At 37.0% G+C, this 144,179-nt stretch overlaps 1 protein-coding gene across 1 annotated transcript; it reads left to right on the plus strand.

Moving 5' to 3' along the window:
* The first annotated feature begins 18,443 nt into the window (after positions 1-18,443).
* On the plus strand, positions 18,444-99,427 carry gabrg1 (gamma-aminobutyric acid type A receptor subunit gamma1). Its single transcript, XM_028803095.2, has 9 exons — positions 18,444-18,475; positions 44,208-44,368; positions 46,018-46,085; positions 81,675-81,895; positions 88,280-88,362; positions 89,237-89,374; positions 96,654-96,806; positions 98,284-98,483; positions 99,112-99,427. The coding sequence occupies exons 1-9, from the start codon at positions 18,444-18,446 to the stop codon at positions 99,385-99,387; spliced, it is 1,332 nt and encodes a 443-aa protein (XP_028658928.2). The 3' UTR covers positions 99,388-99,427.
* Positions 99,428-144,179: the final 44,752 nt, after the last annotated feature.

The raw sequence follows: 144,179 nt of genomic DNA on the forward strand, positions 1-144,179 counted from the left end.
ACTGTCCAATTAATTGTTTCAAAGTAAGAGACACAGAAAATGAGAAACTAAAATGCAATTAAGGAAATTTAAGGACATTTTACAGATTTATTGTAATCACACTAATATGATGTTCTGTTGCTCAGCTTGTTTGTCTTAATGGAGTTTGTAGGAGTAAATCTAATAACCAATAATTTACAGTTACTGTACATTCTGTTTCACTTTTGTTTGTATTTTGGCATTTGAGATATGTGTAAATAATAACAAAATGCTGAACACTGCAATGATCTGGTATATTTAAACATGTGCTTTATTCTGTACAGTTAAAACTGTTTTTTTAATATAAAAATGTACAGTTGCATAAGTATTATTGTTTCCTTTAAATCAAAATTTTTTTTTTTTTTTTTGAGAACTAACCCTGCATTCCACAATTCATCCCTCCATATTCTGAAAAAGCTTTATAAAACATTAGAAAAGGTGTAAGTAAAACTCACTTGTCTGGAAATACTTAAAAGGGGAGAATTATGTAATATCATCTACTGTTAAGTTCTGCTCTGTACTTGTAATATTTCTATTTCACTATTATATTGTATTGAGGATTACTTGTGTTCTCTTCTCTGTATTGTATTGTATTTACTCCTTTTTTTTGACACTCAATGCACGCCCAACCTACCTGGAATGGGGGTCACTTTTTGAACTGCCTTTCCCAAGGTTTCTTCCATTTTTTTACCTACAATGTTTTTTTTGGGAGCATTTCCTAGTTTTCTTAGAGAGTCAAGGCTGGGGGTCTGCCAAAAGGCAGGGCCTGTTAAAGCCCATTATGGTACTCCTTTCGTGATTTTGGACTATACAAAAATAAATTGTATTGTATTGTATTGATTGTGAAAGGAGTGTTTAAACTTTTAGTTTGGCCAAAAACCCTGTGTTTCCTTTGGGAGTTGGACTACTTTACACTGACATGTCCAAGAAAGCAAAGGCAGCAGACAACACAGATAAAATCCTTTTTTTCTTGCCAAAAAAATCTTACTACTTAACCCAATGCACTGTAAAACAGAACTGTCAATCTGCCCATTAGCTCTTTTTTGAAATTTTTATCAGAGTGTCAAGTGTACTCGTGGTTAGTGAAAATCCTGGCTCTTTGAATTTAACTTCTCCTTACATAATTAAAAAAAAATAGAATGCTTTTACACTAAAAATATGCTTTTTTTCTGGATTTGTTCTAAGGATATTTTTGTCTTGTTATTCAGTTTAACTTCATAGTGTAATTTTTTTGTCATGGTACCATTTATTATGCAGTTACAAAGCACTATTCTTTTGCTATCTGCCTAATGTGCTGTGGCAAACAGCCGAATTTTACCCCTAAATTCTCAACTTTTCCATTTTTTTAAGCATTTTTCTTATGGCAAGACAAAATGTTTTTCTTTTGGAAGAGCATATAAATATACACATTTTTATTTAAAAACTAAATTTATTTTTTTATAGTGTAATAACTGAGATTCCATGCTTTTTCATTTCATATTTTGTACTACTGGAAAAAAAAATTGACAGGAACAGACCGTTCAGCATAACATTATTTCTCCAAAATAAGTTATTTCTCTCAAAATACTTAATAACTTATTCCATGTTTCTAAAGTTCTCAATGTGGAAAAAGTGTTTAAAATATACAATTAGCCTGTTTTGATTTGTGGCCCTATGTTCTTACTGAAGAACTTGTTTTAAAATAACAGTTTGGATTTACTGTACTATTTCTTTTCATAATCCTGAGCACTTCTTTTTCCTTATTTTTTAAAACAAAATAAACCCAGTTTCTTCAATCTTTCCTCAAAGCTCATACCTCGAAGTGCTGGAATCTGCCCAGTCACATCACTCTGAATTTTCTGTAGTGCTGCTATGTCTAATTTTATAAGATGGACAACAAGACTGTGCACAATGCTCCAGTTGAGCAGTCATTACTGTGTTATATGGCTTCATTGTAACCGCCATTGACTTGCTCTTTTTTAACATCTTATTAGACTTACTGATCATGTACAGTGTCCAGATGTAAAAACTGAAAGTCCACTACAGCACCTTGCTCCTTCTTATATGCTGTACTCCCAAGTGTAAAACCTTCTGTTTTGTATTCTAACATTCTTACTTCCTCGGTTAATAGTTTATATTCAATTACAGTATATTAAATTACTCCACATTTACTTACTGAATATTAAATTTGGCACAAATTTATCCCATCTGTGAATTATGTTAGGGCTATTTGTAATTATCTGCCTGATTATAGATTATGTACCCTTCCACCTAGTTTGGTATCTTCTGCAAACTTAAAAACAATAGTTTGTTATTTTTATTCTTATGAAACAGCAATGACCCCAGCACCAATTCCTAAGGAACACCATTTTCAACATCACCCAATTCTGAAAAACTTAAGTCCCCCCAAAATCCTTTACTTCCTGTGTTTTTAGACAATTTTGTTTACTCCTTGAACTCCCACTTGTTTTAGTTTGATCACAAGCTTCTTATGTAAGAATTTATCAAACCTGTTCTGAAAAGTAAATTGAATTATATCATATGTACCTGTCTTGACATACGTTATCATTGCATCCTCGTGGAAATCCACCACATTTGTGATATATGAGCTCTCGTCTAAAAAAACCAGGTTAACTGTTCCTTAACACACCTGTTGTTGACATGTGTTGATCAATCTTTTTTTTAATTCCTAAACTACTTTACCCAAGATGTATGTTAAGCTTTCTAGCCTTTAGTTTCTTAGAAGGGCTCATTTACCTTTTTATGTAATGCAATAATATTTGGTAAATTTCAGTTTGTAGAAATATCCTCCATGTGCTATGATTTGTGAAATATACACATTGATGTACTCACTAACCTCTTTAAGCATACTGGATTAAAAGTTATCTGGTGCTGGCAATTTGTTTGATTTTAGCTTTTTTAATCCAAGTGGAACAATTTACAAATTACAGAGAACATTTTTAATAGTCCCTGTAATTGCCAGAGGTTATTAGCTTCCTCACATGTGAGAACTTCAGAAAAATTGTAATAGGTTAGCAGATTGTCTACAGTTTAGATAATTCTGTACATAATAAAGAAGGATACATTATTGAAAGTGGTAAAATAATGTGTAGCTGTTGTAAACAATACTAGAAACCAAGATATAGGGCTGATATAATTATCATAATATTTGATTATTAGTAATCTATGAAAATAACCCCCAGCTACTTTTTTCCTCTTTCCTTTTTCTGAACCAGCATTTCACATTACAGGGTGATGGAGAGTTGAAAGGAATGCTAGGCAATTGCCGGTTACACTCACAATCAAAGCACTGCTGAGTTATGTGCGGCCATTTTAGAGTCACTGATCAACCTAATTTGGGCTTCATTTAGAAAACCTATCTATACATGAGAAGAACACTCATACATTATACTTTCAAGAATATGCAGATTAGGATGATTATTGACTGTGAACTGGCCTGGTTTTAGTCACTGCGGGTGTGTAAGCGAGGTATATTACAACAAAGCACTATTCCATTGAGAGTCTTCCATTGTTAACACCTAATGCTGAAAAGGGAATGCTTGATTGGACTAATGATGCCCCCCTAAAATGTGATTCAAAACCTAAAGAACCAGATGCCATTAACAGAAAAAACATTTGCAGTTTATTACAAGGTGTCTTGAGGTGGAAAAATTAGATCTCTATCCCACTGGGTAGACATAGCAAAAACTAGAGTTGGCATGTGCACTGAGCCTACAGACATTTGTTGCATATTCTGTTGTCTTTTGTCCTTTTGCCCCTCATTTTTTATGTTTTGCATTTTGTAAATAAATTCTGTTTTTTAGTTGTTTTGCTTTCTTATTCCAGGCTAGTGCAACTCTTTGTAGCTGATTCCATGTACAGTATATAATGCTGTTCCCTGTAAAAGTTTTGAAAAACCAGGCAAGTTGTATATTTTTTTATTATTAAAAAAGAATTAGTAAGTAAAACTTTGACAGCAAACAAATTAAATCAATAACATTTTAATGAAAATGTAAATGTACAGTTATGATTTATTTGATGAACTAAAAGAATGTAAAAAAGAGTGAAATGATTAAATGAGGCATTTGCAAAAATTTGGGCACCCTACTAAGTCAGTGCTTAGTAAAACTCTCTTTGCCAAAAATCACAGCTTGAAACATTTTTTAGCCAGCCTTGAGTCTTAAAATTCTTGTTTTGGAAAATATTCTGCTTTATTCCTTGATAATATCACTTCCAGCTATGAGATATTCTTGGGTTGTAGTGCGCACAGAATGTTTGAGATCTAGCTATAGATTTTCAATGATGTTGAATTCTAGGAATTGCAATGTCCATTCCAAAACATTCACCTTGTATTTCTTGAGGTATTTCTGAGTAGATTTCAGCATGTGTTTTGAATCATTGTCTTTTTGTAGAAGCCTTCCTTTTTTCTGCCTCAGTTTTCTGACTGACTGGCCGGCCTTCTCCTCAAGAATTTGTTGATACATAGTGAAATCCATTCTTCCCTATAATTACACAGCGTTTCCTGTGCCAATAGCTGCTATGCAACTTCAAAAGCATACTAGATCCACCCTTGTATTTAACAGTTGACATGCTGCTCTATTCTTCAAATACTGTTTGTTTTTTCTCCAAGCAATCTTTTGTAGGTCTGGCCAAAGAGTTCAGTTTTATCTTCATCTGTCCGCAGCACTTGCAAAGTGCCTCTTTCTCATTCAGATGTTTTTTATGATGAGATTACAGGTAAGGTTTCCTTCTGATTGCTCTTCCATGAAGGACATGTAGGTAATTCTGCACCACCACTCATTTCTCAGCTAAACTTGCCTGTAGGTCCCTTGCACTCATGTAGGGGTTTTGCTTTGCCTCCCTGCGCAGTATACGAATTGTTCTATCTGCCATTTTTCTTGGTCTTTCAAACTGTTGTGTTGACCTCCATGGTTCACCTTAACTGGAAATTCTTAATAGCTTTTCAAACTATAGAAATTACTAGCTGGAAATGGTAGGATATCTTTCTATAGCCTTCCCCTGTTTTGTAGGCAACATTCAATTTAGTTTGTAGATCCTGAGTCAGTTGCTCAGAATAGCCCATGGTTGTTGAGCATTACACAATGTTTGAAGAGTCAAAATATTTACGAGGGACATTCAGAAACTTTCTGCACTTTCGTATTTTCATTGGAAACAGGCAGGAGGAGTAGTAATTGGGCAATAAAAAGTCGGTATGACAAAGTTGGTATGACACTGGGAAAATTGAATTGCAAAGGAAGATGACTATGTAGAAAAGTGATGTAATTTGTTTTTGAAATTCTTAAATAGATTTTTAAAAAAGTGCAGAAACTTTTTGAACATCCCTCGTATTAGGCTCTGGAACTGTCATCCACTGACATTTCCTAATGCCAATTCTTGACCAGACTAATGCCTAACAAACTAAGTAAGACTAGTCAAAAACCTATGAGTTTTTAGAACTTATAACTGAAAAGGTGCCCAAACGTTTAAAATTCCACACTGATTCTTTTATTTTTTTACATTTGTTTCAGTTTTTCAAAAAGGTTGAAACTGTACATGAACATTTTCATAAAAGGACAATATGTTAGTATTTTTGTTGTGAAAGTTTTGTATTAAATATTTTTTTTGTTACCTCAGATGTCAACAAAATGTGAAACTTGGCCAGGATGGTCTAAACTTTTGCGTAGAATTGATGTGTGTCTGTGTGTTGGCTGAACTGATTATAATGAATGATCCACACATGAAACAGATAGTTGCTCCAAACAAAATATTTAATAGGTTTTCAGTTATATAAACACATTGAACTTAAAAATGCTAGGTTCATATTAGATTTTACACATTTCTGTCTTAAAACATATTTCCATTTTTTACAAAAATAACCCATTTTATATCTGTGAGTTAGTCCTGATAAACATTTATGCAAATTACATTAATTTCATCAGAGTGCTATTTCATTCTGGAGTTGGTTGGTTGTAAAGTCTGGGCACATTGTAGCACCTTTAAAATATAGCTCCTATAAACTTGTCAGATACAGAGCAGCTGCCGTACCACACCATAATGCAGTTTGTCAATATGGTCTCTACACTGCAGCAGTAAAAGTTCAACAGAATCTGAGGAGACAGGCAGGTTTTCTTAAACTTCCGCTGAAAGTAAAGACGCTGTTGCACTTTATTAACCAGACTGGAAGTGTTTATTGTCCCAGAAATGTCCTCAGATGTGGATGTCCAGATATTTGAAGCTGAAAACACAATCCACCTCAGCCCTATTTATATGGATGGGAGTGTGTCTGAAGCTTTAGGTTTTCCGGTAATCCACAATGAGCTCCTAGGTCTTCTTGGTGTTGAGGGTAAGGATATTGTCAGCACACCATGTTGCTAGGTGCTGAACCTCATCTGTGTAGGCTAATTCGGCGTTATCACTGATCAGTCCTATTACCAAGGTGTTGTCTGTGAACTTTACGATGGAGTTGGAGCCATATAAAGGGACACAGTCATGGGTTAAGAGGGAGTAGAGGAGTGGGCTGAGTACAAGCCTTATGTGGTTGTTTAACCTGACAGACTGGGTCTGTTGGTTAGAAAGTCCAATGTCCATTTACAAAGAGAAGTGCTATTGCAGAGGTTGCTGAGTTTATTTACCACATTGGTAAATAGAATCAACAAATAACATCCTGACATAGAAGTTGTTTTCCAGGTGTGATAAGGTTAGAGTGAAGAACCAATGATATGGCATCATCCATTGACCTATTGGGACAATAGGCAAACTGGTAGGGATCTAGTGTGGGAGGTAGACTGGAATTGAGATGGGCAGAACCAGTCTCTGAAAGCACTTGGTGATGATGGTGATGAGTGCAACAGGGCAGTAGTCATTCAGATTCTCTGGAGAGGATAGTTTAGGCACCAGTACAAGCGTTGTGGACTTAAGGCATGCAGGGATATTTTTCTGAGGGAGAAGTACTGCTTATATTAAATAGGCAGAAATCAAACAAATTTCCAGTACCAAATGATATTTACCCTTGAGTTCTTAATGAGGTTAGCGAGTAGATTTATAAACCCTTGATGTATATGTTTAGGAAGTCACTGTGCAATGGGGGAAATTCTGAAAGACTGGAAAATGGCAAATATTATCCGGTTATATAAAAAGGGTGATCGGGCAGATCCAAGCAACTATATGCCAATAAGATTAATGTCCATCACAGGAAAATGAATGGAAGGGATTATTAAGGATAAGGTTGAGCAGCACCCGGCAAGTTCAGGAGTTTTACTGAACATTCAGCATGGGTTCAAAAGAGGAAGGTCATGTTTTACTAGCATGTTGGAATTCTACAAGGAAGCAACAAAAGTGTACAATCAAATTTTAGTACATGATATTATTTATCTGGATTTTCAGAAAGCATTTGATAAGGTGCCACATCGTAGCGGTCAGGGGCCGCTAAGATTCACACCGTCAAAGGTGATGGTGATTTATTTATTTTAATAGAGGAGGAAACCAGGAACGTCCCCAGCCTTGGACTGACCCACACACACTCTCTACAGAGACCAATAACGCACACTGGGAGGGGTAAACAATTAAGAATATAATGAAATAAAATTAACTAAATGAAAACAGTAATACCACCCCAACCCCTTTGGCGATATTACATTTAACATATATACACAAACACCACACAGCAAAGTCCATGAAAACCAAACCGGATGAAAAATGGGAGGTGACGAAATTAAGTCCAGCGATCTGTAGGTTGAAAGGGTGAAGGAAAACACAGTTCTACCGGTAGTTGCTGAAAGGATGAAGTCGGATGAATTGTTCAGGAGCGCTCCTTTTCTTCCGGGAAAGCAAATGAAATCCAAACGCAGTACTCGGAACACAGGTAGACAGACGAACCAGACCCCAACAAACGAATACAGTCCAGGACACAACGATTAAATATGGTTCAGTTAAACAGCAGGCAGAACGACAGCGAAATGCAACACACAACGTACAACAACAAGACAACTTTTTTGCAGTTCTTATTTAGTAGCACTGCTTCAATCCCCACCCCCAGGCCGTGGTGTACGGCCGAACCAAGGCTTGAGATTAGAGATGTTAACAGTGTCTATTTTCTTAGTCCCTGGCAACCCTCACTCCACTGCGTAGGTCACTGGTACCTTCTTTTGGACAACCGTAGCCGGGCCGAACCACTTAGGAGCCAGTTTAGCCATGAATTTCTCAGAGGCTTTGGAGAGGGGATGAGTCCTGTTCCAGACTCTCTCCCCAACCGAGAATTGCACAGGCTTATGTCTCCAGTTGTACGATTGAAATTGTCTGGACTGGGACCTCACCATCCTCTCCTTTACCCATTGTGTGATTTGTTGTATATTCTGCAAGTAATTATGTAGTGATGAGTCTGGTTTAGGTGGGTTGCGCTCAATTATCCTTTCTAGTGGACCATTTATCTGTCTGCCTAAAGCTAACAATGCAGGGGTTTCACCTGTAACCTAGTGCACCGCCATGTTCAATGCAAACCGCAGCTCAGGCAGCCACTTTGTCCAATCATGATGGTGGTCTCCGACGAAGGATGTTATCATGGTCTTCAGGGTCCGATTCACCCACTCAGTGCGATTAGATTGGGGATGGTATGCTGTCATTTTCAGGTGAACCACCCCCCATTGTTTCCACAATTCTTCGGCCTCTGAGCCGGTAAACTGCGGGCCCCGATATGTGATGATGTTCTTCGGCACCCCCCATCGGGTAAATATCTCATCCTTCAGGGTGGAACACATCTTCTTGGCGGTGGCATTAGCCAAAGGGAATAGCTCCACCCATCGGGTAAAATAGTCCACAACCACCATCAGGTAGGTCTTCCGGTCCTCAATAGCAGGAAGTGGTCCCATTAGGTCCACGCCTAGGCTTTCCCTCGGGGTAGTGATGGTTACTGGTTGAAGCTGTCCCGAGGGTAGACCAGGTTGGGTTTTGTATTGCTGACAGGTGGTGCAAGTCTGGACATGGGACCAGACATCTTTGCGTATAGTCGACCACCATGCCACCTCCAAGATTTTAAACAGTGTCTTAGTACGTCCACCGATCGGGCTATCATTGTAATACTGTAGGAACTTGGGCACATATGTCTCGGGCACTACCAACTGATAATGGTAACCCCGATCTTTTGTTGGGACCCAGCGATAGAGTGCCCCTTGAAGTTCCCTATAATGTATGCGGTCAGGCCACCCCCTGAGCCCTCTCTCAACCCCTGACATATAGGATTGGCTGCTTGAGATAGAACGATTTCTTGCATGTTCAGGGGGAGATCAGGCCAAGGGTTAGAGACCGATACCGCACATACCACTGGTGCGGGCTCGTGAACCCGTGATAAGGCATCGGGCACAACATTAGCACAACCCTTCCGATAGCACACCTTGAATGTGAACTGTTGGAGGCGCAATACCCACCATGTTAGCCTAGACGTGGTCTTCAGGCAATTGAATGCCCAGGTCAGAGCCCTATGGTCAGTGTAGACTTCAAACGATGTTCCCTCCAGGAAGTGACACCACTTTTCCACGGCCCACACGACAGCGAGGCATTCCTTCTCGGTGGTTGAATAATTATACTCGGCACCCTTTAGTGACCGTGAAGCATAGGCCACCACTCTTTCCTCTCCTTGACTAGTTTGCGAGAGAACGGCGCCGAGCCCGAGGTCACTTGCGTCAGTGTGGACCTGAAAGGTTAATGAAGGATCAGGCTGTGCCAGGACTGGAGGCAATATCAGGGCCTGTTTGAGTCTTTCAAAAGAGTCCTGGCACGTTGGTGACCACTCCCAGGGGGATCCCTTCCTCAGCAACTGGAACAAAGGGGCAGCGATGTCGGCAAATCCATGCACAAATTTGTTGAACCACCCAGCCATTCCCAGGAAGCGCTGGAGACTTTTTACCTCCTGGGGCGCTGGGTAGTCCAAGATGGACTTAATTTTCTTTGGGTCCACCCGGACCCCGTCTGCTGACACCACATGGCCGAGGAAGTTCAGATGGTCTTGCTGAAATCTACACTTCTTGGTGTTGAGGGTCAGATGAGCCTTATGCAGTTGCTGGATGATGTGGTCGAGGTGCTTTAGATGTTGTTGGACAGATGGGAAGAATACAATGATGTCATTGATATAAACAAAACAGGTCTTCCCAATGAGTTCCCGGAGGACCTGCTCCATTAGCCGTTGGAATGATGCCCCAGCATTTTTAAGTCCAAAGGGCATCACCCGAAACTGGAACAACCCCTCTGGGGTGATGACGGCGGTCTTCTCCATGCTACTCTTCCCCATCCTCACCTGCCAATACCCGGACTTCAAATCTAGGGAGCTGAATACTGCTGCCCCATGCAAAGACTCCAAGATGTCATGAATGAGTGGCATGGGGTAAGCATCATCCAAGGTCTTCTTGTTCAGCTCCCGATAGTCCACACAGAATCGGTAGGTCACGTCAGCCTTCTGAACGAGCACCGTAGGGCTAGCCCATGGCGAGGTGGAAGGCTCGATGACCCCCTTCGCCAACATCTGGTCAACCAACTCCTTGATTATTCCTCTTTTCAGAGGCGACACTCTGTAGGCTCGGTGCTGAACTGGGACAGGGTCGACTGTGTGAATGTGATGACACACCACCTCAGTCCGACCCAATTTGTCCGTCCACACAGAGTGCCATCTCCTAAGCAGTGGCTGAATGAGCTCCAGCTGTTCAAGAATAGCCTTCTCTACTGGGCTGGGCTCATCCACCAATTGCGCGAGATAATAACACAAGTTAGGCCAAACCAAATTGCTTTGAGCCTTCGTCCCAAACCGATGGACTTCACCCCCCGGCAACTCATATTCCACTCGCGACAGATGGATAGTAAGACCTACCGACACAAGAGAGTCCATTCACAGTAATAAGGGCATTGACAGGTGGTCATCTTGTAGCGGGGCCACATAGTGTTAAATGTCAGTACTGAGTGCGTCTCGTTTTATTGTCCCGTTTACTGTTTATGTGCATCAGTTAATGCCGTCCCCGAAAAGGGGGACGGATGATGGAAGGAGACCACAGCCGCAAACCTGGAAAACACCTGTTTACAATCAATCAATCCCAGCCGTCACAGGACTATATAAGCCAGCAGGAGGAGAAGGAAGAAGGAGGAGAGAAGGAGATTTTTCATTCACGACCACGAGCCAACTGTACCAGTTATTGTCCACATCGCGCATATCCATCCAGTTTGTTTTTCCATCAGCCGGATTTATTTCAAGGACCTCACCACGAGAGACCCCGGGGTAGGACTTAATCATCCACCACACACACGAGGATTCACGGTGAGGCTGTTCCATTTTTTCCGGGGAGGGAGAATCAAACAACGCAATTTCACTAATTCAGTCATCCGCTTTCAGGACAGTTTCTTTATTACCGGACTCACGTTCGCATTCATTTTCAGTTTATCATTCATTGTTGTTATTCGTGTTGTGTGTTTATTTGTTACAGGGACAAGGGAGGGTTTTTGTTGTGTATATATATATATATATTTGGTGGTGTCTTGTTATTGCTGGGGTGGAGGGATATTTATATTTATATATTTATGTTTCTGTTTTTTGCATGTCTTATTTCACTTAATACATATAACCCGTTTAAATTTTACATCCTGTTTTGTGTACTTATCTTTTCACCGTCGATTGTGGGGGGGGGAAAAGTTTAATTGGTAAGAAGTACGGCTTGATAGTAAGATTATTTCTCAGTCAATTATCCAAGCCACAGGTCTTGGGAGTGTAGCTGCCGGCTGGGTAAAAGGGGTCGGCCATTACATAAAGTGGTGCCCTCTCTGAGGAAATCTTAATAAATATCTATCGCTGTCTGCCTTTAAACATTTCCCCATTTAACATGTCTATAGTGCGTGCCGAGCAGGACGACACCATTGCTTCGCCACGGTGTGATGATGGAGTAGCCGGGGCGCGGCACGTCACGGTCAGAGCGTGTTCAGCGGTGCGGGAGGTGGTGGATTCGTTGCAGTCGCTGTACCTCGAAGATCACCATGGACCTGAGGAGGAATGCCTGGAGGATGTCTCGCCTCCGTGGGAAGATCTGGCGCAACAACTAACCCGGCTGGATGAGAAAGTCCGCGAGGTTGCTGAAAGTGCGCTCGGGCGCGAAGATGCCTTGCAGGCTCACATCAGCAGCTCCCAGGAGGAAATAAAAGAATACCTCAATGAGCAAGTTCAACTCCTGGGGCGGGAAATCGTGTTGTGCCTCCAGAGGCGAGATCAACGCTGGCAAGAAACTCTTCAGGGGGAGGTCCGAAGGAGTCTCCAGAAGTTACGTCAGTCACCCTGTCATTCAACGCCGTACGGGTCTCGTGGGGGGGGTGAATACATCAATCGGCCCCTCTGTTCCTGGGGTGCACCTTTCCTTTCCCAAGTTGGGGGCCCCTTATAACATCGATGATGTCCTCAACTTTGTGGAAGAAGGGGAGGCGTATCTGGCTGTTAACCCTTTAACCCCAGAAGAGCTTATGGGGGTGATAGGGGCATCCCTCTCGGGGCCGGTGCGGAGCTGGTGGCTGACGGCCAAGAAGAACATTAAAGACTGGGGATCCTTTCGTCGATCTTTCCTCGCGGCTTTTCTTCCGGAAGACTATGAATCCGAACTGGAGGACAAGCTGCGATCCATGGTGCAACTGCCTTCGCAATCCATCCGGGACTTCGCCTATGAATATCGGGCTTTGTGTCTGAAGTGGCGGCCGGCTATGTCTGAAGAAGAGGTGGTCCGCCGCATCCTTAATGCCTGTAACCCGCGGTTAGCTGGGGGTCTCAGGGGGGTTGTGGGGTCGGTGGAAGACCTGGTGAAGGTGGGCTCACAAGTGGAACGGGACTGGGGAAACTCAAAAACGTACTGGAACAAGGTACAAGCCAGTACACGAGAAACCCAGCCCCTAAAACCCCAGCGAGCCAAACCTTGCCGGTCGGAAGCCGATCTCGCTATCATGCAAGCGAGTACGTCCCTCCTGATCGTCCCAGTGAAGCTGCGGGGGTGGCAGGTGGATGCGGTGGTGGATACAGGGAGCCATCACACCTTAATCCGCTCAAGCATGTGGAAGAAGATTAGCCGACCGACAGACAACTTAACATCTGCCCCGTCTGTCCGATTTGTATTGGCAGATGGGAGTGAACACAGAGCCCTGGGCAAAGTCCCCTTGAGGTACAGTGTACTCTCCACCACCTGGGAAATGGATACGTATGTCCTGGATGACCGGCACCTGTCCGTCCCGTTACTCCTTGGGCTGGACTCTTTAACCACCATGAGGATGACCATCCATCTCAGTCCCAGGGGGTATATGGTGCCAGGGGAAGGGGTATGCGATTTCATACATAAATCAAAAGAAGATCTGGGCTCCGAATTCATTGGCTTCTACGCGGCAGTGAGGAGTGACGCAAGCACCTCGGCGGCAGCCCCTGTGGAGGAACAGCCCGAAGAGGTAAGGCCGGTGCTGAAGAAGTGGGCCGAGGTGTGGACTGAGAAATTAGGAGTCGCCCGTGGAGTTACCCACGTGATCTACACCTCGGACGAAGTTCCAATAAGGCACCGAGCCTACCGCGTTTCTCCACTAAAGAAGGGCATAATTAAAGAACACCTTGATCGAATGCTCGCCGAGGGAATAATCGAACCATCTTCCTCCTCCTCGGCGTCCCCTGTGGTCCTCGTGAAGAAGACGGATGACACCTATCGTTTCTGCGTGGACTACAGGGGGGTTAACGGGAAGACGAGCCTGGACGCATATCCCATGCCCCTGGTTCATGAGATTCTGGAGTCACTGCATGGAGCTGCAGTTTTCAGCACACTAGACCTCCGCAGTGGCTATTGGCAGGTGCCGATGGACGAGGGGAGTAAGAAGAAGACGGCAGTCATCACCCCTGAAGACTTGTTCCAGTTCAAAGTCATGCCTTTGGGCTTAAAAATGCTGGGGCCACCTTCCAGCGGCTCATGGAGCAAGTCCTGAGGGGGTTGATAGGCAAGATCTGCTTTGTATACATCGACGACGTCATTATTTACTCCCCTTCTATTAAACAACATCTCCAGGACCTCGACACCATCTTCCAACGATTACATCAAGCGCACCTTACGCTGAACACGAAGAAGTGTACCTTCATTCAACCCCACATACGCTTCCTCGGGCACATTCATTCATCTGAGGGGGTCGCTGTAGACCCCGAGAAGACCTTAGCCATCCGAGACTACCCCACGCCCACGGATTTGAAATCTTTGCAACGTTTCCTTGGGTTAGTGGGGTGGTATCACAAGTTCATTCCCCGGATGGCTGATATAGCGGCTCCCTTGAACAACCTAAGAAAAAAAGATGTCCCGTGGGAGTGGACAACAGAGTGCCAGGACGCGGTCGAGCAACTAAAGAGCCACCTTCAAGAGCCGCCCGTTCTGGCCCAGCCAGATCCGCAGCTCACTTTCCAGGTACAAACAGATGCCAGCAACCTGGGGCTTGGCGCCGTGCTCACTCAGAAAATCCACCAGGCTGAACACGTCATCGCTTACGCCTCTCGAGCCTTGCATGGCGCTGAGCTCAATTATTTGACAGCTGAAAAAGAGTGTTTGGCTGTCGTGTGGGCTGTGGAAAAATGGAGACACTATCTGGAGGGGGTTGAATTTGAAGTGTACACCGACCATCACGCTCTGACCTGGGTATTTAATCACCCAAAGACCTCCTCCCGTCTAACCAGGTGGGTGTTACGCCTCCAGAACTTTACTTTCAAGGTGACCTATCGGAAGGGCTGTGGCAATATTGTGCCTGATGCTCTGTCCAGGGTGTCAGAGCCACCGGGGATGGTGTGTTTGGCAGAGGCAAAGAAGATGATCCTCCCTCTGCCAAGAAGCCTGGAAGACCTGGCTCAAGCACAAGCCACCAGTCCATTCTGCCAGAGCATCAGGGAGGGACTGGAACAGCAGCGTACCGACCGGGTACACTTCGTGGACCTCCAAAGGGTTCTGTACAGGACCACTCCATCCTCCCTTGGGGGTCTGCAACACCAACTAGTCGTCCCGGAAGGGCTCATCCCCGACTTTTTAAATTACTATCATGACAGTCCTTTAGGTGGTCACCTTGGAAGGACAAAAACTTTATTAAAGATCCTGGGGGTTGCGTGGTGGCCGTCTGTCCGGAAAGACGTTTGCCACCACGTGAAGAAGTGCATCACCTGCCAGCAGCTCAAAAACCCACCTGGTAAACCGGCAGGATTTCTACAATCGACAATCGCGGATGGACCGGGGGAGACTTTGGGAGTCGACCTGATGGGGCCTTTTCCTGTTACCAGCTCGAGGAAGACCGTCCTGATGGTGGTGATTGATTATTTTTCAAAGTGGGTGGAGCTGTTTGCCTTAACGGATGCCAAAACTAACAAGATCTGCTCCACCCTGAAGAACGAAATCTTCACCCGCTGGGGGGTGCCGAAGAACATCGTCTCAGACCGGGGTCCGCAGTTCACGAGCTCTGTATTAGATGTTACCATCCCCAGGCTAACATGACAGAGCGAGTGAACCGGACCCTGAAGAACATGATCGCCTCCTATGTGGGTGAACGCCATCAGGATTGGGATAAATGGCTCCCCGAGCTCCGGTTTGCCCTGAACACCGCTGTGCATGAAGCCACAGGTGAGACGCCTGCTTTGGTTGCGCTGGGCAGACCGCTAAAGGGCCCGCTTGACCGACTCCTTCCCAGAGCCCCTAGTCCAGAAACCACCAGCTACAATAATTTATTTAAAATGGAGGAATTATGGCGGAGAATCCAACAGAGGTTGGTGAGTTCGACATCCAGACATGCCAAGTTATATAATGCCCGGCGTAAGGAAGTGCACTTTCAGCCGGGTGATTTGGTCTGGATTAGAGCTCACCATCTCTCGGATGCCAGTAAAAGGTTCTCTGCCAAGCTAGCGCCTAAATGGGTAGGTCCGGCCAAAATCATTTCTCAAACAGGTCCCGTTAATTTCCAGTTTCAAAGGGGTATCGGCACTGACTCCAAGCTAGACACAATCCATGTGGCCAATCTCAAGCCGTACTTCGGCCCTCCCTTGTCCAAGGTTGGGGGGGGGGGGAATGTAGCGGGGCCACATAGTTAGTGTTAAATGTCAGTTCTGAGTGCGTCTCGTTTTATTGTCCCGTTTACTGTTTATGTGCATCAGTTAATGCCGTCCCCGAAAAGGGGGACGGATGATGGAAGGAGACCACAGCCGCAAACCTGGAAAACACCTGTTTACAATCAATCAATCACAGCCGTCACAGGATTATTTAAGCCATCAGGAGAAGGAAGGGAGGAGAGAAGGAGATTTTTTTTCACAATCATGACTACACTGTACCTGTTCTTTTCCATATCGCGCTTATCCATCCAGTTTGTTTTTCCATCAGCCGGATTTACTTCAAGGACCTCACCACGAGAGACCCCGGGGTAGGACTTAATCATCCACCACATACACGAGGATTCACGGTGAGGCTGTTCCATTTTTTCCGGGGAGAATCAAACAATGCAATTTCACTAATTCAGTCATCCGCTTTCAGGACAGTTTCTTTATTACCGGACTCACGTTCTCATTCATTTTCAGTTTATCATTCATTGTTGTTATTCGTGTTGTGTGTTTATTTGTTACAGGGACAAGGGAGGGTTTTTGTTGTGTGTATATATATATTTGGTGGTGTCTTGTTATTGCTGGGGTGAAGGGATATTTATATTTATATATGTTTCTATTTTTTGCATGTCTTATTTTACTTAATACATATAACCCGTTTAAATTTTACATCCTGTTTTTGTGTGCTCATATTTTTCACCGTCGATTGTGGGGGAAAAGTTTAATTGGTAAGAAGTACGGCTTGATAGTAAGATTATTTCTCAGTCAATTATCCAAGCCACAGGTCTTGGGAGTGTAGCTGCCGGCTGGGTAAAAGGGGTCGGCCGTTACAATCTTCCAGGATGTAAACCTCTGTCTCCCAGTGTGTCTCATGTAAGCAGAGCCTCACAGGAACCCTGCCCCTGGCCCCATTGCACCCTTCCATCCGCAAGAAACAATTTTACTTTTGCACTTCCCCTTAACTGTTCATGAGGCACTTTAAGCTTTTCCCACAAGCTGTATTTCATAACGGTATAAGTGCTCCCTGTATCTACGACTGCCTCTCCAGTGACACCTCGCACTTGTACGGGCACCACTAAGAGGGGCAAGGTGGCTTGCACCAGGGTGAGATCGGCATGGGGATCCACTGGGGCCTTTCCTCGTGGTTTGGGACAGGGCAGACCCACTAATCCTGATAGCTGCCCAGTCCTTTTCCACTCGGGACCCCACCTTCACCAACTCATCAACTGACTTCACGACCCCCCTCAGAGTAGCTGCCACCCAAGGGTCACATGCATCAAAGACACGTTGCAATATCTCTTCCTCACACGTGTCAGATCGCCACTTCAGGCACAACGCACGGAATTCAAAGACAAAGTCCCTGAGACTCTGCGATGGCTTTTGTACAAAGGTCCAGAGCTTTTCTTCCAACAGAACTTGGTATTCATCTGAGAGGAATGCTTTCAGGAAGGCAGAGCGAAACTCCGCCCAGGTATTACACTCGTGCCGCTCAGCAAACCACCAAGAGCGCGCCGGCCTGCTGAGTGCCGCGTTCAGGAATCCCCGCAGCTCGGCTCCACTCAGAGGATGCAATTCCACGAACAAGTCGACCTCCTCTACAAAGTCGACAATGCCCGTGGGTGCACACTGAGGGGCCAGCCTAGGGAACTCCATCCGCAGCATCGCAACGAACAAGGACGACTGTCCCCAGTTGTTCCCCACTCTCGCTAAAGGAGTCGACTGCCCCAGTGGCTGCGTGACGGCACGCCAGCTTTCCTGCACCTGCCTCCTGATCTCCCCTCTCATATTGGCTTCCAGGCTCTGCACACACTTCGCGAAGGACTGTTCCAGATGCTGCACCCTCACAACTGCCTCACCGGAAACTCGGGCAGCCGTGGCATCGATGAGATCATGGATGGTTTCATCTCGATTGAGAAAACTGCGGGCGATGTCATCCACCCACGTCTCTAGCTGTTCTAGGCGCAGTGTCAGGCCATGCAGAAGCCGTCCCTCGCCGGTCTCAGGCTGCTCCGGACTGGAGACACACAAGGAATCCAGCAGGCTCAACTCCTCCTCGGGAGGGGCTCTGACCGTAACGTGACGTGGCCTAGGCAGCGGACACACATCAACCAGCGGTCCACTCAGTTCAAGCTCCTCGCCCTGCACTGCGCTTACAACAGACATGCTTCTGAAAGGGGTGTATGTAAAGTCAGCTAGAAGGGAAAGTAAATAACCCTAGCTCCTACCCGGCTTGCCAAAATCTGTAGCGGTCAGGGGCTGCTAAGATTCACACCGTCAAAGGTGTAATATTACATTTAACATATATACGCAAACACCACACAGCAAAGTCCATGAAAACCAAACCGGATGAAAAATGGAAGGTGAAAAAATTAAGTCCAGCAATCTGTAGGTTGAAAGGGTGAAGGAAAACACAGTCCTATCGGTAGTTGCTGAAAGGATGAAGTCGGATGAATTGTTCAGGAGTGCTCCTTTTCTTCCGGGAAAGCAAATGAAATCCAAACGCAGTCCTCAGAACACAGGTAGACAGACAAACCAGACCCCAACAAACGAATACAGTCCAGGACACAACGATTAAATATGGTTCAGTTAAACATCAGGCAGAATGACAGAGAAATGCAACACACCACGTACAACAACAAAACATTTTTTTTTTCTTTTGCCATCTGCCCTCCTTTTAACCTCCTTTGACCACCTTTGACCCCAGCAGCCCCAGACAGGACTGCCGGGAGATGCAGTTCTTATTTAGTAGCACTGTTGCAACATGAGAGGTTGGACATCAAACTAAAAAAGTGGGAGTTCAGGGGGATGTTTGTAGATGGGTGCAAAATTGGCTCAGACACAGGAAGCAGAGGGTTAATGGTGCGAAGGGACCTTATCAGAATGGACTGATATTAAGAGTGATGATTGAAGTGTTTAAAATTATGAAGGAAATTAGTACAGTGGATTGAGACTGTTATTTTAAAATGCGTTCAGATGGAAACTTGTTAATGATCCATTTCGCATAAACATTAGGAAGTTTTTCTTTACACAGAGAACTACAGACACTTGGAATAAGCTACCAGGTTGTGGACTGTAGGAATTTAGGGACTTTTAAAACTAGACTTGATGGTTTTTTTTTTTTGGTTTTTTTTTTATATTTTATTAATTTGTATTGTAATCATTCCATACAAACAGATCAATTTATAACCAAACAAATTAAAAACAAATCAAACCCCACCCCTGAGAAGGAGAGCTTAGCTAAAGGAGAATTGCTTAGGGCTTTTTAATAAGACAACATTAAGCAAAGGAAAGGGAGAAATAAATATATATGTAAATAAGAGATAGAGAAGGGAGTTAAATGCGGTAATGGTTATTTCTCTTATTCTAAAATATTATTGATCAGATCCTGCCAGGTTTTGAAAAAATTTTGTACAGATCCTCTAACTGAGAATTTGATTTTTTCCAATTGCAAATAATATAAAACATCGGTTTCCCACTGACTTATCAGAGGAGAGTTAGGATTCTTCCAATTTAACAGAATGAGTCTGCGTGCCAAAAGTGTAGTGAATGCAATCACCGTTTGCTTGTCCTTTTCCACTTCAAGTCCGTCTGGAAGAACACCAAACACAGCTGTTAATGGGTTAGGAGGGATTATGACCCCAAGGCTGTCTGAAAGGCACTTAAAAATTTTTGTCCAAAATGATGTTAATTTGGTGCAGACCCAGAACATGTGACCCAGTGAGGCAGGAGCTTGGTTGCAGCGTTCGCAGGTTGGATCTTGCCCTGGAAACATTTTGGACAGTTTTAAGCGAGAGAGATGAGCTCGATACATAACTTTTAGTTGAATAATTCTGTGCTTTGTGCATATAGAGCTCGAGTGAATTCTCTGCTTTGTTACCTTCCACTCCTTTTCTGATATATTGATTAAGAGATCTTCTTCCCAATGTCCTCTTGGATCTTTGAAAGGTAGGGACTCTAATAGGATTTTATATAATGCGGAAATGGTGTTTAATTCCTCGGCATTGAGCAGTATTTTTTCCAGCACTGTGGAGGGTGCAAGGTGTGGAAAATCGGGCAATTTCTGTTTAACAAAATTTCTAATTTGAAGATAGTGAAAGAAATGTGTAGCTGGGAGGTTGAATTTTGAACGTAATTGTTCATAGGATGCAAAGATGTTGTCTATATAAAGATCTCTAAGTAATTTAATCCCAAATGTTTTCCAGATATTAAAAACTGCATATGTTTCCGAAGGTTGAAAAAGGTGGTTCTCATGCAGAGGTGTCACAGATAAAAGATTCTCCATCTTAAAATGCTTTCTACATTGGTTCCATATTCTGAGTGAGTGAAGCACAATTGGGTTATTAGTATATTGGCGGTAACTTGCATTTATTGGAGAGCAGAGCAGGGAATATAAAGAAGTACTGCAGGATTTTATTTCTATTGCCCACCAAGCCTTTGTATGTTCATTTATTTGTGTCCAGGGTTTTATAGCTTGTATGTTTGCTGCCTAGTAATAAAACTGAAAGTTGGGTAGAGCCATACCACCTTCTGCCTTAGGTCTTTTCAGGGTCGCTCTCTGAATACGTGGGTGTTTTGAGTTCCAAATGAATGAGGTTATTGTTGAATCTAACTGTTTAAAAAATGATTTATTGATATATATTGGAATGTTTTGAAATAAAAAAAGAAGTTTAGGAAGGATATTCATCTTAACAATGTTAATTCTTCCGGCTAGAGTGAGATGAAGGGTTGACCATCTATCCAGGTCTTGCTTAATTTTTTCCATACAGACAGCAAAATTTTATTGATAAAGAGCTTTATGTTTACTTGTGATATTTACCCCTAGGTATTTAAACTGATCTGCAATAATAAAAGGGAAGGTGTCCAATCTAATATTGTATGCTTGTGAACTCACTGGAAAGAGCACACTTTTATTCAAATTAATTCTGAGACCAGAGATCTTTTAAAATTTTGTAAGTGCTGTTAAGACTGCAAGTACAGTATTTTGTGGGTCTGATATATACAGTACCATATCATCTACATATAAAGAAATTTTCTGTTCAAGTCCTTCTCTGATAATCCCCTTTATCTGATAAGCATTTTGACAGTGAACTGCCAGTGGCTCAATGGTGATTGCAAAAAGTAGTGGTGAAAAGGGGCATCCTTGTCTGGTACCACGTTCTAGTTTAAAGTAGTCTGAATTAATGTTATTAATACAAACTGAAGCTTCTGGATTGGTATACAATAGTTTGATCAATGCACAAATGTTCGGGCTAAACCCAAATTTCTCTAATGTAGTGAAAAGGTAGTTCCTTTCAATCATGTCAAATGCTTTTTCTGCATCCAACGATAATAATATCTCTGGGGTGTTTGACTTTGCTGGTATCTTAACATCATTATTCAGAAGTGAAATAATGTCTGTTTGTATGATGCACATTGTAATAAGTCCTTATTTTGTTTAGGAAAGACAGTGATGCTTTAATGCTTGGCAAAAAGTTTGCGGTAGAATTTGATTGTCTCAAGCTTCTGTAAATGTTGCTAATAATAGGAGAGCTAGCTGAGTGGAGAATTTCTTATAAAATTCGACAGGGTAGCCATCAGGGCCTGTTGCTTTCCCACTTTGAAGTGACTTTATAGCATCTAGTAGTTCTGATAGTGCCAAAGGTTTATCCAATTCCTCTGCACTAAGAGTATCTATTTCTGGTATCTGTAATGCATCCAGAAATGCATTAGATTGTGTGTTGTCTTCTTTAAACTCAGTAGAATATAAGGATTTATAGTAGTCTCTAAATGTGTGCATTATATTTTTATGGTCAATGATTTTATATCCATTCGTGTTGGTGATTGCTGGGATTGCATTGCGAACTTCTTGCTTGTGGATTTGTTGAGCTAAGAGCTTATTAGCTTTTTTTCCGTGTTCATAGTAATGATGTCTAGACTTATAAATAAGTTGTTCAGTTTCTTTAGTTGTTAAGATGTTAAGTTCTGTGTGCAGGGCCTGCCTTTTCCTGTGGAGAGCTTCGCTTGGACGCCTGGCTTGTTCTTCATCTATTCTAGTAATTTCGCTTCTTAGCTCTGATATTTTCTTGGTTTCTAATTTATTTCTGTGGGAAACAAATGAAATAATCTGTCCTCTTAAGAAGGCCTTTAGAGTTTCCCAGAGTGTTCCTGCAGAAACCTCTGTGGGCGTGTTTGTCTCTAGGAAGAAGCTGATTTGTTTGGATATAAATTCTGTGCAGTTCTCGTCTGCTAATAAAAGAGGGTTAAGGCGCCATCTGCGAGATGGGTATGTGGGGTATAATGATTTTAGCTCCAAGATCAGAGGGGCATGGTTGGAAATAAAAATAGCGTCATACTTGCAAAATTTAATTGTAGGCAAGAAATTGCTATCTATAAAGAAATAATCAGTTCTTGAGTAGCAATGATGCACTGGTGAGTAGAAGGAATATGTTCTTGAGTTTGGGTTTAGAAACCTCCAGGGGTCTGATAAGTTGTGGTCAGTTAAAAACTGTGTAATTGTCTTTGCAGTGTTAGATGTCATCACACCTGTGACAGGAGACCTATCTAAGAGTGGATTTAAAACACAATTAAAGTTCCCAGCCATTATAATTTTATGAGTGTTCATGTTAGGAATGGATGTAAATACATTTTGCATGAATTCCCTATCATCGACTTTGGGTGCATAAACATTTATCAGAATCACTTTACAGTTAAATAAATTGCCCATGACAATCACATATCTCCCTTCAGGATCAGATACTACATCTGATGCTACAAATGAGACTGTTCTACTGTATGTATGAGAATTCCCACACCTCTAGTTTTCTTTGTAAAGCTGGAATGTAACATCTGTCTTTTTGCAGCCTTAACTGATCCTTGCTTAGTAAGCGGGTCTCCTGCAAAAAAACTATTTTAGCGTTTAGACCTGTTAGGTGAGCGAATACTTTCTTTCTCTTTAATTCGTGAATCAGGCCTTTAACATTCCAGCTCACAAAGTTAACTGCCCCATCATGGAGACATTGATTCTGAATTTTTGATGTCATTTTATAGTCTTAACTGGAAGTGAGACAGCTTTAACTTTAATTTCCAATTTTCCCACGAGTTATTGCTATGCAGCCTATTGTTACATTGGTAATTAAAATTATAAGGATTAAAAGGATAGATTAGATATAGCTTGCTCTCTTTCTCTCTCCCCCCTTTATCACCCCACCCCCCCATTTTGCCTCCCCACATAAGGCTGGACCCCACTTCACAAAGTCCCAGTCCTCTGACATACCTAGAGACAGAGCACGTCCAAAACATATATACTTAATAGTATATCTATCTAAAAATGGATAAAAGGAATGTAAAGGAATGAATAAGGGGATATACAGTACATGTCTAAAAGTCTTACAATATAGTTCACTGTAGTTGACTCTAAATTAACAACAATGCTGAATTTCTAACACAGTATCCAAGTGTATGCAGTCTTACTTTGTCTTTGTTTTTTTTGGTGCACCTTTTTAGGTAGCATGATGCATCTGTTTTAGCCAATAGGGAAATGTTTTTTAACAGACTACTTTTCTTTTGCCAATTTCACTGCAAAGAATCTGCTGCAAAAAAATAAATAAATTGGGGGATTTCTGAAACTGATTTCCCTTGCGTTGAATAAATAAAAAGCAGTTAGTCACAGGGCTGTGCTGAAGCCAACTAATCCAATCCAAATTGATGCGCTAGGTACTTAGCATTTTTCATGATTCTGTTGGTAAACGTAGCTTTAATTTCAAAGAAACAAGTAGTGAGTGAGAGTGGAACAGGTGTGGCAGGGTTCTAATTAGTTACAGTATGCTATAACTGACAGTTTTGATCATTTTGAATAAAAGAATAGGAATAAAACTGACAGGCATTCAGTACTAAAGGAACAACTTCATAATAATAAATTAATGATCTGATCCATTATGTTGCCAGTTTGTGAACACCTTTAATTATTCTTTATACATCCACAGAATATGTCATAACAAAAATTACCACTTAAAATGTCAGTCATGTTGTTAGAGTGTAAATGACCTTTTTTATTAAATTTAATACCTTCAAATAAAATCACACCACCTGTATTTTTCTGTGACACAGGGTACTATTAATCACTGCTCTACACTCTTCACTTGTTTTGCCAGTCAAGTGCCACTACTTGATAGCACTGGTGCATTATTTTTACACATTCTAACACAAATAATATGTTTTTCACACTAAATCAAAAGATAAGCAGTAATAAAAAATTATATATGCATTACATGGAAAATGTTATGCATATGTTGATGATTAATTAAGGCAATGAAAACAGCCATAAGTATGATTAATTCAAAACATAAATCATTTTTTGAACATGCTAGGAAAGCTAAAAACAATTGCAAGCTTAATGACCATATTAACTAAATGGCATTTAGTGTGTGGTATTTGTTTCTGTCATTTTTCTAATGGTATGTTAGTAAGCAGTAAGCTTAATGTAGGTTTGGAAAATGAACACCCCAATTAAGCTTTTAAATCCTATTCATTTTTCTCTTATTCATTTCACCAAAAAAGACGTCTTACATTTATAAACACAATTTAATCTATAGTACACTTCATAGAGAATACTGCCATATGGAAAAGTTTGGGAACCTCTCTCAGCCTTCATAATAATTTACTCTACTCTCAACAAAAAAGATAACAGTGGTATGTCTTTCATTTCCTAGGAACATCTGAGTACTGGGGTGGTGTCCGAACAAAGATTTTTAGTGAAGCAGTATTTAGTTGTATGAAATTAAATCAAATTTGAAAAATTGGCTGTGCAAATATTTGGGTACCCTTGTAATTTTGCTGATTTGAATGCATGTAACTGCTCAATACTGATTACTTGCAACACGATATTGGTTGGATTAGCTCGTTAAGCCTTGAACATGATAGACAGGTGTGTCCAGTCATGAGAAAAGGTATTTAAGGTGGTCAATTGCAAGTTGTGCTTCCCTTTGATTCTTCTCTGAGGAGTGACAACATGGGATCCTCAAAGCAACTCTCAAAAGATCTGAAAACAAAGATTGTTCAGTATCATGGTTTAAGGGAAGGCTACAAAAAGCTGTCTCAGAGGTTTAAATGTCAGTTTCAACTGTAAAGAATGTAATCAGGAAATAAAAGGCCACAGACACAGTTGCTGTTAAACCCAGGTCTGGCAGGCCAAGAAAAATACAGGAGCGGCATATGCGAAGGATTGTGAGAATGGTTACAGACAACCCACAGATCACCTCCAAAGACCTGCAAGAACATCTTTCTGCAGATGGTGTATCTGTACATCATTCTACAATTCACTGCAATTTGCACAAAGAATATCTGTATCACAAGGTGATGAGAAAGAAGCCCTTTCTGCACTCACGCCACAAACAGAGTTGCTTGTTGTATGCAAATGCTCATTTAGACAAGCCAAATTCATTTTGGAACAAAGTGCTTTAGAATGATGAGACAAAAATTGAGTTATTTGGTCATAACAAAAAGAGCTTTGCATGGCAGAAGTTGAACACCGCATTCCACTGCTACCTACTGTCAAATATGGTGGAGGTTGGCTAGTTCAGGGACTGGGGCCCTTGTTAAAGTCGAGGGTCGGATGAATTCAACCCAGTATCAACAAATTCTTCAGGATAATGTTCAAGCATCAGCCACAAAGTTGAACTTACGCAGGGGTTGGATATTCCAACAACACAATGACCCAAAACACACTTTGAAATCTACAAAGGCATTCATGCAGAGGGAGAAGTACAATGTTCTGGAATGGCCATCATAGTCCCCTGACTTAAATATCATCGAAAATCAATGGATTGATTTGAAGCAGGCTGCCTATGCTCGGCAGCCATCAAATTTAACTGAACTGGAGAGATTTTGTATGGAAGAATGGTCAAAAATACCTCCATCGAGAATCCAGACACTCATCAAAGGCTATAGGAGGCATCTAGAGGCTGTTATATTTGCAAAAGGAGGCTCAACTAAGTATTGATGTAATATCTTTGTGGGGGTGCCCAAATTTATGCACCTGTCTAATTTTGTTATGATGCATATTGCATATTTTCTGTTAATCCAATAAACTTAATGTCACTGCTGAAATACTACTGTTTCCATAAGGCATGTCATATATTAAAAGGAAGTTGCTACTTTGAAAGCTCAGCAAATGATAAACAAAAATCCAAAGAATTAAGAGGGGTTCCCAAACTTTTTCATATGACTGTATACTGAAGTATTCCAGAGCCACCCAGCAGTGGTTTCAAGTTTGTCTCCACAGATACTAGACATGTTTTTCAGATCATCCATTTTGCCTTCAATTTACTAGAACTTTAAATCATTAAATAATTTCAACAATTTATATGAAATGTTTTTCAGATTACACTTGCCAAACAATGACCAGTGAAATTCTGCCTGTGTGACATCAATCCTTGTGTTCAAGGATTCATGCAGAAAAAAATCTAAAAAGAATTTGTACAGCATTGCATAAGTTGACTGAGATGAATCTAAGAGATTGGTCAGGAATGCAGTTCATTAAATTAATTACCTGTTGTCGTGTTATTTCCAAATTTCATTAAATTCTTAAGACATATATGCTGTAGGAAAATAATAAGAGACACAAAGGTTTGTTGTCCTTGATGGGAAAGAATCCCATCTGAGTTCTATTAGGCAAACAAATATATGTAAAAAAATTCTCAAGATTTGAGAAAAAACATGCTGTTGATGACACCAATGTGTTGCCCACTGCGCTGGTCTCTTACCTAACCTAAACTTTCTTTTACTGGTCTTACAGTATAGCCTGGTTCAAGGACAGGTGGAGTTGGAGGCAAGGTTTAAGTAACATCATTGGTCCGCATTGGCAACTATCTCCTCTGCTCCAGGGACAAAAGCAGAAAACAGGTCATAAGGTGTTTAACATCCATTCTCTCCATATGTCTTGAATCAGTCCCCACAAAAGACTCAAACGACTCACTTAGCACACGTTTAGCCTAGATAGATAGATAGATACCCTGCATTGTATTTATACTGCATTGATTCCAGAAAGCTAGCCACTTCTTCATAGTGCCTATAAGCACATTTGTGTCATCCTATTTATGCTGGCCTGAGTAAATGTTGTGTTCCTATCTTCAGTTTTTGGCTATTATCATAATCATTAGTGTTTTTAATTAGGTTGTAAAAAGGTCAGTTGCAGAGCAGCCAACTCTTGGGCTGCAAGGACCAGGTTTGAAAACTACTCATTAGTGTAATGAACAGATGTTAACGATATTTCATAAATTACTCTTTGCACTGTTGTTTATCCTGTACCAAAAATCTATACTGAAACCACATTTCTTTCTACTATGGTATTCATTATTCATTCACTGTATTATAATAAATATATCAAATTTAGTTGACATAGCAGTTTCCATCTGAAAGAAGAGGAATAGCCATAGAGTAAGGAAATGATTATTACAGAACTACACATTAGTGTAAAAGAGGAACTCTGTCTCTGTTTGTGAAAGTCATATCACTTGCTATATCCAAAAGGTCTTTTCATATATTAAAAAACATGTAGAACTTTTTTTTAATGATTCGTCCTTTGCTTTGAGAAAGATTTCACCTTGTTTGATGCAGAAATACTCTGCCACACATTCAATACCTCTTTCTTGGATTACATGAGTTCTTTTCTTGATAGTGGTCCTACTCAAAGCTGCTACAATAGTCTGTACTCAGACCAAGCATAATGAATACATCACCTTTCAATTATGATAATTTTCTGTTTTCAGTCCTCTGCTGTTGATCTTATGCATAAATTTATTAATCCCAATCTCTATGACTGACTGTGATTATTGGTGACCTCATATGATCTTTCCATGCTGCTTCCAAAGTACCATTATGCATATTTCAGGGGATGTGCCTTTAACTTCAGTTCATTTAAATTTTAATATCCCAGGTAATTTAAGCTTCACAAGACATCATGGCAAACTCAACAATCCAAAATATTTTCATATATAATACATATACTATATATACTGTCGTAGTGAACATGGATACTTAATCTCCCAATTTTAAACTGCTCTGAGTAACATTAAACTCGATTTTTACTATCATATGTTGGTTTATAATGCTAACATTTCCACACCAGATAAACAGTACATAAATTAAAAATGGTACATTTCAGCTTCTATAGAAAAGGACCAGAAAGGTACAATTAACATTTAATAACAGCAATAAAAAAGAGGCACCGGTGTGTAACAAAAGGTTGCAAGCTTTTGAGTGTATGATTTTCTAAATATTTAAAACATTCAAACAACTCTGTAAACTTTACCATCTGGACTTAAATTATTGTAACTTTTGGTTGAATAGTGTTTCTAGTGTTTCTTCTAAAATGAGCAGTGATTTCTTCAGATTTTGGAATATCACGGTACACAAGAGACTCAATCAACCTGTTAAATACATCAACAACTAAATTATGGCACGTTTCATTCTAAACTGCAAATGTTAAAAAGTGTGTGTTTACACAACAGTTAAGACAACTGTCTCTATGTTGAGTTTATAACAGAGGAGAAAGGTCACACCCTGGTAAAGCTATTAAAATGTCAGAAAGTCTGATGAGAAGTATGCAAATAGTAACTTAGTATGGGTCTTGGTTTATTACTGTTTGTCTGCGGAAATCTCATTCTTTATTTGCTAAAGATTCCAACAGGTACAGCACTTGCACTTTAGATCATTCATAAATGAATTTATTTTATTTATAACTGATATTTCTTCTGAAAGGAAACTTACATTGTCTATCAACGTATTGTTAACCTGTCCTTAAATTCAGATATCTATTTTCTTTAATTAATATCCGTTCATTTGCGGACTCTTTTGTCACATTTTCCCCTATAAAAGAGTGGCTTGATCTCTACAGGTTATAAAGAATATCTGCCTAACTATAAACAGTTTAAAAATTTCTTTTTATAGAAAATGATTGAAAACGATAAGGACGGTGACCACCGCATTGTTACAGAACTGTAGGTTTGTATTGGAAACTATTGGTGAAGCAATTGGTCAGATTTTTGATTTGTCATTTAATCTCTATCCCCATCGCAACCTATGGTGTATAATGTTTGGATGGTGAATGAAAGATTTGAGATTGTAGTTACAAATGGCTGAAATTAGGTTCCTGAATCAGACTGTAGGCTTGCTGTGTGTGTAATGGTGAGGAGTTTTCAAATGCAGGAGGACCTCAGAGGTCAGCCATTAAAGGTACAGGTCAAGAAGAGTTGGTGGGCATTATTTGATCTATGTAGGGAGCCCCCTGAACTCCTCCAATGCAAGATTTGCAAAACTTAGAACATGGAGCGGAGACCCAGCAACAGGCACAAAATTACCTGGGGCCATAACAATACAATACAATACAATACAGTTTATTTTTGTATAGCCCAAAATCACACAGGAAGTGCCGCAATGGGCTTTAACAGGCCCTGCCTCTTGACAGCCCCCCAGCCTTGACTCTCTAAGAAGACAAGGAAAAACTCCCAAAAAAAAACCTAGTAGGGAAAAATGGAAGAAACCTTGGGAAAGGCAGTTCAAAGAGAGACCCCTTTCCAGGTAGATTGGGCGTGCAGTGGGTGTCAAAAGAAGGGGGTCAATACAATACAATACAATACAATACAGTATAGTACACAGAACAATTTCTCAATATAGTAAGAAATAAAAAAAAATATAGAAATTTTAGAAGTACAGAGTAGAATTAAACAGTAAATGATATATCCCATAATAAGATTTGTATTTGTATAGAGTCCTGGAGACCTCATCCTTCAAGCTGCCTCCCCCATTTGGCCATTCCACAGCTGAAACAGTGCTGGGCCAGCCAATCCGATGAAAGGACCCCTCTCTCCCACGATTCCTGCGATCCTCCATCTGGGATGACTTTTCCTTAGGCAGGCAAAACAACTTGGCAGGTGGGCCATGGCACCAAGTGCCACATTTGAGTACCGAGAAGAAAAACAGAATAAGTGAGGGTTAGTATACAATTATAACTGTCATGTTACTTATGTTTAAGTGCTAATGACTAACAACAGAGATGCAGTCTGTACAGTTAATCAGCAGCTCTAGTCAGGATATGCTAAACTGAAGTAGTGAGTCTTCAGCCGGGATTTAAAAGCTGAGACCGAAGGGGCATCTCTTATAGTAGCAGGCAGACCATTCCACAGTTTAGGGGCCCTGTAACTAAAAGCTCGACCCCCCACTGTTATTTTATTAATCCTTGGAATCATAAGCAGACCGGCATCTTGAGATCTTAATGTGCGCTCTGGTTTGTAAGTCATGATAAGTTCAGACAAGTAAGCCGGACCTCGACCATTTAATGATTTATATGTTAAAAGAAGGATTTTGAAATCTGCCCTGAACTTAACCGGGAGCCAGTGTAAGGATTTAAGAACTGGAGTTATGTGTTCGTATTTTCTTGTTCTTGTAATAATTCTCGCAGCCGCATTTTGGATTAACTGGAGGCTGTATAAAGAACAGCGTGCGTAGAATTCACACTAAAACATGGTGTACGGACAAAAGCGGAAATGTGTGTATGCTCAAAAAAATCCAGATGCATAAATCTGTGTGAACGCCAACTTCCACATACTTCCGCTTCATTAATCCTAGTAAGCGTGAAAAGTATTGCACGTGCACTCACCTGCCGCCACTCACAAACTCCTCCCAGAATCATGCTATTTTGAATATGCAAATCAATATAAATATGTGAAAAGGCAATGGCAAAAGCACGAGGGAAAATAGAAGAATTTCAGTGAATACCAAGTGGAGGCAAGGAAAAATGTGCTATTTGTTGGTTTTAACAGTGGTATAAACAACAAAAGGAAGTTGATCAAGTGACACAGTGTCGGAGAAAATCAAAAGCTCATGTTCGCAAAGTTGTACAGTGCCCGAAATAAAAAAAGTTATCAGATATCAAAGTCATCTGAGTGTCATATGAAAGCTTATTAGGGTACAGAGAAAAGAAAACAAAATAGGGACACAGTGGGGAAAAAAGCTCGAAATGTCAACTTTAATCTCAAAATTTCCACTTTAATCACGTAGTTTATTTTGTCATTAAAGTAGAACATCATAAACTTCATCTTTAAATCGTTTAATTTGCTAGTTTCTCAAATACCATCATAACTAAAGTAACACGTTAAATGCTTTGTATTGTATGTGTTCTTCTATGTGTGTGAATCACTATGTGCTTCTTAAACGGGCTTTCTCTTCCTCTGACAGGACACAGAATTTATTACATTCATAATATTACTGCTCTCTGAATAATTAAAATGCTGACATGTATACTTGATATCATTTTCATGATGATAGGAGTTAAAGCGTGTTATTAAACATGGGAACACGGTGGCGCAGTGATAGTGACGAGCTGGCCCCCCGTCCCTGCCTCCCGCAAGATGCTTGCTGTGCCGTGCGTGACCTTTGATGAAATAATTTATTGCAGCAGTACTGTCTCTTTCAAACATACTAACCTCCAATTCCTGTCCTTCCTTTTTTTTCTCGAAGAACCCAATCACCACACAATCAGCTCTGTAATAGACATTAAGCCATTTGTAAGCTTAGAACACCGATTCTTCAAAACTTTTAAGGAACATTGAAATATCTTCGTAGTACATGTTTAATTATTCCATTCATCTATCCATCTAGGGTCATGCCAGTCCCAGCAAAAATACAGCACGAGGCAGGAACAATCCCTGAACAGGTCGCCAACTCCTTGCTAGCGCTGCGACACCGTGTCCTCACATGTTTAATTATTAACAATATAGATTATTTAAATGATGTTAAATTTTATCTGTATAATGTAATAAAAATATTTTGCTGCATTGCATCTTAAAAATGATATCGTCATCATATGTAAATACGCTCTTTATAAAGTGGCTCAGGTTGTGCAATATTATAAGTGTATTGCAAGTTTACAGTGAGGTGATTGTACTAATAAGTACAAACAGTTCTACAAGGAGCACTTGATAGACTGATTGAGTGCATTTATAGTTCTTGGGATGAAACTGTTTCTGAATTGCGATGTCCATACAGGAAAGGCTCTGAAGCGTTTGCCGTTTGAGAGCAGTTCAATAGACACTGCGCATGGCTGAGGCAGTGTGTGCTTGATGCTGTATTCTGATAATTCTCTTTCGATCAGCTGCTGTAGAGCTGTGATTCCACACTCAGATACAGTGGGATAAATACTTGAGAGTAGCAACGCTAAAGCAGCTATGGTATTTGGAATAGTTTGGCCATTCCATGGATCATTATATTGTTATGGATTAATCACAATCAGATGCCATAAACTAATAAACAATATGCGGTTAATTTCAGTGTATTTGATAAAGCCGCATCAGGGATGTGGATCTAAAAAAGAAAGGGAAACCACACTGGCTGCCAGTTTGCAAAACTGAGCGGAGAACTTGCATATGCCAGGGTTTGAGCTAGCATGAAAATATGCGTGGCTTTATGCCAAGTTTAGGTTTTATACATCGCGATGTGAGCGTGGAAACAGGAGTACGCAACATTTTTGTACGTACGCACCGTTTATACATGATGCCCCTGGAGAATTCAATCATCACTTAGTATTATAGATATTTCAAAACTAATTTACCACAAGGAGAATGAAGAATTTGACCAAACTATGAAGTTCAAAATGATGTGAAAACAAGGGCAACAATGGGCAAAGTCAGAGCCAGGAGACCAAAATGAAATCTTTTACCAAAACCAAAAATAAATGTCAAGAAGTCAAAAGAGAGTTTCAAAGCTTGAAAATTCTGCTACCATTTTACACTAGGTTCCTTATCCCTAACTACCGCTATTTAAAGTTGAGGGTTTTTTTAGATATAAAATGAGGATACTGAGATAAGGGCATCATTCAATAAGATTCATGTGGCCACACTAAGTGTCACAACACCAATAATTAAAGTATTGTATGACCGTGTCTGTGTTGGAAAAAGTTAAAATGGCACTGAAAGCAATAACATCACCATCTTAATGCTCAAAATAGTAAGTGATAAGATCAGAATGAAATAGAAGCTTGAATGCAACCACCAAGACCATATCTGTTGGATGGCCTTGGAGAAGCTGAAAACTCTGCAGGTGGAGGTGGAAACTGACACAGACAATCCATTCAGCCTTCCTCAGCCTATTACTTTATGACCCTCATCCAAAACATACAAGAAGATGAATAAATAGGAATTAAACTAATTAATTAGTATTTTTAGACTTAAATTTCTCAGAAAAATTCCTCCTGACTCACTCATTTTAAGGCAGGTATAAACAAGTCAAGTCAAGTCAAGTTGGGGAGCATACACTGGTACAGTGCGTTGCCGCACCCACTACATAACGAAACAACTCGGGATCCTGGTTTGCAACCTCCCAGGCAGACACGCTGTCCAGAAATGACCCTCTATCTGCCACAGCCAGGTGTTATAAAGTATAAACACTTAAATTAAAATGTTATCACCTTTTCATATGAGGGATATTTTGGATCTTTTTCTGAATTGCCCATTTCTTTAGTCTTAATTACAGAACTTGTAAAAGTTTCCCTGTTACAGTTTGTTGAATTAAACTGAATATCTTATGAAGATTGTATGCTGTTTTGATGTTGTGTATTATATAATTAAGAGTATTGAGGCACTTCCTTTTTTGTGTTTTTTATATTTATAAAAGTGAGTAATACTGACCATACACAATGCCACTTACTCTTTCATAGTAACTCTTTTGATGATCCATTTTGTAATCACTTAGAGGATGAATCAGGCATAGTGTTACGATACCTTCATGACTTCATCTGTTAATGTTATTTATAGATCAGTGTCAGTTTGTAGCAGAATACCATGGAACTATGCTCTCAAGGAGACTAACGAAGGCATGAAATTCTGAATGTGCTAAGTGGTACCTCTGGAAATATAAAAGTTTAAAAGAAAAACAATAAAATACATACTCCTGAAAATGCAAATATTTAGAATCAGTATATACATTAGTTTGCATGCTGATACTGCTGTATTGTGTTACTGCTTTTAAGGTGTTATTGTGAGTAGATGGTGCTTTATTTGTCCCCAAGGGAAAATTTAAGACTTTACAGAAGCTCAAGAAAAACAGAACTATTATAATATACAACAACAACACCCCTCCTGAAACACACACAATAACTTCAGGCTTAGTTAAAATAGCAGGCTTGAAGATGGCAGTACAGAACATCAGAGAGAGGTCAGCAACAGATTTACATTTAAAGACATATTTAATATTTAAATAAAGCAGTATAAGCTTGTTATGTCCATGTTTTCAATCATGACGTGATTTTCAAGGCAGAGATCCAGAACCTGGAATTCTGGTTGAAGCATCAGGAAGCAGAGCAGGTGACAGAATATTACCTCTGCAATTCCACCACTGCTTCTTCATAAGCCAACATCCTTTGGCCTGGGTGTGTGACTGCTGGTAGAGCTTCAGAAGGGATTAGCTTGGATCGTCTTAAGGAGCTGTAGAAAGTGTGGCAGATCTTGTTGCCACTGACCTCAGGTGAGCATGGTGAGGTAGAGAAGATGGTGGGGGCAAAGTATGAGACAAATTGTAGTGGGATTTCAGAGCAGTTGAGGAGAGAGCCTTGAGGTTGAGAATGCCAGTGGCAGCGTCAGTAAGAAAGACAGTCAAGAGACCAGTATATCTGTAGCTTCACACAACAAGGTTTAATTGACCACATATAATGGACTGATAAATGCACACAGGTACAGTATTTGCTGCACCATGTGACAGTGTAGGACATGCCTGCTGTACCACCTGACAACACAGCACTGAAGACCCCTTACTGATGGGTTCTTTTTACACTGGCTCTGCGAAGAGAAGGCCATACTGCTGTTTCAAAGAGTTTGTGTGCCTTTGTGAGGAAATAGAAGTGGTCGGTGGGGACAGCAACATCAAAGAAATGGCTACTTAACAGCACTGGCAAGTAGCATCAGCCTCTTTATGAGTCACCAACAATACCAATTCCATCATTCAAATGCCACAATTGTACAAATTTTGAACTTGTCAAAATAATGTGGTAACACTAAGAAGCCGTCCTTCTAAGGACACTGATCTATCTAGAAAGGTAATATTAAAGAATATGAATCCTGCAAAATAAAAGACCAGTAATTCAAACAATGACATACATTAGAAGGAAAATGACTGTGTACTCGTAACATTTGCTGGTAGTTATCATTATTAGGATACAATTAAAGGATACGTTTAAGATAACCACCCATACAATCAGATTGTGATTCAGACTACGAATGCCACGAATGTAATTACCCCAATCTACATGCTGTCAAATAAATGAACCACACACAGTAGCGCAACATAAGAGGCTTCGCCTCTAGCGCTGACGTCCGAGGTTCGATTCCCCGAGAGTGGGGTGCAGTGAGTGTGTATGCCTGATGAGCCCAGAATTAGGGCGAAACACGTGTCGCGTACTCTTTGCATTATTTGACAGTAAACTATTCAACCATTCTATGATCTGCTTCTCCCAACTGAAAGTGGGCACCATGGCGGATGTTTGCCGACTTGCAGACCAACCACAAGCGTTACCTGGTAGGTAACCACCCATACAATCAGATTGTGATTCAGACTACGAATGCCATGAATGTAACTACCCCAATCTACATTCTGTCAAATAAACGAACCACACGCTGACGTCCGAGGTTCGATTCCCCGAGAGGGGAGTGCAGTGAGTGTGTACGCCTGATGAGCCCAGAATTAGGGCGAAACACGTGTCGCGTACTCTTTGCATTATTTGACAGTAAACTATTCAACCACATATATATACAGGTAAAATTCCGTTACAACGAATATCTTTACAACGAAATTTTCATTACAACAAAGTATCTTTATGGTCCCGACAGCTTCCCCATATGACGCGAGTCTATAGAAATTCTCTTTACTACAAAGTACATTCAGCAGATACTGTCATTACAACGAAGTGCCCAAAAGACCTTGAAATGCCTGAATGAATTATCCGCAAAGCAGTTAGTTTTGTGGCCACAGCTCAGTTGTGCACAACAATCCCCCAAACAGAAACATTGTAAATTTTTTTTTTTTTCTGAGTTTTTGTTTTTGGTGGTTTTCAGTGATACTTTTCGCTTATTTCTCATCAACATTTGAAAAACATCCATTGGAATTTAACTCATTGTCACCCTTCTATAGAAACGGCAGACACGAAAAAACGATAACAGTTCATATTAGAAAAAAAAAACTTTACATTTTTGCAGCTCTCGATTGTGGCAAAAAGAAAAAAGATGTTGCCAGTGAATTCAGAATTTCGCTATCGCTATTGACGCTGCCAACTTTCCTGAAAGACCAAGCAAAAAAAAGAAGAAAAATCTCAGGTTGCAAACGTATGTGAACTGCTGCATTTGAAGACGTCAAAAAAGCAGTTTTTATGTGGTTCAATGATGCTCGTTCAAGAAGCATTCCTATTAATGCGGCACTCATTCAAGAAAATGTCAGGTTTGTAAACTCTCTTGGAACCTCCCTCAACTAGACAGCACGCAGACGAGCATCCCGAAGTCCAAACTCCCCGTCTATGGAAGACTGTGTATCTGTTGCTGAGGCAACATCCAGCTCCAAGCTGTGCTGTGCTGCGTCTCTCAGCTATGCTGCATCTCTCCGCCAAAGCAAACAGAAAAGATATCGATGGGCAATATGCAAGGAACATTGTAAATGCAGGGAACAGGATCACTTGATCACTGATCTGCTGTGTCTGTGTATAGCAGAGTGGCAGAACATGCTACAATAAATAAGTGTCGTTCCTGTTTCATGCTGAATAAATCTGGTTTTGCTAAAGTCCTGAGACTCAGCCTCGTGTTTTGGGGTGCAAGACAGAGACTTATAGCACGACCCCAATCTTTTATGATTTGCTTCTGTGTCCCTCCCTGTGAGCCTGTTGTTACCCTGCCATGGCAACGGACAAACAATCTTCCACAGACGCGGCAATTGGGACGCACTTCAGCATGTCATTACCGCTGGGTGAGGAGTGGGGGGGTCTCAAAAGAGTTCAGAAATCTCACAATATGTAGAAGAAAAGGATGATTCGGCTCCCGATTGATAACTTTGCTGCCCACAACATGCTTCCACATTTAGGCAATGTTTGTGTTGAATTCCTCCCACCCAATTGCAGGGCAGTGCTTCAGCCACTGGATTTGGGCATCATTCGCACCCTGAAAGTGCATTATTGCAAGGAAATGCTGAGAAAAATTCTCATCAGCATAACTTGTAGGCAGGAGGAGATTAAAATTAACGCAAAAGAAGCTATTGAAATGATTGCAAACTTTTGGCCGCAAGTTAAAGAAAGCACTGTAGTAACAAAATACAGAATCTCATTACAAAGAAATTTTCGTTACAACGAAATATTTTTTAGGTCCCTGGGAGTTCGTTGTAATGGAATTTTACCTGTATATATATCTATACTAATAAAAGGCAAAGCCCTCACTGACTCACTGACTGACTGACTGACTCACTCATCACTAATTCTCCAACTTCCCGTGTAGGTAGAAGGCTGAAATTTGGCAGGCTCATTCCTTACAGCTTACTTACAAAAGTTAGGCAGGTTTCATTTCGAAATTCTACGCGTAATGGTCATAACTGGAACCTGTTTTTTGTCCATATACTCTAATGAAGGAGGCGGAGTCACGTATCGCGTCATCACGTATTACGCCTCCTACGTAATCACGTGAAGTGAAAACAAGGAAGAGATTTACAGCACGAGTCAAACGCGGGAACGAAGGTAAATGACATTAATTGTTGAGTGTCTTTTAATACTGTGTAAGCATACATATTAACAGATGTGCAATTAAACATTTGCATTTACAGGGTGATTTCTCAGGCTTAAAGCTCGAAGTGATCACTCGAGTGAAGGCAGCTTCACAAAAAAAACAGATCCTTAACAAATTGTTATTGGTATGTTTTCCCTCAATTTTAAAAGGTTTTCTTTTCTTCTTAATAAAAATTTAAAAGCAGAACTTCGCCGGTGCGAACCGCGGGGATTTGAGCGACTGACGCATACAGACATGTTCATGAGTGCAGGTACTTCGGAAAGAAAGCACCGTGTAAACCTAAAGTTTAAATTAAGTTCATAGACCTACAAAAGGTTGCCATTGATTTCAGGCAAGATTGCTTTTCTCCTGTACAACTATACGTTGCATTCTCAAGAGTGTGCTTGCACGGCTTGGTCATATTACAACCGGAGTGCTGAACTGACAACGTGATATACAAACAAAAATCGTAAAAACAGGATTAAATAAAAAGGCTGCTTCCGTTGGCAAAGCAACGAAAAAGGAAGACCTTATATGACGTTCGTTTATAAAACAGCAGAGAGGCTGTGTGAAGTCAGCTTCACAAAAAAACAGATCCTTAACAAATTGTTATTGGTAGATTTTCACTCAATTTAAAAAGGTTTTCTTCTTAATAAAAATTTAAAAGCAGTACTTTGCCGCTGCAAAGCACGGGGATGTATATATATAGATAGATAGATAGATAGAGATATAGATAGATAGATATATATATATATATAGATAGATAGAGATATAGATAGATAGATAGATAGATAGATAGATAGATAGATAGAGATATATATATATATATAGATATATGTGTATGTATGTAGATATGTATATATGTGTATATATATATATGTAGATATGTAAATATGTATACGTATATATATGTGTCTGTATGTGTGTATATATATATATATATATATATATATATATATATATATATATATACAGTAATCCCTCGCTACTTCGCGGTTCACTTTTCGCGGATTCATGACTTCGCGGGTTTTTAAATACAAGTGATTGCCCGCCTATCGCGGAAGTTATGTTCCAGACCCATCAGCAACAGGAGAAAATCCGCGATATAGAAAGACCATATAAATAAACATTTTTATAGTTTAAGCCTTAAAATACCCATCCCACATGCTTTAAACACATGTAAACTTATAAAACACACTTTGTTAACACATATGATATGTGGATGTCGGGCTAAGGATATGAGTAACATCTCACTATTATAAAACATTTTAACTTCACGCAAGACAAGACAGTGAGACAGGAAAATTGGTAATGTACAAGCAGCACAAAGCCAGCACAAAGTCCACTTCTCCTTAGCGTTCATTCAGCTCCCCACCCCCTTGACAATGCGAAGTGGCAGGAGCGTACTGCGCTTCCGGGGAGGGGGGGTTTGAGCGAAGGTGCGTTCAGCTCTCACACACCCACACACACACACACACACGCACACACACACACACACTCCTCCTTCCGAACGCGCAGAGCGACAAGCAGGCATTTTGGCAGAAGCAGCACAAAGTCCATTTCTGCTCAGCGTGAGTTCAGCTGCCCCCCTTCACAAAGCGAGTGCAGACTCATTGACGTCTGATCGCTGTGTGCAGTGTTGGTCTGAGGTGTTTAAGAATGTAGAAACTGTTTAAGAGCATAGGAAGTGTTTATAAGAGTGTGGGAAAGGTTAACAAGAGAGTGAGAAAGGTTTATAAGAGTGTGGGAAGGGTTTATAAAGCCTCAAAATATGTATAAATAATAAAATAAATATAGGTCGCTACTTCGCGGATTTTCACCTATCGCGGGGGGCTCTGGAACGTAACCCCCGCGATAGGTGAGGGATTACTGTATATATATATGTGTGTGTCTATGTATGTATGTGTGTATATGTATGTGTATATATATGTTGATATATGTATGTATATGTGGATGTGTATATGTATATATATATATATGTATATATGTAGGTATGTGTATATGTAGATATGTATATAAAAGTATATATGTTTATGTATATATATGTTTATATAACCTCTTTAACACACTACTTCTCCGCTGCGAAGCGCGGGTATTTTGCTAGTATATATATATATATATATATATATATATATATATATATATATATAGTAAGTGAATGGACACTTGAGGGCGCTGTTGCCCCGTGAAACCCAACAGACAGATGCAGACACAGGTTTAAAAGCACCAAGAAGTATTTTAATTTTCTTCCTAATTAGTGCCTCCAAAACACCACAGCCACAATAAGCACACAATGAATAAACAATTCTCCTGCTCTCCTCCCAGCAGCTCTGTTACACTCCCTCCCAACTCCGGCTGGCTTGCTGGGTCTCCACCAATCCTTTATATAGTCCTTGACCTGGAAGTGCTGACAAGTCACGTGAACAGAAGAGGAGAAGCACATCAGATGGAGAATTACATTTTTCTTTCAGCCCGGAAGTACTTCAGTCCTTCTGTCCCCATGACTTGGGAGTACTTCCAGGCTATATTGGAAACCGAAATCCCCTTATCTCCCTGCAGTGTCCCCTGGTGGGACCCACTGTACCCAGCAGGGCTGTGAAGCCGAACTCCATCTCCCATAATGCCCTGCGGGAATCTGGAGCACCGCTAAGCTACAGAGAAGTTGCCATCTAGCGTCCTGGGGGTTCCGTCTGGTTTGAGCTGCCGGCCGTCCCTCACCATATATATATTCACATCTGTAGACCACCTTTGTGACACTGATGAGGTTCCACCCTTGCAGGACAACTTTAACATTGTCTTCACCTTTCTCATCCACATCCAAGAAAATATGCCCAAGGACAACTGACCCCACCCCACCACCCAGATAAAGTTCTGCCCCTTCCGATCCCAGCCCTATAAAGCCAGCCCGTTCCCAGAAGGTGGCGTTAGATAATAACGGATGCTAGTAAAGCTCATGAATGGCTACTTTAGTGCTAAAATCTTAAAATATTTCTTTTTTGAGCCATTTCTCGCCTTGTCTTTTTTGTTACGATTAAAAGTGGTTACCAGGGTGGTACCCCAACATTTTTTGGCACCTTGAGTTGTCTGCTTACCTGGCTTACCCTTACAATACGTATTTACTTATACATAAGTATGATTGTTGCTTCCTTGTTAACAATAAAATAGGAATGTACTAAAATTATGTCATATTATTAACAAATGTATTTGGACAGCAGTAAAAAAATGTAGTTACTGATGTCTGCCATTCCATAATTGTCAACATTATCTTACAACGCCACGTTTAAATTGCCTACTTTTCCTGGCTAATTTGGTAGGCCCATTCCTCTTACAATCTAGTGTTAAATGGGACATTTTGCTGAGGTGACAGTGAGTCTGACTGAAACTAGTTTGCTGCAGAAGTTTCACTCAGAAAGTCAAACTGTTATATTTGCAGTATTTTGACAGTCTCAATTTCACAAAACAATAAGGTTGATAAATTGCCACTTGGCAACAGTTGGAACAAGTATGCTTTCCATTTAAACTGGTCACAGTATAATTTTAATGGCTAATGTACCACTACCAAACAATATTAGTTTCGCCAATAAAAACATTGTGATCTGAAAAATACATGTTATAATGTCAGAAAAATTTGGAGTGCCGTGAGCTGCCCTATTTAATGTTGTTCCATTAGTGACTTTGCTTTCATATTGAAAATATGATTGTGCAATACTTGTATGTCTTGTTCCTGTGCTTGTCACAACTGATGTTATCAAGCTGGTATTGTGTCTTTAAATGCTGGATGAACTGGAACGGTCAAGAGGAGAGAGAGGGCTTTGGTGACATCTGATTAGTTGATGTTTTCTAGGCTGAAGATGGAAGTGAAGATATGTTAGAATGCTCTATAGCACTCAGTTTCTTCCTGTATATTCCTTAAACATTGGACCCTATGTGCAGACTATGTTTGCACCTGTGACAATGTGTTGGCATTTGGGTTATAACCATTATAGCAAAAATAAAACTAAGATAAAATGGTATAATATAATTAAAACACTAACCAATCTGAAACAGAAAATAACATTGATGACCCCTTGTACCTTGACATTTTCAGAACCCCCAACAGCTGTTTTATGAGCAGCAGAATTTAAGCTAGTCTAAATCTATGTATCCAATGGTGGATGAACTGTGTATTATTGAGAATAAAAATGATAAAGTCTAAATATGGAGGGGGTGCTTAATGTCTAATGTAGAAACATAACAGTAAACTTCATTACTTAACAATAATTGTATCAAAAATACTGTGAGGGAAGACCTAGTCAAGGTTGGGGATAATTTTATGTGGTGCAGAACACGGATATAAAATGCTTCTGTAAAGATTGCACTGGCACTGATTACTTATATGGTCCTCTAGTGTAACTGATACATCATCACACAAGAGCATAATGTAGGGGTGAACAGCATCAGCCTTGGATGGCCACAGTGGCTGAAGGTTTTTGTTTGTATCCAATTCCTTAATTAGACGCCAATCTTTGCCAATTACGGATCTTCTTTAATTTCATGGCTTCATAGTGCTTTCATTCTGCCATGTCGGGTCATTCTTATACCATTTCCTGGGATATCATCCAAATGATTTGAAGCGTAAAACTGATGAGTAATTCTTAATCCTTCACTTGTTTTTCTTCAGTTTCCTTCTAAAATATTTTATTAAACCAGATAGATCACAGTGTATACACACAGGTGGAAACGAGTTACAAGGAAAACTGCTGGTTATTTTGTCGTTTGCATTCTATTGCTAATAAAGAGCCATTTAAAACAGTGTATGCAGGTGGATAACACTGAAATAAGCAATTAAGGCTGTGGGGAATCTTAAATAACTAAAATAAACCATAAACATGTTGCTTGAGCAATAAACATTTCAACAGCAATAACTGAGTTCTAATTAAGGAACTGAGTTGGAACAAAAATCCGCAGCCACCACAGCCCTCCAGAACCAGCATTACTCACCACTGTAATGGAATAGGCATTGGGGAGAATAATTGGTAGCAGAGGAGCCCACTGAGTTATAAATGTCACCCTTCTACTCAGTATAATGGGTGGGTAATTTGCACAGTATTGTATTGTAGAATTGTATTAAAGTGTTATATGAGAAAAGGAGGGTGGAGGAATTATGGATGATTCTTTTATACTTTGGTGGGTAGCACATATAACATTCTGCCAGTTAGACAGTTAGCCCCAGAGAAGAAGCCAGGTTTATATTTTTGTCTGTGTCACAAACTCCGCAAAGAGCCATAGCAAGGTTTGGGGCAGCCACCCATATATTTGGTTTCCTGGCTGCAAATTGAGGATTAGTGCTAGCACTGCTGTGCACAAAACTGAGTCCAAAACAGAACTGAGGGAATAGGGAAAAGGTGGAGGCTTTTAAAGGGGAAGACAGGAAGTGAGGTCAAAGGGGTCGGGTTCATGAGGGTCTTCAACCATAGGCTCGAGCCCAGATGTGACATCACAGGGGCCGGAGGCGGCAAGGTCTTCTTCCATAGGCTCGGACCCGGAAGTGACATCAAGAGGGCCTGGTGGAATCTCCCATGAATGGTCTGCAGGAAAGGGAGAAAAAGAGTCAGTGCACTCTGTCAAATGGGTCTGGTCTGATTCGGAATTGCCCATACTCAAGCCCTTTAGCTGCCTCCCATGCGCACGTGTGTAACACTGTTTATTTGATACTTTGTACTTTAATGTGTTATCCCTGCATTTGAACCTTCTTGACTTTGTTTTTGGTTATCAGTACTGCTCAAAAGTGCCCCCTTTAGGCCACCGTACTTTGCATGTTGATAGAACCTAATTTTAGTGTCATGGCAGGTTTTTTACTAACCTTGGCAGCAATGAGTGCCAGATTGATCATCAGTGAAACACACACAACAATTCATGCATATCAGGACTATTTAGAGTACCCAATTAACCTAAGATGTATGTCTTTGGGATGATGGGGGATGGCGAAGCTGTGGAAATCCTCACACAAATATAGAGAGAAAATGTATAATAATGTGATTTTTCAAGGAAAATAATGAAAATGGATAAATAGAAGTATATTATTTAAAGATCTAATACATTAACATTATGTATCTGTCTCTGGTTAGGGTACATCTTATCTTATTGCATTTGATAATTAACTCTTTGATCTTATCTTAATTAACTATGGCAGCTGAATATTGAAACATCTTATTTTCTTTTACACAAAGAAAAAATCAGACAGACCTTACACCTTTACCTTATAAATGTTTCTATGACAAAATAATGAGAATGTCAGTCTTACATTGTTAAATATGTACTGTAAATGCTGTACTATATTCAATAACTATTTAACGTTTTTTCTCTTATATTACTTCAAGTCTGTCTTTTGGGCCAAGCAAAATAGATGAAGAAGATTATGAAGATGTCCCTATTAATAAAACATGGGTTTTAGCTCCCAAAGTACATGAAAGTGAAGTCACCTTAATTCTGAATAAATTACTTCAAGGATATGACAACAAACTCAGACCAGATATAGGAGGTAAATACTTTGCGTTTTTTTTCATTATGATGTTTGCACATTTAGACATTTTCTGGAACAAAATATATAGTATATTTGATTCTGACCATTTAAAATTAGCATTTTTTATCAGTACATACAACATCCATTTAGCCTTTTATTTCATGCTGAAGTATGAAGATTCATAAAACATGTTACAGATAAATGCTTGCCTTTATATAGTGGTAAGAGCTTTAACAACCAACAGATATAATATTAAGTTCAGGATGTAAGATATGTACAGTATGTTCATCTGAAAAATAATTAAAATGTGACGTATTCGGAAAGGATTCTTCATTGCATTAAACAGTGGTTGGTTGGTTGCAGGTGAAGTTGTATACATGCTGAAAAGATAATCAATATTAGGGAATATAAGCAATCAGTTTGTCATACCCTGCTCGGAAATGCCAAAAAAAGTGTGCCAAGAAAGATCTACATTATTGGTTGAAAAGCTGCAATACTTTAAAATGTTGCTTAGCTCGGACTTCGTATAGTGAATGTGAACTTGACTGGATCTGCATACAAAGATATAATTATTACCATACGTAGTACAATAAACATAATCAGAGATGTGGCAATGCACTTAAAATAAAAACAGAATATTTTAACTGCATTATTGAATAATTTATAATGTTGACATTCTTGAATAAGACTTTTCAATAGTTGCAGGTTACTAAGACACCTAGGGATTAAAAATACGTATGCTAAATCACCACTAAATCATCACCAGATGTATGTTACTTATAAGCTTCATACTGAAGATGTAAATAAAATGAAGCTATTAATTGTAAGTAAATATTAAACATGTAAAATATACTGGTCCTAATTTTATCATTTAGGCTGCAGTTTGACATAAACATTTTAGTTTATCTTTTGAAGATGGTTTCCAGTTACTTTTTAAACCTTGCATCTTGAATATGATATAATATAATATCTACACTCTCTATATAAAATCCTAAGCCTAAAAGTACAATGGATTTATGTGACGTTTTTATGTCACGTTTCTTGTCACGCTTTAAATCGGGCTTATTTTAAAACCTGCATATATATTTTTGGTATCATTCTTTTCAGAATTTATCGAAGTTTAATGGGATGTTGATGTTGTTAGATTTTCAGATTCTTATTCTGTTTTTAAATTCTAAACTAAAAAATATCAAGAACTCGCATCCCGTGAAACTAGGCTTTGTGCCAAGAGATTTAGCCACGCCCAGGGCCGGAAATAAAAGAGAAAGAGTAGGACAGCTGCTGTACAGGCTTTTAAATGTTCGAAGCGCTGCACAAGATGCGGATCAGGCGGCATGGCAGCAGCTGCAAGCCAGCAGCTGATCGAGCAAAGAGGAGGTAAATGTATTTGTTTCCCATTGTATCACCTCTTCACAATGCGAGAGGCAGAGACACAAATTAGCGCAGACCAGGTGTTGATTGGAGGTTGGCAAGCGGAGTGAGCAGGGAGCGAACCCCCTAGTAATATAATATAATATAAGTAAAAAAACCTAACTGAAGGCATTTGTGTCTTGCAAAGCTCTAATCAATTGTATTGTGCCACTCTCTCTGACAGTTTAACAGAAATGTACTTACTTGCTTTAGTTTAGAAAATAATCTTGATAAGTTTGTCATGTTTCTGTTCTCAGTAAGGCCAACAATAATTGAAACTGGAGTTTATGTGAACAGTATTGGACCAGTGGATCCTATTAACATGGTAAGTGAGCTTGACTCTTTTATGCACTTAATAACTGTATGTAAGATTCATTTCTGAAATTAACAAAAAGGATATACAAAACCTAGAATGTCAGCATTTTTTCATTTTCAGTAAATGTTGGTATCTTCAAATAAATAAAAAATAAATTACTTTGAATACAGCTGGAAAACATATCTTCTGTTCCATCTAGTGATGCTCTGTAGGTAAGAGGAATCAAAGAGCAAATGCAGGGCTGATAGTTTGTGTTTAAAGCACTGCAGAGGTGAGGCATGATAAGTAGTGGGAGCTGTCTGTGATAACACTGGAGAAAGTGCATATGGGTGACAGGCAGAGACAGCAGCATTGACAGAAAAGGCAGGACAACAAAATGAAATTAAAAAAGCTCCACAAGCAGACCCTGCATTTATTATTTTGCAGGCAGATATAGAAACAACTGCAGGCAACTCCAACTAGAAAGTAATAAAATAAGGAGGTTCATTCAACTGTTTCAAATTCTGCTGTCAGACCCTTTTAATTCAGCAGTCAAGAATTTAGTTTGTACAGTATAGTACGCTTGGCTTTCACAGACTCTAGGAGCTGGGGACGTTAAAGTGCCTGCTGTCCGCCATAAAATGCAGTCCTCTAGTTCAGCATCTGAGAGATATGTGCATAAGCACTGAAGATGTTCCAATGCAATCCTGTCCAAACAAGAGGCTTTATGCACTGAGAAGCTACTCTAACATATGCAATGATTTTCATTGGACACGTTTTTAATTTTATTTTTCTTCAGAATTATTGACATTGGGAGAGCACAGAGGTGCAGCTGGCTTTTAGGGCTTCAGTCCAATTAGAATGCAAATACATGTTATTAGGTATTTAAGTTAGTAAACAGAATATATGGCCATTTTACTATTTTGCAGCTTCTGATAACCTGCAGGATAAGGTTTGTACTAGAAGTTTGAAAAAAATAAGATGGTTGGAAGAATATTGCCCTTACTGGTATCTCAAATGCATATGGAAATACATCTATGTAAAAATAAACTTCATAGAATATATAGGTGGAAATAATTTTTAATAATACAGGGTGACTAGTTAACTGGCATTTTTAAGAACACCTTCAATACCCCTCTGAGTGAACGGATTTCACCATCTGCTTTAAAAGGACAATAATCATCCCATGCCAAAGGAAACAGAACTGGACTGTATCAATGACTACAGACCAATGGTGCTCCTTTCCACTGTTATGAAATGTTTATAAGGCAGGTGCTAGGACTCTTAAATATAATATTCCAGATAGACTGGACCACCTCCAGTTTATATATCAGCACAGCTGGTTCACAGATAATTTCATATCCCTTGTACTTTATACCATTCTGGCACAAATGGATAAAAAGTGCTACTATGCCGGAATACTCTCAAAAGACTACAGTCCAGCATGTAACAATTGATACTGACCTCAAAGCTCCCAGACATGAGCATTAGTGCCACCATCTGGAAATGGATTTTAGACTTCCTTACTCACAGAATCCTGGCAGCATTACATCCTCCATGCTAATCATTAATACAAGTACCCTCAGGATACCATGGTGAGCACCCAGCTGTACTCCATGTTCTAATGGCTACATAATCAAACACAGCTCCAGCCCCATTGTTAAATTTGTTGATGAAATTATCACCATAGGCCTGATTACTAACAATGATGAAACCTTCATACAGCAGCATCAGGACAATAATCTTTTTCTCTTAACATCATCAAAATGAATCAGGAAATCATAGACTTTAGGATGCAAAAGGCTGGATACACTTCATTCTTCACTCACAGTGGAAACAGTAACTATGATTCACATCATTAAGTGGGAACAACACATCTTGTCTAGACTCAGATGGCTTACCATTGCCTTTACTTCCTTAGACATCTGAGGAAAACCTGGATATCTCCATATATGTTGAAAAACGTCTACAGTTGGACAGTGCCTGAATAACTTTCTGGTATGACATCTGCTCAGCTTAGGACAGCAAAGAGAAATGCAGTGAGGTCAACACAGAATAGTAATGTGACACAGTGCCTTCTGTTGAGGACATATATAAAATATGCTGCCTTAGAAGGACAAACAGTATTACTAAAGATATGAGACTTTCTGAAGTCCATTTTCTCCATCTTCTATGCTGGCCTAGTACTCGCACCACTTGTCATGTTTCAGCCAGGGCTGGGGTTCAAATGAATGTTTGATCTCTCTTTCATTCATTTTTGATTCTTAATACGTTGATTGTGTGCATCTTTATGATTTTTTTTTTTCTATGTATATAAGCTGCCTTTATGTTTTACGTGTTTTTTGATTGGTCTCTCAAGAGGTGGGGCCACCTTCGAAGTTTGATTTGGATGTACAGTATTGCGATTTTGCTTTGTTTGGAATTGCCTTTACAGGCATTGCATACTTTTTCTGCTCATCGAAGCTTTGCAGTATTGTGACAGCATTTTTGTAATTTTTTTTTAAATTTTAGTATGATTTTTCAAGGACATTTTGTGCCTGGCTGGGGTTTGGTGGTATACCCTCCCTCTAGTGGGCATTTTTGGAAGTGCTTTTGGAACATTCTTGAGTGCTTGGGACTCCTAGTACCAGTAGTTGCAGAGACAGTTTTTATCTAAGGTCGCTCAGCACCCACTCATGTGACACATACTTGTTTTAGTGTATGGACAGAAAATTGCATTAAACATATAGTGTTCTATTAATTGTCTTACTGTTGCTAGTCTGAGAGAAATATGCAAGTAAGAATTTTATTGTTCAATATAAGGAGTTTTCAAAGATCAAATTTATACATAATTTCCAGAACAGACTTTTCATATTTTTGGCTATATACCTTCTATTCTTTCAATGAAACAAATAACCTTATGTTCAATGAGGAAGAGTTCACTTTTTCTTTATAAATGTTGGGTGCTTTGCAGATTTTCATTTTAAACTTGTAAACGATGACAAGTGTCTGGTTGCCCAATATCTAAGCTTATCTGATTTATATTTTATAATTTTGGGTTCCCTGTGACAGGAAAAAAAACTCTGAGGCAGAGTTTCAAAGAAAATGCTCTATCTGAAACTTGCAAATAAAATGAAAAAGCTAAAATGGCAGAAAGAACACAGAAATTGGGCAGTGGATGACTAGAAAAGCATATTATCGCCATATCCCATAGTTGTATTTTCATTGTTGTAGATCATACTGGTATTTGGCATGTATTAAAAGAATCAGCCAACTGAGGACCTGTGAGGTGTTTGTTTTTCAAACTGCAGACTCTGATGCACTTATCCTCTTGTGCAGTTGTGCATCAGGTCCTTTCCCTTCCTTTTCTTTCCTGGTTAGAGTCAGTTTGCCTTCTCTCTAGACAGTAATAGACACAGTTGTACGAAATCGTAAGTTTCTTGGCAATCTGTCACATGAAATAACCTTAATTTTGCAAAACAACAAAATAATTGTACTTCCTGAAAAAGATCCTTCATTGTGGTCATTTTGCAACAAAGAACTGAACTTTTGTAATGCCAGTACCTTGCAAACTAATATCATAATCCAGGCTTATCATGTTTGTTTATTTTTTTTTACAATTGTTCTTGCCCTTCAAAATTATTTGCATATAGTTCCATATAGTTTTGAAGGTCAAGCAAGCTATTGGTAAAATGTATATTTGTTTCCCTTGTGTTTATACCAGTGTTAAATATCATTTAAGTTCTCCCATGGCTTAATGTGTTGCACTATTCTAAGATAGCTGCTGTTTGCACCATCATTGCTAGGATTTATTACTCGGAGCTTGCAAAATGTGATGTCATTACCGCAATGCCATAAACTTTAGTGTCTTCCACTTCCTCATCATTCAAGATTAGATTTACAAATGAATAACATTTAGTGTCATTCTTTTTGTTAATCCTTGTCTCTTGAGTTAGTTTGGTATCTGGGAATCAGTCTGTCAATGCACATGTCTTCAACTGCAGCCCAAACCACAATTCACCAGACCCTTATAACTCCTCCTGCAGGTGGTGGGCCCCCTGGAGGATAGACTTCATGGTGCTCATTTGGGTTGTTTCTGTCCAGATCACATGGGAAAGGCCCAACCACCAGGTGCTTGTTGACGAAAAGGGGTCTGGCTCCACACTTCATAATTTTTATGGACAGAGTGGAGTGGAGCGGAGTGGAGAGTGTACCATTCGGTGACCTCAGGATTGCATTTCTTCTTTTTGCTGATGATGTAGTCCAGCTGGCTTCATTGGATTGTGACTTCAGACGCATACTTGGGCAATTTGCATCTTAGTATGAATCCGATAGAAGGAGCATCGGCACCTCCAAGTCTGAGGTCACGATTCTCAGCTGGAAAAAGGTGAAGTGCCCTCTCATGGTTGTGGAGAATGTGCAGGGGTTTAAGTATCTCAGCAACTTATTCATGAGTGAGGAAAGAATAGAATGGGGGACAGATGGGTGGATCAGAGTGGAGTTTGCAGTAATGAAGACATTTGGCTGGTCAGTCTTGGTAAAGAGAGATCTGAGCCAAAAGGCAAAGGTATTGATTTACTGGTCAATTTACGTTCCTGTTCTCACCTTTGGGCAAAATTTTGGGTTATGACCAAAAGAACTAGATCGTGGATACAAGTGGCACAAATGAGCTTCCTTCACAGGGTGCCCAGGCTCTGCCTTAAAGATAGGGTGAGGAGCTCAAAGTAGAGCTCCTGCCACTCTGCATCGAAAGCAGCCGGTTGAAATGGTTTGGGAATCAGATTAGGATTCCTTCTAAAAGCCCCCCAGGGATCTCAGGACTAACCCAGGGAATGCTGGAGAGATTAATCTCCTTAAATCTTAAGGTTTACCAATAGGAGAATGGGGTAATTATTAAAATAGATTTAAAATAGTAATTTTAAAGAACATTTTCATTGTTAGTAAAGTACATTTACTTACCTCAACTTACACTTGTATTTAGGTTGCTGGCTTGATAAATAATTCTTAAAAGAAAAGGTGTAATGAAAAATAACAAAATAGGTAATTTGTATTATGTTTTGATTAATCTGTAAAAGGGGTTAAAGGGATACTATTTAGTTTAATCCTTTATGTTATTCTTTGAATACTGTCTCCCAGTGCCCCATACTACAAAACATCTAAATCAGATCTACAGACTCTATCAACCATCCACCAGCTCCATTTTTTTCTTTACTTTAACTATTGCCACCACTTCCTTTCTGTAAATTATTAAATAAAAAATTATAATGGTGAGGAAACACCTAAAGATCATTACAATATAGCAGTTAATACATTCACTTACTGTACCTTGTTTCTGAGACATGAACAAAATCTCAATGCTTCAAATTATATAAAAGAAAGATGGGCAGCGACTTTATATCTTCTAGACCCAAGGACCAAAAAGCCACTTAGCAGCTTGAGTGTCCTTAACTTATTTAGCTCATCATGAGTGATTTGGTCTGGGTTTCATAAATGTATTACAGGTATGTGAAGTGTCCTGGTGCCAATGTTTTTGTGAATGGCTATATTATATTTCTTTGAAGGCTACGTCAGTACACTTGATGCTTTTTAGATGCACCACAAGCAAAAAAGAAAAAATATTAATAATGAAACATAAACATTTCATCTACTTACAAATGTATTTGAATATTTGTACTCTAATTTATGTATGATTTGGCAGTCCTAGCATCTGCTTAACTTCTTTTCTTCATGTTTTTTATTGACCTATTATAATTTTAACTGTTGCTGGTAGTTGGTACACAGATGTCAAAAGAGTCCTGTTTCAGCATATTTTGTTTTATTAATTAATTTAATAATAATGTAATTCAGATTCTGATACTTTTCTGCATGTTTCAGAGAATAAGGTCTTCAAATAACATTATTGTGAACTCTGAGTGTAAGTAGGCAAACTCAGCATTCAGGTTACACTTCTTAATGGTTTATTATATAGATTAGTCTTCATGTTTCACATATGGAATAACTGAATGAATAATTACATTATAATGATCTCAAAAGGGTCAAAATTATTTAACAGGCACTTTGACCCAAATATACTTATAAACAATATACATAGAATACATTAAACTTAATAGCAAAAAAATTCAAAGTTATTAAATAATGGAGAAAAAAAACCCAAATTACATCAAAGGAAGCTTACTACTACAGTTACTTGGAAAGCTAGATGAAAAATAGAAGGATTGCTGGTCAAAAGAGTCAATACAGCTGTATATTTTCACGAGGGGGCAAAGAAAAGAATTGCTGTTTGTTACATTCAACTGACAGCTGCTGCACTCACACGTGTCTTTCAAGCCAGAGTGCGCAAACTATGAAGCCAGCAATATGTCTGGTCCCACAGGAAGTGTAAAGACAGCCTGGCAGCAGCAAAGCTCTGTATATTATGAAAAGGTTAAAAATAAATAAAAGATTTGTTTTGCTTTGGTGGTTAACTAATATGGAACTTTTATTCTGAAATTTTATTTGGAACCAAAATGTGTTCAGTCTATGTGAAAATGTAAATAAATAAACGTTGGTTACTATAGGCTCCAAGGGTGAGATTTACAGAACTTGCATACACACAAAAAGAAGGACGAAACAAACATCATAAGATTCATAAAAAACTTGACGGGAGAACATGTGGATATGCTAAGTGCACATTGGACCACAGTTCAAACACCTACAATCGATATCACATAACACATTTATTATAAGAATGAACATACAGACATAGTAATGATAATATGAACTTTTGCTTTTTCATTAAATGTTGGTAATTTGTTTAATGCATATAAATCAGGCACTCATTTTACAAAAGTACTTAAACTGATCCTGTTAAAACAGTAATATTTACAAAAAAATAATATTCCCACATTTACATTTTCTGTTATATTCTGCCCTTCTGTTTTATCAAGAAAGATCTTGTCATATTAGCTTTATATTTAATTACGTTTCAAATTTGAACTAAAGTAACGTTGACATTTTTACGCTTACTGTAATCCTATTTTGCTTCCTCAGATGCAAGGCAGGAAAAATCTCTGGACAGGGTAACAGCTCATCACAGAGTGAACACACACACACGCAATCACGCACACACACACACATATCAGAGGCCAATTAAGCTTTGTCAGTCTACTTAACCTGCATGTCTTTGGACTGTGGAAGGAAATAAGAGCATACTACAATTTTAACAATACAAGATTAAGTAATAAACTGACTTTATTACACTAGATGTTGCTATTAATGCAATTACAGTTAAGCCCACTAAAGTTGCAAAATAATTAATATTATTTTTATTTACATTTGTTCAGGCATTTGTTTTTCAGAAAGAAAAACTAGTTTCAGAGAAAATTTTCATCTTCAAAATAGGCATAGCTAACAATGTATTTTGCATAGTGTTAGACTATGTAACATGCCTATTTATGGACATTGGTTATAATGTTCACTGCATTTTACTTAGAAGAAAAAATTCAAGCACAGAACATGTGACAAAAAGCTCTGACAGTTATTTTTTTGTATTTGGTGCACTGTATTAAGGGGAAATTGTCTATTCTCTTGACCTTTTTTTTTGCTTTACACTATTATTCCTCTGCGGTGGGCTGGCGCCCTGCACGGGATTTGTTTCTGCCTTGCACCCTGTGCTGGCTGGGATTGGCTCCAGCAGACCCCATGACCCTGTGTTAGGATATAGCGGGTTGAAAAATGACTGACTGACTGATTATTATGCCACCTCCATTATGCTAACAGTGGGTTTTACATTCATAGATATTCATCTGAAGTAAATGGCAAAATGTTAAACTCAACTAAAAAAATCTTCAGTAAACCCCTGTCTTCATAACCCTGTGCATAGCTGAGCTACCTGGAAAACATCTTGTGCCTTTTATAAAACTCACCTGCAATGTTCCTCATCTGGCATTGGTTGAAGCTACATTGCTGTGTTTCACATTTGCATTTTTTTGATGTTTTCCATGTCTTTCTGCAGGACGTGTGCTTTTTAAATGTTTAAATAGGATGATTGTATTGCCACTGTGATCCTTATTCACACAAACATTGCATCAGGCTCTATTTTTTCCAGTCTGAAGAGTAGCACCTTATATATATTTTCGGTCAGCCATTGTCTTACATAATCTGCATTTGTCTGAGGGGCTTGGGTTTATGGCCATCTTGTGTCACAGTACGTCTGCTCATTTCAGTACATGTGAGTGGAAGGTGTGTTAGTACATTATATGTCTTTGCAAGAAACTTGCTATCCTTTCTTAGAGAAAAAAATAATAATCAGTGTTTTTAATGGTACTGAATACCATAAGAGTACAGCTCAAGCATCAAAGTATCGATTACGGTATTATGGATTAGCCCATCCCTAGTTATAGGAGTTAGGAGTAAATAAGAGTGCTATTGCATCAAACAAGGATTTTTGTTTATCATTGGCTGAGCTTTCAAAGTAGCAACTTCCTTTAATATATGACATGCCTTATGGAAACAGTAGTATTTCAGCAGTGACATTAAGTTTATTGGATTAACAGAAAATATGCAATATGCATCATAACAAAATTAGACAGGTGCATAAATTTGGGCACCCCAACAGAGATATTATATCAATACTTAGTTGAGCTGCCTTTTGCAAATATAACAGCCTCTAGATGCCTCCTATAGTCTTTGAGGAGTGTCTGGATTCTGGATGGAGGTATTTTTGACCATTCTTCCATACAAAATCTCTCCAGTTCAGTTAAATTTGATGGCTGCCGAGCATGGACAGCCTGCTTCAAATCATCCCATAGATTTTTTATAATATTCAAGTCAGGGGACTGTGACGGCCATTCCAGAACATTGTACTTCTCCCTCTGTATGAATGCCTTTGCAGATTTTGAACTGTGTTTTGGGTCATTGTCTTGTTGGAATATCCAACCCCTGCGTAACTCCAACTTTTTGACTGATGCTTGAATATTATCCTGAAGAATTTGTTGATATTGGGTTGAATTCATCCGACCCTTGACTTTAACAAGGGCCCCAGTCCCTGAACTAGCCACACAGCCCCACAGCATGATGGAACCTCCACCCAATGTGACAGTAGGTAGCAGGTGTTTTTCTTGGAATGCGGTGTTCTTCTTCTGCCATGCAAAGCGCTTTTTGTTATGACCAGATAACTCAATTTTTGTCTCATCAGTCCAAAGCACTTTGTTCCAAAATTAATCTGGATTGTCTAAATGAGCATTTGCATACAATAAGCGATGCTGTTTGTGGTGTGCGTGCAGAAAGGGCTTCTTTCTCATCACCCTGCCATACAGATGTTCTTTGTGCAAATTGCACTGAATTGTAGAACGATGTACAGATGTTCTTGCAGGTCTTTGGAAGTGATCTGTGGGTTGTCTGTAACCATTCTCACAATCCTGCGCATATGCTGCTCCTGTATTTTTCTTGGCCTGCCAGACCTGGGTTTAACAGCAACTGTGCCTGTGGCCTTGCATTTCCTGATTACATTCCTTACAGTTGAAACTGACAGTTTAAACCTCTGAGATAGCTTTTTGTAGCCTTCCCCTAAACCATGATACTGAACAATCTTTGTCTTCTGATCTTTTGAGAATTGCTTTGAGGATCCCTTGCTGTCACTCTTCAGAGGAGAGTCAAAGGGAAGCACAACTTGCAATTGACCACCTTAAATACCTTTTCTCATGATTTGACACACCTGTCTATGAAGTTCAAGGCTTAACGAGTTAATCCAACCAATTTGGTGTTGCATTTAATCAGTATTGAGCAGTTAAATGCGTTCAAATCAGCAGAATTACAAGGGTACCCAAATTTTTGCACAGTCAGTTTTTCACATTTGATTTAATTTCATACAACTAAATACTGCTTCACTGAAAATCTTTGTACGGAAAACACCCCAGTACTCCGATGTTCCTAGGAAATGAAAGACATACCACTGTTATCTTTTTTGTTGAAAGTAGAGTAAATTATTATGCAGGCTGAGAGGGGTTCCCAAACTTTTTCATATCAAAGTAAGTTGGCACTTGTGAACTCACCTGAAATAGCAGCTCCTGAGTGGTTTATTTAACACATCGTCACAATAATACCTAATGTTTTTAATGAAGACGTAACTAATAGGAAGCTAAATGTGCGATCAGGAAAGCTGGAATATGTGACTCAAAGTCTATGTTCGCTTTAAAGACCCTTTAAAGAGATAAAGATTCTCTGCAGAAGTGACATACTACACCAAGCTAAAGTTACCTTGACATTTGACATTCTTTTGACATTTGGACTTTGAGGCTTCATTTTTTTTCAGACATAATAAGCCTCAAAGTCCGAATAGCAAATGAATGTCAAGTGTCAAGCTAACTTTACCTTGGTCAGTATCACTTACAAAAAATGTAAGGGCTGTCACAAAATTCACAAGTAGTATTCTATACATGTCAAGCTAACTTTACACTGGTACAGAACCACTTGGTGACATTTGTTTCATTATATTTTGAAAGGTTCCAAAAAACATGTTATTTTTAAAAATAATGAGGACTTCTCCTATATATAATGCATGCAGCGGTCTATATTTCTACTTCAAATATGTTCAGTATGCTAAAAAAATAGTATGTTTGTGTGTTCTTCCTTTTTTATTATGTAAGAGAATTATCAACCCTGTAAGTCCTTGAAAGGTAGTTGAATATAATCTAAGACGTTAAAAATGACTGAATTGTTTGATTAGAACAATTAATAAAGACCCAGTGTATATTAAGGTGCCTGTCATATAGATTATATCTCTGCCACTGGTCCTCTTTTATAAAACAAAATCTTGTCACTCTGATTGATAGATATGCATGTGTGTGGTTAAGACAAGCATTTACTGTAAACATGCGCAACTCATGTACACACCTACAAGACATGAGCTGACTTCAGTGCAGCAAGACATGCTGCTAACCCTAAACACATAAAAGTAAATTGATACAGATAAGAAGTGGGGAAACGGGGAAAAACAACACAGTGCTCCAGTTATCATATCATTCATATGCCGTACAAGCTGCTATGCATATGTACTACACTGTTTGCAATGACTCATTAGGAAACTCAGTTTTTATATTAGTAAAATAACTTCATATATAATTTAATGTCAATGTCAGTTTATTTATGTAGCACTTTTAATGCAACATCATTAGTGCTGTAGCTAAAGTGCTTTCATAGAACATAAAATACATAAAACGTAATACAACCAACAATAAAGTGAAAACTAATGAGAAAGATGATTGGATTACCAGTATCACTGAAGATCACGAAAAGCTAAGTCTAGCGTTAAACAAATCAATTGAAGGTGCATCGTTAATGTAGTAAGGAAAAGAATTCCACAAACATGGTGCAGCAGCTGCAAAACTCCTGTCACCCTTAGTTTTACACTTAGTACAAGAGACCACAAGAGACAGCTGACTGGCAGAACTAAGCTATCGTGATGGGTGATGTAAAACATACAATTCAGATAAACAGGTGGGAGCATTCCCATGTAAAGATTTCAAAACTAGCAGCATAATTTTAAAATCAATTCTAAAACAAACTGGTAATCTGTGTAACAAAGCCGAAATTGGGGATACAGAGACAAACTTTCATGCCCCAACCAAAAAACTAGCAGCAGCATTTTGGACCTACTGCAACCTGTGTATCAGGGATTTGCTTATCTCAGAATACAACTAGTTGCAGTAATCAAGTCAAGAAAAAATAAAAGCATGAGTAACTCTGAAGATGCTTAGGTGATATATAAAGGCTTAACCTTGGCTAAAAGACAAAGCTGGACAAACAACAAAACAGAATTAATCGGATTTATTTATCAAGAATTTTCTCTGAAGTTCATTAATGCCCTGAACTGTCTGCTTTGCACTGCACTTGCTCACTACTATTAAATTTTAGTTCCTACAGAAACAAAATGGGTCCATTTCCACAGGAAATTTCCACACCTTTACCCTAGAGCTGGAGCACCCACAAAATTTAATTCATGTTCTATTGTTACATCACTTTTAAAAATGCTTTGTCGTAGTGAAAAAAGTCTTTCAGTTCAGCAGGAAGGACAAGAGTGGTCTGCTAGTATTATTCATGTTAACCTGTCCGTTTAGTCTTTTGTACAAGGGGATGAGAAAAAACTAATTCTCACATGCACTGTGATATCCTCACTTGAACGATTCTGCATCATTGTTCAGAACTGTATATTGGCTTATGAATAAACTAGGAAAATATGCACATGATGATGATTCAACTTTATTGTCATTGTACAGGTACAACAAAATATATTTATCACATATCCGCTGGGGTCAGAGCACAGGGTCAGCTATTGTACATTACAAAACATTTGAAATTAAAGGAGAGTTACAATTTGACCACAATGATAAACAAATAATAAAGTGCACCTTCAGAGTAATGGACTTCAGGAACAATGGACTCCAATTAAACACATAAAGATTATTTTTTGGAAAAAAATAGTGATAAAAATTTTAATATAACAAAACACACAAAGTAGAAAGTTATATAATAAGTGACTAAAGAAATCCACACATACACACAAATGGAACGTATTTCACCTAACAAAGCTTGTATCATTCCCATCAATCAGATCAGACCAAGTACCTAACTAAAGCTCAGAGCCACTCTTTTTTCTGCCACAGTCTGATAGAAATTGACTGCATTTTTAAAAAAAGGTACATTCACTTGTGATCAGGTCAACCAAATCAAACAGCAAGATGGTGAAAAACAAATAGCAACACGTCATCATACACTGTGCGGGTGGGGCAGTCAGTGAGAGTCCAGTGCAGTCTCTGACTTGTCATTATGTTGACCCTGGAAGTGCATTTGAATGTGCAGAAGTAATTATTCTGACTAAATTATTCCCAGATACAATCTAGATAGAAAATATATGATTGTGATAGGTTTAAAAATGGGGTTGAAGTTTGAAAAACAGGCTCTTACCTGATTCTGTTTTATGGTGCACTTTTGTTATGTTTGTTTTTGTTTTTTTGGATTAACCATGTCTGCCAAAGTGTTCAAAATCCATGAGAACAGTGCAGTAAAATGCACGATTAACTGGGGCAACTTTTTGAAAATCATTATTTTTCTTCTGGACTCTACACAATAATGTAAAATGTGATGACACATGAAGGAATTTACCACTTGGCGCCTCCATTTATTATTGTATTGTAATAATCCACTTTACCCATACCAAATGGCATATAACAGACATATGTACTGCATGGTGGACTGCAAACTTTAACACTGAGGTCCACTTAGATTATTTAGATTGCAGCCTGTCTTAGATGGGTAGCACAGGTAGTGAAAAATAACAAAGTTAAATTCAACATTTTTTTCAAGATGAATTCTAATTTTATATTAATAGCAGCAAGTAGTGACATTTCGGAAAAACTAATTTATGTAAACCAGAAATAGAGATGCATAAAGATGCAACAAGAATTATTTTATAATGCATTGAATCATGCAGTGTCTTGTGATTGCCACACTGCACACTGTGATGCCACTATATTTTGGGATAATTAGGTTGTGACGTTTTGTTAATGAGAACTTATTTAAAAAAATTGACGAACAACACAAGGGAAAAATTAATAAAAATGTTGACAAGTCTGTTGTGAGGCTGTAAGGCACTTTCATCAGTACAACTCAGATACACACCAATAATATTGCAGATTGTACAGATTTAGGCAAAGAGGTAGCCTACCAAAGTTCTTCTTTCTGCAAGGAGGCTTGCAAATCAGAGAGAAAGAATGAGGTAAGCCTGATTGTATGAACATTATGCTTATGTAGCACAACCTCATTAGATATGATAAGCTGGCACCTAGGATGGTTGCAACAATACATTAGTAACTTCATTGCTAGTGGACTGAACCTCATATAATAATTTAGGTTCTAATGTGAAATACTTGCTCAAGTTAATCCCGTACTCCATACCAATACAAAACTTAAATGTTTAAAATACTATAGCTTCCCTCTCACTTCAATCTGTTGAAGAGGGATTAAGTATTCCTAACATGTGAGAAGATGATGAGCACCATTACGGGGTGTACCAGCCCCTCAACCCATCCCCTCTCCCCCAAGACACATCTACCACAGACACAGTGCTTGCTTCAAATCCAGTTCTTTTATTTAACAACTAAAGTGTACCTTGTACAAATTTCTTCCCCATACTGCCATAAAGTGTTCCAACACCAGACAGTATAGTACAACATGGAACTTTCTTCAGCCTTTTGTTCTCTGCAATCTCCTTCACTCCACCCATGTGAGTGTTCTTTGTCTTCTCTCCCAATTCCAATTCCCAAGGCCCAGTGGAGGACTCCGTTGCACAACCTGTTGCCTCCGGGAAGCAGCTCCAGGTCAGGCCAGACCACATAAGTCATAGTGCAGTGACAGAACCCAGGAATTGACTATAACTCCCATGTTTCCCTGTGAGCTTGGCAGACGGGGTGCTGCTGCCTAGTGTAGAGAGGGACACTCTGCCCATGGCAGACAGTCATGCACTGTCTTGTCCTTCCAGCCTCCCAAGCCCAACCACTGTGTTTTCTCATGGCCGCTTAGACTCTATCCCTGGTGAAGTAGATACAGCAGTGTCACTTCGGGTTGATGTCATGGCACAAACTGGGAATATCACAGCTCCATCACTGCTCTTACACTAGGATGGCCTCCTGTCCAGGCAAGGGAGTGGGGTCCATCTTGGCTAGGATGATGGTTTGTCCCTCACAGCTGTGACATAAACAACAAGTATAGAGGCCACAATTGGAAAACCTCTGGTGTTAGAAAGTGTCTATAAAATTGTGCATCTATTATGGACTTTTATCATATTTTATTGTGTAAAAGTGTGAATGAGATTATATCCTACTGATTTGAAGAGAGAGGGATGACAAAAATACTAACTGCTTTAAATGAAATCCATGGAGAATGTAGAGAAAGCATTAGAAATGTTTTTTTTCTTTTTAAAAAGAGAAGAGCATTGATGCAGTACATACAGACACAGGGTAATGGTAGGTGAGTGCGTCAGGCAGAAAAAAAAAGCAGTGAAGCAACAAGAATATCTGAACGGGTTTAATAAAGAAACTATTGATAACAAGGAAGATAGTTTAATCGCTTTGCTTTCATTTTCTCAATCTATTTTTCAAACTAAGAATACATAAAGAAGTACTGCTAACATACTAATTTGAATAGACCAGAGAAAATTTTTGATAGCTGTTGGAAAACAGAATGTTCTAACCTTTGAGTAATTAGTGAAAAATGTAAAAGAGATGCATGATCATATAAAGGAACTCACATGAAACAACTGAATGGATGGTAAAACTGCAAGCCTATTAAAGAGGAAAACTGAGTGTTGCTAAGGAACGTTGAAGAGATTAAAGGGAGGTGGAAGGAATGCATCAAAGGCTTATAGGAATAAGAATTACAAAAGTAGAATACAAGTTAGAATTGGAAAAGATGAAAAAATCTGAATTAATAAGAAAGGAACAAGCATACTAGAAGTTTAGAGCAGAGAAGAATAAAAACACTATAGATAGTGTAGCAGAAGTATTTGGTATTCCAGTATAAAGGACAAAATGTGTTTGGATAGTACAATAGGAAAGTGTAGGTGAGCTGTATGTGCTCAACAAAAATAGTAACCTTAAAAAGACTTTACAAATTCAACAATAGAGAAGCACGAATAAAAAAGCAAAGGTCATTGAATGTTCACATTAAGATCAGTTTCAAATCATCAAAAATACTATTAATCATAGGTTTATAGAGGAAACAAGCCTTTTCATCAGTAAAGCACTATTTAAATAAAAAAAGTTATGAACAAAGAGGAGAATTTCCTGTAATGAGAATTATGAAAGAACAGAGTAGAGATCAGTGAGAAGCTGTTCATACATTTTACAAATAAAATTAATTATTTCAAACAGAAAAAAAGAACATGAAACTAGTATAATCATGACTTTCAGAAAGCATTTCATATGGTGCGACATGAGAAGTTGGGCATCATACTAAAAGAACTGGAAGTTCAGGGTGCTGTTTGTAAATTGGCTCAGACACAGGAAGCAGAGGGAATCTGAAAGAATTGGCTGATATTAAGAGAGGTGTTCCACAATGATCAATGCTAGGGCCACTGCTATTTTTACTATACAGTATATAAATGATTTGGATAGAAATATAAGTAATAAGCTGGTTAAATTTGAAGAGCTCAGTTCCAAAATCAGCTAAGTACAAAAGATAAATTTTGGAGATAAATAGGAAAATCTGGGTCCGTAAGCAGATTTTGAAACTAAATCCCTAAAACTATAGCGCTACACTGTTGCAATTAGCAGGTTTTGAAGCTCAAACATATTTTCGGCGCATGACCAACTGCATGAAAAGTCACAAACACATATTCACTAAATTTTACCAAAAGGTGTAATTAGCAGATTTTGGAACTCACATCTTCATTTGCAGATGATACAAACTAGGTGGATTAGCAGATAATCTAGATTCTGCTGAATCAGCACACAGGCTTGGGCAGATTTGTGGCAGGTGAAATTTAATGTAAATAAATGTATTAAATGTAGGAAATGAAAATGTTAGATTTGAATATACAGTGCGGGGTCTGAAACTTGAAAGTGCACATTATGAGAAGGATATAGCAGTCATAGAGGACTCAACCCAATCAACTGCCAGACAGTGTTCAGAAGCCATTAAGAAGCCTAAAAGAATGTTAAGTTATATAGCACTCTGATGTGTAGAGTACAAGTCCAAGGAGGTTATGCTCAAGATTTATAATGCACTGGTGAGGCCTCATCTGGAGTACTGTGTACAATTTTGGTCTCCAGGCTACAAAATGGACATAGCAGCGCTGGAGAAAGTCCAGAGAAGAGTGGCTAGGCTGATTCCAGGACTACAGAACATGAATTACGTGAAAAGATTAAAAGAGCTGAGCCATTTCAGTTTAAGCAAAACAAGATTAAAAGGTGACATGACTGAAGTGTTAAAAATTATGAAGGGAGTTAGTACAGTAGATTGAGACTATTGCTTTAAAATGAGTTCAACCAGAACATGGGGACACAGTTGGAAACTTGTTAAGGGTAAATTTTGCACAAACATTTGGAAATTTTTCTTTACACAGGGAACCACAGACACATGGAATAAGCTACCAAGTATTGTGGTAGACAGTAGGACTTTAGGGAATTTCAGAACTAGACTTGTGAATAGGACTGGTGAACTTTATTAGGTTGAATGGCTTGTAGATTGTTCTAATATTCTAATGTAATCTGGTGTTTATATTCATCATTGCTGGTCTTCATATACTTGGATATAATGATGAAGAAGATGATGGAGACAATGAAGTGAATCCATTGTACCAGCCATCAGACAAAGAATGTAAGACAAGTAAATCCAATAAATGTGCTGCAAAGAAGAATGGCTTGAAGGTGAAAGCTACTGGAAACTGTAGTAAAATGGAAGCAGGAAATAATGTAACCTTTACAAATGTCAGAATAATTGTCAACAGGGAAAATTTTATTCAATAGCTTCGCTCAAGTCAAACTAAGAGTGGTTGGAAAATCACATTTAGAGAAAAAAATAACAAAGATAAAAAGTTACATTTTATGTGTAAAAAGTGTCTTTAATAAGGCATATAAATTAATAGCTTGAAAAGAAGATCATTAACTCAGAACTTTAGAGTTTGGTACATGCCTTTATAATGTTTGTTACACATAAGCTAATATTCTGGAAGAAAGAAAGGAGCGGATGAGATGGATTTTAAATGTGAATATGGTGGAAGATGGAGTAAAGTCAAGTAATAAGACCTTAAGGGAAACTAAAGAGAGGAAATATAGAAATGTAATTATAAATAACCAGGCCACATTCTGAGACTAGAGTCTGGTTAGTGTATTACATAAACACAGATTAGAAAGCAGCTAGGAACTTGCGTGGTATAAAAGGAAAGAAGAAAAAAGTTTCCATAAACATTATTCGAGAAGCCAAAGAATACTGACAGTCCAAGAAAGTAACTGCTTTATACCCAGCCATGTACAAAACACCCATAATAATAACCAACCACCATATACATATGCCTATCCAACCGATGCAGGATTTCTGAAGAGTCTAGGCATAATATTTGTATTTTCCACTTTAGAATAATCTTTTGTTTCATTATGTTTAATGAAGAATTCACTTGAATCTGTATTTCTCATACCTAGTATTGATTTCTTTTATCTACAAACTAGCAAAATACCCGCGCTTCGCAGCGGAGAAGTAGTGTGTTAAAGAGGTTATGTAAACATATATATACATAAACATATATACATATATATACATATCTACATATACATATATATACATATACACATCCACATATACATATATATATACATATACAAATTTACATATCTACATATATATATATATATATATATATATATACAGTGATCCCTCGCTATATCGCGCTTCGCCTTTCGCGGCTTCACTCCATCGCGGATTTTATATGTAAGCATATTTAAATATATATCGCGGATTTTTCGCTGCTTCGCGGGTTTCTGCGGACAATGGGTCTTTTAATTTCTGGTACATGCTTCCTCAGTTGGTTTGCCCAGTTGATTTCATACAAGGGACGCTATTGGCAGATGGCTGAGAAGCTACCCAGCTTACTTTCTCTCTCTCTCTCTCTTGCGCTGACGTAGGGGGGGTGTGAGCAGGGGGGCTGTTCGCACACCTAGACGATAGGGACGTTGCTACCTTCTGTGTGCAGCTGCTTTCTGAAGGACATGCTGCACGGTGCTTCGCATACTTAAAAGCTCGAAGGGCACGTATTGATTTTTGCTTGAAAAACAAACTCTCTCTTTGTCTGCTCCTGACGGAGGGGGTGTGAGCTGCCGCCTTCAACAGCTTTGTGCTGCGGTGCTTCGCATACTTAAGCCAAACAGCCCTATTGATTTGTTTGCTTTTGTCTCTCTCTATCTCTGTGACATGATCTGCTCCTGACACGCACTCCTTTGAAGAGGAAAATATGTTTGCATTCTTTTAATTGTGAGACGGAACTGTCATCTCTGTCTTGTCATGGAGCACAGTTTAAACTTTTGAAAAAGAGACAAATGTTTGTTTGCAGTGTTTGAATAACGTTCCTGTCTCTCTACAACCTCCTGTGTTTCTGCGCAAATCTGTGACCCAAGCATGACAATATAAAAATAACCATATAAACATATGGTTTCTACTTCGCGGATTTTCTTATTTCGCGGGTGGCTCTGGAACGCAACCCCCGCGATGGAGGAGGGATTACTGTATATATATAGACATACATATATACATACATACATACATTTACATATATATATATATATATATACACTGTATATATACATATCCACTTATTGGCTCCTGTATTTAGGATATAGCGGGTTGGATAATGGATGGATGGACATCTGTATGCATAGCCCTATTTGCCCGTTTTCATTTTTTTTCTTTCTTCAGTAATATTTCAGCAAACCCGGAGCTTGTCAGTTCAAATCCTGGTACTGACACCACTGTGTGACCCTGAGGAAGTCACTTCACCTGCCTGTGCTGCAAAAAACAAAAGTAATGTAACAAATTGTACCTCAGATGTTGCAAGTTGCTGGAATAAAGGCATAAGTCAAATAGATAAATATGTATTATACACATAGGAAGTATTAATTTATTTTCAGTTAAGTCATCTGCAGCAAACCTTTATAAATGAGGGTTTCTCCTTTTTAGCTGTTTCTTCTTCATTGACGTTTTCTCTTGGAGAGCTTTTTTCATTTCATTGAAAATTAAAGCAGCAGCTGCCAAAATATGTAGCTTTCTTATTAATTTTTCAACATTGTGTAAAATAAATTTATAAAGTAAAATAAAAGGTTTAAATACTGGTTATCCTTTTACACTAAAATATTACTAAAGAGATACAAAAAAAGTAAAATGCATATGTTCTTTTTCTTTAAGGAGATTAAATATTACTGAAGAAAGAAAAAAAAAACTAAAACAGCTAAATGGGGCTATGCATACAAACTTAAAAAGTTTAAATAAAACAGAAATATACACTTGTATTTTTACTTCCTTAACTTGTGGAGGGTGTATCCTGTAGCAAAGCCCTAACTTTTTTCGTGAAAGCCTGTTTCAGTCAATAAGTCTTAAAAACAGGTGTAAAGATATTGACAATAAGCTACGCAAACCTACCAAGACATGGAATCGTTTAAATCAAGTATCATTACATCTTCCTTTCTTAAAGAGAAGTAAGGCAGTACTTATAAGTTTACACATATATATATATATATATATATATATAGACATACATACATATATATATATCTATATATATCTATATCTATATATGTATATCTGTATATATCTATATCTCTATATACATCTATATATATATATATATATATATATATATATATATATATATATATATATATCTATACATATTAATAAAAGGCAAAGCCCTCACTGACTCACTGACTGACTGACTGACTGACTCATCACTAATTCTCGAACTTCCCGTGTAGGTGGAAGGCTGAAATTTGGCAGGCTCATTCCTTACAGCTTACTTACAAAAGTTAGGCAGGTTTTCATTTCGAAATTCTACGCGTAATGGTCATAACTGGAACATGTTTTTTGTCCATATACTCTAATGGAGGAGGCGGAGTCACGTATCGCGTCATCACGCCTCCTACGTAATCACGTGAACTAAAAACAAGGAAGAGATTTACAGCACGAGTCAAACGCGGGAACGAAGGTAAATGACGTAAATTTTTGAGTGTCTTTTAATACTGTGTAAGCATACATATTAACACATGTGCAATTAAACGTGTGCATTTACGGGGTGATTTCTCAGGCTTAAAAGCTCGCCTTTTATCAAACGCGGGAACAAAGGTAAATGACGTTGTTCACTGTCTTTTAATACTGTGTAACCATACATATTAACACATGTGCAATTAAACGTGTGCATTTACGGGGTGATTTCTCAGGCTTAAAAGCTCGCCTTTTACTAAAAAGGTAAATGCAAAACTATTTTCAATCATTCTATGATCTGCTTCTCACAACTGAAGGCACCGTGGCTGATGTTACGTCACTTGCTGTCCAACCATAAGCATTACCTGGTAGGTAACCAGCCACTCACTTCACTCCCTTACGGGAATCGAACCTCTGAGGTTTTCTTTTGTTCTTAATTAAAATTTAAAAGCAATACTTCACCGCTGCTAAGCCCCTCTAGCGCTGACGTCCGAGGTTCGATTACCGTAAGCAAGTGCAGTGAGTGTGTAATTACATTCACGGCATTCGTAGTCTGATTCACAATCTGATTGTATGGGTGGTAACCTACCAGGTAACGCTTATAGTTGGCCACCAAGTCAGGTCGAAGTGATCACTCGAGTAAAGGCAGCTTCACAAAAAAACAGATCCTTAACAAACTGTTATTAGTATATTTTCCCTCAATTTAAAAAGGTTTTATTTTCTTCTTAATAAAAATTTAAAAGCGGTACTTCGCCGGTGCGAAGCGCGTGGATTTGACTGACTGACACATACAGACATATTCATGAGTGCAGGTACTTCGGAAAGAAAGCACCGTGTAAACCTAAAGTTTAAATTAAGTTCATAGACCTACAAAAGGTTGCCATTCATTTGAGGCATGATTGCTTTTCTTCTGTACAACTATACGTTGCATTCTCAAGAGTGTGCTTGCACGGCTTCGGATATAGATATATATATATATATGTATGTATGTCTATATATAAATATGTACGCTTATAAGTACTGCCTTACTTCTCTTTAAGAAAGGAAGATGTAATGATACTTGATTTAAACGATTCCATGTCTTCCTGGGTTTGCATAGCTTATTGTCAATATCTTTACACCTGTTTTTAAGACTTATTGACTGAAATGGGCTTTCACGAAAAAAGTTAGGGCTTTGCTACAGGATACACCCTCCACAAGTTAAGCAAGTAAAAATAAAATATATATTTCTGTTTTATTTAAACCTTTTAAGTTCGTATGCATAGCCCCATTTGGCTGTTTAATTTTTTTTTTTCTTCAGTAATATTTAATCTCCTCAAAGAAAAAGAACATATCCATTTTACTTTTTTTGTATCTCTTTAGTAATATTTTAGTGTAAAAGGATAACCAGTATTTAAACCTTTTATGTTACTTTATACATTTATTTTACACAATGTTGAAAAATTAATAAGAAAGCTACATATTTTGGCAGCTGCTGCTTTAATTTTCAATGAAATGAAAAAAGCTCTCCAAGAGAAAACGTCAATGAAGAAGAAACAGCTAAAAAGGAGAAACCCTCATTTATAAATGTTTGCTGCAGATGACTTAACTGAAAATAAATGAACAGTTCCTATGTGTATAATACATATTTATCTATTTTACTTATGCCTTTATTCCAGCAACTTACAACATCGGAGGTACAATTTGTTACATTACTTTTGTTTTTTGCAGCACAGGCAGGTGAAGTGACTTCCTCAGGGTCACACAGTGGTGTCAGTACCAGGATTTGAACTGACAAGCTCCGGGTTTACTGAAATATTACTGAAGAAAGAAAAAAAACGAAAACGGGCAAATAGGGCTATGCATACAGATGTCCATCCATCCATTATCCAACCCGCTATATCCTAAATACAGGAGCCAATAAGTAGATATGTATATATACAGTATATATATATATATATATATATATATATATATATATATATATATATATATATATATATATGTGTGTGAATGTATGTATGTATATATGTATGTCTATATTTATATATATATATATGTAGATATGTAAATTTGTATATGTATATATATATATATGTATATGTGGATGTGTATATGTATATATACGTATGTGTAGATATGTGTATATGTAGATATGTTTATATATGTATATATGTTTATGTATATATATAGTTACATAACCTCTTTAACACACTACTTCTCCGCTGCGAAGCGCGGGTATTTTGCTATATATATATATATATATATATATATATATATACATATATATGACAGCAACACTCATAACAATGACAACACAATTACATATATATATATGTACATATGTATATATATATGTGTCAATCTATCTATGTATGTATGTCTAGATATATATATATATATATATATATATGTACATATGTATATATATGTGTATATATATCTAGATGTGTATATATGTAGATATGTAAATATTTATATATATATATATATATATGTGTCTGTGTGTGTGTATATATATATATATATATATATGTATATATATGTGTGTGTGTGTATGTATATGTGTGTGTTTATGTATGTGTGTATATATATATGTTGATATGTGTACTGTATATATATATATATATATGTATATATATGTGGATGTGTATATGTATATATATATGTAGATATGTGTATATGTAGATATGTATATATATATGTATATGTATATATATGTTTATGTGTGTGTGTGTGTATATTATATATATAAAAGACAGCAACACTCATAACAATGACAACACAATTACATTGAGAATCATGTTACGTTATTTTTAAAATGTGTCCTTTACTTTTTCATAACCTCTTTAACACACTACTTCTCCGCTGCGAAGCGCGGGTATTTTGCTAGTATATATATATAATATATATATATATATATATATATCTATACCTAAATCCCTGCGAAGTACTGCTTTTAAATTTTTATTAAGAAGAAAAGCTTTTTAAATTGAGGGAAAATATCCCAATAACAATTTGTTAACGATCTGTTTTTTTGTGAAGCAGCCTTAACACAGCTTTTCCGCTGTTTTTTAAACGAACGCCATATAAGGTCTTTCTTTTTTCCTTGCTTCGCCAAGGAAGGAGCCTTTTTATTAAATCCAAGGGTTCTTCGCTTTTTTTTTTTGTTTGTTTATTACGATTGTTATAGTTCTGTTTGTATACAACGTTGTCAGTTCAGCACTCCGGTTGTAATATGACCAAGCTGTGCAAGCTTACTGTTAAGAATGCAACGTATAGTTGTACATGAGAAAAGCAATCTTGCCTCAAATCAATGGCAACCTTTTGTAGGTCTATAAACTTAATTTAAAGTTTAGGTTTACACGGTGGTTTCTTTCCGAAGTACCTGCATTCATGAATATGTCTGTATGCGTCAGTCGCTCAAATCCCCGCGCTTCGCACCGGCGAAGTACTGCTTTTAAATTTTTATTAAGAAGAAAAGAAAACCTTTTCAAATTGAGGGAAAATATACCAATAACAGTTTGTTAAGGATCTGTTTTTTTGTGAAGCTGCCTTCACTCGAGTGATCACTTCGAGCTGACTTGCTGGCTAACCATAAGCGTTACCTGGTAGGTAACCACCCATACAATCAGATTGTGAATCAGACTACGAATGCCGTGAATGTAATTACCCCGATCTACATGTTGTCAAATAAACGAACCACACGCCATGGCGCAATTGTAGGGGCTTCGCCTCTAGCGCTGACGTCCAAGGTTCGATTCCCGTAAGGGAGTGAAGTGAGTGGGTGGTTACCTACCAGGTAACACTTATGGTTGGCCAGCAAGTCAGGTAACATCAGCCACGGTGCCTTCAGTTGTGAGAAGCAGATCATAGAATGGATGAAAATAGTTTACTGTCAAATAATGCAAAGAGTACGCGACACGTCTTTCCCCCTTATTCTTGACTCATCAGGCGTACACACTCACTGCACTCGCTTACGGTAATCGAACCTCGGACGTCAGCGCTAGAGGGGCTTCGCAGCGATGAAGTATTGCTTTTAAATTTTAATTAAGAAGAAAAGAAAACCTTTTTAAATTAAGTCTTAAAAAGAGGTGTAAAGATATTGACAATAAGCTACGCAAACCCACCAAGAAATGCAATCGTTTAAATCAAGGCGCGAGTCAAAAAACACCATCCCATGATATTAGTTAACGATTAACACATTTCTATATGTATTGTAAGCATACAATACAACTGATAATATGTTGCGCTTATTTATCTGGTGTACCGACATTTTTGTGCGTTTAACGGCTGAAATCTAACGTGGTTTGTGCCCTTCAGAATGAAAAGAGTTTGCATTTACCTTTTTAATAAAAGGCGAGCTTTTAAGCCTGAGAAATCACCCCGTAAATGCACACGTTTAATTGCACATGTGTTAATATGTATGCTTACACAGTATTAAAAGACACTCAACAATTACACAGTATTAAAAGACAGTCAACAATTAACGTCATTTACCTTTGTTCCCGCGTTTGACTTGTGCTGTAAATCTCTTCCTCGTTTTCAGTTCACGTGATTACGTAGGAGGCGTAATACGTGATGCCGCGATACGTGACTCCGCCTCCTCCATTAGAGTATATGGACAAAAAACAGGTTCCAGTTATGACCATTACGCGTAGAATTTCGAAATGAAACCTGCCTAACTTTTGTAAGTAAGCTGTAAGGAATGAGCCTGCCAAATTTCAGCCTTCTACCTACACGGGAAGTTCGAGAATTAGTGATGAGTGAGTCAGTCAGTCAGTCAGTCAGTCAGTGAGGGCTTTGCCTTTTATTAGTATAGATTTACCTGATTGGATCAAGGCAGATAAAACTGAAAAACTGAAATGTCATGTTTGATTTTGACCTTTTTTGGTTTTGTCTTCTAATCTATACTAATAAAAGGCAAAGCCCTCACTGACTCACTGACTGACTGACTGACTCACTCATCACTAATTCTCCAACTTCCCGTGTAGGTAGAAGGCTGAAATTTGGCAGGCTCATTCCTTACAGCTTACTTACAAAAGTTAGGCAGGTTTCATTTCGAAATTCTACGTGTAATGGTCATAACTGGAACCTGTTTGACTGACTCACTCATCACTAATTCTCCAACTTCCCGTGTAGGTAGAAGGCTGAAATTTGGCAGGCTCATTCCTTACAGCTTACTTACAAAAGTTAGGCAGGTTTCATTTCGAAATTCTATGCGTAATGGTCATAACTGGAACCTGTTTTTTGTCCATATACTCTAATGGAGGAGGCTGAGTCACGTATTGCGTCATCACGTATTACGCCTCCTACGTAATCACGTGAACTGAAAACGGGGAAGAGATTTACAGCACAAGTCAAACGCGGGAACGAAGGTAAATGTCGTTAATTGTTGACTGTCTTTTAATACTGTGTAATTGTTGAGTGTCTTTTAATACTGTGTAAGCATACATATTAACACATGTGCAATTAAACGTGTGCATTTACGGGGTGATTTCTCAGGCTTATTTTATTAAAAAGGTAAATGCAAACTCTTTTCATTCTGAAAGGCACAAACCACGTTAGATTTCAGCCGTTAAACGCGCAAAAATGTCAGTACACCAGATAAATAAGCGCAACATATTATCAGTTGTATTGTATGCTTACAATACATATAAAAATGTGTTAATCGTTAACTAATATTATGGGATGGTGTTTTTCGACTCGCGCCTTGATTTAAACGATTGCATGTCTTGGTGGGTTTGCGTAGCTTATTGTCAATATCTTTACACCTCTTTTTAAGACTTAGTTTAACCCCTTAACCGCCCTCTGCCGGATATATCCGGCACCGTTGTTTTATTGCTAATGCCATACTGCCGGAATTATCCGGCACATTTGCCTGTGGTTATATGATTGCCTGGCAAGTAGTATAACTGACGGTTTGGCGTGGGTATTATTACTACGTTGTATTTCGACAAGTCTGTGGTTGTTTTGGCCGGTCATGTGACGTGATTCGCATGTAACAGCTGTGAAATGGCGAAACGTAAACTGACTTCAAGTGAGGCTTTGCAGGCGATTTTGGACAGTTCTGATCATGATTGTAGCAGTTCTGAAGAAGATTTTAGCGACAGTGATGAGCAGCAACGTGCGCTGCATGATACTGTGAATGAAGACGCATCGGATGACGGCGCTGAGTGGGTGTATCACCAGCATCTCAGCTGGGCTGCTGCCCGTGGTGAACTACCTTTTCTGCATTCATTTGAGGGAACGTGTGGCTTTATTGTTGATGTAAACAATTACACTGCTGAGCAGTTTTATGAGCTGTTTGTGTCACCTGATTTGATCAGACATTTTGTTCATCAGACAAATCTGTATGCAGCACAGTTTATTGAGAAAAATCCCAATTTACCTCCACATTCCCGTGTTCGTGCTTGGTTTGACACTGATGAAAACGAAATGAAAAAATTCATTGGGATTTTGATGTTGATGGGAATAATCAGAAAACCAGATATTGAGATGTACTGGTCTACAGATCCTATGTATGCAACACCTATTTTTGCAGCTGTCATGACACGTAACCGATTCTCTTTGCTGCTGAAATTCTTTCATTTGAATGACAACAGAAACGAGCCAGATAAGAAAGATCCAAACCGCGACCACTTGTTCAAGCTACGTCCTTTGATTGATCATTTATTTGAAGCATTTCAGTTGCCCTACATGCCAGGACCGTCAGTTGCAGTTGATGAAAGTTTATTGTCGTGGAAGGGCCGCTTACAGTTTCGACAGTATCTACCATTGAAAAGGGCACGGTTTGGTATCAAGATGTTTTGCTTAGCTGAGAATTCAGGTTACATTTATAGATTTCGTGTATACACTGGCAAAGAGGATCCTATGAGTAGTATTTCAGCAGTGTTGCCAGATGAATGTAAGGACTTTGGACTTTCAGAAAAACGCTGTCATGTCTGTTCAAAGAAGGGTCAGCGTAGAAACATCAAGACCTTCTGCTCAAAGTGTCCCAGCAATCCAGGACTTTGTGCAGTTCCGTGCTTTGGCCTGTGGCACAGCAAACTCAAATACTGGGAATGAAACTATGATTGACTGAACTACTTTTGACTTTTGAATTACTTTTGACTGTTCCGTTTTTGTAGTTGACAATAAATCCAGAAGCCTGAGAAAAGGTACATTTTGTGTTTTATTATGTGTTTGCCCATTTCTAGAACTTGCACAACATTTAGTGGTCAATACTGCTTGAATAAATGTAAAAAATGTAAAAAAGTAAAAAAACGAAAATTGTTCAGATTTCGCCTGGCGTGGGGAATATTTAGGGAGTTGGCGGTTAAAGGGTTAAAAAGGTTTTCTTTTCTTCTTAATTAAAATTTAAAAGCAATACTTCACCGCTGCAAAGCCCCTCTAGCACTGACGTCCGAGGTTCGATTACCGTAAGCGAGTGCAGTGAGACGTGTCGCGTACTCTTTGCATTATTTGACAGTAAACTATTTTCATCCATTCTATGATCTGCTTCTCACAACTGAAGGCACCGTGGCTGATGTTACCTGACTTGCTGGCCAACCATAAGCGTTACCTGGTAGGTAACCACCCACTCACTTCACTCCCTTATGGGAATCGAACTTCGGACGTCAGCGCTAGAGGCGAAGCCCCTAAAATTGTGCCACGGCGTGTGGTTCGTTTATTTGACAGCATGTAGATCGGGGTAATTACATTCACGTCATTCGTAGTCTGATTCACAATCTGATTGTATGGGTGGTTAACTACCAGGTAACGCTTATGGTTAGCCAGCAAGTCAGTTCGAAGTGATCACTCGAGTGAAGGCAGCTTCACAAAAAAACAGGTCCTTAACAAACTGTTATTGGTATATTTTCCCTCAATTTTAAAAGGTTTTCTTTTCTTCTTAATAAAAATTTAAAAGCAGTACTTCGCTGGTGCGAAGCGCGGGGATTTGAGCGACTGACGCATACAGACCTATTCATGAGTGCAGGTACTTCAGAAAGAAAGCACCGTGTAAACCTAAACTTTAAATTAAGTTCATAGACCTACAAAAGGTTGCCATTGATTTGAGGCAAGATTGCTTTTCTCATGTACAACTATACGTTGCATTCTTAACAGTAAGCTTGCACAGCTTGGTCATATTACAACCTGAGTGCTGAACTGACAACATCGTATACAAACAGAACTATAACAATTGTAATAAACAAACAAAAAAAAAGCGAAGAACCCTTGGATTTAATAAAAAGGCTCCTTCCTTGGCGAAGCAAGGAAAAAGGAAGACCTTATATGGCATTTGTTTATAAAACAGCGGAAAAGCTGTGTTAAGGCTGCTTCACAAAAAAACAGATCCTTAACAAATTGCTATTGGGATATTTTCCCTCAATTTAAAAAGCTTTTCTTCTTAATAAAAATTTAAAAGCAGTATTTCGCGGGGATTTAGATATATATATGGAAGAGAAGGTCTGTGATACGGTTTGCATATTTGCAGCTGGAGATCCACGAAGGGAGAAAAAACGAATCACGTATCATAAAATAGTTTTTTTATTCCTGAGCTTTCAACCCCTATCAGGGGTCTTCATCAGCGTTTTACGTTGTAAAAGTAAAATTTAAGGCCAGTACTAAAAGTGCCAGAGAGTTGGCCGAGTCTTGGCTATTAGATGAAAACGCCATCAACAGACACTTGGACATAAATCCAGCATATGCCAACTTAAGAAGGACATGTACACAATAATTAAACTATACAACCCCCCCCCCCCCCCTTGATCATACTGACTTAGTCACCTCCACCCACCCCCACCCCCCCCCACTGAATGTGTTGCTATATATTGCCTTTGATTCTTGTAAGTCTAAGCATTATCCTCTGATGAAGACCCCTGATAGGGGTTGAAAGCTCAGGAATAAAAAAAAAAAAAAAAAACTATTTTATGATACGTGATTCGTTTTTTCTCCCTTCGTGGATCTCCAGCTGCAAATATATATATATATATATATATATATAGATGTATATAGAGATATAGATATATACAGATATACATATATAGATATAGATATATATAAATATAGATATATATATATATATATATATGTATGTATGTCTATATATATATATATATATATATATATGTAAGCTTATAAGTACTGCCTTACTTCTCTTTAAGAAAGGAAGATGTAATGATACTTGATTTAAACGATTCCATGTCTTGGTGGGTTTGCGTAGCTTATTGTCAATATCTTTACACCTGTTTTTAAGACTTATTGACTGAAACGGGCTTTCACAAAAAAAGTTAGGGCTTTGCTACAGGATACACCCTCCACAAGTTAAGCAAGTAAAAATAAAAGTGTATATTTCTGTTTTATTTAAACCTTTTAAGTTTGTATGCATAGCCCCATTTGGCTGTTTTAGTTTTTTTTTTCTTTCTTCAGTAATATTAAATCTCCTTAAAGAAAAAGAACATATGCATTTTACTTTTTTTGTATCTCTTTAGTAATACTTTAGTGTAAAAGGATAACCAGTATTTAAACCTTTTATGTTACTTTATAAAGTTATTTTACACAATGTTGAAAAATTAATAAGAAAGCTACATATTTTGGCAGCTGCTGCTTTAATTTTCAATGAAATGAAAAAAGCTCTCCAAGAGAAAACCTCAATGAAGAAGAAACAGTTTGCACTATCTAAAAAGGAGAAACCCTCATTTATAAAGGTTTGCTGCAGATGACTTGACTGAAAATAAATTAATACTTCCTATGTGTATAATACATATTTATCTATTTTACTTATGCCTTTATTCCAGCAACTTGCAACATCTGAGGTACAATTTGTTACATTACTTTTGTTTTTTGCAGCACAGGCAGGTCAAGTGACTTCCTCAGGGTCACACAGTGGTGTCAGTACCAAGATTTGAACTGACAAGCTCCGGGTTTGCTGAAATATTACTGAAGAAAGAAAAGAAACGAAAACGGGCAAATAGGGCTATGCATACAAATGTCCATCCATCCATTATCCAACCCGCTATATCCTAAATACAGGAGCCAATAAGTAGATATGTATATATACAGTATATATATATATATATATATATATATATATATATATATATATATATATATATATATATATATGTAAATGTATGTATGTATGTATATATGTATGTATATTTATATGTATATATATATATATATATATATATGTACATATGTAAATTTGTATATGTGTATATATATATATATATATATATATATATATATATATATATATATGTATATGTGGATGTGTATATGTATATACAGTAATCCCTCCTCCATCGCGGGGGTTGCGTTCCAGAGCCACCCGCGAAATAAGAAAATCCACGAAGTAGAAACCATATGTTTATATGGTTATTTTTATATTGTCATGCTTGGGTCACAGATTTGCGCAGAAACACAGGAGGTTGTAGAGAGACAGGAACGTTATTCGAACACTGCAAACAAACATTTGTCTTTTTTTCAAAAGTTTAAACTGTGCTCCATGACAAGACAGAGATGACAGTTCTGTCTCACAATTAAAAGAATGCAAACATATCTTCCTCTTCAAAGGAGTGCGCGTCAGGAGCAAAGCCTGTCAGAAAGAGATAGGAAAACAAACAAATCAATAGGGCTGTTTGGCTTTTAAGTATGTGAAGCACCACGGCACAAAGCTGTTAAAGGCGGCAGCTCACACCCCCTCCGTCAGGAAAAGAGAAAGAGAGAGAGAGAGAGAGACAGAGTTTGTTTTTCAATCAAAAATCAATACGTGCCCTTCGAGCTTTTAAGTATGCGAAGCACCGTGCAGCATGTCGCTTCAGGAAGCAGCTGCACAGAAGGTAGCAACGTGAAGATAATGTTTCAGCATTTTTAGACGAGCGTCTGTATAGTCTAGGTGTGCGAACAGCCCCCCTGCTCAATCCCCCTACGTCAGGATCAGAGAAAGTCAGCGCAAGAGAGAGAGAGAGAAAAGTAAGTTGGGTAGCTTCTCAGCCATCTGCCAATAGCGTCTCTTGTATGAAATCAACTGGGCAAACCAACTGAGGAAGCATGTACTAGAAACTAAAAGACCCATTGTCCGCTGAAATCCACGAACCAGCAAAAAATCCGCGATATATATTTAAATATGCTTACATATAAAATCCGCGATGGAGTGAAGCCGCGAAAGGCGAAGCGCGATATAGCGAGGGATTACTGTATATGTAGATATGTGTATATGTAGATATGTATATATATGTATATATGTTTATGTATATATATATATGTTTACATAACCTCTTTAACACACTACTTCTCCGCTGCGAAGCGCGGGTATTTTGCTAGTTAATTATTATAGTCTAGTGTCTACATACATTATCTGATTTTTATGTCATTTTGGATTTTGGGCTTTTGCCCATTATTGAATTCTGCCTTTAACTTCATGATTCTGTACCTTTACTATTTCTATCTGACTTTCTATTAATCGTGGTCCTGCCTGCTCCTTGTTTGGTTAATGTGGAGGATTGATATGTCTAATAAACATTTCAGCTACACCTTGGCATGCCTATTTTACTGATGTGCAATTTAATTCTGGCACATACAGTAGGCAGGTTACCTCCAGCTTGTTCTTGCCCGCTGACAGCCTGGTGTAGGGGAAGTTACACTGCCTTTGTATGTGCAGTGAGCCATTACGAGCTTAACATAATGTTTGGAAGGTCACCTGGAAGAACAACCCTCGGGGTTACAAAGGGTTCAGGGTTGCAGGAATATTGGGGGCTGAAACGGGGAAAAGTGAATCTTGAGAGTAAGAAACAGACATGAAAGAGAGAGAAAGAAGTTTGGTGCAGTCCTCTGAAAGTGGGACAGTGAGCTCCTCTGATAGACAAAGACAGCCTACAAAAGAAGAAGCAGGATAGCAGGGTTTTAATTCTTTTCCTTTTCACTTAGTGTTTTTTTAGTGTTGCTTCTCTTAATGTGCATTACATTTTCATAATAAACACCAATTTTTGAGAGATTTGACTTGGTTGGTATTATGTTGGATGGAAGAAGTGCCAAGGAGGGTGCACATCTGTTAGAATGCACACCGCATGAAAAACTCAAACAGTAATTTTTTTCACAAGATAATGTTAACTTTCTGTTTTTATTATTATAATCACCCACTTTATCACATTATCAGATCAGCTAACATGAAAAATACCATCTAACCTCAGGTTTCTTTCTTAATAGCAGATAGGAAGAAATGTCAAAACCAGCTATACAACTGTTAGCTCTGACATCTTACCTGTTTTTTATCCATATTATACCAGTGTATTCAACTCTAGAGACCTATAATGGAAGGCTGCTTGCTGACTGGGAGTGTCTTTTATTTCCAAACCTTAATCTAATTTTTCCACCAATAGAGGGCTTCTCAAAGGTGTCCCCTTAAAACCTTAGGGAACCGCAGTTAGACAAGCAATAGAAAGTGTATCCAATGATTATAATAATACAAAGACATGGACTTCTAAGCTTTTACTTGTAAATTATATTTGTTTGCATTAAAACGGATAACAATGTATATAAGGGGATACACAGAATCATACACCCTGGGGGCTTGAAATCTTCATTCAGTTTAAGCAGAATTAGTAAGATGATATTGATCATTCCAATCCTAGGCGTCTTCTTTTCTGGCTGGTTATGTGTTCTCAAGTAAAGCAAGGATATACAGTAGCAAGCAAGTGACAGAGAACTCTTTGAACGTTCATAAAACATCAGCTGAGAATGGGAAGAGGAATGTGGAGTGCTTTCAGTATCAGCTCTGCCCTTTACTCACCTACCCAGGACACCGGTAGCAGTGTGCTGACATTATTTTTTGCAGTTTCTCACAGCACATGAAAATTCTTTTTTCATTGGTACCATCAGAGGGTTCAAGTCCAGTTTTCAGAAATTCCCAACTAAGTAAGCAAAAGCATAAAATAACAATAAAAAGAAAACACTGAAGTCCTACTTAAGCATTCCAGCTTCTCCAGCATGCACTGCCTTTCTGTTCATTGGCAAGACTTCAGACTAAGAAGTCAAAAGGCCTCTTACCTGAACATTTTAAATTATCTCCTGTACACCACCTATTGTACATTTTTGATTTACCTTTTTTGTAAAATCTGTCTTCCCTTTCCAAATGCTACATGATCCTCTTTCAAAACAATTAAAATTACCCTTTCAGAACACAACTTGCATTTAGAAAGCACCTTCTCGGAACAAAGTTCATAAAGCCAGTGTAAATTTTTCTTTTGAGGAAATAATTCCTTCTTCAACAAATAAAATCTTCTCCTCCATCCCATCATTCCTCATATCGACCTAACATTTACCAGAAGTAACACCTTCCAAATTAAGGTAAAAGTGAAAACTAATGCATATTAAACAGACAGAAGCCAGCCTTTGAAATGTACTTAACTAAAGATGGGTCTGCCAAATGGAAAGCAACACAAAGCCTTTAGGGCTAAAATAAATTAATCCCAGTGAAATATTACGTTTTGTTTATTTCCTTAAGTATCTCTCTTAAGTATAAATCATGTTTGTTGTTGTTGTTCCAAGTACACTATAGGAATGACTGTTGCAAATTTCTTCTTTGAGAAAATGTTTTTATACCAATGCATTTTAAATGTTTATAAAAGACAAATTGCATTGTTTTTGAATTTGACTAAACATGAAACATTGTTCAGTTTTACAGTGTTTCAATATTCAGTACAAGGTGTCAAGGTCCAGTTACAAGGAAACTTAAATGAAAACAAATATTTAAAATGCACAGTATAAAGATGATAAACCTTGTTCACTCAAAATTGTGTTGATGTTCAAAATAAACCAATGTAAATGTATAATGTAAAAATGTTTTAATATTTAAACTGTTCTGTTTCTACTTACAAAAATGCATAAGTTGCCCAGCACACTTAGCTGTGTTTGGCCAGGCAGTGTGGCCTACTGTCTAAGAAAACGGACCACAAACCACATGACTTCTGGTATAATTCACAACGAATGGGCATAAGCAGCAAGTATTTAATTTGTAAAAACGATGCTAATTATTTCAGTGTGCTTTGTTTAAATGTGTGAGTAGTAAATATAAAAAATATATTAACAAATGCAAGCAGTAGGCACTGTAGAACAGTGACAAGTGCTGCTGTCTCAGAGCCCCTCAGATCTGACAATTCCCAGACTGATAACTGCTTGTATGGAGATTACATTTTCAGTCCAGATTTGCATGGGTTTCTTAACAAGTCTAAAAGATGAAAATATTATGTCGTTTTGAGAGTAAATTGTCCAGATATGGGGGAGTTTGTGTGTGTGTGTCTGAGCGTGTGCGTAAAAGTGTGGTTTATGACGGACTGTTGTCCCAATTAGAGATGGTCGCTTCCTTGCTTCTGTTGCTGCCAGCATAGTCTTTTCCTCTCTGTGATGCTGCATAGGGGATATCAGGTCAAAAAGCTGACAGGCTATAAAAAGAGTCTACAGTCATTAGGTATGGTGCCTTACAGCTGCAGATATCACAATACAATAACAAGTTTTACATGTTAAGCTTTCTCTGACTCCTGCAGTAGTCTCCTAAATCCCAAAGTCATGCATGACAAGATAATTGGCAACTCTAAATTGCCGCATTATGATTACATACATAAATGTGCTTTATAATACACTAGTGTCTCATCCAGGGTTGATACCTGCTTTGTACCCAGTGCTATCGAGATGTGCTCCAAGATTCTACAGAACTACAATGGAAACTACTGGTTCACAAAATAGATGGATTAATGGAGTATCAAGAATGTCGCTGAAACATATGGAATGCAAAACTGAGCAATTCATCTTTTGCATTTTCACTCATTTGATCGTGCATTTTATACAGAAAAAAAGATTGGGTGAATACATGCATACACTTAGGTGGAAAAAAGATTTATTGTGAAATAATATAGATAAAAAAAATAAACAGGTGCATGTTCAACTTTTTTTTTATTTTAGGAATATACAATCGACATATTCTTTGCCCAGACTTGGTATGATAGCAGATTGAAATTCAACAGTACAATGAAGGTTCTTATGCTAAATAGCAACATGGTTGGAAAGATATGGATTCCAGACACTTTTTTTAGGAATTCAAGAAAGTCAGATGCTCATTGGATCACAACACCTAATCGTCTACTTAGGCTCTGGAATGATGGAAGAGTTCTGTACACATTAAGGTAATTATATTTTTTCTTCTTTGTTTAAATATGCATTACAGTATATGCTGATATTCATTCATTCATTTGGGAAAGAAAATTTAACAGCTTGCAAGCTATTAAGTGTTAAAAGATACAGGCGTCTGTCATAAAACAGGTTGCAGTAAGCTGACATAAGACAACTTCCTTCTTTAGAAACACATCTGTTAGACACAGGAAAGATGACCTTTCCTTCTTTGGGGACCCTCTTGACACGTACACAAGAAATAAACGGTTGGCCAAATTGATGAAATGCTTAGATGCTGTTTCATAAGTAAGGGGGAGGGAGGAAAATGAATATTAAAAGCCAATTGAAACCAGAAAATTTTGCTCTTCTGCTTTGCAAAGTATGAATCCACATGCTCATCTGTGACTGAATAAAGACTGATTGATTGAATTATTCCTGTCTTCCTCGGGGCTTACTTCCACACATTCATTCATTTATTCATTCATTCATTCACTTTCAGAGGCTTCTTATTCCAGTACAGTGTTGCAGTGTTCCAGAGCCTGTTCCAAAAACATTGGGTGCAAGCCAGGAAGCAAATCAGTATAATGGTTGAAAAAGTCAACCATTATACATAAAATTATATATTATGATCATGATTATTTTATTTGTTTTTCATTTTCTGGATGTAAAATTTTAAGATAATTGTTCACATTAAAATTCTTGGCAATTTGTAACCAAGTTTGTCCACATTATATCAGGAGAGTGCTTCGCCATGTGCCTGGTCTGGAAATGACTGAGTAGGGTTATTGCACTTAAAAGTCATTTGTTTTTTCACTCCCTGTTTTCTAATTGGCTACAAATAACAGATGGCAAGTCAGACAGTGCCCCAAACAAATCAGAAGAATATCAGCCTGCTGCGATTATGTAATACCTTTGTTTCTGGCAATGTTTCCCTCGCTCTCTCTCATATCTTTCTCTTTCTCCCTGTTGTTTTGAATGATGTTTTTGACTTAGCTTTTGTTTTTGGTTTTTAAATAAAACACTTTTTATGTTAAACTAATGAATACACTATACATGATCATGTAATCATGTATGTATACAGAGCAATTACAATTACAGACTTGTTTTGGAACATGCTCTCTGTATTTTTGTATTTGTCATTGTTTTTATTGTTATTATTTTTTTTACCATTGCCTTATCAATGTTATTGTGATGCCATTTTGTGATTACCATGGCTATACAGTATCACTGTTAACAAGACTAACTGCTTGTGACGTTGTGTGACGCAGTCCTGATCTTTGATGCCTTTGTACTTCTGCATTATAACATAGGGATGGGCTATTCTCCATGTCCAAGCTTTAGATTTGCTAAACTAAGCCTAGCAAATTTAGGAACTTAGACAGGGAAAAAAATAATGGATAACAGTTGGGCTTTTTTGCTGTTGCACTTTTGATGACTGGTTTTGTCATCCCTATTGTGTTTTTGATGTTTGCTTTTCTTGTGTTTTTTGCTAATCAACTCCATACTGATATCTGACTAGTATTTAGATTTTTTTGTAAGTTGTTCATCTCTTCATTCAACCTTTTTTGATCTACCATTTTTACTATATCTTGGCATGGCTCAAACTATACATTGGTTCTTGATTATTGTAACATCATGATTTGTGATTTCTTTCTGTTGCAGGCAGTCATTTTGGATTATTTTCTAAAGAACACCACCATTTTTTTGTTAACAATAAAGCTTAGTGCTGGTCATGTGGATGTTGTTTTGTGTCATCACATAGGTGTACCTTGTTATTTAATTCTTCAAGCGTTGTTATTAGAACATCAGAACAATCTAGACAAGAACAGGCTACTCAGCCAAACAAAGCTTGCCAGTCCTATCCACTTATTTCTTCCAAAAAAACATCAAGTCGAGTTTTGAAAGTCCCTAAAGTCTTACTGTCTAGCACACTACTTGGTAGCTTATTCCAAGTGTCTTATCATTTTTTGTGTAAAGAAAAACTTCCTAATGTTTGTGCGAAATTTACCCCTAACAAGTTTCAAACTGTGTTCTTGATGAACTCATTTTAAAATAACAGTCTCGATTAACTGGACTAATTTCCTTCATAATTTTAAACACTTTAGTCATGTCACCTCTTAATCTCCTTTTGATTAAACTAAAAAGGCTCAGCTCTTTTAATCTTTCCTCATAATTCAACCCCTGTAGTCCTGGAATCAGGGCCTAGTTGTTCTTCTTGTCATTCTCGTAAACTTGTGACCAGAACTGCACACAATACTCGAGATGTGGTCTTACTAGTGCATTATAAAATCTGAGCATAACGTGCCTTGATTTATATTCAACAGTTCTTACAATATAACCTAACATTTTATTTACCTTTTTAATGGCTGCTATATAACATTTAGATAGTAAAAATGTCATGTGAACATAAACCCATACATCCTTTTCAGAGGCTGCTTCCTATAATATAGTGTCTCCCATCTTGTTTTCACAAGTCTTTCAGGCCCTGACACACAAAACTATTCCCAATACATAGCAGTGTCTAAAAGCATGTTTTATAGAAATTATGTGATTCTCAAAATGATTTAGTGTTATGCCTGCAAAAACAATAGCTAGTGCTGAGGTTACGAAGGGTAATTTTGGTGTCTGTAGGTTCCAAGTAATGCCTTATGACAAACTAATCAGGATGTGGTTGGGATGTTTTGTCAACAAAAGTTTTTGTCCGCCATCTACCCATAAAGCCTTTGTTTTGTATATGTTACAGGTAAAGCCAGAAATTGGATAAATGCTAGGATTATGCAATTTTCAGGCTTTACCAATAACATATATACAGATTATCTCAATTCAAACATGGAAGTGTGTTTAGTGGCCTCTCTGACATCTGCCCTTCAAACCTAAAGTTTATAACTGTGTTATTGTTATCTCCTCTTTTTACAGTTGCTTTTGCTATGCTTCAGAGGATGGTGAGAGTCTTAAAATATTTTCCTAGAGATCATAGTTGTCCTATGTTTGTCTCCTTTTTTCTGTAACATATTTTGCTATGCTTTGGGGGATGGCCAAAGTCTTAGGAAACATTCTTATACCCTTTCCTTGACTGTTTTATTTAAATGACATTTTACCAGAGTTATTTTAAGTGCTCCTTTGGCTTAATAATGTAGTTTTTATTAGGAGTTGTATTAATCAACTTAAGGACTTTGCTAACAAAGATGTATTTAATCAGAACTGATGAAACACTATAATTGCACCCAGATGAACCCTTTAAACTAGTTAATCAGACTTTTGAAAGTCAGTGGAGACTCCAGAGCCTTTTTAGATGTGTCATGGCGAACTACTTAGATAATTAGTTTTGTTCATTTTTTATCATAATTAAGAAGGAGTACAATTTTGCTTTCACTTTGACAATGTGGAGTTTTTTTCACAATCAATGGAAAAGATCTCATTAGAAACACTGTGACTCCATATTGTAATGAAGCAATAGATGAAGTAAGACAAAACAGAAATAAATACAGAAAACTGGGGAAACATTGATTAGCAATATGGGAACTTTGGGACTTCGGTGCAATTCTCCGTTTACTTTCTGGCTGTGTGAATTTTGCAAAGTGTTCCCCTATATGTGTATGCTGTTTTTAGGTATTTTGGTTTCTACCCACATCTCAGAAGTATGTGCTAGTTAGCATGACTGGCAGGAATGAGACTTTATGTGTTTATATGAATGGTTCCTGCCTTCTTTCTGCTCAGTGTTGTCAGGATGTGCTGTAATCTGCTAATGGAAAAGATAGAATCAGGAATAATGATATATTCAGAAAATAATGCTGATCTAATATTTATGGGAAACATAAACAGAAAATGAAAATGGAAAATGTGTATCATTACAAATGTTGATCGGTTTAAACTATTTATGGTTATTTATTTAGTAATATTAAAACCACTAATGAAGATGACTTTATAGTCCAGCAGTAGCAGAATGATATTTAATGGAATAATGTTGACATAATAACATTTCTGCTATTTTATATCATTGCATTGCAGTTGAGGAACAACTACTGTAATGAGCTGAAAGGCTGCCAAAATGTTTTTACAGAAATTAGGATGTTAATGATTGAATAGAGATGCCATGACACAATTTTATTTGAGATTTTAGAGAAAAATGAATGGTTGTGCAGGCCTTTAGAGGCTTAATGAATTTCTCCCACAACTTAAAAATATTAATAATATAGAAGAACTGGGTAAGAGAGCGAAATATTGACTAATTCTTAGTAGGGTTCATATTTCCATTTATGTAGTTTATCATACCTTGCTAATTGCTGATCCTACAGTCTCATAATACATAATTTGTTCTTCAAGTAATCCATAAAGACATTACTATTAATGGCAAGCAATTGTTTCAGTGCTGAAGAAATGCTGAAAACCATTATTCTTTAAGTCTAGACTTCCAGTTTTTTCATTAAATCTCTCTTTCTTTATAGGTAATTAACACAATTGTCTGTTCATTTGGTAGATAATGAATGTCAACTGGTTTGATGTTTTTTTTTTTTTGCAAAGAGGAAACAAATGATTACTAGCATTTGAAAGCAGAAAGAATTTTTAATTCCAAACTCCCATTTTAAAAGAGGCCAAATGGGATGATTACAACTGAAGTAAAGACCATTTTAACCTTCAATCTCCAAGTGGAGTTACACACAGCTAATTCATTTTTCTGTATAACAATTGTACATATATTATTCTGATGGTCTTATTGTATTTAGAAGCTAATAAATAAAAATGTTTATAATGTTTTGAAAACTGCATTAGTAAAATTATTAAGCCTCATTAGCCAGACATTTTTAAAAATATACATTTTAACTCTAATTAATCTGCCTACAAAGTGTTCACTTTAGATTTATTGAAGATGCTTACAAATGAAATTTTATTGTCCCCATTTACATATGTTGATTAATCTAAAATGCTATTAAAATTAATGCAAATACAAATGCAATTAGTACAAACCAGGAACAGCTTCGAATTTTCATGCAAGGTCTTGATACCTACACCTTGATCTGCAGTATGAATTGTAGTCGTACATTGTCAGAAAGAAGTAGACTAGACAAAGGAAAAAAAGACAATATTACAAGGAAAAACAAAACAACAAAGAGAAAAGAAAAAAATCACTAAGGTTGCAATCGAAAATTTTTATATTGGATATAGAATTGTAATCAGATTTTTGAAATGCCACCACATAAAGGATGACCCCACATAAAGGATATGAGTCCATTTTAGGGTACACTGAAAGTGTAGTATTGCTGATGAACCTGAATTTTTGGCTTTATAAGAAAATCTGAGTCTCTGTAGAAAACTGTTGTGAACCAGGTATCATGCCACTCATTCTGTCATGACATTCACGAAAATTATTTACAACCTGATGAAACAAGCAAAATTAGAGGACTCTTTGAAATACATCTGTTTGTCTAGTATTATTACATGTGAATGAGTGTTATTTTCATATTTTTTTCACGTATGCAGTCCATTTGCAAGGGAAGCATTTTCAATGTCAATACGTGAAAATAATCAAACTTGCAGGGGTTATTTTTGTTGATTTTTCTTGGGTAATAGAGGAGAGAATATGTAAACATTTCCAAGTAATGGAAACAAGCCTTTGCTTAAAAAAATTCATACTAATTGAATGATATATATTTTGATAGTTAATTTGGACTTGTCAAATATTCTACTACATTATATGTATCCTGATTTTATAAAGGTACCTTAGGCAACTACTGTATATTAATAACATTTCGATTCCATTATGGCAAGATGCTATGATTTGTGCAAGCAAGCAATTGATTTTGCTGATGAGTAGAGAAGCTGAACAATACAAGAGTAATTTATTTATTAATCATAACTTGTAACAGAAAATTAAAATGTACTTAATGTATTTTTGTAGGTTGCAAAATGCTTTTGTAATTTGTATTTTACCACTAATTATTCTGTAGTAGTAAATTTTGAAATGCAAGTAAAAATAAAGAAAAAAATTTAGCGTTCCCATTTCAGATTATGTGCGGTGAAACAGCAGTCATAAATTCTCATATGAAAAAAAATAATGAATCACATTTTGCTGTGTAAAAAATGATGTCATACACCATTTATGAACAAATTCTTTCTATATGAGATTGATAAATGAGGTCCATTATATCTATTACAATAATGATTTTTTCAACATTGTTCCTTCACTAACTTCTCTTTGCTTCTAAAGAATTTTAACTTTCAAAGGTACAGCCATATATAATGTTTATGCCAAAGTATCTTGCTGTAGTATTCAACATATTTAAGACATTTTAGTATGTAGTATTTTGGAGTTGTAAAACGTGCCTCTTGAATGAATCATAATTGTTTCCTTGCTGTAGCAATTATATTTTATATGCTAATCTTTTATTTTATTTTTTTAGGTTGACAATTAATGCTGAGTGCTACCTTAAGCTACATAACTTTCCAATGGATGTACATTCCTGTCCACTGGAATTTTCAAGCTGTAGGTATTTCTGACAAAGAACGTCTTTTAAATGCTAATTGGTTAAAATGTTAAATCTAATTTAATAGAATGTAAGCCTGCACATTTTTATTAGAAATTAAGAATTATAGAACAAGGGTCATCATGACTTCTAATATGTAGTTTATCAATTTTTTTGTTTTGTTTTTGGAAAATATAATGATTAAAGGTATCCTCTTACAACCTTAATCAGTACAAGCAAATAAATACATCAGAGTGAGAATGACAGGATGAAATTGTGCATTTATGTTTTCATGTACAGGGCTGAAGGGTGGAATTTCTTTCATTTTAGAATTTATGTTATTGTTCCCAAAATGAGTTCACCTCCTGTTGCGCTAAAATACTTTCTTCCACATGATAACTCCAAATGTTTGCTACTTTTTTGTATGTTTTTTGAATGATAGAATTATAGTAAAATAATGATTGGTAGTAAAGAAATGAGTGATACACTAATGAGAGGTAATCTCAAAAGTAGATTGGACCTATTAAGTGTAACATAAATTAAAAAGTTAACTGGATTTTAACTGGAAGTTTTTGATATCACTCACAGCTCTCAAAAGTGACCCTTTCCACATCAAAACATTGTGCAATACAGTAAATCACAAACTTTAGCTTAGTCATTAAATGTACCATTATGTTCTATATGTGTGTGTGGTTTACTCTTATATGTGACCTAAAGGTGAAACTAAGATAGATCTTGCTAATCACTTTGGTGACCTACCTGTTTTTTTGTTTTCTTTTTTTTATTTCAGTTGTACATGTATAGTGCTTCTCATATGAAATACTGATTTGTTGCTGATTTAGATATAATCCATTAGCGAAGATTGATATACTGGGAATATATCTTATGTTTTAGATGGATACCCAAAAAATGAAATAATGTATAGATGGAAAAGAAATTCTGTTGAAGTTGCAGATCAGAGATACTGGAGATTGTACCAATTTGCTTTTGTTGGTTTGAGGAATACTTCAGAAGAAGCGCATACCCAGTCTGGTAAGGCAAACCAACCTTCACCTGAATACTGTATATAAATGATGTTGTCATAGCAGGCTCAGTGATTAATTCCACTAAGTGAAAATATTTAGACTATAACTCAAGGCTAGATTATTTTATTTAATGATTATATACATTACCCCTGTTTTTAAGTGGGTGCCATCCAATTTCCACATACGTTTCAAAGGCATTTCGTAATATTAAGTGTTGGCTCTAATTTACAAATGTGTTTTAGTGTCTACATTTTGTTTCTCAAAGAACAGGGCTTATTGAAAAAATAAGGTTAGTTTTATTAGTTGTTTCATTTGTTTTCAGGTTTTATGATTGTTATGATTTTGGTTGTTAATGCTTTTGTGAACTTAGTATATGCCGAACAAGCCTGTCAGAATATCTTCTTAAATCACCCCTTGAAAGCCTCTCACTACTTTCAAATAACTACTTCTGTACTGAATGTTTTCCTAGCACAACATATAATCACAGCACAGTAGCAGACACCTGTACTTTCTGTAGCGATTTTAGAAAGGCATAATAATCATTTTGTTAATTTCTCTTGTTTACTCACTGTTTGAGACTAAAGCTGTTATTTTCAACTGTGAACTCAAAATCCCGAAATATATTTCATTTGACTCTTTCTCTAAACGCATTTTCATTCTGAGTCACAGTGACACATATGAAAATATGAATACAGGCCTGCTAGTGTTCTAATAATATCATACAATCCAAGGAAGCCATTGCTACAGCTTGCCATAAAGCAACAAATCTGAATTTGTATTCATAAATGTGCAGAGATTTGGGGACAATCAGCAGGCCATTGGGTGTACCATAGGTTGGGGCAAAGTAAATCATAGTAACCTTTTCTCTCTTTCTACTAACAATTTATACAAATCTATTTTGTTTTCAATAATGCGTAACATAATATTAGAATCAATGGGAAAAAGCATAGTATTTAATGTGTAAATATTAAAAAAAACTGAATAATATAAAGTGTCTGGCCAGAATTATTTGCAGGACTGGCCATTTTGTTTTTTTTCATCATTTTAGGGGACCTCTACTGATAATCTAATAAATGCATTTTCTTTAAACAATGTGTGCATTAATAAGAAGTTAAGTAAGTGACAGATAATTTTGAATTTACATGAATTTGGATCATCAGCATTGTTTCACGTCTTTAGGGAGCCACTATGAACAAAAGAAAGTTTTCTATTTAAAATGAATCATGTACATAAGAACAGATTCAGCTGAATGTTGAACATTTTTACTCACCGAAAGTGTACAAAATCTGCTTTATGAAAGCTGTATTTATGGAAAAATATAGGAGAAAGTTGGTGGAGCAGTTACTAGAGACTTAGGTAGAGTAACCTGGCCTATTTACTGCCTTTTTAGAAGTTTTAGTTTTTTAGCTTTGCTGTCTTAATTTTCTCATGGTCCCCCTGTCCAATCTCATGTGACATGTGTTTAAGAGAGAAAAAAGGTAAAATAGTTATATGATAAGAATTGGATATTGGTTAATAACTTGAATGAAGAGATTCACAATGATGGAGGAGGAAAGGATACACCTGAGAGAGAGAGAGTGAAAAAGACATTGATGTAAAAAGATATCTAGATGATGTGGACACTTTTTGTGACTGAAGACAGAGAAGAAAATTAAAATTAGTAAAAACCTTTTATTGATACATACCAGGCAAGGGTAAAATGACAGAGAAATACAGTCCTAGGACACCGCACTTCATCTGCCTCGAGCGCAGATGTCCTTGCTCTTTTATAGCTTTTCTAGTCTCCTGATCGTAGACCACGTAAGCAATAAAAATAGCGTCCTGACTCATTTTGTATTATTCCAGTTGGTAAAGTCTTTACCCTAAAGGTACATTTTCTTGTCATACACATCATTGAAAGAAAACTTACAGAAAGTATATATGCTTTTTGTCACGTATGCAAAACACAAACAAGTTTGATCATTCTGTCCTATTTTCTGTACTTACACACATACATTTTGTTCAATTACATCATTTTATGTTTTTACAATGACATGATAAGACCACAAAAATTAAAAAAAAGGAATCTAGGAGGCAATCTGGAAATCTTGAGTAAATTCTAACAATGGTTATTAAGTGAGTTGATGTTAATATACATAAATAATTAATAGGTTAATATCCAATAATGTCTGGGTATAGGAATGAACTCCTCACTTTCCTGTGTCTAAAAAGTAATTTTTAAGTTAAGAAGTAAATTTAGTATACTTTAGTATCCACCTTGAAATAATGACAAATTCCATTTCATGAAGCCTTTCTGCGGCTCTGTCTCTCAAAAGAAGTCTCTGGAAAAGAGAAAGTTCAGGAAATACCAATATGGACATTAATGAGAGAAAGTTTTAGGAATTTAATTCTTATACAGATTTTAATGGCTGATAATATCATACATTTCAAAATACTTTCTGGATGTTGCATCTTCATTCACATCCTTTCCCACCTCTATATGTTGTTGATGTGCTTGATAAATCTTCTCCAAACAGCTCAGTCCTAAACCTCCTCTCCAGTCAGAATATTTTCCTTCAAATATTATTTTATTTTATCCATCCATCTCCACTTTGCCTTCCCCACTTTCTTTCCCACTGTACTTCCATTCCCATCATTCTTTTTGCTCATGTTGTTTCTCCTCATTGCATGTCCATACCACTTCAGCCTACTTTCCTGCTCTTTCTTAGATATCTCTCCCTCTTTTGTCGTATCCCTGATTGTCTCATTTTGTACTTTAGTTATAACTTCACACATCCACTTCAACATTCTCATTTCTTCTACATGTAACTTCTTCTCCTGCACTCCCTTTATTGCATCTTCATACATCATTGCTGGTCTTACAACCGTCTTAAACAAAAACTTACTTTACCCTTCTTCTTAATTCTTCAATCATGCAATACCCCTGATAAGTTCATCCAATTGTTCCATTTACACTGTACTCTATGGATCATCTCTGCATGTAATTTCCCATCTTGGACTATATCCTCTTTAATAAAACCCCTGTGTGCGTCCATGTGTCCGTGTGTGTGTGTCTTCTGGTGAAGTACGCATGCGCGGGGCACGGTGCGTTGCTTCAAAGCAGATACTTCAAAGGCTGCCTGACGCATCACACAACACAGAGAGGGCGGGGCCTATAAAATCGGATTTTGGTAAATGAGGTAAGACCTAAAACATAACGTAACGAAAAATCCAATCGGGTACTGAGACGCGGAGACCAGCTTCCCCAAAGAGGTGGGATTGGTGTTTGTTGTTGTGCAAGTGTTCACTCTAAGGATGTCAGATTTGCGATTAACAAACTTGGCCCGGTAAAGTATAAAGTGTCAGTCGTTGAAGGGGTTTTCCTAAATATACGAATTTTCATGATATTACAATAGGATGACTTTTAAAAGTAGATTTATTTTCGTGCACATAAAATCCGTTGCTGGGGAGACGCCACACATACAATAATCAGCTGCACGCCAGCACAGATTAAAATACTTGCTGGGGAACTGCACAGTACTTGCTGGAGAGACGTATTACTGCGAGAGAAAATTAAAGGCACACAATACAGTGACGCATATTACAGCCACATACAAGCCAGGATTACTGTAACAGAAAATAGACAGTCCCTTGCCATTTAATATAGACTGTTCCTACTAATGTTTATGCACTACTGTTCTAGCGCCCGTTATTGTAACGGGCTTAATGTCTAGTAGATATATAAATTTATCCACTATTTTCATTAGCTCTCTCTGAGGATAACTGCTGAATCCTGATCATCATTAAATCTCATATATACTGTCTTCTTTCTATTTATCTTCTATTCTCTGTCTTTCAATGGCCTTCTCCATTCTTTCAGCTTCATCTCCACTCAATACATGTTATCAGCAAAAAGCATGCACCAGGGGGATTGGTCTTTCATCCCATGACTCAACACATCCATAACCAGATCAAAGAGGTAAGGATTTAAAGAAGATCCCTGGTGCAGACCTACTCTAACTGGCATTGGGTCTGTTACCCCAACACTGCTTTTAACCCGAGTCCTCACTGCCTCATATATATCGTGGACAATCCTCACATACTTCTCTGGATCTTCTTTCCCCCTCATGCACCTCCAGACCTCTTGATGTAACTCTATATCATAAGTCTTCTCCAAATCAATAAACACAATATGCAAACGTTTTTGTTTTTCTCTACGTTTCTCTATGAGCTGTCTCAATGCAAGGACTGCATCAGTTGTTCCACTCCCTGGTATTAAACCAAACTGCTCCTCCTATATGGTGGTGTCTTCCTTAAACTGCTTCTCTATAACCTTTTTCCAAATTTTTATTGTGTTCACATTATAATTTTAATAGTTAAAGTTTGATATGAGCATTTTTGAAGCAGATGCAATTAGGAGCCACTCATTTTCTTTATTTTTATTAAAGAGTTTAACTTCAGTTACTCAGACTATGATAATACTAAGTCATACATAAAGTGAAAATTTGTACCTTCATGACTGAAACATCCATCCGTGCAGAATAGATGTTATCTTACCTCCTCCATCTCTACCTGATCATAAATGTAACACTGTCATTTTGTCTTTCTACTGTTCTTTCAAACATTCAAATGCATATTTCAAAAAGTAAGCAACCAGAATTTAAACAAATGGGTACAATCTATATATATAAAAGTCAATGTATGTGTGTGTGTGTATGTATGTATGTTCCAGCATCACTTCCAAACGATTTTCATGAAACTTGGTACAGGTTTCTCAATGGTCGACTAAAAATACTTTAGGGTGAAATCAACCCTAACCCACCCCCTTCTGGTTAGGGTGGGGGGGTGATCTTGCTGTCTTGTATGCATGTTATCATCCAGTTGACAATTGGAACGACCACCAGAGGGCGAACTGGAGGTGACTGCCAGCATTCTGTATGTTTGAGCACCACTGGACCCCTGTTGCTTTTGAAATTAAATAGAGATGGCCAGCGTCAACTGGATGATAACATACGTACATACCAGACCGCAAGACAAGCACATTGGTGAGTCTTTATTATTTGTTAATTTATTTTTATTTTTAAACTTGTGTTATTTTTTTAATTATATTTTTCTCAAACAATTAAAAAAAAAAAAAACACTTTATTTTCCTCCCGGGCAACTACATCTACAGTTATAAACATTCGACCAGGAACGTCTCTGATTCAGATGAACAACATTTCACACTTGCAAGAACAAGAACTTTATTTTCCTCCCGAGTATTTCAGCTATGTTAACTAGTATTTGGAAGTAGCCTGTGTTTCTGACTTTTAAATACTGTCAGTTCTCTAGGGTCTTATCAGACAATATTTGATATTTTTGGAAGATTACCACATGATTTAATTCTATTTCTATTTTATTCCAGCTAAACAAATGAGTGAATAATAATATCACACAAAACCAATATTGCTTAGAAACACTAAAGATTGGGCAAAGACAACAACTGAAATGATAAGAAAAACTGACATTTCTCCAGTCTTTTTTAAGCTCATTTCAAAGGGAATAGGGATTAGCACTGGAAGAGTGATCACTGCAGTAACATCATAACAGCATGACATTCTGCCATCAAGAAAAGCTAATAACTGCAAGCAAAATGTGATGGCTTGAAAAATAAAGAAATAATGAAAAAAAGTGTGAAAAGAATGTTTAGTTAACCGTGCATAGTGATTCCCTCTTAATTGACTTTTACACAACCATTCACCTAGTGTGGAGCATATTTTATAAATCAAGATCCAAACTTTCCCACACGCTATTTTTTGTTACACCAATAAAATATATGTTTTGAGGCTGATGTACTATATGAAGTATTCTTAATTAATTCAAGGTTTAAAATAAATTGGACAATGTCTTTAAATTAAAACTGAAATTAACTAATCTTTCTTTCATAGAAGTTACAAAGTTCATATCATATATTTTTTGCTTTCTTCAAGTTTGTGAAAATTGTAAACAAAGTGAACAGAAAAGGATCTTCTAAATTTTAAATTAGTACTTTCCCTTCCCTATAATTTTGAGAGTTAAATCAATATGGTTTTATATTTTAAATTTGTAAGCTTTCCATTCTCTTCATTATACTGTGTCAGTGAGAACAATTAACTGTTGAAATTAGTATGGAGCAGTGGAACACTTACTTTAAAGGACTGCTCCACCGAAACGTTGTAATTTTTAATGTTATTTAAATCACACAGTTTGTAGTGATGGCTGAGAAAAAATGTTATCTCATGTTGTCATGCAGAGCAGAGATAAAAAAAAAAGTTTGTCACCAAACAATAACAAACTGTGCAAAAAAATTCTCAGCCATTACTACAAACTACATTGGGTAAGTAACATTAAAAAATATAATTTTTGGATGGAGTATTCCTTTAAAGTATTGTCATATCATTCAGTTTCATTCACTACTGCCTACTCAACCTTCAGCGTTGAGTTTAGTTGTTAGAACCCCCAAAATCTTTGCATGTAAGTTCATTTTTTTGATGTAAACTGTAGTTGACTCCTAGCAGACTCAACTAAGTGAGAGTTGCTCTGTAACCTCAAGCGAAGCACATGCTAATAAAACCAAAAGTGACTTGATCCATCTTCATGTGCAGGCAGTTGGAGAGCTATAGAGTTTCTTTATCAATGTTAACTGATGGAATATATAGTACTTTACCTACAAAGGTTGCATTCATGATAAGAGATACAGAGTTAGTAAATGCTTTCATATTTATTGGTCCCTATATTGCCACTGACTTACATCACAAGCCATCTCAGTTTGCAGATTTGTGCCGTGGTAACTACCAGTGGGTATCCACAAACTGGCAAAGTATTCTCTCAACAGCCTGAGCTAGTAGGGGACTCACACCTTTGGCTGAGCAGATACTGCTTCTGAAAAACAGCAAGCTAAGCACTTCCTGGCGATGACAGCAGAGTTCTCTCTCTCACTCAGCCCCCACATTACTATACAGCTCCGCCACACCATATCCCTAAATACATTTTCTTTTCTCTACTTCTTCTCATCTCTACCATGCAAGGCTGGTATAAATGAGGTGAGAAATTTAAGCAGTAATAGAAAGTAGAGTTGCAGTTCTTTACTGTTATTGTTATTTTGCTGATTTATATATTATTATGATGGGGAACAGAGTGAGAGCTACAGAGTTATTATTTCTTGTTTCTCTTACTTTGTTTTTCAACTGCTCATTTTCAATCAATAATATACCTCAAAAATTATTACAAATCTCTTACTGTATATGAACAATTTCTTATGTAATCTTTTAAACTCTTCTTCTTTTTAGGGGACTATATAATTATGACTATATTTTTTGATCTGAGCAGAAGGATGGGATATTTTACTATACAGACTTATATTCCATGCATCTTGATAGTTGTGCTTTCATGGGTGTCATTCTGGATTAACAAAGATGCTGTACCAGCCCGAACATCTTTAGGTATAATTTTTGGCTTTAATGATATAAATAGAATTGTATGTAACATGAATCATATGCCAGATATGCATGATTGTATTATTTGCTCAAAATATATTTTCCTTGTGATTATCTTTTTCTTAATTTATTTAACATTATCCTGTCACCCCACATCATCTCTACTGCATCAAAAACGCTGTTAGTACTTTAATACTACAACTTCAAGTGGTGCGGTCAGTGATGAGTCCATCTCTGACCATCAACATGGACTGTCCATAGCTGATGACCAAGTGAGGAGACAACTGGGAAGACTACACACGGGACAAGCTGTGGGACCACTGCTGAGGAAAGCATCCTTTATTGTTCCTGTTCCCAAGAAGGCAGGTTCCTCTTCACCTAATGATTACAGAGATGTGGCTATTAAGTTCCACATTGTGAAGATCTTTAAGGGTTTTTTCTGGGTCTATACTCATCCTCTTCTGATAAGACCCCTTGGATGCACTGCAGTTTGCCTATCAGACAAATTCAACAAAGCAATTATCTTCCTGCTCCACAAAGTTTATTTTCAAACCTGGCAGTTGGAGTCAAGTGGAGAAGTTTGTTTCTTGGTGCAAAGAAGTTTGCAACTCAGTATCCATAAAAACCAATGAACTGGTTATTGACTTTGGCTGCACCAAAGAAGCTCTACGCTTGGTCACTTTTCAGGGACTGGATGTGGAGCTCATTCACTGCTACAAGTACTTGGGGGTTAACATTAGTGACAGGCAGGACTGATTTAACAACACAGAGAAATTATGTAAATTAATTTTTTTCTTTTTTAGGAAATTGTGCTCCTTTAGTGTGGGTATTGATATCCTTTACATTTTCTTTAACTCTGTAACAGCTAGTGAGATTTTCTTTGTTGTATTTTGCTGTGCTGGTAACATCACTTCAAGAGTGATTGACTGAATCAACAAGCTAATTAAGAAGGCAGGCTCAGTTAGGGGACATGCTATGAACCCACTGGAGGTAGTACTGGTGGAAAAAATTAAGGCAAAAAATGATGGCCATTATGAACATCATATCCTTCTATGACATACTATTATCGAGTACTTTCAGCCTACAAACGAAAAAAAAATTATTTTTCAATCTTCTTCATACCTATGGCAATATGCCTTTTTTAATGCCTTACACTGATTGCTCTTTTATAATTCAGTCTGAAGTTTTCTTTTCTTTTATTCATGTATGTATGTATGTATGTATGCATTTATTTATTTATGTAATTTTTGTGTGTGTTTAAGTGGGGTTGTTGTATGTTATCATATTTTTATATTTCTTGAATTTATGTGAAAGTTAAATCCCAAATGAATAAAGTACTATCTATCTATCTATCTATCTATCTATCTATCTATCTATCTATCTATCTATCTATCTATCTATCTATCTATCTAAACAAAGATTTTTAATTAAAGTAATAGTATAAAAATAGTAATACTTTTTTATTCTATTTTTTTCTTTTTAGGCATCACTACTGTACTGACAATGACAACACTGAGTACCATTTCTAGAAAATCTTTACCAAAGGTGTCCTATGTGACAGCGATGGACCTTTTTGTGTCAGTATGCTTTATCTTCACTTTTGCTGCATTAATGGAGTATGGAACTTTGCACTACTTTACCAGCAACAGAAAAGCAAAGAAAGAGAAGGCAAAGAAGGAACCAGTAAGTGAAATCTACAATATTTTTTAACTGGAAAAAGTTATGATAAATTCTGGAGTTTACCTTTACATTGCTGTGATTTTCATTGCCCAAAACAAGCAGGCTTATGCTTTTTATGAGATTAAAGGTTATCTCATGTTATATGCTATGCTGTTGCTGCATTTTATTTACAGGTATTAATTTGTTCATTTTGGTGCTCATTGTGCCCCATGCAAGAGTGTGGAAAAGCCAATACATTTGCTGTCTGCAATGGTTACGAGAATTAAACATACTTTAATGAGTCAACCCATACAAGTACATGTTGTAGTTATGTACATAAACACTGACAGTGAAGAGATTACACACTAGTTACTTGTTAGAGTAAATATATCAATGGTGTGAACTACTGTGTGAGAGGTTTTATTTCACAAAACAGCTGGTAACCTCTAGTTTTCAAAACTTCATTATAATTGTGTCATCAAAACCTAAAGCATAGCAAGCCACAAACTTTAATTAATGAACCATAGCAAAATGTAATGCAAGTACTTAGTCAAGAAGATATAATGACAATTTTATGGCTATTGATGTTATAAAAAATGAATAGAAAGTCCATGAAATGCTGAAATGTTAATAAGTGTGCTTTTCCCCAAAGACATCTACAGTTATAAACATTCGACCAGGAACGTCTCTGATTCAGATGAACAACATTTCACACTTGCAAGAACAAGATGATTATGCATATGAATGTCTAGATGGAAAGGACTGTGCCAGTTTTTTCTGTTGCTTTGAGGACTGCCGAACAGGTGCTTGGAGAGAAGGCAGAATGCATATCCGGGTTTCCAAAATTGATTCATACTCCAGGATCTTCTTTCCCACAGCATTTGGTTTATTTAATCTTGTTTACTGGGTTGGATATTTGTATTTATAAAGCTGTGAGAACTTGAAAAAATATCAAACCAGAAGTTAGAAATATGAGAATAATATGTAAAATCTAAAGTTTACAAAAGTACATCTGTCTCTTTATTCTGTATAAATACGTTGTAGTTTACAGATACAGTATATATGGTATACATGCGAGCTAAGACAGCATTTATTTAGCTAAAGAATACACTTAACTCTAGCATTAATGTATGTTTTTCATCCATTTAGCCTTACTCTTCTTACCATTTAAACAGGAAATAAATCTGTAACTCAGAATGGTATTACATAATAGTATTTCATAATTGAAAAATATATTTTATATTTACTTTACATATTTAAATTGTTTTATAGATATTGATGCCAAAAGTATATGCAAAATAACAGCCATTCCCCTTAAATACTGGTGTATAGTTGAAAACTAAACTAAGTAAAATTGTCAAAGTAAGTGGAATATACTAACCTAATTGCACACCTAGATCAAAAACAAAATTAAATAAAAAGACACTGTTTGCCTTAAAAGACCTTTATTAGCGTTTTAATTAAACTTAGAATATGTATCAAATCAAACCTTTGGCTCAGGGAAAGCCATTTCTAAATATTGTCTTAATCTTATGTTTACAGATTTTGAATTATAGGCACTGTCAAGTTTTCAGAAACACTTGTGCCAAATAATTAATTGCTAAATTCAATGTTTGGCTTGAAAAATTAGAAAAATCAACATAGAAGTCTTGAATTGGTATCTTCTGTATAATAGCGACTAAAATCTGTGTTGTGCCATGATATAGTAATAAGCCATTAATTGTTTTTATAGCAGGTCAGCTGCATTTCTCAGTGATAGGCAACATTGATTTTGCCAACATCCATATCTGATTTCAGGATGGTTTATTACAATTCGGGAATTGTATTGAAATTAAACTTGTGAAGGATTTATTTCAGCTGCTGTCATCTATAATTTTATAATATTTGAAAATTATATACGCTTCTGCATTAATGTATTTTGTGCCAACATTTCTAAGTGTGCCATAGGATCACATTAAGTGACTCTTTAATGAAGTGAGAACCTTCTTATTAGGAGAATGTTCACAACATTTAGCTATAAATAACAGTATAGTTTCAACAGGATTAGGAACACATCTCTCTTCAGTACATTTTTTTCTTTATACTTTGCGCACTAGAGAATACTCACGTGGCTCTTAATACAGTAAAATTATCATTAAGTTGTTTAGTCCTTTATAAGTATAGAGGGACTTTATAACTAAGAACCTAAAATGCAACATCTGGTTCAAACTATAATATTAACCAACTATAGACAGTAATTGTTTTCTAAGTATAAAATAGTGTATATGCAATCTAAATTGGACAGAATTTTTAAATACATTGGTATTGACATTATAAACCAGAATATAGTCAATTAAACATGTGTAAGCTTCATCGAGATGGTCCATCATAGAGGTTTCAGACTCTGTTCCTGGAAGTCTCTGCAAATATTCATACAAGCCAATTTCTTAATTAGTTAAAAATGGCTACAGCTAATGGAATATACTTTTGCATTAATTAAATAGACTAAATTTAAAGATTCAGAACCTTTGTTTCCTTTTTTTCCTAATTAGAAGCCAAATAATAATGAGATACAAAGTAAGCAAACAGACGACCAGTTAATTCAGGCATCTTAAGGTCAGTTTCTGATGGCCATTATTTTATCTCCAATCAAAGTTTTAATTGAAAATTAATTGTTATTGTTAATGAATCTTTAAATTCATTTTACGGCTTGTTAGTGGTCTTATTCTGACATACATTTCCAAAACTGTTCATTTTTATTTTTCTGAGAGCACCATCAAATTGTTTGTAGATCAGAGCAACTCAATATTTTCCAGACCTTCACTTTTCTTTTCAGATACTTTATTGAAACAGAGGTTGCATGATGGATATATATGTGCAAATCATATTAGGTTAGCCACTCTACTTTTGCCTCATGTTGTATCTCATTATTGTTTATCTGCTGGGTAAGGAAAAGAAACAAGTGTTATAAATCATAAACCACAAGTTGGTTCAAAATAAGGCAAAAGAGGTATGTTCATTTAGTAGCAGTAATTTGTGACAAATTAAGAAAATACTTGATATGAAAACCCACAGCCATGGTGAGCCTTCAGGATGTGTGTTTGACACTCTTGTTCAAATAGATAAATTTACCCTTGTATAATGTTTGTGCTTTCTATTCTGCTAGAAAGAGAAGCCTAAAGTCACCATACTTTGGAAAGAATCAACAATTGGCCACCATTTTGTGCCATATTGCCATTAGCACATACTTTGTAATGGAAGCTACATATACTTGCCTTATTACATGTTCATAAAAACAGCTGTACATATAATATTTTTTGTTTTTTAAATGCATATTCCAATTACTGAGCATGTATGTGCTCTTTTCGGCTAATATTTAAACCCATCAAACCACAGATTATAAGTGAATTGTATCACACATTATACATAAGTGCAAAATATTGCACTTTTCTCATTCATGCAAATCAATTAGTTCTTGCCTTTTAAGAACCCCTTCTGTATGACATTATTACCAATGGATCTTACATGATCAAGATGTTTGTGTTGGAGCATACAACAACTGGAAATCATTAATACATTTTCTACCTAATAATGTTTATTTCAGTTGTTATATACAGTACCTGCCTAGTCAATTAGGCTCACTCCTAAACGGAATGTTTCAGAACACAGGTCAATTAACGTTCAGTATATTCTGTTGTCTTTTGAATCCTGCAAAAAAAAATTTCCCCATTAACACAAAATTAATGGTATTTAAACAATAAGGTATTTTTGGTGTGTCATTAATTACTTAAAAATGTTTTTAAACTAAGAGATATCATCATAATTTTCTGTTTTAGAAAAACAGAGTACAGGGACAGTGATTATTATATATTAACATGTAAACATGTACAAGAACAATATAGATCTACAAAGCTTTCCCAGACAACCAATCTCACTCCGGTGCTGTTCAGATTTTCCTTAATAATAATGATTACTTCACTTTGCCAGTTTTGAGTGTTTAACATAATATCTGCTGTTATAGTCCATTTTGCTACGTATCTTAGATATACACTTAACTAAACAAATTTGTAGCTATCATCCATTAGTGGAAATGTGCAAAGAAACAGATAATGTTTTTTGTCTTGTGTTGGGCATATTAGTGATTATTACAAAAATGTCATCGTTATACCAGCTGCTTCATGTTTAATTTTCCAAGATTCTGTTTGAAGTTCCACAATGTTAGAAGGTCAATTTAATCTAACTCTTTGATTTGTCTTATTGTCAAACTTCTTTTTATGTAATATTCATCTCTCAGTAACTTTGAGTATAGTGTTTTCAAGTTTCTATACATTCTACCATGCTGCAAATTGAGTGTAGTCCTAACTCCTGCTGAAAACTACTAATATAATATTTTGTTCCAGCCTCAGGGTAATAGATTAACGATGTAAGGATAAGCAGGTCTTGGCCACTTAATAGTTATGTTTACACTGTGCTGTATCCTGATCAACTGTAATTATATAAATGTATGGAACTGTAAAAGTTATCTAAGCTTTAACCTAATCCATTGTGGCTTCACATGTACACTTTTGCACATTAACTAGTATACTGCTTTTCAGGATAGCTGCCAAAAAGGGCACATATGAATCAGACAGAGTGCATTCATGACATTTACTGAGAAAAAACATTTGTAATATAAATGTGTAAAGTGACTAGATGGGAGACACTTGCTTTTGAAGCTGATCCGCAGTAATACCAGTATATCATGCTCAACAGGTTTTTAAATAGTTGGTGTGCTAACATGCGGCTCTAATGAGGTTTTGAATAAGAACATAAGATATTTAATGAGCGAGAAAAGACCATTCTGACCATCAAAATGGTTCGGTTAACTAATAGCTACAGTAACTTGTCCCAAAATCTCATCTAAATAATTCTGAAAGATTGTCAAGGTTATTGCTTCAGTTACATGACTCTATAGTTTGTTCCAGATCACCACAACTTTGTGCAAAGAAGTGCTTCCTGACTTAAGTATGCTCCCCTTTAGGACAACTACACAAATGTAAACATAGTACATCAATGAACCACATCAACAATGGCGACCTCCCCGAGAAACAGACTTAATGAAACAAAAAGGCTAATTTACATGATGTTAATTACTTAAATTACAATTTAAAATAAATGAATACCCATAACTGCATGTCCTCAGTTATTTATTTTGTACTATAATTGTTCTACTGTACTATCAAAAAACGAAGTATAATGCAAGTATCACCTCCAAATTGTCACATTAGAAAACCATTTCTTATTTAAAGTGCCATTGTTTTAAAAACTGATAACTGTTGAAAGGGCAATCACCTTTTGATAGTGTAATATAAAAATCTGAGATATTGTGCTATGTGCCAACAAACAAAATTCAGTATGAGTTAATGATAATGAGTAGCCATAAATCAACTTCAAATATATATTAAAAAGTCAGCCTCAGGTTTCAGTAATTTCTTTAGAGATGTACTAACATTGTGAAACTATAACCTACTTCCTCTGTTGTCTCTATATTTGACCTATATTTTTATACCATTAATGTGTAGCAAAAATATCTTACAAATCAGAACATGTTTCAGTAGAAGTACAGCATATGTGAGCAGCTTTACAAATTTACATCTGTAAAATGTATAGTTAATTTTTCTATAAAACTGTAATTGCCTATTTAGAAATTTTGATAAAATTAAACCTATAAATTTGATGATATATACTATTACATGGAACAATTGAATTGAGTTGGTATCTACAATGAATATATCATTCAGCATAATTGTAGTACATAAAGAGGTGATCTTTAAACTCAAATCAGCATAATGATGCATTTTGTGTATGAAAGTTTTTTTTTTTTATACAAGATTCCAAAGTAATGTGAAATAACACCTTTCTATGCCTTGAAATGTGAGATATTAAACTAATATTTTACACTGTATGTTACTTAATTTTACAAATTCTAGTTTGTTGTTCCATGTAGCCAATGATAATCTCAAAATATACTGAAACATGTTGTTAATTTTACATCCATCTTTTGTTTAAACATGATGCAAATGTTTACAGAATTGGAGGAACATTTACAATTTAAGCATTTAAGAAGCAAATGTGAAATCTAAATTCATTTTTACTGTCGTATATCGTATTTTTACATTTTACGTTTCATTGTGTGTAACATGTTTTTGTATTCAAAGTTACTTGAAATGTATTTCTTACATCCATAAATAAGTATTTACCACATAACTTCATAGACATTGCTTTATTTTTATTTTGTAACAGAGGTTTAAATTGCGCATATCCAGACTACATAAATTTAAATTTGTTAGTTACAAATAAGTGTAAGAATCACTGTGAAAATGTGATGCACTAATTGTGTTTCTGTGTATAGAATCTGTTAAATTGCCTTGTGCTTGATCTGGTATTAACAGCATCCTTCAAAATGCAGATCAGTCTCATCAGTTTTCAGATGTATTTTGAAATTATTGACTAGATGTTCTGTATAACTAAAAAAATACCAGATACATGACTTCCAGCATGCTGCATGTTTCTTTATGAATTTTCAAATTTGCTTTTTTAATTATCCTTGCGATAAACCATTTCCTTCTTTGATAAGTTTATAATTTTGCATATCCTTTTATCTATATACTGTATTTCTAGTTTTTTACATTTCCCATAAATTTCCTATTCAAAGATGTTTGAAACTTTGAAATCTTGCACCAAAAAGGTATTCTTAATTATACTGTTTACTAAGAAGGAAATGAGATGCTGAATATAATAGAAAGCAAAAATGGTTAAAAAACATTTTATAAGAAGAAATTATTGAATGAAGAGAGAAAATACCACAACAAAAAACTTTAATGAGTACTGTATATGCAATTGTATTATCTACAGTAATGTTTTCTATTATATGTTTTACTTTTTATTACACCAAAGCTGCAATATTTCAGGTTAGGCTCACATGCTCTTGCTCCTTTCATTAAGTTTTACATACTACAGTCTTTAACTGTTCTGTGTAATTGTGTCTGTGTCTGTACACCTAATTAGTGTATTGTACTTGACTCTTTGTTTGTTTGTTTGATTGTAGTTGTATATGTAACTGGTTACACTGTGAAAATAAAATAGTGCCTGATGAAGTATAAAGGAATGCTATGTTGTTTCTTTAATTTATTGTGTAACTTAATATAAGTTCATTTTTCAGTATTGAAACTATAGTGTCATCATATTTTATCAATTCAAATATTCGAATATATCATTCAACTTCAGATACAGTATGTGTAGCCACTTATGCAAGAGGTGCAGCCCTATTTCAAAGTTGTTTGTGTACGTTGCAGTAAACCCAGAAGTCTATCAAAAGCAATAATGTTTTTTTATATATACCCAAGGGTGTCTTCTTTCAAATAAATCATAAGTTTCCACGTTGTCTCTTCTCTTTCATTATTAAAATATGCGATTTGCACATGTATATCCTGAAGGGAGCAGCGCATCACAACTGAGTGAATTTGTTTTTATCGAAGAGTGCACCTATTTCAAGCCACATACAGCAAAAGGCTCATTACCATTGAATGGCTGAGTTTCAGCCAATTTTAATGATATCATAGCAGTGCCTAAAAGACAGGAAATAAATGCCTTCGGTAACAGGTCATTTTTACGCATAATTATGCAAAAATCTTGAGTCAAATATTGATCACAATTTTTACCCTAGTGAGAGTGACGTGTTTGATGAAGGATGCTACACTTGATTTGTAAGTACTGCTTTTAATGTGACTTTGAAGCGTTGCAGCATGCAGTCTTACAGTTCAAGTATCGTGAGTTCAATTACCATACCCAGAGGCTGTCTGCTGCACATTCTCCCTATGACAGTTTACTGAGGAGTCAATCAGTCATTTACTAATCCGCTTGTTTCTGAACAGGGTTGCAGGGAAAACCTGAGCAAAATCCAGGTAGCATAAGGTGCAAGGCAGCAACAAACTCTGGACCGGGTGCCAGTCCAGCACAGGGAGAAGACACACACACCTGAACCACTCACTAGGGTCCAATTTAGAATTGCCAATTCACCTAACCTGAATGTCTTTTGACTGAGGGAGGAAATGAGAGCACCAGGATGAAACCCACGCAGACACGGGGAGAACATGCAAACTCCATGAAAGGAGGACCCAGGATACAAACCCTGGTCTCCTTATTGCAAGGTAGCAGCACTAGCACTGTGCCACCATGTCTCCCTCACTGAGCAGAGATCCTTCTGTTTCTACTCAGAGTACAGGAATTGTTTCCTAGTGTACCTGTGGATACTGTTACTCTTGTTACTTTTGTACTGCTACCCATGTACTTGTGCCTCCCAAAGTTTCATATGAGGACCTCCCCTTTCAATCATATGTCACTGTATCATTTTGCTCACATTGCTGTGTCGTGAGCACAAGAGAGAAAAAAAGGCGCTTCAGCTAGTAGCTTGTTGATTTGCATCCCTTTTAGATCATGCTCACGCCCGATCTTCACCCCTCTGGAAGTCAGAAATGAGTGTGATTACAAAAATGGAAATAAAAGTCAATGTTCAACCTTGAGGGGTGTGGATGTTATGGAGGGATTATAAAGCAAGCACGATTAGAAATTATATAAAAAATCTCATACAACTCTGTTGAACCCTTCGATGTCAGTGGCAGTGGTAGAAGTGTGATGGATTATAAAGTGAACAATTCTCATGTGCTTGCAACCCATTGACTGACACCTGTGACTCAAAAGTGGCTGAAAAACACTGCTTTAGGTGTATGTGTCTATATGAATCGCTCTGAATTCAGGGCTGAAAGTAAAGCCCCACTTCCATAACCCAGCATTGGAAGAAGCTAGTATGAAAATGTACTGTATGTACTTAGTTTACTCCACATGTGAAATGCAAGACAAAAGCAACAACAAGAAGAAAACTAAATAAATAAATAAAAAACACACTGAACTTCTGTGGGGCAACTGCAATAGAAGGCAGGAAAAAATGGATGAATTGCAGGACAAAAACCCAAATCTAATGTACAAAATGTAAGGTCTCTCTCTCTCTTTCTAGTGGAAAATAGAAATTATTTCAAGGACTGGCATGAAAAATAATTTTGAAAGTAAAGGTTTGGATGAGTACATATTATATTATCATATTATATCATAATATAATATGCATATTATACATGCATAGTTACAGTTTGTTTACTTGTTACTTCAGAGTGATATATAGTTTGTGTGTGTGTGTCCATACATTTTTTCTAAAAAAAAAAAAACTACTACCGCAATACTTGTTTCAAGAGGTTCTTTAGGTGCAAGAGACTAAATGTTCCCAAAAAAGAACACAATGTTTCCAAACAGGGGAACACCTTATGCCAAATAGTATAACTGCAATGCTGTGGTATGACATCTAAACTTGGTAGAATGATAGTGGACAGATTGGGGCAGAAAAGAAAATGGATTGCAGGGTTGTGCATCATAAAATGTCTTGGTTAAGTACTGTCAAATCCAGTTATTCATCGAAAAAATTACTTTCTTTTAAAAATTTAATGTGTTGTACTCACTACTCTTCAGCCATTTGCAGCTCCTTTATTACATAAGCAGGGTAATAACCATTTATTTTTGGGGTATGTAATTCATGTACAATAATGGCAAAAACTACTTAGTGCATGAGGAGTTGGGATTAGAGAAATGCTTCAAATGCATGGTGATCATTGGCTGACCTCTTGTGCCCAAATGGGGCAAAAGGGGTGACAAGTAATTGTTAAGACCAGTTTTAGTGCTGGCCATGACTGATGCAAGGATGCTAGTATCTGATCTCAAGTACAGCACAATGTCAAATTTCTGAAAACCAAAGAAAAAAGGTACATGTCAAGTAAGCTTTAAAATGATCTACTGTATCTACACAGAAACCCATTGCTATTTTACAAATGACTTTATTAATAATTTCATTAGATACCACATATTTTTATTCTCTATCAGATGTTTCCATGTCTCTACTTTATTTCCGATGACCTACTATTTGAACAATCCCAATCTTCATTTCCTTCGGTAATCCAGTGCTGTGCTGTACTTATCTATAATAATAAAAGGCAAAGCCCTCACTGACTGACTGACTGACTCACTCACTCACTGACTGACTCATCACTAATTCTCCAACTTCCCGTGTAGGTGGAAGGCTGAAATTTGGCAGGCTCATTCCTTACAGCTTACTTACAAAAGTTAGGCAGGTTTCATTTCAAAATTATACGCGTAATGGTCATAACTGGAACCTCTTTTTTGTCCATATACTGTAATGGAAGGCAGCAAGATGGCCGTAGGAGACTGAGTTGCGTGTCGCGTCATCACGCCTCCCACGTAATCACGTGAACTGACTGTGAACTCAGTACGTAGAAAAGAAGGAGAAGCCCCAAAGAGCGCTGAAGAAAACACTCATTACACAATTGACAAGGCAGTGAAACAATAAGAAGCGAGTGAGTGACGCATACAAGCATCTTCATAAGACACGAGGTATAAAAAAGCACGGTGTAAACCGTAAGTCTAAATTTACTTTATAGAAACGCTCCCGCTGCCGTTTGCAATACCATATTCGCGAGATACAAGTTTAATGAGAAGACACGAGGTATAAAAAAGCACGGTATAAACCTAACCTTAAATTAACTTTATAGAAACGCTCCCGCTGCCGTTTGCAATGCCATATTCGCGAGATACAAGTTTAATGAGAAGACACGAGGTATAAACAACAGTTTGCATCACTTTGTAACAGAGTTAAAATTGCTGTAGCGAGAAACTTTTAACTGCCGGGTCTTAGCTAACATTAAATAAACCCGTGGACATCGCAACATCACACAAGAGAGCGGCTCACGTGAAGTGACTGAACGCAGCAGGAGTGATCACTTCCATGAATCAAACCTGTTCAAAAAACACATTACACAATTGATAAAGTAGGAAAAGAATATGAAACAAAGCACGGTATAAACCGTAACTTCAAATTAAGTTTATAGAAACGCTGCCGTTTGCAATACCATATTCGCCCCTGCGAAGCGCGGTGATTTTGCTATATATATTAAACTATTTCAACCATTGTATGATCTGCTTCTCGCAACTGAAAGAGGGCACCGTGGCAAAAGTTAGCCGACTTGCTCACCAACCACAAGCGTTACCTGGTAGGTAACCACCCATACAATCAGATTGTGAATCAGACTACGAATGCCTGCAATGTAATTACCCCGATCTACATGCTGTCAAATGAACGAACCACACGCCGTGGCACAACGTTAGGGGCTTCGCCTCTACGTCCGAGGATCGATTCCAGTAAGGGAGTGCAGTGACTGTGTACTCCTAATGAGCCCACAATTACGGTGAAACACGTGTCGCATACTATGCATCTTCAAAGCACGGTGTAAACAGTAAGTTTAAATTGAGTTTATAGAAACGCTCCCGCTGCCGTTTGCAATACCATATTAGATGACTTTGTAACAGAGTTAAAATTGCTGGAGCGATAAATTTTTAACTGCCGGGTCATGTCGCGTGTTCTTGGGTAGGTACACCAAAAAATGTATACATTTATGCATGTAATGGGCAAACAAAAAATGTACTATACCCGAAAGCACTACAGTAGTACTCAATGTATCTTTACTTCTTAAATGTTAATGTTTTACTGTTTAATAATTTATACGCTTCTTATATGTTATTCAGATTCTTTTATCAAAATACCAGTAACAGCGCACTGCACGATAACGTGGAGTGAATATACTTGACATGACCATTCATAGTATTTATCCTCTTTCTCTGTACGTTTACCATTCGTTTGCTCAGAGGTTGATGACCTTGCTGCTTAATGAGCAGCTCTTCACCCTAGCGTCCCGCTGCTTCTCTTCTTTCGTCGGCATCTTTTCCCGTTAAAACTGATTTTTTTTTTAAACTTAGTATGTTTTCTTTAATTTTTCAGTTAAGCTGGCACTTAAGTCTTCAATCTGCCTCAAGAATGATTAGCGGAGGTGGTAGACAATGAAAACGTCAGCCGTACGCATCCGCCACGCACGCACTGGTGCGCGCAGCTGTGAGTTGACTCTACAATAAAATAAAATAAAGATAAAAAGAGCAATAACTTGCAGCACCGCTATTCAATTACACTTGCCTAACGCCTCTCCTAAGGGGAAATACTGTGGGATCTGGGCATCCGTCAAAGCAGCAATCACAAGACCGATTAGAAAGCGGGAAGCTGTGATTTGTCCTCTCCCTCCCATGTAACAATCGCAGCCCGTGTTGCAACGCACTATGTATGTATATGTATATATGTGTATGTGTGTGTATATGTATGTGTATATATATATATATATATATATATATATATATTTGTTCATATGTGTGGGAAAGCGAATAGTAGACGTGACGTAGTATATGTGTACCAAATTTCAAGTCAATAGGTGAAACGGTTTGCGAGCTACAGGTGATTTAAAATCCTGGACAGACAAACGAATAGCCACGGTAGCGTATTATAGAAGAACATTTTACTGTTTAATAATTTATATTTATATGCAATGTGCTTCTTATATATTACTTCATATTCTCATATGATAATGATGTTAATGTTGTTTATATTGATTTCTATGTTATTGTAAGTGCCCTTTATTTGTGGAAAAATAAATTTGGCAATCAAACTTATTTTATACATACATTTTATTTTTTTCTCTTGCACTCAGTGAGCGAATCCACTGGGTAATCAGCTATATATATATATATATATATATATATATATATATATATATATATATATATAGATAGATAGATAGATAGATAGATAGATAGATAGATAGATAGATAGATAGATAGATAGATAGATAGATAGATATGTATGTATGTGTATATATATATATATAGATAGATAGATATATGTGTATGTATGTAGATAGATATGTATGTATATGTATATATGTGTATATATATGTAGATATACAAATATGTATATGTATATATGTGTATATATATGTAGATATACAAATAAGTATATGTATATATGTGTATATATATGTAGATATACAAATATGTATATGTATATATGTGTCTGTATGTGTATATATATGTTGATATATGTATATATATATGTGGATGTGTATATGTATATATATATATATGTATATATGTTTATGTATATATATGTTTACATAACCTCTTTAACACACTACTTCTCCGCTGCGAAGCGCGGGTATTTTGCTAGTTTTTAATAAATAACAGTTAATTGATAAGTGAAAAAGTGCTTGTGGAATTGTGGAATTTGGCTTGGATTAAGTAATAAATCTCAAAATATATAAATGAAAAATACATAACAATATAATATATACATAGCTAATTCATTTCCATTAAAAAAACAATGGTTAGACTTCGAATGTGCACCATTCATAGGGAAAAGTAATATGTACAATGTAATAATATAAAGACAAGACCAGATTTAGTTAAGTGTAAGAAACTCAGCTTTGGTAAATTAAGTAATTTCACTTTCTTTTTCTTCTCTTATTTGTTTACAGTTTAAATGTAATGGGTAACCAATTTTGCAACATGAACTGTGAATCCAGGCTCTCTTCTTCCCAGGTCACAAATACAGCTGAATAAAGCAAAAGATTGCATAGTAGTGACTTCCTGCGATCTAAGAAAAAGTTGCACCCACTGACTTCTAATTGTGAGATTCTTTCTCACTTCCCAAATTAGCAATTTGATCACATCCAGGGCAGGACAGGCAAGGAATCATGGTCTGGACAGGAAGCAGGACCTGCATGTTAATGAGTAATAAAAAAAACTCACTTTGGAGCCCTCAAGCATGATATCTGTACCATCCCAAAGCTGGCCCTGCTTAAGAGTGAAAGACCTATTTCATTTATTTTCATATTTATATCAAGTTTAGCTGGTGAAGACTGAGATTTGTTATTTTTCTTAAATACACTGTGTCCATGGGCATATCCATAGTGAGTTTCAATGAACTATATTGCCTATAGAAAAAGTAAGAATGAGATTTAATTAAAAATGAACTGCCTATATTTCTTAGCCACACTGACAGACAGAAAGGTTATCATTAATTTCTTCAGGCATACCTGCCACTAGCCAATCGCCTACCTATCATCCAGATCATTAGAATGTGGGGAGGAAATCAGAGAACACAGATAATGGAGAATCAGCATTTGGGACTGGATTTGAATCCAGTATTCAGAATCTGTGAAGCAGTAGTGCTAACCAATAGAACACCTTGTCTGGTAGTAAACTGTACTTTGTAACTGTATGCCATATATGAAAAAAAAGAACATAAAAAATTTGACAAACGAGAGGAGACTATTCAGTCCATCAGGCTTGTTTGTTTAGCTAATAGTTAAGCCTTCATAATATCTCATCCAGACACTTCTTAAAGGTTTTAAAAGTGTCAGCTACATGGCCCAGTAGTTTGTTCCAGAGTCCCACAACTCATTGCACTTCCGCTTAATGTTCACTGGTGTCTTCAAGTATAGGACTCAGCCTTAAGTTGAAAGAATTCTGCAGGATCTACTTTATCAATGCCTTCAAGAATTTTGAAGACCTGGATTCGGTCCCCCCTCCGCTCAAACCTAAACAGGTTTAATTCTCCAAGTCTGTCAGAGCAGGACATGTCCATAATTCCTGGGATGTGCCATGTTTCTGAGGAAGTGTTTCTACATTAACAATATAAAAGAGTAATTATATGTTTTTTAGGTAACCGAATAGAAAAATATTGAATTTGCTGGACAAGTTTTTCAAAAGATGACTAGTCATCCCCAACAAGACTAAGCTTCAGAGCAGATCACACCTTTTGAAAATAAATGTTTTCTGTTTTTAGTCTTATGCATACTTTCCTTATGTCTGTGCTACCAGGTGCTTGATGGCTTGCTTAACTGTGGGAAATATATTGGTTTATTTTTGCCATCCTGGAATATTTTTCACTAAAAACTGAAAACAGTAGGCTGTCATAACTTGTATGGTATGAAAACGAAAGGAAGATTATTCAATCCACCATACCAAAATGGTATTCCCCATAAGCATAATAAATACTTTAATTTTAATTAAAAATCTTTCAAATAATACGATTTTTAAATTGTTTACATTCAACTAACAAAAGTACTAGAGATTTGGGAAGATAACCAAATGCTGAAGGGAAGAAAGTTATAGCTAGAGATTTGGATCATCATTAAGTGTTCTTGTACTTTATTTTCTGGAATATCACCTACAGAAAACCCAGTTTCACAAATATAGGTTGTCTGAAAAGGTATAAAAACCTTAGCTTCATTTCTGAAACATATCTATGAATAAAATAAAATTTAAAATACTGTCACAAGATGATTTTTCAGCTTCTCTGTGCTAAATGATCTTCGTAATGAGTCAATATTTACAATCATAAAGGGATTTTTAGTTCAAAGAATCTAGATGTTTGCATCCTGGAAGAGACCCATACTGTAGCTACAGTTGTTTTTATATCAGGAAAAGCTAAATGATTTTCTAAACAAGTCATAATGTGAATGGGTGATTGGCGTGGCCCTATTTTTTGTTTATTTAACATATTGTACTTAAAAAACGCTTCTTTTCCATGATGAACAGAACTCGTTTAGTTTAGGTGGCCAAAATATCCTAAAGGTAAGGACAATTTAACTACCCAATCAAAATGGTGAAATGCTTCAGTAGTTCAAAGTATGTCACAATTAAAAAAAAATAATAATTTCACACATAATTCAAAAGAGCTAAGAAATCCAGTATACCTTCTTGTACAAAGGAAACCTTACAAGATAACCTCTCAACCCAAAAGACGTGAGACTGCAGAGATAAGTTATAAACTTGAATACATTAACTGCCTCATCCAAAATATTTTTGAAATCTACAGACATTTCTTTGCTAGCCAATGCTTCTCTATATACAGTATATAACTTCAGGAGATGTATATTACATGAGAGCATAGAACATAATAATTTTGACAAATGAGTTATAATCATTTAGTCCATGAAGCTTGTTTAGCTAGTTAATAAATAAGTTGTCCAAGATCTCATCCAGATACCTTTGGAAACATTTCCACTTTCCCTGTACTCTATAGTTTGTTCCATATTCCCAATGACACTTTATTGAGAATTAGTGCATTCTGGTTTTCATGTTAAATGCATTTTTTAGTTTATGTTGAGCCTATGGGTCCAGGGCCTCTTGACGCAGTAGCAGTAGGACCACCCCAGGGCCAGACCGGTGACATTACTTTTTACATCTATTCTTTGTCTCGTCTTTTTGTATTTCTTTTCAAATATATGATGTCTTTTTGACTATCTGGTTTTTGATTCTTCAGCCTGGTTTCCAACCTGTTTGTTTACTTTTCCTGATCACTGAAGTTTGTGGTTTTGCATTTTTGTTAATAAACTCTTTAATTATAAAGGATTTTTTTTTTGCCATCTATGGCCAGGGGTTCTACAGTTCTTCTCCCTCGCAAGGTCATAACCTGTCTGCCTTCAAGGTCTGTGCAGGCTGAAAGTCTGCTTCTTAAGTTTGGCATAATGCTTATTTTGGGTTTCCAGGCCCTAGTTCTGTTAGTGCACTGAAAGATAAGCTTTGGAGCACATCAGCAAAATGTGCATAAGAAAACAAAACAGAACAAATACAAGGTTCATAACATAATGAAACCAAAGCCCAAAGTGAGTACCAGGAATCAAAGTTAAAAGAGCCAAAAAGGTCAAAACTGGAAGTAATACACAAGATGAGAGTTAGCAAGGTTGATTTCTTTTTTCTTAAAAGGGTTTTGGTATCCGCAGATTGAATAAGGAACTGAACTCAAAGTCATTCTTTTATTCCATCCCATAATCACAGGTCACAATCTCAGAATCCACTCACCTAGAAATGCAGGAAGCCAAAAAAAATCAAACTTGAGGACCAAAAATGGAGTAAAAGATGTTGCAAAATAAAACAAGAACATTGCAAATAAGAAACATTGAGTTAAATCATGACACCAATGGAACCTTGAGGCCTTGGTTTAAGATCTGACTTTAAAATACTTTTATATAATCTCGCTCCATCCTATATTTCGGAATGCCTTTCACCTTACACTCCAAGTCGTAACCTTAGATCTTTAAATGAGTATCTGCTTATAATTCCAAGAACTAAACACTTAAAACAAGTGGTGAGGCAGCCTTCTGCTGTTATGCACCTAAAATCTGGAATAGCTTACCGAAATTTGCCAGGGTAATACGGTGGAGCACTTTAAAAAACTGCTAAAAACTCATTATGTTAACATGGTTTTCTCATAGCTTCATTTTAGTGTAACCCTGATATTCTGTATATGCATTTAATTATCATTATCATTCTAGGTGGCTCCGTACTAACCCCCTACTTTCTCTGCTGTTCTTTTTCCAGTTTTCTGTGGTGGCGATCTGTGCCACCACAACCTGATCAAAGCACCGTGTAGTCCCTACATTGATGGATCAAAAGCTAGAAGTCCACATGACCATCATTGTCTAGTTCTTCTACATCCATCCATCCATTATCCAACCCGCTGAATCCGAACACAGGGTCACGGGGGTCTGCTGGAGCCAATCCCAGCCAACACAGGGCACAAGGCAGGGAACCAATCCTGGGCAGGGTGCCAACCCACCGCAGGACACACACACACACACCCACACACCAAGCACACACTAGGGCCAATTTAGAATCGCCAATCCACCTAACCTGCATGTCTTTGGACTGTGGGAGGAAACCGGAGCGCCCGGAGGAAACCCACGCAGACACGGGGAGAACATGCAAACTCCACGCAGGGAGGACCCGGGAGGCGAACCCAGGTCCCCAGGTCTCCCAACTGCGAGGCAGCAGCGCTACCCACTGCGCCACCGTGCCGCAGTTCTTCTACATGAAGCCTGAAAACAATGAGGACTGATTAAGAACATCTATGTTAGGTAGAATGCCTAGTGGGGGCTGGGCGGTCTTGTGGCCTGGAACCCCTGTAGATTTTGTTTTTTTTTTCTCCAGCTGTCAGTAGTTTTTTTTTTTTTTTTTTTTTTTTTTGTGTCCTCTTTGGCCATAGGACCTTACTTTTTATTCTATGTTGATTAGTACTGCCTAATTTTATTTTTATATTTTTTCTTTTTTTCTCTTTCTTCATCCTGTAAAGCACTTTGAGCTACATCATTTGTATGAAAATGTGCTATATAAATGAATACTGTTGTTGTTGTTGTACTCAGGTATCTACATAACATGTTTAGCTACAAAGCTTTGTTTGATAAAACTATTGGAGAGAAAATGTTTAAAAATAACAGTCTTCTTTTCAGTTTTCACAAACAAAAAACCTTTCACAAAGTTATTCATTGCTGTATTTTTTCCTCTTTGCTCCGTTTTGTCTTCTCATGGATAGATTCTTAAACAGCTATCTCACTTAGATTGATCAGTCTTTTTATCCGTTTTAAAGATCTTCAAGCCAGCCTCTTGTACATAGAGTCATTATTGTTTAGAAGTTAGCCTAATTTTGATTTGAAATTAGATTTTTTTTTTTGACGTTAGATACTATTTATATGTGATTCTTATTTATGTAAGTTGTTTGTTACTGTCAGAATAATTGACCAGTTACATGAAAAGAATATATAAGTTAAATGGTATTTTTGTTTTGGTAAATACAGTATTTTGTATTTGGTAAAAATGATAGTTCTTGTAGTAACTTGGACTGAAAACTACTTACTTACACAGTCATGACCAAAACATTATGATAAAAAACACTGACTGTAACTGAATAAATAAAAATTACTCCTCACATCTTATGATGACTAAGATGTAGTTAACATATTTATACTTTTTGTGTGATAATATAGTTTTCATGGACACTGACAGTTTAGCAGTAAAATTATGTGAATTCTAATATACAGGAACAGGACCACTCCTATAATTTAGAATGGCATTACAAAAGACACTAAGAGAGGAACAAAGCAGGAGGAGTATATTTAGTCTACAAAGATTTGTCAGTGTTGTTAAGGTTAAGACCCACATAACCTATATTAGTTCCAAAAAAACGCATCTGGAAGTTATTTATCTAAAAGAAAATTAGACAGAATGCAAAATGTTTGTCTCACACTAAAACATCCCAAAAATCTAAAATTATTCATAGCTGCAAATTTTACATGTAGATTTATATTTGCGTAGAGAATCTCTGACATTACTTTGTGTTAGTTAAATCTACCCTTTCACAATATCATTGCATTACTGCATTTACTGTATGACTCATAGTTTCTAAATAAAAACGTTGAAGACTATATTTAAAGAGCTTTAATAGTTTGTCCCCTGTGCGTACCACCAGGTTTTACAAAGTCAGTAACAACAGCCTTTGCCTTTTACTAAACTCTGTACATCCAGGCATTGGTTACACTGTTTTCTTCCTAACAATTCAATCTACTATTCTTCCTAACTATTTCAATCTACTAGTGTGTTTCCATATACTGTACTGTGGTTACCCCAGCTGTAGACAGCTGTCCTAAATAATGACTGTGTTTTAAATCGTTAGCATTATTTTCACTATAGCTAACCAGAAAAGTATAAAAGAAAAGTAATTTTAATTTTAATTTCTTTTAACCACTAGATCTTTTATTTCATTTTGTGAAGTGGCTGAGGTGAGACAGCCAGTCTACTAAATTAATTTAGAGTAAATTGGTAAATGAAACTGTTCCCACGAAGCACACTTGAAATTGAGACCTAGCTGAGTAAACCTCGCTTGAATGAGTCTCATTTTCCAGTTGAGGTCCAATTGGTTCCACGAATGCGAAGTGTTTCTCATTACCTCAAGGCTGGTCTGAGCACTTGTGAGATTTAAGCAGCACTAAGAACCGTTGACAACATTTATCATAATTTGGACAGCTTAGAGGGCAATACTACACCTGAAGGTTGTGTACCTACAACTTTAAGTGTGTAACTGACTGATGGGAGGCATGATGTATTTATTATGTGACAGCCAGGAAAAGTTAGAGTTTTGTCATAAAACAGAAGACCATGTTATGGAAACGGGGGTGGTCCTTTCAACAGATGATCAAGAAATAATAGTTGATCTTTAATAATGCTAAAAAGTGTGTCAGCCAAAAAGACAGTGAAAGAGACTACGTAGCAATCCATATCAGACTGATGTCAAAGTATGTTACATTTCTGAATTTCTCCATTGCATAATTAAATATTAATGGCCTTACTCAATTAAAAAAGAAAATTTCCTTTGAATTACCCAGTTTTATTGTAAACATACTGGCTGAACATCATATTTAAAACATTTAAAGCAAGTATTTAATAGCAGTATGAAGTGCATCTGGCAACACTTAAACATTTTATACAGGAACATACCTTCAGAATTACTAGAACAGTACAGTTAAAATATAAAAATGTACAGGTATATTACATATTTTATCCATCCATCCATTTTCTAACCCGCTGAATCCGAACACAGGGTAACGGGGGTCTGCTGGAGCCAATCCCAGCCAACACAGGGTGCAAGGCAGGAACCAATCCCGGGCAGGGGGCCAACCTACTGCAGAACATACACACACACACACACACACACACCCACACACCAAGCACACACTAGGGCCAATTTAGGATAGCTAGTCCACCTAACCTGCATGTCTTTGGACTGTGGGAGGAAACCAGAGCACCTGGAGGAAACCCACACAGACACAGGGAGAACATGCAAACTCCATGCAGGGAGGACCCGGGAAGCGAACCCGGGTCTTTTTACTGCGAGGCAGCAGTGCTACCACTGCGCCACTGTGCCGCCCTATTACATATTTAGCAGCCAAAAAGAATGGTGCAATTTCAGTCACTGGTGCAATGCACCAATGAAGAGGAGTAGTGATAGGACTGGCAAAGCAGGCAATGGGCTGATGCCCCAAACTGGGAGTGGACCCTGATGACATCCGTTTACAAAGATACTCATTGTAACAACAAATCTGCTGGAACTTCTTTAAGTATAGTTTTGACACACTACAACAACTCAATTAGAAACCCCGTAAGGGGAGTCCCAATGTCTGTTGCAAGAATGTCTGGGATGAACTTAACTTTATTAATAACATCAAATATAATCAGCAACATTTTCATAAATCATGAAGAGGATTTATTTGGTTTGTTTAGAAAATCAGGCCATTTCTAATTTGACTTCAGTCAGTCTCTTCAGGACCCACCATAGTCGATGAGAGTCCAAAATCAGCAGCTTCAATTCACAGGGGAATTGGGTAACAGTTAGACAAAGTCTAAGAGGTCAAAAGTTAGTCCCTTTGCAGTGCTGGCTGTTCTTATTACTGCTGCCTCTGGTGAGAAAAGTTTTTCAACTTTAAAGCTGATTAAATCCTACTTGAGATCTATCATGTGCCAGACGAGGCTTTCATCCATGCCTCCACTTTCAATAAAGTGCAATGTTCGAAAGTCTTTGGATCTGGAAGATGTAGTGCTGCATTTGTTCTAGCTAAAATCTGCAAACAGTGATTTTGAAAGTTACAGTAATATCTTTACAAATCTTTTTTTTGTTTGTCACTATTTTTTAATTTCTATTATATGCATTTATTGTTTTAATATTACAATGTGCAGTTTGTATTTTTTTATTACCATGTAGCCTAAAATTTATTTGCATTTTATTTACTTTATAACATTTAAATTTTTAAAGAGTGGCACAGTGGTAGCGCTGCTATCGCACAGTAAACAGTCAGGGATTCACGTGTGTATGGAGTTTTGCTTGTTCTCCCCATATCTTCACGGGTTTCCTCCCACACTCTAAAGACATGTAGGTTAGATGGATTGGCAAAGCTAAATTGGCCCTAGTGAATGTGTGGTGTATGTGTATGAGTGTTCAGCCTGTGATGAACTGGCACCCTGTACAGGAGTTGTTCCTGCCTGGCACCTTAAGCTTGCTGGGATAGGGTCCAACCCCCTGCAAACTTTATTCTTTTGTTATTGTTTGTCTATTATCTATACAAATGTATTTATCGAGATGTTTTATTTACATGTGTTTTTCACAAAATTAAAAAAAGTATTTGTGTTTATTAAATTCTCCCTGTTGAACTTAAATAAATTAAGCTTTGCTCTAATATAATAGTAATACATTCATCCTGTCAGGACTCAGTGGAATGTGAGTTGGAGGCCCCACGTGGAGTTTTTTGCCTAGGGCTCCCAGAATCCCTAGAATCGCCTCTGTTCCAATGTCACTAATGCAGAAGGAGCTCGCCCTTATCAGAATGTCTGATTGCACAATACAACTGGTCAGTGACATTTAAAAGGACTGGCCTGTGCATTGATGCTATGAATGATTTGTGTTTTACACATTCAGCCTCTAATTAGCTTGGTGCTACCATTATTCACACACAGGTTCAGTCTACTCTGCCTTCTTAGAAGCCTAAATAACATTAGGTAGAGTCACTGCTAATGCTGAATTTTCAATATTAAGACACCACTTTTTAAAATAAAAAACATTAAATTAAGGAAGAACAAACAAAAGAGCATAAATAAAGAATATGCAAAACACTGAAGGTCACTTTGAAGTGAAAACATAATATAACTGGCCTTGAATGTTTGAGACTAGAGTTCCAAGTCTAGCACTAATTCATTAGTAAATGAAAAAAAGCTGGCTGACTATATATTATCATCATCAAAATCCAAAACATTAAAATAAAGTAAAGATTAAGATAATTTAAAACAAAAGTATTTTTTAACTCTTGTTTAACAATACTGCGGTGGGCTGGCGCCCTGCCCAGGATTTGTTTCCTGCCTTGCGCCCTGTGTTGGCTGGGATTGGCTCCAGCAGGCCCCCGTGACCCTGTAGTTAGGATATAGCGGGTTGGATAATGGATGGATAGATGGATGTTTAACAATAAATATTCCCACTGTTTTACTTTTTTTTCTATGTATTTAAAGAGCATCTGTAAAAAGCCAAATTTCCACATGGGAACAAATAAAGTTCTATCTATCTATCTATCTATCTATCTATCTATCTATCTATCTATCTATCTATCTATCTATCTATCTATCTATCTATCTATCTATCTATCTATCTATCTCATTAATTTCAATATTACATTCTTACAAAAAATCAGTACTCATGAAATCAACAGATACAGTTAGGTCCATAAATATTTGGACAGAGACAACTTTTTTCTAATTTTGGTTCTGTACCTTACCACAATTAATTTTAAATGAAACAACTCAGATGCAGTTGAAGTGCAGACTTTCAGCGTTAATTCAGTGGGGTGAATTGCATAAAAATGTGAGGCAACTAAAGCATTTTTTTAACACAATCCCTTTTATTCTTGTCCAGTTGGCTGCCACATACTAAACAGCAGCTGTTTGGTTACTGTGCAGTTGAGCCAGCTCATTACTGCTTCACTGAGTGGTGAATTTCCTAGACTCTCTGGGGCCATTCGTGTCTCTGAATATTCGCTGTTCAGTCCTATAAAGTTGGAGGCAGCTTTTTCTGGCAGCTGTTTTGTTTTTATCCAGTCAAAAATTCAACAATGTGGTGATGATCTTGTTTCTGGCTGGTCAGAAACTGAATGATATGCCTTCTCCTGTCTAGTCTGTTTTGTCTGTGCAAGCTACTAGTCCCCAAATTAGGTTGCCTAATTTTGCTATTTTTTCTCTGCAGCAGTCTCATTTCTGTTCTATTGCTCAGTTGGCCAAGACGATGTTTAAAATCTCATATGTGTCACAATTCAGATGAGTCAAGTCAAGTTGGGGAGCATGCACTGGTACAGTGCGTTGCCACACCCACTACACGATGAAACAGCTCGGGATCCCGGTTTGCAACCCTCCAGGGCAGACACACAGGCCAGTCCTACCCTCTGGAAATGACCCTCTATCTGCCGCAGCCAGTTGTTACGTGGGCAACAATGAGGATCTTACGAGCTGGATCACCCTCAGGGAAACGCGCCACATGGCCGTAGTGCCATAACTGACGCTCCCTCACAATGCAGGTAATGTGCCTCATTCGGGACTCCATGAGCAACAGCTCATTCGACACAAAGTGAACCAATGGTACCCAAGGATTTTCCGGAGACACACAGTACCAAAGGAGTCCAGTCTTCGTCTCAGGTCACTGGTTAGCATCCATGTCTTGCAACCATATAGCAAGACAGGAAGCACCAGGACTCTAAAGACTTGGGCCTTCGTCCTTTTGCATAGATATCGGGAGTGCCACACACCCCTTTCCAGTGACCTCATGACCCCCCATGCTCTCCCAATCTGTCTACTGACTTCATAGGAAGAGTCACCAGAAACATGAATGTCACTGCCAAAGTAAGTAAACCTCTCAACAAGGTCAACACTCTCTCCACAGACAGACACACTGCTGATGGCTGTACCCAAGAGGTCATTAAAGGCCTGGATCTTGGTTTTTATTCAGGACACTCGCAAGCCCAGACACTCAGACTCCTTGCTCAGTCTCTCGAGCACCTCAATCAGAGCCTCCATTGACTCTGCAAAGATTACAGCATCGTCAGCAAAGTCAAGATCCGTGAATCTTTCTTCACCCACAGATGCCCCAGAACCGCTGGACACCACGACCTTGCCCAACACCCAGTCCATACAAGCAATGAACAGAGCAGGAGCAAGAACACACGTCTGATGGACCCCAGAATCAACTGGGAAAAACACAGAGGTTCTGCTTCCACTCTGCACAGTACTACAGTACCAGTATATAGGCCGGCCATGATATCTAGCAACCTCGAGGGGATCACGCGAACCTCAACTGAGTCGAACGCTTTATGAAAATCGACAAAGGCTGCAAAGAATCTCTGCCGATATTCGCGTTTGTGCTCCATGAGAACCCTCAGTGCCAGGATGCGGTCGACGGTAGGCTTCTCAGGGCTCATTTATACTTCACGCTCATGGCTGCCACGCTTTCCCATCATTAATTTGACGCGTCCTCTGAGCAGGTCCTCAGAAATTAACATGATGAGTGTTTGAGTTGCAGTACCAGCAAAAAGTCAGGGGGCGCAGTGTGATAAAAGTTGGAATATGACGTCAGAGTCTCTGTTTGCTATCTACATGTGACAGAAAGCCTCAATGCGGATCCTGCGGGATTGATGTGCGCGCTTCGATGTTTGATGAATGGTTCAATGTGGTGAAGCAAAATGCAGACATACAGATGCATTCGTGGTGCTTTTATATTCAAGCATTGCGTATTCCTGATCATAATGACACGATACATTTTAAAAGTCTCACACACCATCTTTTGTGCCGTCTTTTATTTTTGCAACTTCACAACAGCAACATAATGTACTCATGTATTTGAGCCACAGAGAAAAAAAATTAAGGACATGGTGAAAACGTGTATTTTGTGATTAAAGTGGAAATTTCAGCTTTAATCTCGAAATGTCCACTTTAACCTCATCATTTACTTTATCATTAAAGCAGACCGTCGTAAACGTCATCCCAGTTTTTAATCGCTACGAGCTTCTTGGACATGACAGCAGTGGCAAGCAGCAATAGATCACCACACAGAACAAATTAAATGTATGGTATTCCAACTCTCTGCAAATTTAGAATCTTTAGATTTCTATTTGATATCACTTTCATGATGAAATGCATTAAAGTATGTATGTTACATTTTACAGATAAATCGATAATTTCATTTAAATAATGAATACTGTTAATAATTACACACATGGAGGTGACACGGTGTCAGAGCGGTAGCACTGCTGTCTCGCAGGAAGTCACGTCGTTGGTATTCCCTGCTTGGAGTTTACATGTTTTCCTGCTAGGTTGCCACATTGTGTTCTGGTTTCCTTCCAAATATATGCAGATTTAGGGATTTGGTGCCGCTAAAATGACTCCAGTGTATGTATGTGCTTCTATTCACCTTGCGATGAGCTGAGGCCCCGTCCAGGGATTGTTTCTGCCTTGTGCTTAATGCTTGCGGGAATGGACACAGCCCTGGATTGATGGATTTAATCATTAAACATCCTTTTCAGAGATATTGCGGTAAGGTGTCATCGGAATTTAATGGGTGTTCCATGCAATTCACAACACAGTGAAGCCAAACCTGCTCTCACCGTGATAATATCTCGCACTGCCACCAGCTGGATTCCTCCAGATTTACGTAAAGTATGCACGCAGGTATAAACAGTAAAACGCTTGCGTAGCAGGAGCATCCACTGCAGCATGCGTCGTGTTGCGTGAAGTATAAACCCGTCCTTAGGCATAAAACCAGACTGTTCTGGTCGCTGGTAGGTGAGCAAGTGATCACAACCCTAGCAAGGACCTTATCTGGCACCGAGAGCAGTGTTATTCTCCTGTAGTTGCCGCAATCCAGGCGATCACCCTTCCCTTTCCAGATAGGGACGATAAGTCCTCTTTTCCAGTCAGTTGGAATGATGCCTGTCTCCCAAATGGAAGCAAAGATTGCTTGCAATGCCAGGAGGACAGCCTTACCACCAGCCTGGAGAAGTTCACCTCAGATAATACAGATCCCTGCAGCCTTTCCTCTCCTCAGCTGGTTCACCACCTGTGCAATCTCAGTGAGATTGGGTGATTTACAGCTAATTGTAGGATCAGCCTCAAGGACCATGGATGTGGATGTTAGTAATGCTTCGATTCCTCTGTAAGCAGGACGTGGGTCGCTAGACCACAGATGGTGTGTCACTTGCTCACAGATTCCTCTAACAAATGCTTCTTTATCTGCCCTCAGAGCCCTTGCAGCCGTCCTTCTCAGTTCTCAGTACAGACCAGAGTTGCCATTGAGCCATGCGTTGCGACTCCTCTCGATGATATCCAGGGTGCCCTGCAAAATGAAACACCTCCTTCTGGGAACGCTGGTAACACCAACACAACCCTCAGCAACCTTCAGGGTCTTGTCATGGAAGTTTCTCCCACATCACATTAGGATCAGCAGTCGCACCCAAATCTGCAAGTTCCTCACACAAATTGCGTGCAGAATCATTAGAAATGATGATGAGTAATGAGTAATAAAAGTAAAAGTCATTTTAACTATCCATACATATACAGTACCACACAGGTGTATTTATGTGTGTATGGGTATATAAAGTTTTACAGGGAACAATTTACTAGGATGACCATGGTAGGGACTGGAGGTATAGCAAACTACAAACTTCATGAGAAATTGTCAACCTTGGATTTGAAGGGCAGAATATTAGCTAAAAGATCAAGGGCAGGCCCAAATCCAATCACTATGATGGGCAGCCTCGAGTGTATTGATTCCAAACACACACAAGATCATAAAGAAGGTATCTCCAAAAATCATTAAAGGAAATAATGAAATGTTTATATTTGAAGAAAAAAGAACAAAATCTATAGTAAATAGAATAAGACAGTAATGACTACAAAGATGCATGCAAGCTTTTAACACCAATTTCAGAACATATCTCATTGTTAAATCTGAACATAGCTTGAGAATTAGCTTCCAAAAATCCAAGAAATACTGTTAAATAACAGTAAAATAAAATTCAAGTAATACCACCAGTTCCTGAAGGGAAAACATTGCAGTGTACAGTATGATCAGTTCAGAATCAAACAGCAGTCTTCAGAAGTGAGCATCCATGAGTTTCAAGGCTATGTGATGGATTAAGCCTGAAGATTCCACAGGGTTATTTCAGTTAAAAGCAACATCTGTAGACGGCACCATGGTAGGACTGAGACAAATGAACTAAAGTAGAACCTGGTTTGAACAGAATGTTCTCTTAGAATGCCAGATCTATTTTACATGTATGTTATGTTTTGATTTCTGGGTTCTGTGGTGCAAAAAGACTTCAGTTCTTAACTCCTTTTCTTTGTATACACGAAACCTCAGTTTATTTCAAATCCAAAATTCTGGCTCTCCACACAGAAAAATGTTTCATTTTCCCTTAAGCAGTCGGGCCAAATAATCCAATGAAGTTTGGCCTTGGGAGTTGTTCACGTAATTATAACAAAAAGGGTCTAAACAATCTACACTTGTGTATCTCTTGAAGGATTTATTTATCTTGAAAACATGGAGATCCAGGAATATTTGGCACTTTGCTTCCAATTAAAACTTTTGGCAGAGAAAATCTTTGCAACCCTTGTAAATACAGAGTAGTGGGACTACTGACTGAGCTAGAAGTAACAACAGCTATTTTCGTAGAAGTTGCTTTCACGAAAGCATCAACTGCTTTTACAGAGATTAGCTTTACAACACTATTTGGCTGTCTAGTGAGGAGCTATATGCTATGACGCTGAGCCTTCCTTCCACCAGGCAGAGTGTTCACTCTTTTGGTATCTCTCTTTTTCTTTCTATTTGTGTTTATATGCAAATGGTTGGTGCAGCTGCCAGATGAAAGCCCATTTAATGAAGTTGCTGACGCAAAGGGAAACATAAGGAGGTGATGATACACCTTTGACTGACATTTCTCGCTATATTAAAATTGGGTTAGCTGAGAGCTCTGCCTGGCAAGACATTTGAGGGTCCAAATGATGACCTTCTGCTGGCAGGTTGTTTACTTATAAAGAACTGAGAGGTTTACACGTTTCACCACTGACTATGATTTAACCAGTTTTGAATTTAAATCTGTCACTGTATGTGTGCTTTTGTGTATTTGTTAGGATGTAACTCCGTGGACACAAAAACTCCTAACGTGATATGAATGAAACTAGTTGCAATTAGTAACATTGCAAATTGCTAGACTTGAAATAAGTTAGTGGAAATTTACTCTTGTAGATTTTGCTCTATTCACATAATAATTGTGTGTTGCCCCAAGTGTAACAAAATTAAGTAAAATAAGAGAGCATAAATTCATGGTACATAGATAGATAGATAGATAGATAGATAGATAGATAGATAGATAGATAGATAGATAGATAGATAGATAGATAGATAGATAGATAGATAGATAGATAGCAGCATACTGATACAATAAACAATATTAAATTAAAGATTGATAATAATGCAGGTAAAAAACAGACAATAACTTTGTATAATGTTAAATGTTAACGTTTACCACCCCGGGTGGAATTGAAGAGTCGCATAGTTTGGGGGAGGAACGATCTCCTCAATCTGTCAGTGGAGCAGGACAGTGACAGCAGTCTGTCGCTGAAGCTGCTCTTCTGTCTGGAGATGATACTATTTAGTGGATGCAGTGGATTCTCCATAATTGGTAGGAGCCTGCTGAGCACCCGTCGCTCTGCCTCAGATGTTAAACTGTCCAGCTCCATGCCAACAATAGAGCCTGCCTTCCTCACCAGTTTGTCCAGGCATGAGGCGTCTTTCTTCTTAATGCTGCCTCCCCAGCACACCACCGCGTAGAAGAGGGCACTCGCCACAACTGTCTGATAGAACATCTGCAGCATCTTCTTGCAGATGTTGAAGGACGCCAGCCTTCTAAGGAAGTATAGTCGGCTCTGTCCTTTCTTGCACAGAGCATCAGTATTGGCAGTCCAGTCTAATTTATCATCCAGCTGCACTATTTATAGGTCTGCACCATCTGCACACAGTCACCTTTGATGATCACGGGATCCATGAGGGGTCTGGGCCTCCTAAAATCCACCACCAGCTCCTTGGTTTTGCTGGTGTTCAGTTGTAAAACATGTTACACTGACATTACTTTTGAGTGGCAGAGGCCAGTTACCTAAAGTCTGGCCAAATATAAAGAAATAGCTTGCAGCTAGGGAGTCTTTCTCACACACATAAAAAAGTAATTGACACAATTTATGTCTGAGGAAGCAGAGGTCAAAATCAACAATAATAGGTAGTCTTTACACAAGTGGGTAAGTCAGTGAGTTCATCAAAGGGCATGCAAGAGTAAGGACATAAACAAAACATTCATTGCTAGACTGAACTGGTGAGCTGTACTGGCATAATGCAGTTGCTGCCTAGGTACACAGGCCAATAGCAAACAACTTCCAACTGGTTTTAAGTGATGCTGCTGTAAGCACAAACAGGAATGAGGCAGACACAGATAAAATAGAGTCAAGGCAACATTAGACAGCTAACTCTGAAAGGGATACTTCATCCAATATATATATATTTTTATGTTTTACTTAGACCATGTAGTTAGTAGTGATGGCCAATATTTTTTTTCATGCAGAAAAGAGCCAACACCCATCCAGAATCCTAACTCACTCATCCAAGGCAGGTTTGCGGGACAGCTGGTGCTCTTCCCAGCAATCTCGGGGTTCAAAGCAAGAACAACACACTGAAAGGGCACCGGTCCATTGCAGAGTGAACACACACACCCATGGGACAATTTACCATTGCCAAATCACTTAACTTACGTGTCCTTCGACTGTGGGATGAAACCAGAGCACACCCATGTGGACATGGGGAGAACATAAAACTCCACATTGGGAGCACCCAAGAAGTAAACCCTGGTCTCCTTATTGCAAAGCAGCAGCACTACCACTGCACCACCATGCCACCCAGAAATAACAAAGCTTCTAATATTAATAGGAGTCTATTGTGACCAAAGCTTGAAAACAGCAAACAAAGAAAAAAAAAATTACTTGTGTCGCATAATCCACATGTCAAGTCACCCATTTGTATACTCACAACGTCCGAAACACTTGTATTTTTACTAGAATATTGTCAAATAAACCACTTCCAAAAAATTTTCTCGTGAATGAAAATGTAACATATTCAAACACACTGAAGCATCTGAATTGAAGACAACCTCTCTGCCTCATTCATTTATTAGTAGTCAAGCCCAGTAACAGCTTATCTATTGGCTCACATTGTACTTCACGTGATATCATCAAAGAACATGCATAAAGAGACATGTAAAACTGAAGATCAAGAGTTAAAGAAAAGTGAGTGAAAACATTATTAGGAGCTGAATACTGTATGTCTCAGACTTGCACATATCCAAGGGGCTTCAACAAGAAGAAGGTCAATTCGCCTGTTCAGTTTCATAGTGAGCCGCTAAATCATCCTGAGTTACTCCATTGGTTATGAATATAAATAATAACAGGATGTGGGTCTACAATTCAAATGCTAAATCATGTCTGAATGTGTGCTCCGTTTTAGTTCAATGGAAAGTTTTCCAACAATATTTCAGTAAAATGCCTGTGTTTGGGACATTATGAGCATACAACATTTGGATTATGCAACCCAGTCATTGTTTCATTGACTTTTTGATATTATTTTTCATTTTCCAGTACTGGTCACTGTAGATTCCTAATATATCAGAAACTTTTTAAATCTCCCTTCTTCATAAAAACATGAGATTAAAAATTTTTGTCAGTCAGCACTACAGATTACAGGAAGTAAGTAACACATAAACAAAAATATCCTTTTTAGATTTAGTATTTTCTTTAAGGCCTAAGGCAAAGCTCTTTAGGGGTTTTGCTGCTTTACAAACATACTGGATTGTTTCCATCCAAAGAGTCAATGCCTGCAAATAACAAAACTGTTCAAAAATCCAAACAGCTGTCATTCAGCATTACAAAGGTGCAGTAAGATGCGAACAATCACCAGGAAGAAAGCAAAAGAAAACTCTGCTACTCCTAGTGGTTTGCAATTCTCTTCCTATATTTTCCAGAGAAAGAAGCAAAATACTATCAAGAGAACTGAAGTACTATCAGAAGTCCTACAGTCCAAAGATTTGCAGATTGGGTGGAAAGACAAAGCTAAACTGGCCCAGATGTGTGTGTGTTCACCCTGCAATAAGGATTGTTCCTGCCTTGCAACTGATATTTGCTAGAATAGGCACCAGTTTCCCCATGCCTCTGCTGTGGATATGCGAGAGATGAATGGATGGATGGATGGATGGATGGATGGATGGATGGATGGGTGCTGTTCCAACTTAGGATGCCAGCAAGAGAGGGTTTTCCTATTAACATGTATATATTTTTCTCTAAAATGGGCATGTAATGTTAACACAAAATGTAAACTGACGGCAGTTACGCAGCTTAAATATATATATATATATATATACCATGTAAAATTACCTAGAGGTGTTGAAAACACTAATATAAATACAGCATAAACCAATGTAAAGAGTTGATTTATGCAGACTCATTTCTCGACAAGGCATATTATTGGGCATTAGGAAAAGCTTGCTTACCTCTGAAATTTCAGGCTGATTGTGAAGCATTTAGAAGCTGCTCCATTCTGAACATGTTATTTGTATTGTTACTATGTGCATACTCTTGTGTGCATAAAAAATAAAATATTTATTAAAACAGAAACTCTTCTAGTACTAAGGTGGAGTTCCCACAAAATTCTAGTAGTAAGTGGAAGTTTCCAGAACATTCTAGTACTAAGTAGGAGTTATTATTTTAGTCCCTTTGATGCCAGAGTCTCAGCAGAAAGAAAGGAAAAATGCAAAGCCTGCAGCAGTCACCATTGCCAGACATTTTTTGACATCTTAAGCTAACAAATGAATCTGAGCAGTTGAAGATGGAGAATTCGGTAACAGAAAGAACAGTGTCCTTCTTTAATGTCTTTAAGGAAAAAGACAAAAAAGGGTCTCAGTCATTTTTCAAGAAATCACCAGAACAGTGGACAGATGATTCAACCTTTAATCAATGTTGTGAACTGTTTTCACACATGACAGCAGTGAGTGACACAGCTAAATGAGGAATAAGCCTCATTGAAAAGTACAATGACATACTGACAAATGATGAGCAGCAAAAACAGTTTATTCTTTGACTGGTCGCAAATCATCGCAGGCATTTTCCAACTTCATCTAAGATAGTGCTAATGTTGTAGACCTACAAGTGTAGAACAGTTATGTGCTGTTCAGGTCAAATGACATTAGAACTGCCAAATGCAGTGTACTCTTAATGTTTTTTATTTTCATAAAAATTTTGTGTGCTTGTTATAAACATGATAAAAAAATAAAACTACCCCTGTGGGGAACTTGAATAAGTTTGGTTTTGTTTTTATGGACCACCCTAATATATACTGTTAACCAAACACGAAGAAGATAATAAAGGGTTGGGGCACCAGCAGGTGATCCCCATCACTGGGGAATGCATTTTTTGTTGAGTTAGATCTTACACTTGTTTTTTACTAATTTTTGGGTGGTGAATCCAGAAATGACCTCAGTTTTTTGCTATCACATCCAGTTTTTACGATACAGGGTACCCTCCATTTTTGTCAAAAAACATACAAATTTTACATACAATGAAAAAATAATGAAATAATAACTTGAATGTACTGTTTATTTAAATTTCTTTTGTTCATACAAAGGATTTATTGTTACTTTATGACATTTTTTTACAGTAAAACATTTTTACTTGTATTGTATATTTGTGTTTTTAGGTATTTTGGAGTTGCCATAGTTGGAAGCTGAAAAAGTAACAAAAAGGTTTAAGGGGCGTTGTTCAATAAAGAAGTAAAGTAGAGAACATAAGTTAAACAGCAGCGTGTCTGACTATCTTTGTGATACTGAATTGATACATCACAGTTTTACTGATAGGAACATCTCAGCCTTTAAGTGTCTTTTGCACCACAGTCTACTGTAAGTGGGTGTTAAACTACCAGAATTCTGCTGAGTCGGCAGTGATTAATGGTAAGAGCTACACAGCACAAAACATACAGGCAGGAAACGGGGAAGAATTTCCTCTTCATGGCTAAGTAAGGTGCATCAAGTTCATTTCATTCTTATTCCTTCCAAAGTCTCAAAGTATGTTTGTTCACAACCCAGAAAGGCCTATATTAAAATAAACTTTCTGATCAAAATACATGGCGTGTTGTTTCTGAAATGTATTGAATAATTACAGTGTTTAGTCATGCTAACGATAATTCACAATAAAGCAACAGTCACATCAGTCTATATTCTACTTTCAATCTTATTTTTATTACATGTGAAACTACTTAATCTCATAATAGGAACGGAACATAAAATGACCCTGAGTTAATTACACAATAAAAATATGTATTTTTTTTTAAATTCAAGTCAGGATTTTTTCATTCAGATACTTGAATACTGTGAATTATTATTGTAGTAACCTGCCATGTAAAATAATAGCTAGATATATACATTGTAATGAGTGTAAGAATTTATTTTCAATTCCAGCTGAAAAGAATGAGAATTTCTTTTCCTTTCCCACGCACAATTACATTTTTATGAAATGAAACTTTTCCAGGACCAAAGTCTTCATTTTAAATTAATATTTTAGCTTTTAAAAAGTCTGTCTCTGAATATGACTACAATCATACTGAAAGTTGAGAAATAAGCTTAATAGTAGTATGTCTTAGGCAACCATTTTCATTAATACCTTAAAAAGATTTTGAAAATAAAAGTGATCATGCTATTATAATCCTTCTTTCAGCAAAGAAAATAAAAAAAACATATCCAGGCAATAAGAGACAATAATTCATTAAAGAAAATAATACATCTTTCCAGTAGTATTTGTTTTGAGTAAAAAGTATCACCAGCATTAGCATGGCTATTTGTTTATAAATTTACACAAATACTCTTTTTGTCTTGAATAAATTATCACTGTACTGTACTGCCCATAACAATAATGCCATTTTTCATTTATTGTGTATTGCATTTCAAAAATCCACATTTGGTTTTGATTTATATATGCTTCAAAATAGTATATTTTATATATATATATATATATATATATATATATATATATATATATATATATATATATATATATATATATATATATATTAATGTCCAATAGATTTTTCCCAAATAATTATTTATGTGTAGAAAGAATATGGTAATACAATCTCCTGGTAAAGTTTACAAGTTCTTCATATTCCTTTTGCATAAAAAGATATAAAAATAAAATTGACTGGAAACTCTACCTTGACATAGCATACAGTAGATGAATACAGATATATTAATGTGTGTGTCCTGTCATCCTGTCCAAGGTTAGTTCTTGCTTTGTACTTTAAACTGTTAGGATGGACTATGAAGTTGGGCTGAATGAGTTGTGAAAAATAAATGAATAAATATTTAGCAAATATTCAAGACTGTGGGATATGACTTGGTGTTCTACATCACATTGGAATCATGCAGCTTATTCCTGGGATATTGTCTAACTTATTTCATTTTGAGCTTATAAAGCTTTGGCAGATTTTGTCACTTACTTGATGAGGTGCCTCTTTTGGCCTAGAATTTTTCAGACTGTATCCTAATCTGAAACCTAGTAGCGCTGCATCAATTTGTCATTTCCCAACACATATTTAATGCATGTCATTCAGGAGTCCAATCTTATAATATTCAGTGAGCTGGAACATTTTGAGTGGATTTGCCTTGTAGCCGTTTTCTGATATTAAGTTTGTAGCTCTGCAATTCCTAATGATTTAAGAGTATATATATTCATGAAATATTCTCTTAGCATAGCTCACTCACAGTTAAATTCTTCAGGACTTTCCAATAATTCTAAGATGTTCTGATATTTTTAGAATCCTTCAAGTAAACATACGCATCCAGCTAATATCAGTTTATAGCATAATTTTATAAATCTGCATGAGGTAACAAAGCACTGTATTAATTAAATAGTGTGTTTAAAGGTATGAACTAATATTTAACTAATCCAAATAAAAAAAAAATATATATTATTTAACATGAAATATACAATTACATTGTATTACTAAAAAGCAGGTAACAAACACATTTCTATTAGCATATAATTGGAAGACCAGAGATGAATAATTGAGCATCTGGAAAAATAAGAGTGAAAAAAGAACTAGACAAAAACAATATTAAGCACTTTTTTAATTATTTTAATTAACTTTTGTTTAAAGCCAACTTCTTTTCACATTATTAAAATGCAAGGACAATGAAAATGGTGTTACTATTTTTAAAATATGTAATTCCTTTGTAAATATAGAATAAACTCACTAACAATTTTAAAATAATGTATATATCAATTATTTGCAGCTTTACAAGCAGTGGCATTGGAGGACCTCTTCAGTGACTTTTCCCTCTTCTGAGAGCTGTACCACAAAGTGAAACTGATTTTAAAATTGGGCAAGAATGAACTACAGGTTATCAGTTCTCCAACATTTTTACAGAGTAAATGGCCATTTTTTGTGTTTAGGGTGGTTTAATATATCATTTGTGCACAAAGTTCCTGAGAACAAAAGGTTGAAAGGCTACTGTCGTCTGTGAGTCTGATATTCCTTGACAACACTGCCACAATAAAACTGCAGAAACACACATTTATGCTGTATAAGCTTCATCATATTTTGAGAAAGGGGTAAAAAAGAAAGGAACAATAAAAGCTCTAGCTGTCTAACTAATCCATAGTGGTGCAGCTTCATTTGGCCAAGTAAATCAATACATCACAGCATTAAAAAAAAGCTGCTCAGATTGAATAGACATGCAGACTATTTTCTGGTAATAATATAGGATGTAGTAATTTATATTGAAATAGATTTTTCTCTGCTTCACACATTTGTCTGACTTCTTTTTTAAGTGTTGCTTGTCAGACAGTATCAAAGTGAATAGGCAGGCATAATGTCAAAAACATAACTAGTGGAAAACACGTCTCCATATCAAATAGCAGGCATCCTTTAAGTCCAGTTCCAAGACTCACCGAGAATTCACCTCAGCAGGAGGTTTTAAAGCAGACACATGACCAAGGTGTATTGAAATTTTTAGTGGAGAAGAGAATCAAGGGCAAAAGAGGAGGCCAAGTTCGAGATAAGTCAGAAGGTATGCATGTGCACAAATTTAAAAGTGCTTAATGAAATGTGGCCATTCCAAACAAGTTCAGAAGAACTACAAATTTTAACATCATTCCTGGCCTGTTTATATTTTGGAGAAAAATTTTAGCTAAGACATCATGGCTATGCCCATAGTATTATGCAAGCATGGTTTTACAATGTTTTGATTCCACAAACATTTTAGACTCCACAGTAAGACAGAACAATAAAAAGAAATGAAAAACAAAGAGGATAAATGCTGAAGCAGAATGAAATGTGTTGATTTGATTTGATTATTAGGACTGTGTTTTTTCACTCAAGGAAGATTGTAAAAGTTAGACCTCTTATAATATTGCAAGATGCCTGAGAAATAAATTCATGCTTTTGTTTTTAGTTGACTACTCAGGGGTCGCCGACTCCAGTCCTAGACGACCACAGTGGCTGCAGGTTTTCATTCTAACCCTTTCTTTAATGAGTGCCCTGTTTGTGCTGCTAATTAACTTCTTGTGATTTCATTTTAATTGAATTGCTTTTAAAAGATTTGTTCCCCTGAATTTTATCATTCCTCTGAATTGCTTCATTTCTTTCCTTAAATAGCACCCAAACAGAAATGAAATGTGAAGTGAGGGAGCCAACAGAAGACCAACTAAGTCAGGGTCTCAAACTTTAACCAATTTCACTCCAACCAGTTGCTTAATGATTCGCCCATTCTTGTCGTTAATTAAACCTGTTCTTTAATTCCGTGGCTTGTTGCTGCTCTCGTGGTGCATTAGCAGACATTTCTGAAATTGTTGATTATCTTTTTCTAAGAGTCCTGTTAAAATGTTTTGGGGACCTGAGCAGACCAACATTCCTGAGACCTTCATTGTTCTTTATTTTCAAATATTGTATGATGGACACCAGTTGCTTTGGCTCCTTTTGTATCTCATTATTGTTTTGCTGCTAATTAAGGAAAAAGAAACAATTAAAGGGTGTGAGTGCACTTTGTGCCTGTGCACTCCAATTTGTAACATTAGAACCAAGTTTAAAAGAAGTGGTGAGGCGGCCTTTTGTTGTTATGCACAAAAAATCTGGAGTACTTTACCAAAAGAGATATGTCAGGTTAACACTGTGGAATATTTTAAAAAACTACTAAAACCCATTTTTTTGATTTGGATTTTTCATAGCTACAATTTAATCATACTTTTAATAGATGATGTAGGAATAGAATTATCATATTCTACAGGGATTTGCAATATTTACTAATCTCTACGTTTTTCTGCTTTCTTTTTCATTTTTTTCTGTGGTGGTGTTTTCCTATGATGCTAGAATGAATGCAGGTTCCCCAGCCATCCTCAAGACCAGGTGCATCAAATTCTCTCAGATAATGCGTAGAACGATTTAAGCACATTTATGTAAGATAGAATGGCCTTGAAACCCTTGCAGATTTTTTTTTCTCCTGCTTAACTGGAGATTTTTGTCCTCCCCACCATGTGACCTCATTACCAGACTCATCTTTAGAGATATACAATATGATATTGCATATAAGAACGTGACTCTTCTAATAATTATATGTATATCTACATATATGTTACAAGATCATAGTGATTTATTTGGTATTATTTATTTATTTGTTGTTATTCTTTATTATTCTATCCTAATCTTATTTGCTTTTGATCTTCTTGTAACTAGAACTTTGAAATCTTTGTAAATTTAAATCTTTGAAATCTTTGTAACTTTGAAATCTTGTAAATCTTGAAAGTGCAATAAGATGCATTCTTTGTATGAAAATGTGCTATATAAATATAAATGTGCTATATAAATAAATGGTGTTGTTGGGGTGTATAACCTGACAATAAAACAACATAAAAAATTATTTAAGTCTCTGGTGCGTAGGGCAGTCTATGGCAACTCTGTGTGTGTCTAAGCTGTTTTGCTGGATGAGGCTATTTGCTAAAGAATCAATGAAATTCAGTGGGTGTCAAACATAGAATATTCGTAAGTCCATCAAATGACAGAAGAACTACTTTGTATTTTTATAATACACAGTACTACAGTACCTATACATACTGCCTTTAGATCCTGAAACAGTGTCCATATGCAGGAATATGCAGCAAAAAAAAAATTAACAGAACCTATGGCATTTTGTGTTCAGTGAAATTCACGCTGTTGACTCAGCAATAAAGGTGTTAAGTTCATGCATCTTGCTGTCACTTAGTGTTTAACCACAGTTCTTTAGAGAAAAAAAAATCACCGGGGTCATTTCTTGCCATGAGACATTTTGTTGAGTTGTGGGACATGTCTGGTAATTATTCTTTTAGTAAGATGCATATTTTGTCAACTTCATTGACATTCTTGCTGATTGGAATTGTACACAGGGAGGCAGAAACAATACAATCAATTATAGCATTCATGTCCTCAGCCTCATCTACGGATATCAAGAAACAGAAAAGGTCAATTACAAGGCAATACAATGTCACATTTTAAACAAATGTACCGTACTTATCCACAGTGATAAGAAAGACAGCTATAGAATATTATTATTACTGTGAATTACCTATATTACACAGTTAGTGAAGTCCTAGGAAGCAATATTTCTTGCTTTCTACACCAAAAACTTTTTAGTGAGCTTCACATTTGGCGATTGTGAAATCACATGCAAAAGAAATTTTACTGCCAAAGTTGTGGAACTGTTAGGGGTATGCCCTTAGAGGTCATGGCCCTTGTTAATGAAGAAAGCAGTTTGAAAAAGATCTTTTCTTTATCTGAGTTTACAGATTACAAAAACTTTTTGTGCTTTAATGTTTTAGTCTGGGATTTTTTTAATTAAAATTTTTGCTTCTCATTTTTATGGATTTGACCTTGACAATGCCACTTCTCCCAGTTAGCTCACTATCAATACACCTGAAAGTCTTCACCATTTCATATGATGAGTGTTTTCATTGCATTTGTATTACTTGAAAAAATCCACTGATCTATTTCATTAGTTAATGTTTTTTTTCTATTTTTTTTATTTATTTATTTATAGGAGTGACCACTTTTGCACTGGGCCAGTTTAGAATCACTAATGGACATAAAGTGTTTTATAAATCCGAAGAAACACTCTTATATTTGAGTAAGTATTGCCACCATGCTTGGAAATGATTTCCAGAAGCTAAACTTACTAGAATAAAAAAAAAAACAAGAGAAAGAGGATGGGACCAGGAGAGGAGAAGAGAGTGGATTCTGAGAAAGAGACAGTGAGAGCAATAACAAGTTAAAACGAAAGACAAATGAAGTGAAATGAAGTGTTACTCATCACTCAGATATAAACCAGAGTAACATGTGCAGTGTTCTTTTTTTACAGGATGAAAACCAACATGAAGGCAGAGAGGGTAGCATTGCAAACTCTGTTGACAGCTTCTATTGGGTCCATATGTTCATATTTCTTTTGTTTATGGATATTTTGCAATATAATTCAGCAAGCTGTCAGCTCTGAATTGAACCAGTTTAGGTATACACATGTGCAGGACTTAGAAATGCAACAGATTGTTGACCTGTCCAGCCCAAGTCCTTCCTTGTACATGAAAAAGCCTTGGACATATTGGACAACTTCGATTCTTGTGCACTGGAATCACATTTCAACTTTTCAGGTTTTGGTAGAATTATCTGATGACATCAAATCTGCAGACAAGGGGGGTTTGGTGTTAGTCTGGCTGAAGGACCTTTATATTGTAGAAGCATCAAAACAACTCTCTAATGCAGCCACCTATTTCCCTCTTAGATGGCAAAAAAGTTGAACAAATTAATCTAAATTAATAATACAGTACTTGAAACTTTCCTTCCCCTTTCATACATGCTACCTGATCGTTCCTCTTCAATTGCACCTGATAAAAGCTATACAGCCAAAATGTTGCGTCTTTTACCTTCTTTACTTTTCTACATGGAAATAACCACTAACCTTTTTTTGGAAATGCAGATTAAAAAAATAGATTAATAGATTAAAAAAAGCTGAGGGCGCAACCCTAAGCCTTGAGGTATACCACTTTAAAATATGTTTAAAGCATACTATAACCATACACTTTCTGTATTTCATCCAGTTATGCATCCAACTTACTATCTAGCTAATAGAAATCCAAACAAGTTTGATGGACTGAATGCTATCTTCTTCTTATTCCAGTTCAATTCAATGTATTTTTGAATAGTGCTCGTCACTGAGTGTAGGCACAGTGCAGTGTTCTTATGAGTCAGAAAATGAATAGATGGAAGATGAAAGCCCAATATCATGCTTTGATCTGTAAAAATTAACAAATTAAGAAAGAAGCAGGAAAAAAAAAACAGACGTCAGTTATTTTTAGAAGAGATGATTCATGACCTGAAAACAAAATACAGATAGTTCTGACTCCTGTTTTACTCCATAAAAATGGATAGGTTAAATTATGTAATTAAAACATTTGCAGTAAATCACAGGTTAATTTCACTCAAATTACATTATGCTTAATTTAGATTTCCTACTGCCAAAATTATTGCTATTTTATTTTACAACTAAGTATTTTGTTGTTGTTTATTAGATATGTTTGTTCTAGATATTTTCAAGGTAACATTTTAATATATAGGCCATATTTCAACCCCATCATGCCAATACAATATTTTCAAGTACCTTGGCAAGATGCTTGCATTTACATCCAACCACAAAACAGTATATAACCTTTATTGTAAGCTTAACCACACATCATTTTGCTGTGGATATAAGATTCTCAGCCCATTTTAATCCAGTTCAGAGCTGTGAGGGGCAATAGCCTTTCCTGGCAGCATCAGGCACAATGCAGGCAACAGCTAGGGATGGAGTGCCCGTCTATTTTAGAGCCCACACACGTGGCCACTTCAGTACCACCACCTAACCACACTTCAGGATGAGGGGTAACCAGAAGAAAGAAAATTCCACACAGGATGTGGGATTTGAGCACAAGTATGTGAGAATTAATAGTGTAACAGACTTTAAATAATGCCATGAAATTGCTTTATTACTTAATATGGAAAAAAATAAAAACAACAATAATATATGGGAACTACTAATAAACAGGTTCATTTTGCAATTACAGTATGCAAAAGAAATTTTTCAGGCTATTCCCATGCAGTAATAAAGCATTGTTTGGTTCAATGTAAGCATAAAAATGAATGGATGGGTGAATGGAGGTTTACTCCACCTGGAGAAGGAAATTTAGTTCTGCAGATTTATAACACCCTGAGCGCTCAATTAGTGCCTCTTATAAAGTAGAGGGCTAAATCTGTAAGGAAATTAAAATTTTAATGTTTTAACATTAAGCATTCTCTAAGCCCCCACTAACCCTAACTTACATCAATTCCCTCTGATATTAAATGGAAAAAGAGTTTTTAAACAGCAGCTCCTGTGTATGCAACCAGCGTCCATGAAAAGATGAGCTGCCCAAGAAGAGATACATGCATATAGTGGTTATTCCCGAGTCTAATGTAATGATCCTTATCTTTACCTTTAAATATGCATGAAAACAGTTGGATTACTCACATGAATATACAGTAATTCATATTCATACAGTGGAGTTGGAAAATCATTTCATGTTTATTTAATTTTCAGTGGTGAAGTAAATTGTATCACTTCAACAATTTCATTAAAAATACAGTATAGCACATGTGCATAAAATGTGCCAAATAAGAGATTGTTAATTATTTTATTAGTAGTTGCACTTTGTGTAATTATCATCGAATAATGTTTGAACTAAATTGAAAGGCTAATAAAACTCTCTAATTGTAAAAGCTGCAGAGCATACGTTTATGAAGAGTATCCTGAACTGCTCCACTACATTATTTAGATCATTTTTCATAGTATTATATATAAGTCTAGTAAGAAAACAAGCAAACAAACAAAAAATCTATAGTACACTCTGCCCTTAATCAGGGAATCAATCTGGAACTAGAGTGTGTATGGCAATTGCCACATTCAAATGTATAAACGCATTGTGTTTCATTTCTCTTTCCTGCATCTTTCATTACTGGGAAGAGGGAAAGGTTTTTACAGACAAACACATTTTAGTGCGCATGTACAGATGAAAGGTAACAGTATATCATGTATACTTTCTCCAAACTTTTGTCCATATCTTTTTTGTTTTTTCTGTAGGAATGCACTTGAATAAAGACACTTTTTTCTTCTTCACTATATAAAGCCAAAGTTGTACTAAGAGCTGTGTATTTTAATGTCCTCTAGAGGGAAGCAAGAATTCATTTTGTCAGATATAATTTGGAAACATTTTAGTATGCAGTTTGCACTAATTACTTCAGAGAAGGCTGGTGATGAGAGACTGGAAGAATGATTTTTTTTTTTGGTAATACGAGATAAAAAAGTGGGGGAGTTACCTCTCCTGATAGACTGAAGTGGGTGTTTATAGTTAGACTAGATTGGAAGAACAGCTTTAGTTTTACTTTGATATTCTGTGCTTGTCCTAATATTATCCCTCCTTATGTCTTCATAAACCAGATTAAGTTTGGTGCATCTTGAGGTGATGGTACTTTTTTCCCTGGTTGTGAGCAACCACTAGGTAAATTTGTCAATCACAGAGGCAACAATACTGAAATGCTGAAACTATATTATTATAATATATAAGTAAATTTAGTTAATAATAATCTGTATTTTTTCTGTTGATTATCCATTAATGTGTGGATAAAAGATAAGGAACACTGTATACATTATGTGATGGTGTGTACTGTAGATCAATGCATCAGCTATATCACATTTCATAGCAAGACATACCGTATTGTAAGACTAGAGTTACAATGCAATAAAGCTTACAAAACTAAAATTGTAATGATAAATAAGTGCAAAATAATTACATTGTAGCATTGCTTTAGAGCAGTGTCCTAGACTGATTCCTGTGGTCTGTGTGCAGTTTGAGCGTTTCCCACCCCAAATCTGTGTGGGTTTCCTTCTGAGTGTACTAGTTAGATTGTGTGAGGGAATATGTGGGCGCTGAGTTGTTTGCTGCCAGTAACCCTAAACTGAATTAAAATGGTTTGAGAATGTTATATTAAAAATATTAATACTATTACTTTTGTACATCCATCCATCCATCCATTTTCCAACCCGCTGGATCCGAACACAGGGTCACGGGGGTCTGCTGGAGCCAATCCCAGCCAACACAGGGCACAAGGCAGGAAACAAACCCTGGGCAGGGTGCCAGCCCACCGCAGGGCGCGCACACGCACACACACACACACCAATCACACACTAGGGACAATTTAGAATCACCAATCCACCTAACCTGCATGTCTTTGGACTGTGGGAGGAAACTGGAGTACCCGGAGGAAACCCACGCAGACACGGGGAGAACATGCAGAGTCCACGCAGGGAGGACCCGGGAAGTGAACCCGGATCTCCTAACTGCGAGGCAGCAGCGCTAGCATACATGTTTCCTGTGGTAATTTGACTTATTAGTTCTGCAATTTTTATAGATAGTTTCATGATGTTTCTATGCTAGATAATAGTAAAATCATCTGCTTCTCTATTTGTAAATGTTGTTATTGTATTCAGGTCAAACAGGCATTCCTCCTAATCATACCTGTCCAAATATCTTAACTGAAACCTCCAGTAGGTCTATACAGTCAGTTGATGGTACCTGCCTACTATAAAATGAAATACTATGAAACTTTATTGTTTTCCTTATGGATTTTGACCCCATAGCGTGGCTCAATGCAGCTTTTTAGGACTAAGTCCAACCATATGTATGGTCACTTGACCACCAGAAATTACCCCTAGGCCTGGTTCTTTTAGTGGGTCCCAGTATTCCTTAAACATCAGCTCTTCAAAGGACACACTCACCAACTTATTGAAATGAAAAAAAAGGTTTATCTGAATTTCTACATTGAAATGGTATCAGAGTTTGATTTAAACCCTAATCACAGAAAAACAAAATATCATCATTTACAAAAAAAAGCATACAATATATATTTTAATATTTTATGGTTAAGTCATAAATCCAATACTGACTGATTATCTATGTACTGCCAAATAAATGGCAGAATATAAACAGTACCAGACCAAGAGATAAAAACAATATTTAGATACAAAAATGGGTTATAGTCAGAAGTCTAAAAAAGCATATTGACTAAACCAAAATTGTAGTTAAAAAGAATTGCTGGAATTTCTAAGTGGAATAAAAAAAACACATTCCAGCCAGAACTGTTGGGTTACTAGCAATCTCAAATGATTTAATGCTCATGGCAATGGCTTTTTAAAAAGTCACTTATTGATGTCATACCACATGACTCTTGGTACTGAGCACCCTAGCAGCCATTAGCGGAGTTTTAACAATGGGAGAATTAACAAAATGGCAATATAGCAGACAGTAATAAAAATAATATAATAAATACAGTCATCAGCAAATCTCAATGAAAAAAACAATGCAACAGTATTAAACCATAAAGAACAAACTAAAGAAATTTGAAGCAGGAGGTCATATTATTATTATTATTATATAATAAAATTATTTTAATAGTGCTTGAATTGCAACAACCTAATATATAAAGTGTGTGTTTATTTGTCCAGTAGGCTATAACCTTAGACTATATTTTGATCCAAAATGTATTCTGTGCCCCAGGTACACTCCAGGCAGAGCTGGGTACCCATGTGTATATACAGTTATTGAAAACAAATACAAATACAAATATGTACAAAAAACATACATTTTATTAAAATATCTAAATCGTGGTTCAATTCCTTGACCATGTAGATTTCCTGTATTTTCTATATGTACAAATAGAAAATGTCTTAAAATTATATCTCATTTTAGTAAAAACAAAAGTCAAATTTTTATATATTACTTACAACAAAAACATACATGCATACAGTAAAATTGTTTAAGTTACTAAAAGATATGCCCCAAATAAATCTGTTTGCAAATTTATATAGGTGGATAACATTCAAGTGCCTATGGTAAATAAAGAATATAAATAAAAAAAGGTTGCTTGTGCACCTCTTTAAGCGCACTCTAATGGTTTAATATATATAGTGATGCTTAAAAATAAAGTGTTACTTTATTTGAGGAAAAATCTTTTTTTAAGGGAAGCACATATTTAAGAAAATAATTTAAAACTTCAATATATATTACAATAATACTAATGTCATGTTTGTATTTTGTAAGAATCAAGGATATTTATTAATTGATTGGCATCTGTTTTACACCATGCCTTTTTTAGTTGTTACTATAATTGTTGCTTTT

The sequence above is a fragment of the Erpetoichthys calabaricus genome, chromosome 5, assembly GCF_900747795.2.
Source record: "Erpetoichthys calabaricus chromosome 5, fErpCal1.3, whole genome shotgun sequence".
NCBI classification, from domain to species: Eukaryota; Metazoa; Chordata; class Cladistia; order Polypteriformes; family Polypteridae; genus Erpetoichthys; species Erpetoichthys calabaricus.

What these genes read in the sequence shown, in the direction of transcription:
- gabrg1 (XM_028803095.2), top strand. Translation starts at nt 18,444, where the DNA reads ATGGAAGGTGAAAAAATTAAGTCCAGCAATCT. An exon ending in TCCACTGGAATTTTCAAGCT is followed by an intron (nt 88,363 to 89,236) that starts GTAGGTATTTCT and finishes CTTATGTTTTAG; the next exon opens with ATGGATACCCAAAAAATGAA. An exon ending in ACCAGCCCGAACATCTTTAG is followed by an intron (nt 96,807 to 98,283) that starts GTATAATTTTTG and finishes TTTTCTTTTTAG; the next exon opens with GCATCACTACTGTACTGACA.